This window comes from Crinia signifera, chromosome 9 (genome assembly GCF_055691185.1).
Source record: "Crinia signifera chromosome 9, ASM5569118v1, whole genome shotgun sequence".
NCBI lineage: Eukaryota > Metazoa > Chordata > Amphibia > Anura > Myobatrachidae > Crinia > Crinia signifera.
The window spans coordinates 157,426,119-157,570,297 of NC_139225.1; the positions used below are offsets into that span (position 1 = coordinate 157,426,119).

A 144,179-nucleotide genomic window follows, 5' to 3' on the forward strand; every position below is an offset into this window, starting at 1 on the left:
AATGTTTTTCGTCTAACGCCATCTGTGAGTGTGGCAGGGATGGTACTATACTATATAATAGCTGTTTGTATCCAATCAGCGGACGTTACATTATGTGGGAATTAATCTTGTGAAACGCCAGCGGTGATCAGGTTATAGCCACCAAAATTCTGTAGGTAAAACAAATTGAAGTGTTTGAATTTAGAACAGTTATCACCAGTAGCAACCAAAAAGCACATATTGCGGTGAAATGTGTCAGCTTATGATGCAAACTGTGGGGTTATTCAGAACTGATTGATGCTCTGCTCATTTGCAGAGCCCTGCGATCAGAAATACGCTGTCCTGTCAGAGTGAAATCTTGCCCCATGCAAGGCTGCAAATTGCTTAGACGCTCATCATTGATTGATTTCCACTGTGTGCAGTCTGTGCATAGCCCGGGACATACTAGGTGGCTGCAATAGAATCAGGCTGATTAGGGGCGGGGCTGACATCACATGACTTCCCCTCACACACCTGGCCACACCTGTATTATCCCTGACACTCCCAGATAACAGCCGCTCACCATGTAATGATTCCCCAGTGTGCGCAGTCTGTGCGTAGCCCAGGACTTACTCAGCAGCTGTGATAGAATCAGGCTGATCGGGGGCGGAGCTGATGTCACATGACTTCCCCTCATACACCTGGCCACGCCTGCGTATTCCCTGACACTCCCAGATAACAGCCGCTCACCATGCAATGATTACCCAGTGTGTGCAGTCTGTGTGTAGCCCAGGACTTACTCAGCGGCTGTGATAGAATCAGGCTGATCGGGGGCGGAGCTGATGTCACATGACTTCCCCTCATACACCTGGCCACACCTGCATATTACCTGACACTCCCAGATAACAGCGCTCACCATGTAATGATTCCGCAGTGTGTGCAGTGTGTGTGTAGCCCAGGACTTACTCAGCGGCTGTGATGGAATCAGGCTGATCGGGGGCGGAGCTGATGTCACAACACTTCTCCTCATACACCTGGCCACGCCTGCGTATTCCCTGACACTCCCAGATAACAGCCGCTCACCATGTAATGATTCCCCAGTGTATGCAGTGTGTGCAGTCTGTGTGTAGCCCAGGACTTACTCAGCGGCTGTGATAGCATCAGGCTGATCGGAGGCGGAGCTGATGTCACATGACTTCCCCTCATACACCTGGCCACACCTTTGTATTACCTGACACTCCCAGATAACAGCCGCTCACCATGTAATGATCCCCCAGTGTGTGCAGTGTGTGCGTAGCCCAGGACTTACTCAGCGGCTGTGATAGAATCAGGCTGATCGGGGGCGGAGCTGACGTCACATGACTTCCCCTCACACACCTGGCCACGCCTGCGTATTACCTGACACTCCCAGATAACAGCCGCTCCCCATGCAATGATTCCCCAGTGTGTGCAGTCTGTGCGTAGCCCAGGACTTACTCAGCGGCTGTGATGGAATCAGGCTGATCGGGGGCGGAGCTGATGTCACATGACTTCCCCTCACACACCTGGCCACGCCTGCATTATCCCAGACACTCCCAGATAACAGCCGCTCTCCATGTAATGAGTCCCCAGTGTGTGCAGTGTGTGCGTAACCCAGGAGTTACTCAGCGGCTGTGATAGAATCAGGCTGATCGGGGGCGGAGCTGATGTCACATGACTTCCCCTCACACACCTGGCCACGCCTGCATTATCCCAGACACTCCCAGATAACAGCCGCTCTCCATGTAATGATTCCCCAGTGTGTGCAGTGTGTGCGTAACCCAGGAGTTACTCAGCGGCTGTGATAGAATCAGGCTGATCGGGGGCGGAGCTGATGTAATGCACTGCAATTTTCTTCTTACCCTTGTTTACCTTTTTCTCTTTTAGGTTCCGTTTTCTCCGTTGCAAAGCTTTTCTTCAGTGCAGGTAAGTACAGACGGTTAGTTTGATATATAGAGGTTTATTTTAACTGAACATAGGATAGGGTAGTTCAATAAACAATTGGCATTTCAATTTTGACTGGTTAGAGCATAATACACCATCATATGCAATCCGTCATAACAATTCACCAAAACTATTTTATCATACTGCAGTAACATTTCTTACTGACATACTGTATGTATTTGAATATAACAGGTTGGTACAGGGTATTACCTTTCAACTTACGCAGGTTATGCAAAATTACGCTATAACATTTCAGCGTTTAAACTAGAAACTGTGCCTTTAAATGACACAACATAACTTTCACACTCATAACAATGCAATTATAATAAACTTTTGTAACCAATGTATCATACAACACAGGAGCCCTTGTGCCTGTCACACTGTAGTTGCAGTTTCTGTCTAAAAGGGGTCACCTGAGCGGTTAAGTGGCAACAACATATTCTCAACAGTTACTGTGTAACGGCTTCTGACTTCTCCCTATCCCCAGCAAGGGGATCCTAGTCTATTCTCTGAAGTGTTTTGAAGCCGTATGGAGGCTACAAGTGTGAGGTCCTCCCTGTCTTTACACAGATAACACTAGCTGTCTCTCCTCATTCTGGTCCCTTGTACTATCCTGTAGATCGTATGCCTTCGTTGGTCCAGCAGACTAAATAAACCTTCTTGTCAGTGAAGGGTGCTTAACGCTTCGTCGGTGGCTAGACAGCTTCCACTTTATTCGCTAGGAGTATCATCTTCCTAAAGCTGCTCTAGTATGCGGGGGAATCTGAGCTCTCCTTCCTGTTTTACTCGGCCGCTTCTGTACTGCGCTGTCCCTGTCTTTAATTGCTCTCCCTTCTTCTGTAACTGCACTAGGTGAGATCCTATGGGCGTCCCCTGGCTAAGGCTGGAGCCGGGTTTAGCCCTCTTCTACTCTCTGTAGTGTGTGTGGGGCGTTCCTGGGCGTGTCGCTGTGTCAGATTAATGGAGGGAGGTGGCGTAGGATAGGCAGAGGGAGCACTCCTCTTCCTGTTATACTATACTGCGTAGATGCCTGTGGGCGTCCCCTGGCTACAGTTGGAGCCGGGTTTAGCCCTCTCCTGCATTCGGTATTGTGGGTGTGGGCGTTCCGGGGGCGTGATACTGTGTCAGACTGATGGAGGGGGGTGGACCAGTGGGACGGACTTTTCACTCACCACTCCCCGGCTGAAGTCTCCACTGTGCGAGCACCGCCTCGCATCGGTATCCTCCTTCCCCGTCGCCGCCCCTTGGTGACGCACCTCCGGCTGGTGTCGGCTGTTGGACGCGTCTTCAATCTCCGCTCCCGCTGCCGCCTCCCGGAACGCTTCAGCTGGACTCCGCCAGACGACGTCTATGGGGCCTGTTCACACCGGCCTGGACTCCCCGGACCTCCGGTAAGTGTCCCGTCTCTCTCTTCCGCTTGCCGCTGCGCAGTCCTGCACTTTTCTACCTTCCGCCTCTGCCGCTTAACTGGCTCCAACCGCCACTGTCCCTCCTTATACTCCTCTCCGCGCGGGCATCTCCCGGGGTGCGCTGGGCACTTCCTCGTGAGGCTCGAGCCTTTTAGCTTTATCAGTCTCCCCTCTTTCCAAACAACAACCGGCCAGTCCCGGTGAGCGACAGGGCTCCATCCACTGGGGCCGTGGAGAGGCACCCAGCACCCTTCGCCATGCCCAGGCAGCCCCCGTCAAAGTCTGCAACAATAGTACCAATGTCCAGGGTATTACATGCCTCCCCGGTGGAATGATGCCAGTCCTCGGGCATCTATACAGTTCAAACTTCCCCACAGTCTCTTTACAACTTTATATACATATATACAATTTCAGTAAGGGGCATACCCCAACTGTCGGTTACAGTATTGACAGCAAGCATATACTCTAAACTCGATATCTCAACGGTGGTATCCCCCGAGTACTACGCTCCGACTTCCTAAGTACTATAGTACCACCATTGTCTTCAAGTTGACCCACTGTAGTGGGAGCGTCTGATTCGCTCTCCGCCGTCTGTTCCACTTGCGGCTGATCAATTATCCTCTTGGTGGTATTCAATAAACTTGGTCCGCACATGAACAATAGCAAATCCATTGGATCACGGAAAGGTACATCTCCAACAGATTTTGATGTGTCTATATCAGGCGGCTGTTTAGAGGGGAAAACAGGGATTTCCGCTGGGCATAATTTCAACTGGTCTCTCGGCACCGTAATGATGGGAGCGTCTTCCTCTCTTTGAATTTGATAGGCCCGCAAGTCGTTATCTGGTGTTTTTACGACGAGGTAAGGTTCCTCTTCCCACAGAACGTCAAGTTTACTGGCCCGGCGCATCTTTTTCCTCCAGACTCTATCACCAACCTTTAAAGGGATTGCTTTGGCGTTGGAATTGTAGTTCCGTTCCTGCCGAAGATGCACTGTTTCCATTCGCTTTTGTAGAATTTTCCGGGCAACCCCTATTCGTCGTTGGTGCTCATCCACCCACCCCGTACGAAAGTTTTGAGTTTCAGTCACTCCGGAATTCAATTCAACATCTTTGGGCAATTTTCCGTGCCGTCCAAACATCAAATAAAACGGGGTGAAGCCTGTAGAACAGTGTTCGGTATTGTTATATAAGTACACTAGCTCAGCCAAAGCGACAGGCCAATGGGAACGTTGGTCCGTGGAGAGGCTCCTCAACATGCTAATTATCGTTTGATTTGCTCGTTCGCACAGTCCATTGCACTGCGGATGGTAAGCCGTGGTTCGTAATTTCTTGCAGGCATACAGTCGGCAAAGCTCATGGAATACTTGTGCTTCGAATGCGGGTCCCTGATCTGTCAAAATCTGCTCTGGGTATCCATAAGGTCGAACCAAGTGTCTCAACAGGGCCTCCGCTGTGGTCTTTGCAGTCAAATCCCTAACTGGGACGGCAATCAAGAACTTGCTGTAATGATCTACTATTGTCAATGCATATTGGACCCCATTAGACGCCATTTCTAATTTAACATGGTCCAGGACGATCAATTCCATTGGTTGGTGACTCTTGATCGGACAGAGGGGGTCCTTCTGATCCGGCTTGGGGTGCCTTTTGAGATTGCAAGCCACACACTTTTGACACCATCGTTCGACATCCGCTCGCATGTTGACCCAAAAATATCTTTTCCGCAACACTGCCTCGGTTTTTTGTAGGCCAAAATGTCCGGATTGGTCGTGGTAGGCCTCCAGTAGGGGTCGGGCCTCTTGTTGTGGGATAACTTTCTGTACGATGGACCGATGAGTACCGGGGTCGATGCTGATCCGTACTAACAGGCCACGTCGCAATCGGAAGCGGTCTTGCTGTCTTAGCAACTTAATGAGTTCGGGGTCTGCGTTATCCCTTTGCGATTTTGTCAACCGGATCTTGTTCTTCATGATGCTGATTAACTCTTGGATCACGGGGCTTTGTTTTTGTATGGCCTCGCAGTCAAAGTCAATGGATGTGTCCTCCAGGTCATCAGAGTCCGGGCTCTCACTGGCAGTTAATGGTCCAGAGATGACGGGTAGCGAGTTATTTGTAGCGGGGTACGAGTAGGGGGTCTCCACCTCTTCCTCCAGGTCTTTTGTCAATTCAGTTACATCTTGAGTTGGGAGTCGGGATAGCGCGTCGGCATTACCATTCAATTTGCCACTCCTGTACTCGACGGTGTACCGGAAGTTGGCCAGTCTGGACAACCACCTTTGCTCTAACGCCGCCAGATGAGCCGTATGTAGGTGAGCGAGTGGGTTATTATCAGTCACTATGACGAAGGGGGTGGCTGAGAGGTAATTTTTAAATTTTTCAGAGATGGCCCACACGAGGGCTAGAAGCTCAAGTTTGAATGTGCTATAATTCTCGGTGTTCCTTTCAGTTTTTCGCAGACCTCTACTGGCGTAGGCTATAACTCGTTCTTTCCCATCCTGTACTTGGGCCAGTACAGCTCCGAGTCCTTGATGGCTCGCATCCGTATAGACACGGAAGGGTCTGGAATAATCTGGATAGGCCAACAGTGGTGCCTCTATCAGTGCTGTTTTTAATTTTTTGAACGAGTTTTGCTGGTCTTCGGCCCACTCGACGGGAGATGTACTTCTTCTCTCGCGGCCTGTTTTGCCTCGTAAAAGTTCGTGAAGCGGGGCAGCGATCTTAGCAAAGTGTTCGATAAATCGCCTGTAGTATCCTGCAAAGCCCAGGAAACTACGGACCTCTTTTACGGTTGCGGGGGTGGGCCAATTCTGCACCACTTCAATTTTGTCGGGATCCGGTTGCACTCCTTTTTCACTAACTATATGTCCCAGGTAGTGAACTTTTGGCTTTAGGAGGTGGCATTTCGAGGGCTTGAGTTTCAGTCCACTCTGAGCTAGACGGCCAAACACGTAGTCTAGATGCTCCAGGTGTTGTTCGAAACTTTTAGAGAATATTATAATGTCGTCAAGATACAGCAGGACGAGTTCAAAGTTGCAATGGCCAAGGCAATGTTCCATTACTCGTTGAAAGGTGGCAGGGGCATTGCACAAGCCGAAAGGCATGCGAGCGAATTCGAAGAGGCCCATTGGGGTGGTAAACGCTGTCTTTTCTTTATCTTCGGGGGCCATCGGTATTTGCCAATACCCACTAGTTAAGTCGAGGGTCGAAAAGTATTTGGCGGTTTTGAGGGCCGTTAACGATTCTTCTATCCGGGGCAAGGGATAAGCATCTTTATGGGTAATGGCGTTTAATTTCCTGTAATCGACGCAAAATCGAAGACTTCCATCTTTCTTCTTGACCAGGACAATTGGGGCCGCCCAAGGACTACAGCTTTCTTGAATTACACCGGTCTCTTTCATCTCGGTTAGCATCCTCCGCACAGGTTGGTACAATGTTGGGGGCAAAGGCCGGTGCCTTTCTTTGATGGGCGGGTGAGTGCCTGTGGGTATATGATGATATATGTTGTCGGCTTTCCCGAAGTCAGAAGGGTGCTGGCTAAATGTGGCCGCATTCTTCTGCACGATGCGGAGGACTTCTTCTTTCTTCTCCGTTGGGGTGTCGGGATCTCCGACCTGAATATCCGACCACCACTCGGGCCCACAGTCCGGCGGTACGGCCTGTCCAGCGACATGCTCCGAACAACCTTCTGAAACCCTCTCTTCTATCACGTCCTGAAAGCTAATCGGGATAATGCTGGCTATTGGACAGTTCTTGAAAAGCCTGATGGGGTAGTTGTGAGGGTTTAATACTCTGATAGGGACCCGTCCCCGGTCAACTTTGGCCAGAGTCCTTGCCACTGCAAAGGGGTTTCGTCCCTCAAGATCACAGGACTCTAGGATTGCGTCATAGTCCTGGCCCCCAGGTCCAATCTTCGCTTTACACCATACAATGTGCTCGGAGTTTGGTCGAAGGAGCACTGGGCGTCGATCAACGATTCTAGCCTTACCCGCTTCGCCCCGGCTGTTTATAAACTTCCGCTGCCCCTCCAGCACCCGAACAGTTCGTTGTAAGGCTTTCTTTTCTTTGGGATTAGCGAGATGCATTTCTTTCTTCAGGAGGTCTACCAACTCTTCCGGACAATTCCTCAGGGTGTTCATGCCTAATATAACGGGCGGCATGTGTTGATTCTGCACGGTGGTGACAAAGAATCCTTGTTTCTCTAGTTTGGTGGTTCCAAGGCACAGATCCGCCTCCCAGTATCCTTTAATATGGATCTGTTGGCCGTTGCTGGCTATCAATTGCAGCCAACTCGCGGGTACCTCTTGAAGTTCTTCCTGCTTCCAATATTTGGCAAACTCTTCAATTTGAATGGTAGTCACTTGCGACCCAGTGTCGACTAAAGCTGGCAAGATGGTGTCATTGATTTTAATGTTCAGGTGAGGGCACTCGCCAACATAGTGCGACCTCCACCCTTCCGGTATGGGACCTACATGGGTGTGTCCTCCCGAGGGTCGGTCCGCCTCCCCGGGGTTTGGTCGTTTAAACCATCTTGCGGGCAATTCCTTTCAATGTGCCCACTCTGCCGGCACCGTCGACAGATCGGCCGACCCTGGTCATCGAACTGGTCCGTGGCTCTTCGGCCATACTCACGGGGTACATCCCAGCGGGGACGGGTTCTACCCCCCACGTTCTGCCGCCCCCCTCTGCGCCTGGCCTCGGCCTGTTCCTGACGGATCTCTTTTAGTTCTCGCCCCAACTCCATCATGTTCTTACTTAATTCTAGGAGGAGAGGGTCTCTTTCTGCTTGGGCTTGCTGAGTGGCTGGCCCTTTCCAGTTTCGGCTGGCCTCCGCCATTCCCGTCTCCTCTGTCACCTCAAAGGTCTCCTCACTCTCGGTGTCGATGCTCGCGTCTAAGCCCAGAATTTGCAGTATCGTCTCTTTGAATTCGGGAAAGGAATACGTTGGATTTTGTCGCCTCCACATTCTTAGTTGGGCGCGCGTCGCTTCTCCAGAAGCTCCTTCGATAAATAGGTTAATAAGGGTCTCATCTCCATGTGGTTCCCCTTGTGGCTCCAGCGTTTGAATGGTTTTCAACGCCTCTTGTAACCCTAATGCAAAGTCCCTGAGGGATTCGTTGGGGCGTTGCTTCCTCGCATATAGCCGACTTTTGATCTCGGCCACCGTTCTCCGATCGAATATGCTGGCAAGTTTTTTAAAGATGTTTTCTGCCGTCTGCCTTTCCTTTTCCGCCCATGACTTGACCTCTCGACGAGCAGACCCCTTCAACTGTCCCATCAGTATCTCTACTTGCTGCGTATCTCCGAGTTTGTATACTTTAAACATAGACAGCATTTGGTCTTTGAAGTCCTTAAACGTAGTGGTTCCTGGTGTCCGAGTATCTCCCGAATACGTTGGTATCCACGGGGCACCAAAATAATAGGGCATTGTAATGGGTGACGCTTCCATTGTGGGGCTGACTCTTCTATTGGGTGAGGGATCTATTGCCGGTAAGAACCTTTTTCCTGATGTTGATACAGGGGTTTGTGGGTTCGACATTTTCCTTTCGTGATCCTGTTCGTGGACGCCAAATTTTTACCTCTGTAATGCACTGCAATTTTCTTCTTACCCTTGTTTACCTTTTTCTCTTTTAGGTTCCGTTTTCTCCGTTGCAAAGCTTTTCTTCAGTGCAGGTAAGTACAGACGGTTAGTTTGATATATAGAGGTTTATTTTAACTGAACATAGGATAGGGTAGTTCAATAAACAATTGGCATTTCAATTTTGACTGGTTAGAGCATAATACACCATCATATGCAATCCGTCATAACAATTCACCAAAACTATTTTATCATACTGCAGTAACATTTCTTACTGACATACTGTATGTATTTGAATATAACAGGTTGGTACAGGGTATTACCTTTCAACTTACGCAGGTTATGCAAAATTACGCTATAACATTTCAGCGTTTAAACTAGAAACTGTGCCTTTAAATGACACAACATAACTTTCACACTCATAACAATGCAATTATAATAAACTTTTGTAACCAATGTATCATACAACACAGGAGCCCTTGTGCCTGTCACACTGTAGTTGCAGTTTCTGTCTAAAAGGGGTCACCTGAGCGGTTAAGTGGCAACAACATATTCTCAACAGTTACTGTGTAACGGCTTCTGACTTCTCCCTATCCCCAGCAAGGGGATCCTAGTCTATTCTCTGAAGTGTTTTGAAGCCGTATGGAGGCTACAAGTGTGAGGTCCTCCCTGTCTTTACACAGATAACACTAGCTGTCTCTCCTTATTCTGGTCCCTTGTACTATCCTGTAGATCGTATGCCTTCGTTGGTCCAGCAGACTAAATAAACCTTCTTGTCAGTGAAGGGTGCTTAACGCTTCGTCGGTGGCTAGACAGCTTCCACTTTATTCGCTAGGAGTATCATCTTCCTAAAGCTGCTCTAGTATGCGGGGGAATCTGAGCTCTCCTTCCTGCTTTACTCGGCCGCTTCTGTACTGCGCTGTCCCTGTCTTTAATTGCTCTCCCTTCTTCTGTAACTGCACTAGGTGAGATCCTATGGGCGTCCCCTGGCTAAGGCTGGAGCCGGGTTTAGCCCTCTTCTACTCTCTGTAGTGTGTGTGGGGCGTTCCTGGGCGTGTCGCTGTGTCAGATTAATGGAGGGAGGTGGCGTAGGATAGGCAGAGGGAGCACTCCTCTTCCTGTTATACTATACTGCGTAGATGCCTGTGGGCGTCCCCTGGCTACAGTTGGAGCCGGGTTTAGCCCTCTCCTGCATTCGGTATTGTGGGTGTGGGCGTTCCGGGGGCGTGATACTGTGTCAGACTGATGGAGGGGGGTGGACCAGTGGGACGGACTTTTCACTCACCACTCCCCGGCTGAAGTCTCCACTGTGCGAGCACCGCCTCGCATCGGTATCCTCCTTCCCCGTCGCCGCCCCTTGGTGACGCACCTCCGGCTGGTGTCGGCTGTTGGACGCGTCTTCAATCTCCGCTCCCGCTGCCGCCTCCCGGAGCGCTTCAGCTGGACTCCGCCAGACGACGTCTATGGGGCCTGTTCACACCGGCCTGGACTCCCCGGACCTCCGGTAAGTGTCCCGTCTCTCTCTTCCGCTTGCCGCTGCGCAGTCCTGCACTTTTCTACCTTCCGCCTCTGCCGCTTAACTGGCTCCAACCGCCACTGTCCCTCCTTATACTCCTCTCCGCGCGGGCATCTCCCGGGGTGCGCTGGGCACTTCCTCGTGGGGCTCGAGCCTTTTAGCTTTATCAGTCTCCCCTCTTTCCAAACAACAACCGGCCAGTCCCGGTGAGCGACAGGGCTCCATCCACTGGGGCCGTGGAGAGGCACCCAGCACCCTTCGCCATGCCCAGGCAGCCCCCGTCAAAGTCTGCAACAATAGTACCAATGTCCAGGGTATTACACTGACATCACATGACATCCCCTCTAATGCCTGGGCACGCCTGCGTATTCCTTGATACTCCTGGAAAATGGACGGTTACCACCCTCAAACGCTGGCATCCTGTCAATCACCTTGCGCACGGCCAGCAATAAGAAAACTAGCAGGATTGTATCACAGGACAGCTTTGCACATGCATGGCTATAATCCGAATGCATGCGCAGTCTACCGATAATTGCCAGGCCTGCAAATTTGCAGCTGTGCGGTCATGTCTGAATCAGTCCCCTTAGTTACAGAGGAAGGATTGCAGTTTGTACGGCTTTGGAAAAATAAACCTCCAAGAAATAGAATTAGATTTAATCCACGTCCAGGCAATCGGTTTGCTGGGAGGATTTATACTCCCCAAACGCAGAGCCTTCAGTTTTATTGGGATTCTAGAAGCAATAAGTCCATCTGGACATCACAATTATTTCCAATGGCTTCTCGGCTGATGATGTTCTCTGTTTCAGCAAAGCCTTGCAAATATTATTATTGTAACAAAAAGGGTGGTACTTATTATTCATTTACTCACATCGATAACATGATGGTAGAAGCTGTTACTATACAATGTAGACATTTAAGTTCACACACAGAAAAGCGCCTATTAGCAGAGTGTCCACTAGAGGGCGCAATGGGTTAATATTTCCATGGCTGTGACCTGGCGGAATTGAGGCATCTTCACATCTCTCAGTTATTGCAACTGCTCAGACATTGGAGAATATGTACATCATTGTTAGCTGCTTATATTTATGTCTGTGGATACTGAAGAGACGTGAATGTACAATCAGGTAAGAGGATGCTAATTACAGCAAATGTACAGTCCGTATATTCCAATGCATATACAAGCATATTGCTCCACGAAAGGTTTACATCTCGCCTTTGTTTCTAAATCAGGGTTGCCTACTTTTAAAGTCTCCTCTCCGGTAGACTGTCAGCAGCACTTCGGGGGGTGGGACCTGTTGTAGAAGTCAGCAAGCCCCGCCCCCAGTACTGCAAACCCCGCAATGTGTGGGCCTTCATGGAGGGGACAGGGCTAAATGACACAATTTGCATCTTTGGCCCCACCCCTACCCCTCGAAAATCCGCAGATCGCGGTAATTTACCACTGCGGCCAGGGAGATTCGGGAGGTGCCACCGGTATCCTGGAGGGTTGCCCACCTTTCTGGGGGGTAGGGAGAGTGACACGATTTTTGGGAGGCTACCCTCCATTCCGGGAGGGTAGGTGACCCTGTTCTAAATACAATATATACATCTCTCTCTCTCTCACTCTCTCTCTTCCTCCCACTCTCTCTCTATTATATTAATATATATTGGGTCCCTGCACTCTAAGGGCCCAAGCAACCAACACCAGAACACTGATCCCCCGACGCCCACAGCAGGGTGGCAGTTAGGAGCAGGTTCCCAGGGATGGAGGTTAGCGGCAACTCTCCCCCCCCCCATCCCCCACCACTGGAGCAACTCGGCATCCGCCACAGCCGCTTCACCCCCGTGGAGTTACTCCGCGACCCCCTCCTGTCCCCTCCCGTTGAATGGCGCATTGCCGAATCCCCCCTCATGGAGCGTCCAGAGCAGGTGAGCGCCGGAGTACCTGGCACCCCCCCAGTGTAGCGGCGGAGCGACACACCCCCCCCCCCCCCCCGCAAGAGTGCTCGCCGCCTGATTGACAGCCAGGGGCGTTCCGGGGGGGGGGGACCTGGTATTACACGGGTGTGCCCCGCACTCATGGAAATGCTAAGTGGGCCCCACGGAACACCGGCTTTCCCCTACCTGCTAGGGGCGGGCAGATGACGTCACATGACATGAGTGCCTGTGCCCTATTCGGGAGAAGTCTGTGCTGCAGAAAAGTCCATCTGGAACCCCCCCCCCGCCGCCGCCCCCCACCACCTTCCTTCTGCGGTGCACCATTCTAGGGATGGCAATGGCAACGATGGCCATCCCTACACCATTCCACTAATATACAGATAGGATACAGTCACTAGTTCCACCCTATCAAGGTCGACATACATTGTGTTGACCACTGAAAGACGACACATGAAACAGGGCAACGTGGCTACGGTCAACAGGATTGGAAGGTCGACACAAGCATTAGGTCGACAATAGGACTGTCAACATTCAAAAGGTCGACATGAATTTTTCAAGGTTTCTGTGAGCCAGCTTGTGCCGGCAGGCGGTATTTCCTGCCCTACTATGTGCTGCGGTGTGTAATAATGTGCCCAAAGCTCAGCGAGTCATGCGAGGGGACGCAGAACACTCATACAGTGTCCATGACGACTATGTCGACATTCGGGACAAAAAATTGTGAAATACTCATGTCAACCTTTTGACTGTCCATCTTCCCATTGTCCACTTAGTACTTGTGTCGACCTTAGAACCCTGTTGACCTTAGCCATGTCAACCTATTTCAGGTGTCAACATAAGCCCTGTCGAACTTCAGTGGTCGACACAATGTATGTCAACCTTCATTGAGGCGATCCTATGACCTATACCCGATAGGACGGAAGTCCCGTCATCGCAAAGGGCGGCTCTCACCACAAGAGCCGCCCTTTGCGCTAATCTTAATGCACACGTTGTTACTAGATGCCGATATCTGTGTGTGTGTATGTATATATATATATATCCGGGGGGACGCGGTTATATGAGCTCGCTCCGGGTTCCGTGGCCCGACGCTGCGCCTCTGCTTTATGATTCCGATATGATTTCCTCCATAAAGACGACTGCTCAGACCCCCGACAGCAGCGCGGACTGTGCAGGTCACTATTTGATATTGTTGACATTTAAAAAGAAAACACGCGTACGCTTTATTCCCCCGCTCAGACAGCTTCCGTTTCCATAAACCAAAAATAAACCATTTATTGCACCCCCTTAAAAAAAAAAACCTGGCAGATGCGGGAACAGATTCATGGGAAGTGTCAGGCGAGCGTATGATTGATAATGACTCGTAAAAAACAATATTATAATACGGAGCAGCCAAGCCACCGCCGGCTGGGAGGCAAAACTGTTTGTTCTTACTGGGTTGTGTTGTTCATTTTGGATTTTATTGTCACATTTTAATCGCGAGTGGGCGTGTGGCGAATGGCTGCTAATGAGGCGCCCGGATTATTAATATAGAGGGGCCAGAGGTGGCTGCGCAGAGCCGTACGACGCACATTTCCTCGCGTTCCTCTGACAAATGAGCATTACGAGCAGGGAAGAGCTGTGGGGACTATTTAGTGGCACTTAGTGGATGACATCATTCTCCGTTCAGAGTTTCCACCGCGCGATTTATAGTTTAGATTTTTTTTTCTCTCCTCATTTAAAGTCGGGCAGAAGTTTAACGGATTCATTTGGATTCTAGTGCAGATATCTGCTTGAAGCTCAGTAGGGAGCAGGCAGTGCCGCAGTGGCGTAACGAAGGCTCCGCAGCCCCAGCAGTGGCGGGGGGAGCAGGCGCCACTGGGGCACAGGTTCACGGTGCTCTAACGGCGCCAGCGGCAAAGATACTCTTCTCCGCCTCTGACCAGTACACTTCTCCGCCTCTGACCAGTACACTTCTCCGCCTCTGACCAGTACACTTCTCCGCCTCTGACCAGTACACTTCTGCGCCTCTGACCAGGACACTTCTCCGCCTCTGACCAGGACATTTCTCCACCTCTGACCAGGACACTTCTCCACCTCTGACCAGTACACTTCTCCGCCTCTGACCAGTACACTTCTCAACCTCTGACCAGGACACTTCTCCGCTTCTGACCAGGACACTTCTCCGCTTCTGACCAGGACACTTCTCCGCCTCTGACCAGGACACTTCTCCGCCTCTGACCAGGACACTTCTCCGTCTCTGACCAGTACACTTCTGCGCCTCTGACCAGGACACTTCTCCGCCTCTGACCAGGACACTTCTCCACCTCTGACCAGGACACTTCTCCGCTTCTGACCAGTACACTTCTCAACCTCTGACCAGGACACTTCTCAACCTCTGACCAGGACACTTCTCCGCATCTGACCAGGACACTTCTCCGCTTCTGACCAGGACACTTCTCCGCTTCTGACCAGGACACTTCTCCGCCTCTGACCAGGACACTTCTCCGCCTCTGACCAGTACACTTCTCCGCCTCTGACCAGTACACTTCTCCTCCTCTTACCAGTACACTTCTCTGCCTCTGACCAGTACACTTCTCAACCTCTGACCAGGACACTTCTCCGCTTCTGACCAGGACACTTCTCCGCTTCTGACCAGGACACTTCTCCGCTTCTGACCAGGACACTTCTCCGCCTCTGACCAGGACACTTCTCCGCCTCTGACCAGTACACTTCTCCGCCTCTGACCAGTACACTTCTCAACCTCTGACCAGGACACTTCTCAACCTCTGACCAGGACACTTCTCCGCATCTGACCAGGACACTTCTCCGCTTCTGACCAGGACACTTCTCCGCCTCTGACCAGTACACTTCTCCGCCTCTGACCAGTACACTTCTCCGCCTCTGACCAGTACACTTCTCCGCTTCTGACCAGGACACTTCTCCGCTTCTGACCAGGACACTTCTCCGCCTCTGACCAGGACACTTCTCCGCCTCTGACCAGTACACTTCTCCGCCTCTGACCAGTACACTTCTCCTCCTCTTACCAGTACACTTCTCTGCCTCTGACCAGTACACTTCTCAACCTCTGACCAGGACACTTCTCCGCTTCTGACCAGGACACTTCTCCGCTTCTGACCAGGACACTTCTCCGCTTCTGACCAGGACACTTCTCCGCCTCTGACCAGGACACTTCTCCGTCTCTGACCAGTACACTTCTGCGCCTCTGACCAGGACACTTCTCCGCCTCTGACCAGGACACTTCTCCACCTCTGACCAGGACACTTCTCCGCTTCTGACCAGTACACTTCTCAACCTCTGACCAGGACACTTCTCAACCTCTGACCAGGACACTTCTCCGCATCTGACCAGGACACTTCTCCGCTTCTGACCAGGACACTTCTCCGCTTCTGACCAGGACACTTCTCCGCCTCTGACCAGGACACTTCTCCGCCTCTGACCAGTACACTTCTCCGCCTCTGACCAGTACACTTCTCCGCCTCTGACCAGTACACTTCTCCTCCTCTTACCAGTACACTTCTCTGCCTCTGACCAGTACACTTCTCAACCTCTGACCAGGACACTTCTCCGCTTCTGACCAGGACACTTCTCCGCTTCTGACCAGGACACTTCTCCGCTTCTGACCAGGACACTTCTCCGCCTCTGACCAGGACACTTCTCCGCCTCTGACCACGACACTTCTCCGCCTCTGACCAGTACACTTCTCCGCCTCTGACCAGTACACTTCTGCGCCTCTGACCAGGACACTTCTCCGCCTCTGACCAGGACACTTCTCCGCCTCTGACCAGGACATTTCTCCACGTCTGACCAGGACACTTCTCCACCTCTGACCAGTACACTTCTCCGCTTCTGACCAGTACGCTTCTCAACCTCTGACCAGGACACCTCCGCTTCTGACCAGGACACTTCTCTGCTTCTGACCAGGACACTTCTCCGCTTCTGACCAGGACACTTCTCCGCCTCTGACCAGGACACTTCTCCGCCTCTGACCAGGACACTTCTCCGCCTCTGACCAGTACACTTCTCCGCCTCTGACCAGTACACTTCTCCGCCTCTGACCAGTACACTTCTCTGCCTCTGACCAGTACACTTCTCCGCCTCTGACCAGTACTCTTCTCCGCCTCTGACCAGGACACTTCTCCGCCTCTGACCAGGACACTTCTCCACCTCTGACCAGTACTCTTCTCTGCCTCTGACCAGTACACTTCTCCGCCTCTGACCAGTACTCTTCTCCGCCTCTGACCAGTACACTTCTCCGCCTCTGACCAGTACACTGCACCTTACATCTGGCTACAGGGAGCCTGGAATAGATGGACAGCAGCATGACGGGCAAGCTGGAAGGGCAGCGGACAGGGTGGAAGGGGGAGTGCTCTCTGGCTGTCTGGGCGCTCCCCCTCCCACCCTGCCCGCTGCCCTTTCAGCTTGCCCACCGTGCTGCTGTCTATCTATACCAGATTTTTTTTTTTTTAGGGGGGGAGCAAAATTTCTAGTTACACCACTGGGTGCAGGCAGGAATCTGTCCCTTCCTATATACATATTTGTCGTATGGCAAACACCGCAGATGGAAGATAGGAGGGATCCAGTTGGACTTTTCTTCTCTGAATTGGGGACAGGCACTCATGTCATGTGATGTCATCTGCCCACCCCCAGCACAGTATTCAAGTAAAAAAAGGTCAACATAAAAAGGTTGACATGAGATTTCATGATTTTTTTTTTTGTGGGGCTCGGTACACTACTACAGTGTCCATGTCGACCTATGTCGACATAGATGTACAAAAACATAAAAAATCCTGCTGACCTTTTGCTCTTGTCAAACTTTTGACCACGTTGACATAATGCGTGTTGACCTTTTTCATGTGTTGACCTTCTGCCTTTCAACCAATAGTGGTCGACCTATTGACTGCTGACCATATGCAAAGATTTACGGAGCCACACTGGTATTTTTATTGCATTTCCTTTGCATATGTCTAAAGTATACAGTCGACACATATATGGTTGACATGCATTGGGTCAACCACTAAAGGTCGACATGGCTTTGGTAAACACAGGAAATAGGTTGACATGACTAAAGTCAACATGTTTGGTAGGTCGACACAAGCACTAGGTCAACAACGGCTAGCTCGACAGTTGAAAGGTCGAGATGGGTTTTTCCACTTTTTTTGAGACGACATGTGTCGACAGGTGGTATTTCATGCTCTACCATCCACTGGGGCCATGCGAGGGGACAGGATACACTGTGACGGTGTCCATGTAGACTATGTGGACATCCGGGACAGAGAAAAGTGAAAAACCCATGTCAACCTCTTAACTGTCGACATAGCCATTGTCAACCTATTTCGTGCGTCAACCTAAGCCACATCGACCTTCAGTTGTCGACTGAAATGCATGTTGACCCAATGACCCAGACCCATGTCTAATGCAAATATTGGGCCTAATTCAGATGCGACCGCTAATGTGAGCGATCGCAGTGGACTGCGAGGAGAAAGACGCCGCCCAGACAGAGAAGACACTGAATTGTGAGAGATCGCTACTCGCAGCTCCAGACGCAATTCCTGAGCCATGGAACAGTTCCTGCCGTCTGTGCACATGTCTGAGGCTTCCGCTAATCTGCGGCTTGCAACGGTCATCACTGATGTCACAGCCCCTCCTCAAAAATGTCTGGGCGCACCTGCGTTTTTTCCTACATTCCCAGAAAATGGCAGCTCACCAATCCCCAAACGTCAGCTTCCTGTCAGTCAAAGTCCGGCAGCACTGCTGTAACGATCCATAATCACCCTCACGCTTCTGCAGTGGCGCAGTCATTCGATAATCTCTCGATTTAAAAATTCTCTCATTTGCGTTCAGGTCTGAATCTGACACAGTAACCCTTTGGTCGCCAACCTTGCTGTGAGCAATCCTCGAAATATCCGCTAAGCAAAGTCAATTCATTTAAGTTTAGGTAAATATTGCACCCAAGAAATAGAACAGTCGCTGCGCGTGGTGCTGGCAATTTTAGTGGATATTTTAAGGATCTCTCAGCAACGTAACGTTGGCACTGAAAGGGTTACAGGTATAAAAATTTTCATAGAACTTGAACTTGACTTTTCTATTGAATTTCTATTTTTTTTTTTTTACCAACTTTATAACAGCTTACCCCGTGTATAATTCATGTGGTTTAATGGACAACAGCCACAGGGGGACAGTACTTTGGCAGAAATGCAGCAAGAGGATGGGTCGTACCTCCGTATGTAGCGTCTAGACTTTGTTCTGGCCCGGAACCCAAATAAACCATCGCTGTGTGATCTATAACTGAGGTTTGGATGGCGATTATAGCGTCTTTTCATTACAACTGTCGGCTATGAATTAGGGATACAGTATATAATACAGCGAGGAACCATTGCTGATTACTCCGCTCTGTTCTCTTGGTGCCCTCTTCCCTCTCGGTTTCCCCGATCCCTAGGTCGCCCGACTGCTGGTTCCAACTATCGGTACAATCGATGCACGGACATAACGACTCTAGAGATACATTTTCGTATTTCCTCCTCTTCTCACCCCAGTGGCAAAGCTAGAAATTGTGCACCTTCCTGCCCAAAAAAGTTTGTGGTCTCTGTCCTCCCCATATATGCTAGTTGCCAGGGGTTACATGCCTGCAGGCGAGCAAGCGTTCCCAGAATCCAGCACATCCGGGTAATGCTGTATATCAGTGATGAATAACCTTGACACCACAGCTGTTGTTGAACTACACATCCCAGCATGTCCTGCATCAGTTTTTGCATGGCCAAATTGTAAAACTCTAGCAGGGCATGCCGGGATGTGTAGTTCAACAACAGCTGGAGTGTCAAGGTTAGCCATCACTGCTGTATACTGTATGCTGTGCGTCCCTGACAGATGCTAGAGGTCCAGACCGCAAGGAATCTTCAGAGTCCCTGTACACCCCCCCAAACACACAGACACCACTTGGACTCACCCCTAACCAGCACTGGCATAGCATGATGGTGCCACAGCTCTTAAAAGATCCTAAAGAAGATGAAGAAAAGATTGTGGGTGAAGGTGCCCCTCTTTTCCTGCTTGGACCCCATAGTGCATCTCTGAGAAAATGATTTGAGTGATAAAAAAGAGAGAACGTAACCACCAACCAGCCCCTAACTGTCATTTTTTCAAACACAGCCTGTAACATGGCAGTTAAGAGTAGATTGTCTGGAACCTTACACCTAATTATAGACTGAAATCGATGCATCCCCACATTGCTAACGAGCAGTAATTAGGATTTTGGAAGTGGTCCAAGTCCAGTATGTTCAGCCGACAGCCCTCCTTAGTCGGTGTCTGCACATAACTGTCACAGTATCCAGACCACCCAGCAAGTCACATGTTCCAGGTCACTCGGCAGGTGCACAGGGAGAGTTGACCAACTGTTACTTTTTTTCCAGAGCACAATGGTGTTGCATTGAAAATAACAGGTGGATGTTTTGCCATATAACTCCTAAATGACGCAATCATCTACAATGCCAATATTTATTTTTTTTACAAAATTACGGACCAATGTCTTTAATATGGTATATGATGTGCCCCACTCAGACAACAGAATCATAACAATAAGTCACTTAATTAATATGTACTGTAGATTCAGCTTACTGTAGTGAACGCATCACCTCTAGATGGCGCTGCCCAATAGTTTGTGGGTCAAACACTCCTCCTTGGAAAGCAGTAGGATCCTGTCCCATCTCTCATGTAAATTTATCTTCTCTGTACTTGTTTGCTAGTCCGGCCACACCGATTTGTATCAGGGTGATCGTGTCGGAAAAATCGCGCCGGTCGCATTGCATGCGACCAAATCACATGCGATGCGACCGACGCGATCGACCCAATTTTTACATTGAATCAAATGTGAATAGGGCCCCTGGGACCCTATTTTACATTGGATTCAATGTAAAGTATTCCCCAGACCCCCAATTTTACCCCCTCAACGGCACCCCACGATTGACGCCAACCCGAAGCATGGTGACGCGTATAACTACACAGGTATACGCGTCTACTCGCCACGCTTCAGGCTCAGTGGCTCGCTGCGCTCGCCACACTTTATATTCTCAACTCCACGCCGACGTGGATAGTAGGGGTATGAAAAGGTCGGAGGACGCGCACCGCCGCCCCTTGCGGGCTTGCTGCGCTCGCCACGCTTCGGGTTGGCGTCAACCGTGGGGTGACGCTCACAATGGGGTTGCGTAACTTTTTAACCATGACGGGGCCATATACAATGTGAAATGGGTCATATTGGCCCATTTCACATTGTTTCCTATGTAAAATGGACTTAATCAAGTCCATCTCATCTTGTGCCATTATAATGGCACAAGACCGACGCGATGCCCCCGATTTTGCCTTTGCCGGCAAAATGGACCTGATTTCAAAAGAAAATCGGGTCCATCGCGTCCATCGTGTACCTTAACTTTAAGGTACACGATGGACGCGATTGTGGCCGTGCTAGGAAACAAGTACCATCATCTCCTTGTACTTGTAGATGCTGTTGCAGTTGGCTGCGCATGGCTGTGAGTGGGTGTGCAAGATGTGCCACCGCCCGGGGCTCCCGGCTGAAGGGGCACGTCACTATCCCATTGTCACCTGCTCCTGCCTGGAACTGTACCCTGAGCTCTGGAGAGCTGGGCATCATCTCCTTAGGAAGGGCCTGGTGCTCAGCTTCCATGCCACCTGTATGGGGCAGGAGGTGACATCCCAGGGCTCATTAGTAATTGGCGGTGTCACTGTGACTGCTGCGTTCTCACGTATACTGGTAAACCAGGAATGGAATAATAAAGAAAAAGTGATTTTCTTGTATTAATGGTCCTGCTGCATTCAGCTCCCTGTGACAGAATACACTGCAGGCAAATTGGATTACAAAGAAAACATTTTCGTTTCTGTGTTTTCTCTGATGAGTCTCTTTATTTTCTCTCCAAAAAATACATAATAACTGTATATGAACTAATGTTTTGTGTTTATTTCCCCAACAATGGATCAGAGGCGCCAGATGTTCCCTTCAGCACTATCTGAAAACATTTTAACACATTTTAAGGATATTTTTGCCAAAACAGTTCTGCAGCTAAATGTCTGGCTGCTGTATATTGTGTCACCCAGATTTCTGTTTCACGTTAGAACCAGGTGCAAAGTTTTGCAAACTTAATCAATTCAAGCAAACGTATTGCCAAATGTATCAAACATGTGTCAGAAATGTAAAACATAAACAGCTTTGTAAAATCTAACCAGGAACACAAGGGGGACAGATTCTACACATTGCAAACAGCCAGTATACAGTATCACATGTAGCCAATGACCAGTATAATAACCCCAAAGACCAGCATTATGTAACCAGTAATCATTATAATAACTCCAAAGACCAGCATAATGTAACCAATGACCAGTATAGTAACCCTAAAGACCAGCATAAATTAACCAGTATAATAACCCCAATGACCAGCATAAAAGAAACAGTATAATAACAACAAAGAATGGCATATTTTAACCAGTAACCAGTATAATAACTCCAAAGACCAGCATTATGTAACCAATGACCAGGATAGTAACCTCAAAGACCAGCATAATGTAACCAGTATAATAACCCCAAAGACCAGCGTAATATAACCAGTATAATAACTCCAAAGACCAGCAGAATGTAACCAATGACCAGGATAGTAACCTCAAAGACCAGCATAATGTAACCAAAGACCAGGATAGTAACCTCAAAGACCAGCATAATGTAACCAATGACCAGGATAGTAACCTCAAAGACTAGCATAATTTAACAAGTATAATAACCCCAAAGACCAGCGTAATACAACCAGTATAATAACTCCAAAGACCTGCATAATATAACCAGTAACCAATATAATAATGCCAAAGACCAGCATAATGTAACCAATGACGAGCATAACATACCCAAAGACCAGCATAATTTAACCAGCATAATAACCCCAAAGCATAAAATAACCAGTAACCAATATAATAACGCCAAAGACCAGCATAATTTAACCAATGACCAGTTTAAAAAACCCAAAGACCAGCATAATTTAACCATTAACCAGTATAATAACCCCAAAGATCAGCATAAAACAACCAGTAATCAGTATAAAACCCCTAAGAAAAGCTTAATGTTTATTTATTTATTTATTTATTTATTAGCAGTTTCTTATATAGCGCGGCAGATTCCAAAGGAGACAGTGATAAAACAAACAGGGTATTTACAGACAGTCAAAAGGTAGGAGGGCCCTGCTCACAAGCTTACAATCTATAGGGAAATAGGCATTGATACATAAGGATAGATACTGTATTCTTTATTGCATCGATTCCACCAGAATGTAAGGTTCTGTGACTGGTTCTGGAATTTGATAAGCTGCCTGAAGAGATGAGTTTTCAGGGAACGCTTGTAGGTTTGGAGACTGGAGGAGTCTTATTGTGCTTGGGAGGGCATTCCACAGAGTGGGTGCAATGTTAATGTAATGTTACCAATGGTCAGTATAATAACTCCGAAGAAAAGCATAATGTGTAACCAATGTCCAGAATAACAACACCAAAGACCAGTATAATATATGAAGTGACCAGCATAATAACCCTAATGATATGGATAGCTTAACTAATAACCAGTATATTACCAAAAAATACCAGCATAATATAATCAGTATCCAGTATAAAAACTCCAAAGACCAGCAGAATATAACCAGTATAATAACGCCAAAGACCAGCAGAATATAACCAGTATAATAACGCCAAAGACCAGCAGAATATAACCAATAAACAGTATAATAACGCCAAAGACCAGCAAATATAACCAATGACCAGTTGGATAGGCTCAGAGACCTGCATAATATAACCAATGACCAGTATAAAACACCCAGTGGAGCCACATGACTTACCATCTGCGGAGACCAATTGCCCCAACAATAATGTCTGTGTAGTAATAAGTCTCTGGCTCCTGTACCAATAACCTGGGATGGGATCAGATCAGGATCTTTTTATCTATTTAGCACTTTCTAGAAGATAATAGAATGAATCTGATTGATTGCCCACAGCAACATCCCCTCTTCATTAGAACTCTCACCTTAGTAAGTAAACCCTACAGGTGGGGCAGAAGGGTGAAATCTCCCAGTGTACAGGAGGGAGCGCAGCAGGGTGGCTCCTGTGCTTCCGTTCTCTCCCACCAGCCAGTCACAAAGCCAACAAGGAAGCAGAGTGTCAGATCACAAGCCAAGCACCCACTATATACTGTATCTGCAGGCACCCAGCCTTTGCCCCCACACACCTATAGCTGTAGCTAGGGTAGGTGAGTGCAGGGTGCGCTGCTGTTATAGGGCCTGGACCGCCCCTAATGACCAGCTGTCCCCCTGCACCCAGCTACTCTGCTCTTGGTTAGGAGACATGGCCTCATCTTCTTCCATCATCGTTGAGTGATAATGAATAGATGGTGCTGACCATACCTAGAGGGCGGTGGGGTGCATATACTGTGGTCTCCCTAATCCTAATAAGTGGTACATTCAAGGACTCACAAATAAATCAGCCTATAAAAACGGATGCAGTCAAACTAGGGATGGTCATTGGTCCCATCAACGATGGTTGTCATCAAACGCGATAATGCAGTCATCGATGGTAGCATGCTATGTTTTGCCAGTGATAGGGGAAAACCAGATGGTTTCCGTCTCTCAAAGTCAAGCATAAACCAATAGTTTTTTTTTTTCTCCCAAGGCGCCAGGACACGGCGCATAGACCCGCCCCTATGTATTGATTGGCCTACAGTCCAAATAGTCAAAGGCGGAGCGATGACAGCAGCATTGCTGTAGTTACAGAGCCGAATTTCCCATTAGGCACATGTTTGGGGGTGGCACTTGGATGCCTGTGATAGTACTGTCAGTCCAAAATGTACCAATAACTGCAAAATATCCACTGTACTGTACTATATTCCATCTTAAATAGAGTGTAAATGGATAGGACATGCAGATACTGCCCCTATAAACTGTCCTACTTAGTAAACATTATTGTTGGGCCTAGGGGCGCCCTCATCCCTAAATCCGCCCCTGGGTAGTTAACAAGGACCTCCCTCGTCCGAACATGGTAGAGCAGTGGGTCGTTAACAACATCAAGAGTGCACATTAGAAGATAAAGTAAAAGATATCTCTCACTTTATCTTCTAGTGTGTATGGGGCTTTCAACTACAAACCAATAGACTTCTAATTGTCATTTTTCAAACAGCTGGCTGATCTGCACTTTATCTCTCTCCATTTTATCACTCTCCAAGGCTTAGTACATCGCCCCCAAGTAGAAAAAGAAACAAACTTTGGGGGTGATTCAGTCCCGTTCATTGCCTGGCCGATTGTTGGGGTTTTTTACGTGCGCGAATGTGCAGACCCCCGGAGCGAACGTTTCAGACTAGCCTGGGCGTTCGATGCCTAGCGAACCATGTATGAATCAGGCCCTTAGTTTCACAGCCAACTGTTGAGAGCTTAGTGACATACAGTAGGATACATTTAGTTATCACTGTTCTGTAACCGGCAGGAAAACAGCTCATAAATCTCATTCCACATATTGAAACAATCGCTGCTGCTTTGTGAATGAGGTCGGAGCGTAGAGTCTGCTGCCAGCCTTTCCCAGCCCCAGCCCCGAGCCAGCGACATTCTCCTGCACAGCACTGGGGGCCCCGGGATAATACGCATTTTCTTCATTAGCAGGGACAATGCCTCGGAGAGACCCAGCTGGTCTGTATTAAAAGATACCTGAACATATCAGCTATTTATTCTGTATCAGAACAGCACAAAAAAATAAAACAGCGAGACTACGATGTCTGGAATTGATATTACAAAAGCCACGACGGTAGCAATGGGAGCTGAGTGGTCCCGCAGGTTCACAAGATGTGCGGGGGATTATACCTGGCAGATGCTGCCAGAATTAGAAGTATTCCAATCATCTTTATACTGTATTCTTATCGGCCGCCGCTGCAGCGCAAGCTACTAGTTATGTTGTAATTCCGTGGTGCAATCAGACGTCTGTGGCTCATGGACGTGCAGTGGAACGTCTGCAAAGATTTCATGGTTTGGCCGTATCTTCTCCATCCATAAATTATACCTGAAAAAAATCTGCACTAGGACGCACTAGCGGCGTAACTGGAAATTTTGCGCCCTCCTGCCAAAGTTTCTGGTGCCCAGCTGCCATCATGGCCGGATTAAAGCAGGGGCAAAAGGGGTCAGTACCCCTGGTCCCCCCTCTAGCTAGGGGCCCCCTGTGGTTGTGTATTTTTAAATAAATAATTATTATTTTTTTTAAGCTAAAGGTTTTGTGCATGGGGTTGGGGTAGTGCTGCAACTTCACCTATCTGCCAATGTGACAATGATTAACAGTGCGGAGCATCGGGAGCCAAGGCACACTGACTGCACAAGTGTGTAGTGCATTACTGAGAGTTGACTAAGTCCCATGACACTTTGCAGAAGAGGTGAGAGGCTGAGAGGTTTGTGCTGAGCTCTGCTTGGTGTAGCTCATAACATGCTTCTCAGGTCCATGGAGGACAGCAGCAGCAGCCTAGTCATGGGAGGGTTTTTAATCAGAGGCAGCACTGGGAGGTATCCTACTGAGTAAGGTGCAGAGGGACAAACACAGGCTTTTCATATGAGATAGATAGATAGATAGATAGATAGATAGATAGATAGATAGATAGATAGATAGATAGATAGATAGATAGATAGATAGATAGATAGATAGATAATCTCCCCCTGCAGTTACCCATTGACCAAGTTTATACTGCCTTTACTCTGTGTTTTGACAGTGTAATATTATCCCATGCAGTTTGCAACCAGTAATGACAAGTGCAAGGGTGCCCCCCTGTCTAATGTGCCCCAGGCCCCCCGAAGGCTTAATCTGGCACTGGCCGCCATACTTTTTTTTTTTTATCCTACAGGTGTTTCTTGCTCATTACCAGGGGTTTTCTTGCAGGCCTGCAAGCATTTTGGGATTCTGGGACTTCTGGGTAAAACTACTCCCAAGACAGACACTAGGGGGTATTCAATTCCTGACCAGACGAAAAATCAGCAATAATTTGCAGATTAGTTTACGACAGACTTTTTTGCTTGTTTTTTTAGTCCATTTTCGCCAATACTGTTTCACTTTTTTTTTTTTTTTTGGTGAATCAGGATGGGCAAAAATGGCCACAAATTTGTGAAAATACGTGAATTCACAGCAATTTCACTGATCCCCGTGTTTTTTTCTGATGAGGGATATTTTCAGAAGATTCCAGTGCGGACAGCCAGACCACATGGAATCTGCAGATACTCTTTGCCCTCACTGTGCCGGCTCCCCCAAGCCACCGCTTGGACTGGGGTAGCATTATTACACAGTCCTAGGATGTTCCTACTTTAATAAGGAGTTGCTGTCATTTTGGTAGAAAAGACAACTCCTCGGCATATCACTTGCTGACAACACCAGAGTGCGGACAATAGGTCTTTTTGTACTGCATATAAGTCACATTCAGTTGATTAGTGATGGCGGAGTATATAGTGGATCAGAGAATCTGTCAGTGGGCATCTGTGTATTATGAAGCAACTCTCTGACCTCACAGCCTAACCCTAACCCCCCACTCTTCCAAGTGTCTAACCCTCCCATCCTGCAGCCAAACACTAAAGGCCCCCATACACTACACGATTTGGGCCCACGATTGGTTTCCACGTTATTACCTAAACTAACCCCCCCCACACACACACACACACATACACACCCCTCCCTGCAGCCTATCTCTAACCACCCAGCATACTTGCGATTGGCTGCCAGCAGTTCTGAGTTTATTGACCCAGGAGGGGATCTGAATCCACAGCCCAAAGAAGAGGTTCTAAGTGTACCACCCGAGGAAGGGGTTCCGATTCCATTGCATAGCCGCTGTCTTTAGCCCCCAAACATATCCAAAGCCTGCAATAAAGCCCCCAAGGTTATCACCAATACCATCAATCTAGGGTAAAACTAATTGTGTAAACATATTGTTGATTGGAATCCGGCTTTAGTGTCATTTCCAGGATCTCTGTTACTGTGCTGCATACCTGCGGTGTACACTTATACCTGTGGTACAGCAGGGGCGTACCCGTGCCACACCTGGTCTACAGGACACTGGAAGCTGCAGGCAACGTTTTACGGCATCATTTTTATTAGTACAATTTTGACCAAATATTTGGAATTCTGTAAGGATCCTCCTACCCCAGAAAGCGTGTTTGGGTGGCGTCCAGTTTCTGGTCTGCATCACGTGACTTAACTATGCCTGCAACACGCAAAAACTGTCCTGGCATGTCCTGGAACGTACATCAGGTATATAAGTACTAGGTGCAAGGGGTCGATGTACTAAACCTTGTAGGGAGATAAATCTGTCCTGATTCAGAACCTGATCACTTTTCCCGCCCTGCGATCAGTTAGCCGTCTCCCTGCCTGAGTGGGATCCCACCCCTGTGTGCGACCGCGACGGCATTGAAGCCATGCTAAGAGGAGGAATTCCTTTAGCAATCGCCATCGATAGGAATTCACCCCCCGATGTGTGAAGCGTCATGTAAGCCAAGAAAACACTGGGGTGCCGCCCAGAAATGCTGGCTGTCAATCAGCCAGCGTGGCTGTACGGAGGGCTCGCGCATGTACACTGCTGACCATGCGCTTGTGCGATCCGCTGTGTATTCGCAGTCCTGCGATCGGCCCCAAAGTGCCAATCAAACAGCTCCGGCCCTTTGTTAAACAAAGCCTATAACATGATAGTTAGAAGCTGATTGGTCACCCGTACCTCCCAACTGTACCCTTTTCCTGCGTCCTGCCCGGGGCCAGCAGTGTCCCGTGGCCAGGGGGGGGGGGGGGGAGTTGCAGTTGGGAGTCCCCGCTGCCACCTGCTGGGCAGCGATGAATATACGCTGTGTGCAGGCAGAAGGGCAGCAGTGGCAAAACAAGATGTGGCCTCGCGGTGTGGGGGCGTGGTCTTCAAATCACGGGCGGGATTCTCTCATCTAAATATGCGATAAAAACCCCGTTATCGAGGTTTTTACTGCATTTGATATGCAGCAAAACACGCAAAGGCTGCTGATACCCCATAGAAGCATATGGGCTTCTTAACGGACCCCCGCCACCTCGTGCCGACCCCCTCCAGTGCAGAGAGGAGGAGGTCACAGGTCCAGAGCTGTGCTGCCCGGACCTGTGACCTCCTCCTCCCTGCACTGAAAATACTCTTCCGGGTGCAGGGAGGAGGAGGAGGAGAACCCGCCCATCCGCAGCAGCAGCAAATTAGCCTGGTAAGGGAGGGAGGGGGAAGCCGCCGGGACCCGCTGCGCATCGCTGGCTCACCACAAAGGACAGCACTTAGCGCAAGAGCTGTCCTTTACCATAATTATCGCACATGTTAGAGCATATGCGATAATTATGTCTGCGGTAGCCGGCGTTGTGCGGTGGACAAGGGCGCAGATGTTTGAGCATATGTGATAATTATGTCTGCGGTAGCCGGCGTTGTGCGGTTGACGGGGGGAAGGGGGGTGCGGATGTTAGGGCATCCTGCCCCACGTCCGTTACCGCGAGGCAGCACCCCAAATTTCAGGCGCGTGGCTGTGCTGTGCGCAAATGTCCAGCTGCAGCAGCATAGTATGTTGGGAGCTGTGCGTTACCTTTCCTCAATGCTTAGTACATAGACCCCCAATGTTATAAAGCACAGTGTTGTTGTTGTCATTTTATGATTCTTTTGTCCCTTACCGGTTATCAATTTAAATACATCAGTCTTAGAAATGATATCGGAGCACATCCCTATGGTAGATGTGTTAATGCGATTACTTTCTCTGTTTCATTATGTGACAGTCTGACGACCACTGGCACATTCCCAAGCCGACAACAATAACGGTGCGTGTACTAGCACTTTACAAAAGCAGAGACGGTGCCAGCTACGATCTTTACCCATTGTCACGTACCCACATATCTGCTCCTGCTTCCGCTGTGGATATTTAACCCCTTGAGTGGTGGGTTTTCCTGAGACAGGACAAGCTTACAATGGCAGGTTTGCTTCAGCTGTTTGCGGGTGCTTGGAGAAGTTTGGGGCTGCTTGGGGGTGCTCAGAAGTGCTCGGGTGTTCAGGCGCTCAGCCGTTCCTCTGTTCGGCCATTCCTGTATTTGGACACCCGAACACACAAACGGCCGAACTCGGCCGAACTTACCCGAGTGGCCTCGATCCCCGGGCGGCAGCGGTGGTGGGGGGAGGAGCAGGGCTGGTGGTGGTGCGCCAGTTGTTCACCGCTGGAGGCACCACTGGTGTAGCTACCCTTTCTTCACAGTGGCATACCTGGAAATTTCTTGGGAGAGCCAGCTCAGCCTTCGGGCATACCACCGAATGGGTTAATATTAGACTTATCCAGCAGTCACAAGGAACTGGGATGTTTACAGGGTTTGCGTGCCAGAAACATATTTGTCATCAGCACAATTCTTGGCAGCATTAATTGGACGCACCTGTCCTGGAGAACAGCCGCTTCTGTATACACGCGTGGCCAGGAGAAGCCGTGTACAGGTGTCTGAGAGCGTGCGAGGGGGCGAGATACACTTATATGGTGTCCATGTCGATGTAGGGCCTCATTCAGAGTTGTACTCAGTTGCAGTCGTCATCTGTCGACCATTTGTGGTCGACCTAGACATTGTCTATCGTCTATACCGTAACCAAATCACCGCAGTCAGTAACCGCAAGTCAGATTGGTGCCTAAATTCAACCCAGTAAAAATATGAATCAGAAGTGTGCGCAGGAGCCAAAATGGGGGTGCCGTTCTTGCCCCCCCCCCCCTTCAACTCGATTGCATCATGGACTACTCTCTCCTCACCCCCCAGGACATAGACTAGGTAGCACAGATGAGCCGTCTATGTCTCAGAGCAAGGGGTGAAGGCGGTAGACTGTGACCAAGCAGAAGGGGGGGGGGGGTCCCAGAGCAACACCCGTGTCGGCTTCTGAGCACGCCTATGGTCTGAATGCGAGTGCAGAATGGGGTGTGCCAGGGGCAGATACTAAACAAACCTTGGAAATTTCTAGAAGTAGCTCTCATTGAGGCGGGGTCTCTTGAGCATGTGGGGTGTGTTAAAGATGCGGGATCCCTCCTCATAGGAGCCTCATTCTGAGTTGTACTCAGTTGCAGCCGTCATCAGGCCGGGTGTAATGAGAGCCGAAAAAGTTGCTCCACCCCAGACGCTAGAATGTCTGGAACTCTGCAAATGTCATTTTGTGCCATTTTTACACTCAATGGACCTAATTTCGGTCCGTTCGTTGTGGGCGTTCGTTCACACGGGGGCCGATGTTTTGTTACTCCTCATTCACATTTCTGCACATGTGCATACACAGGTTGTGTGCACCCACTGTGAATACTTGGATCACTGGGTATATGCACCCAGGACAGTGGGTGGGGGCAGAGAGGGGCGCGGGGCTGACATCAGCGGCGGCCTCCATCTGTCCACAGCCATTGCAGCGCCGAGTCTAGACTTACTCAGCGGCTGTGCACAGGGGAATATCTATTCAACGGTTAGTGATTGCGAATGGATTCCCCCTGTGAACATGACTGTAAATGCATTCACATCCATTCACAGACATGCACATGGGCGGGGATATATTCTGGCGGGGTGGTATTTACCTTAATGCCGGGCTCCGTGGATTCGCAGCCCAGTGATCACACCACACAACACAACCACACCAGCAGTCTATTTCCCCGTACCCCTTCTCAGCCACAGACAGCTCCACAGGTTGGTCGGCCTACCGGGGTCTTCTAGATCTTCTAAATGTCATTTTACTATGTGACCAAGTGTCTTACCGGCCGGACGGTTACATCAGATCTCCCGTCTGTAAGCACGGAACCAAGGCATGCGGTGGGCATCTACCCGTGTATGCACCAGCCAACATGCCCATATTACTGGTTATTAATGTTATTCTGAATAGAAAATGGTTATATTTCTATATATATAATTTATTCCAACGTGCTCAGACAGCAGCAGCGAAACTATGATGAGAACATCAGGACAAAACGCTGAATATATAATAAGTGTGTATGTTTTTCTAAATGAATACATTACAGTGCTGTGGCATGCTTAATGCAAAGCAGGACGGGCGCAGATGCCGCGGCGAGTTCTCCTGGAAGGGTGGAGAGCGAAGGGTTGTATCAGATCCTTTCATCCTGGATCTGCAGCGCTGATTTACTGCAGCGACATGAATGGAAATGAAGGGCATTACGGCCACAGATTACAATCTACACAGTTATAGGATCCAGGTATTATAGTAGCAGCATCTAATCATATAAACCATGTGAATGAAATACAGACGTGTGCTGTAATCCAAGCTTCCGATAGTAAGGTTGTATTATACAAATAGACTTCAGAGTCTCCAGCGAAATCTATGTATCACTAAGCGCAGAGATAGAGCCAGATGCTCCCAAATCGGGTTGGGCTCATTTGGTCTACAGCAAGATGGTCGACAGTTATTAGTTTGACACCATTAGGTCAACATGGTTCTAGGTCGACATGGGAAAAGGTCGACATGGTTCTAGGTCGAAAGGTCATTAGCTCGACAGGTCGTTAGTTCGACAGGTCATAAGTTCGACAATATCTAGGTCAACAGTCAAAAGGTTGACATGGGGTTTTTCACAGTTTTTTTACCTGAATGTCAACAGTCAACATAGACACAGTTTAAAGTGCACCGCATCCCCTCACATCACTCCCTGCGCTCGCTATGCGTCAGGCACGGTGCCTCACTACGCTCGGCACACAATTTTATTCTCCCCCCATGCCCTAGTGGATGGTGGGGCATGAAATACCACCTGTCGGCACATGTAGGCTCAAAAAACTGTGAAAAACCCCATGTCTACCTTTTGACTATCGACCTAGACACCATCGAACTAATGACCTGTCGAATTAACGACCTGTCGAACTAATGACCTTTCGATCTAGAACCATGTCGACCTTTTCCTATATCGACCTAGACCCAATTGTTTCTACAGCCGGAACGTTGCTACCTTCTTCACCATCAGTGGGCACTTGCTACACTTGGTAGCATAGCCAGAGGGAGGATGCAGAGCATACTGTACCCCGAGCCCCCCCCCCCCTATTTCAGGGGGGCCCCCACAGCGACATCACTAGCGCTCCTGCTTCTTGATTAAACAATTTCAGCTGTTTTTATCAATTTTCAAGAAATCTAAAACCAAATTTGAATCCGAACCAAAACACTTGAGGGTGGTTTTGCCAAAACCAAAAAAACAAAGGGGTCCACACACATTTGACGTTTAAATGCCACATGGGTGATGTTGGGATGACCTCCATAGTCAACAGGTGTCAGTATGGTATAGCAACATTGGGATCATGCAGCCACTGCTAGAAGCTATTATATCAAAATAGATCAAATTTGCACTGCTCTGTAGGTTTGATAGCAGCTCAATAAACTTACAAGGGGAAAAAAAATATATATGTGTGTATGTACAAGAAAAAAAATATATGCAAGAAAAAAAAAAGCTAGCGCTCATTATATCACATAGGTCAACAATAAGCACCTTATGGCAGAACTGAATTTTCGTTTGGAGAGGGAGGCATGTAGAGGGCATCCAAGATGGCCGAATATCACTGTGAAGATGAAGCATGCGCTGATGTTAGCATAAGTTCTGGCACAGTATGGTTTGTTGTCCCTGTGTGCGGTCACCCTGTGTGCTGTCACCCTGCGTGCTGTCACCCTGCGTGCTGTCACATATATGTACATCGAATGATTTCTCCAGGGCTCACAAATATAAGTCATTGGTGACTGACTCATATTTGCGGGTTTCTGGTTGAAGACACGGCGGGCGGCTGGGGTCATGTGACATCAGCTGTCTCCCCCTAGCACCCGTGTCATGCCTCCATTTGCATGGGAATGCCCATGAACGCTGGGCGTTCCCATGGGTGACACACTGCCCCAGCCACCAAATGTCGTCCCCCCCCCCCATTCCTTCCCGCACTGCTCCGTGCGACGACAGTGTAAATTCCACCAACCATCAGAACGGGGCTGCATTCGGCTTGGTACAAACTAGAATGACCCCCAGAATGTGTTCAGTGTTATACTTTAGATGAATGTCATGTGCTGTTATAGGTTACTCCTCTAGTTTAAAAAAAAAAAAAAAAAAAAGACTTTACAATGGTAAATTACTAAGTGACTGAGCACATTTCCCCTCCTGTGATTCTGGAGCTCCCACCAGATGACAGTGAATGGTACAATTGCAGCTACTGATTTTACCTTATTTCAGCTTTGCTAACTGCCCCTATAGGTACTACAGTATGAAGAAAGAGGGCATTCTAGAGGAGACCGGACTTCAAGAGGTAAGTCAATGAAGATGATACATACATACATATAAATGAAAAAACTGTTTATAACTTATGTATTGTTTTTATTTTCTTCATAAAGGCAGAATTATCAAAACCCAAAAAGTGGAATTTCAAAAAATGTGCAATTCTAGCGATGACGGTCTGTCTGGTTATGACTGTATCACTTCTTACCCTGTTATTCTTTGCCAAGGATTTCTGGAAACAAATACCAGAAAAGGTAAGAAACAAGTAGTATTATATTTACAGGTGGTATTATTATTATTATTATTATTATTATTATACAATGAGGAATAGCATGGGGTGTATTATTTGTGCGATTGGTAAATATTTGTATTGACATAAAATAAGGCAAGATTTGCTTGTGTATTTTTATTATTATTATTATTATTATTATTATTATTATTATTATTAAAAATGCAAAATAAAAAAACTATAGAGGTACTATATTATGTATATTATATTATGTAAATCAAAATATTTACCAATCACACAAAAATACACCCCATACTATTCCACAATGTATATTATTTTATTGTTGTTGTTGTTATGATGTTTCCAGTTGGTGTTAGTATTGTTATTAATATTATTATTGTTAGTATACATTGTGGAATAGCATGGGGTGTATTATTTGTGTGATTAGTAAATATTTGGATATTTTTTCTACTTTTTTAAATATTAGTATTGTCCTTTATTATTATCATCATCATATAAGGTGCGTGTTATATTACATAATATTATTTGTTCTCATCCTAATGTTAAAATTTTAAAACCATATGAAGGAGAGTTTTTTTTTTTTGTTTTCTGTTTACATTTGGAAATATTTTCCATATTTCATAAACTAATAACTTCCAAAAAAATTTAACTGTCGGAACAATTTAACTGATGCTCATTTTTTCACAACAAAAAGGATGAATACTAAATTCAGATTGTTTTTTATTTTAATATTATGAACAAAGTAATTGAGAAATATGTATTTCCCCATCCCCAAAGTGTCTTGTAAATTATATAGAGGTTTCAAAGCATGAGTAACACTCCAGTAAAAGTAACTATAAAGTTTTATTGCGGAGCAGGGATGGACTTATAAATATCTGCCCTGACGTTGCGCAGACAGTTCAGATTACCCACTGACGGAGCCTGACGAAGTGATTTTCCAGACCTCAGCATTGTCCTGCCAGGGGACTGTGGAAAATGACATTTTTCTGTGCCACGTAGGAATGAGGCCAAACATTCCTGCGCTCATTGCTTGAATTTCACTCGATTTCTTTCCAAAATATTAAAGGTCTAAAATGTGATATTTTGGTTATGCCTAATTTGAAAGATGTGTTATTTACATAGTAATTTTAGCCTTTAAAGGGCCAGTCCATTTGGTGGTCCATTGGTGTGAGGTGGACCAAGTGGTTTCCAAATGCGCTCCTCAAGGCACGCCAATGGTCCAGATTTTAAGTATAGCCATGGCTCGGCACAAATAAGGTACTTATTACAATAAGTCACCTCTGGCCAAGCATGGATACATTTAAAACCTGGACTATTGGGGTGCCTTGAGGACTGTGTTTTGGAACCTCTGACCCAAATCTGAAAATATAATCCCCGTCCTATGTACTATAAATTTCTTACAGTGCGCACATTCCTGCATCCAATGGCTGTGATTTCGGTAGGACAGTCCCAATTGCAAGGATTTGTCCTCCCGCACTGTCTACAAACATCACATGACTTGGAATGGTGGAAATCAATGAATGGTTGCATGGACAGTGGGGAGGTAACGGGAAGCCTACCATTTAGGCACACCCCCATTTTCTGGGACCCCACCTCCATTGTGACACAGCCATGCCTCCATCTCCACAAGATATGTTTCAAATCTAGTCCTCAATTATCCCAAACAGGTCATGTTTACAGGATTTCTTTCTTCAAGTTTACAAGGATGCCAGGGTAATTAATCACCAAACAAAACCTTTGAACTCAATTTTTCATGATTGCATCAATCCTAAAAACCGAGCCTGTTGGAGGCAGAGGTTCTTCAGCAGAGCCGGCCCTAGCCTAAATGACGCCCTAGGCAAGATTTTGGCTGGTGCCCCCTAGCACCGCCACTAGTTCCGCCTCTGACCCTGCTCCCCTTTTCCAGCACCATCAACCCTCATCATAGCAGTCATCATTTTGGTGCTCCGACCCGCAATATTTTAAATATAAACAGTGCACACATTCGGTGCGCAGCCCAAACAGGGGTGTGTTCTTGCTGGGAAGGGGCATGGCCACACAATAGTACCCCCAATTCAAATTAGGCCACACAGTAGCGCAACTTTATTCACATTATATCATGCAATGGTGTCCCTTATTCACGTTACATCACACAGTAATACTACTTTACCTTATATACATTACTCCTCACATTATTCACATTGTACCCTTAGAAATAAATCCTGAGAAAATATTGTATTTTAAGCACCTCCATGGCCACACTGCAACCCAGCACAAAGCAGTGTGTGCTGGGCAGAGGAGAAGAGCTGCAGCTGATGCTGTCACTTAAGGGGAGGGGGCCCAGGGCCACCCACTGTGCCCTTCCATCAGACTTTGGCCTGGGTAATTTGTACCCCCTACCCCTTTCTCTCTGTACCCCAGATAATACCACACAGTAATGCCCCTTACACATGACACACATTATTAATGTCCTTATAACCATAATGCCCCTTACACATTATGCCAACCTTTATTAATGCACTTCATACACATAATGACACACATAATGCCCCTTACACATATGTTGCACATTATTAATGCCCTTATACACATGACACATATAATGCCCCTTACACATATGTTGCACATTATTAATGCATTTATACATGACACACATAATGCCCCTTACACATATGCCGAACACTATTGCACAAGCAACCCACCCGCAGATAGCACTCGCACAGCCGCTAACACTGTGACCTCTGCCTCTGCTTGGATACAGATGTTTCCTCATACATCTTGACTCAATAGGCCATGCAGCTCCTGGCCAGTTCTGCTAACATTGGGTGCCTTTTTTGCTGAAAATTCATCTTATTTGCATTGTTATGACCAGCACACAAGGAGCTTCCAATGATTAAAATGATATGTGGCATGCCTATATTCTGTGTGGGACTGTGGCTGTACCTGCATACGGAATGCTATGTTACAGTGATTTCCATGATTACACTATTTCATATGCAGATACAGCCTCACTCACACACAGAATATAGGCATGCTGCATATCATTTTAATCAGCAGAAGCTGCTGATGCCCCTAGGTATTCCAAATGCCCTAGGCAATTGCCTAGTTTGCCTATGCCTAAGGCCGGCTCTGTTCTTCAGGACCGGAGCCAAGGCTCCCAACACTTACTGCTATCTGTTGAGGATTCCTTTAAGTGAAATGAATGTATTTAAGAATCCTGATCCAAATAATATGGCTACAAATAAAGCATTGGACTCGCCGCCCCATCCGTTTATAAGTGTATTACTATCATGGGGTAGTGCTATGGATAACATTGCATTGGGGTTGGGATCATTTGGTCTACAGCATGATGGTCGTCATTTATTAGGTCGACACCACTAGGTCGACATGGTCTAGGTTGACTTTGGAAAAGGTCGACATGGTCTAGGTTGACTTGGGAAAAGGTCGACATGGGAAAAGGTTGAACGGTCATTAGTTCGACAGGTCATTAGTTCGACAATGTCTATGTCAACAGTCAAAAGTTCGACATGGGGTTTTCACTGTTTTTTTTTACCTGAATGTCAACACAGTCAACATGGACACAGTTTCAAGGGCACCGCTGCACTCGCAATGCATCGGGCACACTATTTTATTCTCCCTCCACGCCCTAGTGGATGGTAGGGCATGAACTACCAGCTGTCGGCACATGTCGGCTCAAAAAACAGTGAAAAACCCCATGTCGACCTTTTGACTGTCGACCTAGACATTGTCGAACTAATGACCTGTCGAACCAATGACCTTTCGACCTAGAACCATGTCAACCTTTTCCTATGTCGACCTAGACCCATGTCGACCGAATGGTGTCGACCTATTGACTGTCGACCATCATGCTTTAGACCAAATGACCGCATCCCATGTATTGTGGTGTTCCTCTTTGGGGTACTTTTCTGTGCAGATACCCACATAACGGGCATGTGTCTGTAGTATTCTGTCATTCTGGCTGAGTAGAATGTAATAGTCGACCCGTCACCATTGGCATGTACATGTATTCAATCTCTCTACGCGCTCTGATAAATCCCCTTCTAAGGACACTCCAGTGACTCCTTTGGTCCAGAAGGACCCCCACGTACAGAGCTGAGCTGTACACACCAGAGATGTGAGACAGGGAAGCCCCCATCCATCACCCTGTGATACAGTGTCCATACAGTAGCATGCAGCCAGATACGGTACATCGGAACGTATGGCTGCTGACCTGCGGGATACATACTGTAGCCTACAGGTCAGGAATGGCTGAAGATCTCCTGTAGTAATCCTGGTCCTTTGGGTTCTGCTGGGTTACTGAAGTCTCTTTCAAAGAATATTTAGTTTTTGTTTTGTTTTTCTATGAGCCATTTATTTCTTTGAACAGATTAATATTTGCCACTATTGGGGGTAAATTTACTAAGATGGGAATTCTATTCCGGATGTTGATCAAAGCAACCAATCAGATTCTACCGTACTTCTTATTTATTTAGCACTTCCTAGAAGATCATACAGATGGGGCTGTTTCATTCATCCGCACAGCGCGCCTTGTCGTCCCGTCTCGGCGCACCATTTGCCAAGATGGGGACGCATGATCACCTCACACATCAGAATGGAAATGGCTCCATCTGTAGATACGACCTAAGTGGTAGCTTTGGACAACATCCCATCTACAATAGAACCGCCATCTTAGTAAATGTACCCCTTAGGTCAGTGGTTCCAAACCTTGTTCCTCGAGTACCCCCAACAGTCAGCGTTCCCTGGGTTACCAGGCAGGTGCACTAATTATTCACTAACACATTTTAAGGGATCCACCGGTGGAGGTAATTATTTCACTTGCGATCCTGTGTGGAGAACTGGAAAACGTGAACTGTTGGGGGTTCTGAGAACCGAGGTTGGGACTTATGATACTGATCGATAGTTAGCGCAAATCGCTCAGCACGCATCGCTGGTTAGACATCTCACACACACATAGCGGTGTGCTGAGTGATCTGTGCTACAGCTACACCGCTGGCTAGACCACTCACACACACATAGCGGTGTGCTGAGTGATCTGTGCTACACCTACATCGCTGGCTAGACCGCTCATACACACATAGCGGTGTGCTGAGTGATCTGTGCTACAGCTACACCGCTGGCTAGACCGCTCATACACACATAGCGGTGTGCTGAGTGATCTGTGCTACACCTACATCGCTGGCTAGACCGCTCATACACACATAGCTGTGTGCTGAGTGATCTGTGCTACAGCTACACCGCTGGCTAGAACGCTCATACACACATAGCGGCGTGCTGAGTGATCTGTGCTACACCTACATCGCTGGCTAGACCGCTCACACACACATAGCGGCGTGCTGAGTGATCTGTGCTACACCTACATCGCTGGCTAGACCGCTCATACACACATAGCGGTGTGCTGAGTGATCTGTGCTACAGCTACACCGCGCTGGCTAGAACGCTCATACACACATAGCGGTGTGCTGAGTGATCTGTGCTACACCTACATCGCTGGCTAGACCGCTCACACACACATAGCGGTGTGCTGAGTGATCTGTGCTACACCTACATCGCTGGCTAGACTGCTCACACACACATAGCGGTGTGCTGAGTGATCTGTGCTACATCTACATCGCTGGCTAGACCACTCACACACACATAGCGGTGTGCTGGGTGATCTGTGCTACATCTACATCGCTGGCTAGACCGCCCATACACACATAGCGGTGTGCTGAGTGATCTGTGCTACATCTACATCGCTGGCTAGACCGCTCACACACACATAGCGGTGTGCTGGGTGATCTGTGCTACATCTACATCGCTGGCTAGACCACTCACACACACATAGCGGTGTGCTGGGTGATCTGTGCTACATCTACATCGCTGGCTAGACCGCCCATACACACATAGCGGTGTGCTGAGTGATCTGTGCTACACCTACATCGCTGGCTAGACCGCTCATACACACATAGCGGTGTGCTGAGTGATCTGTGCTACACCTACATCGCTGGCTAAACTGCTCACACACACATAGCGGTGTGCTGAGTGATCTGTTCTACACCTACATCGCTGGCTAGACCACTCACACACACATAGCGGTGTGCTGAGTGATCTGTGCTACATCTGCATCGCTGGTTAGACCGCTCACACACACATAGCGGTGTGCTGAGTGATCTGTGCTACACCTACATCGCTGGTTAGACATCTCACACACACATAGCGGTGTGCTGAGTGATCTGTGCTACATCTACATCGCTGGCTAGACCGCTCATACACACATAGCGGTGTGCTGAGTGATCTGTGCTACATCTACATCACTGGTTAGACATCTCACACACACATAGCGGTGTGCTGTGTGATCTGTGCTACATCTACATCGCTGGCTAGACCGCTCACACACACATAGCGGTGTGCTGAGTGATCTGTGCTACATCTACATCGCTGGTTAGACATCTCACACACACATAGCGGTGTGCTGAGTGATCTGTGCTACACCTACATCGCTGGCTAGACCGCTCATACACACATAGCGGTGTGCTGAGTGATCTGTGCTACAGCTACAACGCTGGCTAGACCGCTCATACACACATAGCGGTGTGCTGAGTGATCTGTGCTACACCTACATCGCTGGCTAGACCGCTCATACACACATAGCGGTGTGCTGAGTGATCTGTGCTACAGCTACACCGCTGGCTAGAACGCTCATACACAGATAGCGGTGTGCTGAGTGATCTGTGCTACACCTACATCGCTGGCTAGACCGCTCACACACACATAGCGGCGTGCTGAGTGATCTGTGCTACACCTACATCGCTGGCTAAACCGCTCATACACACATAGCGGTGTGCTAAATGATCTGTGCTACAGCTACACCGCTGGCTAGACCGCTCATACACACATAGCGGTGTGCTGAGTGATCTGTGCTACACCTACATCGTTGGCTAGACCGCTCATACACACATAGCGGTGTGCTGAGTGATCTGTGCTACACCTACATCGCTGGTTAGACTGCTCACACAAACATAGCGGTGTGCTGAGTGATCTGTGCTACATCTACATCGCTGGCTAGACCACTCACACACACATAGCGGTGTGCTGGGTGATCTGTGCTACATCTACATCGCTGGCTAGACCGCCCATACACACATAGCGGTGTGCTGAGTGATCTGTGCTACATCTACATCGCTGGCTAGACCGCTCACACACACATAGCGGTGTGCTGGGTGATCTGTGCTACATCTACATCGCTGGCTAGACCACTCACACACACATAGCGGTGTGCTGGGTGATCTGTGCTACATCTACATCGCTGGCTAGACCGCCCATACACACATAGCGTTGTGCTGAGTGATCTCTGCTACACCTACATCGCTGGCTAGACCGCTCATACACACATAGCGGTGTGCTGAGTGATCTGTGCTACACCTACATTGCTGGCTAAACTGCTCACACACACATAGCGGTGTGCTGAGTGATCTGTTCTACACCTACATCGCTGGCTAGACCACTCACACACACATAGCGGTGTGCTGAGTGATCTGTGCTACATCTACATCGCTGGCTAGACCGCTCATACACACATAGCGGTGTGCTGAGTGATCTGTGCTACATCTACATCACTGGTTAGACATCTCACACACATAGCGGTGTGCTGTGTGATCTGTGCTACATTTACATCGCTGGCTAGACTGCTCACACATACATAGCGGTGTGCTGAGTGATCTGTGCTACATCTACATCGCTGGCTAGACCGCTCATACACTCATAGCGGTGTGCTGAGTGATCTGTGCTACATCTACATCGCTGGTTAGATATCTCATAAACACATAGCGGTGTGCTGAGTGATCTGTGCTACACCTACATCGCTGGCTAGACCGCCCATACACACATAGCGGTGTGCTGAGTGATCTGTGCTACACCTACATCGCTGGCTAGACCGCTCATACACACATAGCAGTGTGCTGAGTGATCTGTGCTACACCTACATTGCTGGCTAAACTGCTCACACACACATAGCGGTGTGCTGAGTGATCTGTTCTACACCTACATCGCTGGCTAGACCACTCACACACACATAGCGGTGTGCTGAGTGATCTGTGCTACATCTACATCGCTGGCTAGACCGCTCATACACACATAGCGGTGTGCTGAGTGATCTGTGCTACATCTACATCACTGGTTAGACATCTCACACACATAGCGGTGTGCTGTGTGATCTGTGCTACATTTACATCGCTGGCTAGACCGCTCACACATACATAGCGGTGTGCTGAGTGATCTGTGCTACATCTACATCGCTGGCTAGACCGCTCATACACTCATAGCGGTGTGCTGAGTGATCTGTGCTACATCTACATCGCTGGTTAGATATCTCATAAACACATAGCGGTGTGCTGAGTGATCTGTGCTACACCTACATCGCTGGCTAGACCACTCATACACACATAGCGGTGTGCTGAGTGATCTGTGCTACATTTACATCGCTGGCTAGACCGCTCACACATACATAGCGGTGTGCTGAGTGATCTGTGCTACACCTACATCGCTGGCTAGACCGCCCATACACACATAACGGTGTGCTGAGTGATCTGTGCTACATCTACATCGCTGGTTAGACCGCTCACACACACATAGCGGTGTGCTGAGTGATCTGTGCTACATCTACATCGCTGGTTAGACATCTCATACACACATAGCGGTGTGCTGAGTGATCTGTGCTACATCTACATCGCTGGCTAGACCGCTCACACACACATAGTGGTGTGCTGAGTGATCTGTGCTACATCTACATCGCTGGTTAGACATCTCACACACACATAGCGGTGTGCTGAGTGATCTGTGCTACACCTACATTGCTGGCTAAACTGCTCACACACACATAGCGGTGTGCTGAGTGATCTGTTCTACACCTACATCGCTGGCTAGACCACTCACACACACATAGCGGTGTGCTGAGTGATCTGTGCTACATCTGCATCGCTGGTTAGACCGCTCACACACACATAGCGGTGTGCTGAGTGATCTGTGCTACACCTAAATCGCTGGTTAGACATCTCACACACACATAGCGGTGTGCTGAGTGATCTGTGCTACATCTACATCGCTGGCTAGACCGCTCATACACAAATAGCGGTGTGCTGAGTGATCTGTGCTACATCTACATCACTGGTTAGACATCTCACACACACATAGCGGTGTGCTGTGTGATCTGTGCTACATCTACATCGCTGGCTAGACCGCTCACACACACATAGCGGTGTGCTGAGTGATCTGTGCTACATCTACATCGCTGGTTAGACATCTAACACACACATAGCGGTGTGCTGAGTGATCTGTGCTACATCTACATCGCTGGTTAGATATCTCATAAACACATAGCGGTGTGCTGAGTGATCTGTGCTACACCTACATCGCTGGCTAGACCACTCATACACACATAGCGGTGTGCTGAGTGATCTGTGCTACACCTACATTGCTGGCTAAACTGCTCACACACACATAGCGGTGTGCTGAGTGATCTGTTCTACACCTACATCGCTGGCTAGACCACTCACACACACATAGCGGTGTGCTGAGTGATCTGTGCTACATCTGCATCGCTGGTTAGACCGCTCACACACACATAGCGGTGTGCTGAGTGATCTGTGCTACACCTAAATCGCTGGTTAGACATCTCACACACACATAGCGGTGTGCTGAGTGATCTGTGCTACATCTACATCGCTGGCTAGACCGCTCATACACAAATAGCGGTGTGCTGAGTGATCTGTGCTACATCTACATCACTGGTTAGACATCTCACACACACATAGCGGTGTGCTGTGTGATCTGTGCTACATCTACATCGCTGGTTAGACATCTCACACACACATAGCGGTGTGCTGAGTGATCTGTGCTACATCTACATCGCTGGTTAGATATCTCATAAACACATAGCGGTGTGCTGAGTGATCTGTGATACACCTACATCGCTGGCTAGACCGCCCATACACACATAACGGTGTGCTGAGTGATCTGTGCTACATCTACATCGCTGGTTAGACCGCTCACACACACATAGCGGTGTGCTGAGTGATCTGTGCTACATCTACATCGCTGGTTAGACATCTCATACACACATAGCGGTGTGCTGAGTGATCTGTGCTACACCTACATCGCTGGCTAGACCGCTCATACACACATAGCGGTGTGCTGAGTGATCTGTGCTACAGCTACACCGCTGGCTAGACCGCTCATACACACATAGCGGTGTGCTGAGTGATCTGTGCTACACCTACATCGCTGGCTAGACCGCTCATACACACATAGCGGTGTGCTGAGTGATCTGTGCTACAGCTACACCGCTGGCTAGAACGCTCATACACACATAGCGGTGTGCTGAGTGATCTGTGCTACACCTACATCGCTGGCTAGACCGCTCACACACACATAGCGGCGTGCTGAGTGATCTGTGCTACACCTACATCGCTGGCTAGACCGCTCATACACACATAGCGGTGTGCTGAGTCATCTGTGCTACAGCTACACCGCTGGCTAGACCGCTCATACACACATAGCGGTGTGCTGAGTGATCTGTGCTACACCTACATCGCTGGCTAGACCGCTTATACACACATAGCGGTGTGCTGAGTGATCTGTGCTACACCTACATCGCTGGCTAGACTGCTCACACACACATAGCGGTGTGCTGGGTGATCTGTGCTACATCTACATCGCTGGCTAGACCACTCACACACACATAGCGGTGTGCTGGGTGATCTGTGCTACATTTTCATCGCTGGCTAGACCGCCCATACACACATAGCGGTGTGCTGAGTGATCTGTGCTACATCTACATCGCTGGCTAGACCACTCACACACACATAGCGGTGTGCTGGGTGATCTGTGCTACATCTACATCGCTGGCTAGACCACTCACACACACATAGCGGTGTGCTGGGTGATCTGTGCTACATCTACATCGCTGGCTAGACCGCCCATACACACATAGCGGTGTGCTGAGTGATCTGTGCTACACCTACATCGCTGGCTAGACCGCTCATACACACATAGCGGTGTGCTGAGTGATCTGTGCTACACCTACATTGCTGGCTAAACTGCTCACACACACATAGCGGTGTGCTGAGTGATCTGTTCTACACCTACATCGCTGGCTAGACCACTCACACACACATAGCGGTGTGCTGAGTGATCTGTGCTACATCTACATCGCTGGTTAGACCGCTCACACACACATAGCGGTGTGCTGAGTGATCTGTGCTACACCTACATCGCTGGTTAGACATCTCACACACACATAGCGGTGTGCTGAGTGATCTGTGCTACATCTACATCGCTGGCTAGACCGCTCATACACACATAGCGGTGTGCTGAGTGATCTGTGCTACATCTACATCACTGGTTAGACATCTCACACACACATAGCGGTGTGCTGTGTGATCTGTGCTACATCTACATCGCTGGCTAGACCGCTCACACATACATAGTGGTGTGCTGAGTGATCTGTGCTACATCTACATCGCTGGTTAGACATCTCACACACACATAGCGGTGTGCTGAGTGATCTGTGCTACATCTACATCGCTGGCTAGACCGCTCACACACACATAGCGGTGTGCTGAGTGATCTGTTCTACACCTACATCGCTGGCTAGACCACTCACACACACATAGCGGTGTGCTGAGTGATCTGTGCTACATCTACATCGCTGGTTAGACCGCTCACACACACATAGCGGTGTGCTGAGTGATCTGTGCTACACCTACATCGCTGGTTAGACATCTCACACACACATAGCGGTGTGCTGAGTGATCTGTGCTACATCTACATCGCTGGCTAGACCGCTCATACACACATAGCGGTGTGCTGAGTGATCTGTGCTACATCTACATCGCTGGCTAGACCGCTCACACATACATAGTGGTGTGCTGAGTGATCTGTGCTACATCTACATCGCTGGTTAGACATCTCACACACACATAGCGGTGTGCTGAGTGATCTGTGCTACATCTACATCGCTGGCTAGACCACTCACACACACATAGTAAACATGGTGAGGATAGAACCCATGACCTCAGTGCTGTGAGGCAGTAACGCTAACCATTACACCATCCGTACTGCCCCGTATATATAACACATGGTGGGGCTAGAACCCATGACCTCAGTGCTGTGAGGCAGTAATGCTAACCATTACACTGTCCGTACTGCCCCGTATATATAACACATGGTTGGGATAGAACCCATGACCTCAGTGCTGTGAGGCAGTAATGCTAACCATTATACCGTCCGTACTGCCCCGTATATATAACACATGGTGGGGATAGAACCCATGACCTCAGTGCTGTGAGGCAGTAATGTAACCATTACACCATCCGTACTGCCCCGTATATATAACACATGGTGGGGATAGAACCCATGACCTCAGTGCTGTGAGGCAGTAATGCTAACCATTACACCATCCGTATTGCCCTGTATATATTACACATGGTGGGGATAGAACCCATGACCTCAGCGCTGTGAGGCAGTAATGCTAACCATTACACCGTCCGTACTGCCCCGTATATATAACACATGGTGGGGATAGAACCCATGACCTCAGTGCTGTGAGGCAGTAATGCTAACCATTACACCGTCCGTACTGCCCTGTATATATAACACATGGTGGGGATAGAACCCATGACCTCAGCGTTGTGAGGCAGTAATACTAACCATTACACCATCCGTACTGCCCCGTATATATAACACATGGTGGGGATAGAACCCATGACCTCAGTGCTGTGAGGCAGTAATGCTAACCATTACACCATCCGTATTGCCCTGTATATATTACACATGGTGGGGATAGAACCCATGACCTCAGCGCTGTGAGGCAGTAATGCTAACCATTACACCGTCCGTACTGCCCCGTATATATAACACATGGTGGGGATAGAACCCATGACCTCAGTGCTGTGAGGCAGTAATGTAACCATTACACCATCCGTACTGCCCCGTATATATAACACATGGTGGGGATAGAACCCATGACCTCAGCGTTGTGAGGCAGTAATACTAACCATTACACCATCCGTACTGCCCCGTATATATAACACATGGTGGGGATAGAACCCATGACCTCAGTGCTGTGAGGCAGTAATGCTAACCATTACACCATCCGTATTGCCCTGTATATATTACACATGGTGGGGATAGAACCCATGACCTCAGCGCTGTGAGGCAGTAATGCTAACCATTACACCGTCCGTACTGCCCCGTATATATAACACATGGTGGGGATAGAACCCATGACCTCAGTGCTGTGAGGCAGTAATGTAACCATTACACCATCCGTACTGCCCCGTATATATAACACATGGTGGGGATAGAACCCATGACCTCAGCGCTGTGAGGCAGTAATGCTAACCATTACACCATCCGTACTGCCCCGTATATATAACACATGGTGGGGATAGAACCCATGACCTCAGCGTTGTGAGGCAGTAATACTAACCATTACACCATCCGTACTGCCCCGTATATATAACACATGGTGGGGATAGAACCCATGACCTCAGTGCTGTGAGGCAGTAATGCTAACCATTACACCATCCGTATTGCCCTGTATATATTACACATGGTGGGGATAGAACCCATGACCTCAGCGCTGTGAGGCAGTAATGCTAACCATTACACCGTCCGTACTGCCCCGTATATATAACACATGGTGGGGATCAGGGACGTGCAGTCAGGGGAGGCAGGGGAGGCAGTGCATCACCTGTCATAATTGAGGAACAAAAATACAAAGATATTTATAACACATATATTGTGTAATAAATATCTTATTTGTATTTTTTTTCTATAAAATATTAGGTGGGACACTTGTGACGCTGGGAGGCTGCGGGAGCTGTGCCTCCCGCTGACATTTGCAAACGATCAGCAGCGGGGGGCGGGGCTAATCACGGGCAGAGAAAGAGGCTGCAAAGCCCATTGAAAAACAATGGGGAAGCGGCACCTAGACATCTGCATCAGTGACAGGGATGTGCCTTCAGCCCATATACAAGGCACACCCCTGTCACTGTGACAGATGTGATAGGACAGCGGATTAGGCTGTCACACACTGACAGCCTGTATCCGCTGTCATGGTTGCGGGCAGGGGCGGGTTAAGGAGATCACCTCTGAAACATACTACAGCTCCTAAGTACCATGTGCTGCCTCGGTGTGCCGAAGTCGGAGTCCAGTAATCTCAATCAATCCCTCCCACAACGGTGAAGTCACCGCTGGGTCAGACAGACAGGAGTGAGACAGCAGCACAGTGCACTGCAGTTCAGAGGTAGGAGAACTCTCCTGAGTCCCGGCTAATAAAATCCACTCTGCCCCCTTCTGCTCCTCCTCTCTCTGTGCACTGGCTTTCCCCCTCTTCTGTGAGCCAGCCTTGGCGTATAGCAAGTATTTCAGCTGTGTCCTGCTCCGTGAAGACTGATCAGTAGCACAGTCTGTCTCTGTCCGTGGTGATTCTGACTGCACTAAACAGGACAAGGTCAGCCCCTACCCCGTCCCTTATCTCTACAACCTCAGCAGCATGTCTAGGATCGATCACACATAGGTATATAATGGTTGATGGGGCTATGCTGTGATCTGAGGTCTGTGTTGGGGCAGAAGGAATGGGTTCCAGAGGGAGCTGCACTATCTGGAAAGTTTTTAGTGAATCCCTTATGCAGCCATCTTTCACAGATTAGGGGGGGGGGTGATTTTCTTTCATTCTATCACACCATCTGAATATAAAATACAATATATATATATAGAAGCAGTCCATTTCATCACTGCTTCTATATAATATATACCCTGTATTTTACATACTTAGGGGGTAGTCGTCAAAGCTCTCACAATTGGGCATTGTGGGGATACTGTCGCTGGAGTTGCTGTATCGTGCTTTGGTGGTGGGACTCAATCCCATTTAAAAAATGGGGCCACAGTGCCTCACCAATCTCTCACCTCACCGCACGTCACTGGTGGGGATAGAACCCATGACCTCAGTGCTGTGAGGCAGTAATGTAACCATTACACCATCCGTACTGCCCCGTATATATAACACATGGTGGGGATAGAACCCATGACCTCAGCGCTGTGAGGCAGTAATGCTAACCATTACACCGTCCATGCTGCCTAATGTATACGCTATTCTTGTATTGAACAAGGAGCATCTGGGTCCTACTGGATTCTTGGCCTCTGGCGACTGAATCCGGCATCCTAAGCATTCAGCTTTCTGGCTGATGGGGTATTGTTACTCTGCAGGCGCTGAGATTCTCCTTTGCTCCTGTAACAGTCTGCAGAGCATCGCGTCCATTTCTGCCTTATTATTATAGGAACAGACATCTGTTGCTGACCAAACAAATATAAGTTATTTTATGTGCAAACACAGACAACTTTTAATGACAATTTACTGCGTTTAATGCGAACTGCAGTCAATAAAATCGATTTTACAATTGAGACATATTGCACTCGGTGACAGGCGAGATCACTCTAATAATGTACTTTGTTTAAACTACAGTAGATGCAAAACTAAATGACACCAATTATATAATGTGCTTAAATTAACAGTACCCGGAAAGTTTGCTGAAAGTGCTCATTAGTTTTTCACATACCTTATGTTATTGTTCTTATCATACAACTAGAGATAACGTTCTTTTATCCACCGTGGGGAGATTGGAGGCTTCTCTGTGAGCAGAATCAGGATACAGGGCAGGATGTACTAAGGGGAAAATGCGGTAAAACCCCCGTTTTACCGGATTTTCCTATGTATGAAAACGCCGCTGTCACGATACCGCATTGTAGGGTATTGCCACCTTTGGGTGGCGATACTCTTTAGAAGCCTATGGGCTTCTTTTTGCCGCCTGACGACTCCGCCGCAAACCCGCCGACCCCCCTCTCCCCCTCCCTCCTGGACCCGGAAGGTAAGCCCTTCCCTCCCCCTAGTAATGCAGCCGGACGTCCTTCTGGCTGCAGGGGGAAGAGGAGGCGCCGGGGACAGCCTGCTTGGCCCCGGCAGGGAGATGACGGAGTCCCCCCACACACCACATTACAGGTATCGCGGGGGGCCTCCGTCACCGCACTGCGATGTCAGCTGCATATGTTAGTACATTTGCGCTGGCATCGCGGCGGGCGGCGAAGGGCGGCGATGTATTTTAATACATCCCGCCCACAGTCATTAGGTCCAACCTATTAAGGTCAACACCTGAAATAGGTCGACATTGGTAAGGTCGACAAGGTCGGAGTGTCGACACAGGCATTAGGTCGACAATGGAAAGGCCAACAGTCAAAAGGTCGACATGATTCTTTCACGTTTTGTTGCCGACATGTGTTGACAGGCGGTATTCCATGCCTTACTATCCACTACAGCATGGTAGGAGAATATAATAGTGAGCTAAGTGCAACGTGTACGCGGGACACTTAGATGGTGTCCACGTCAACTGCATCGACATTCGGGACAAAAAATGTGAAAAAATTATGTTGATCTTATGACTTTTGTTTTGACTTGTGTTGACCTTCCAACCCGACCTTACCCACGTCCATCTATTTCAGGTGTCGAACTTCTCTGGTTGACACAATCCATGTCGATCGAAATTTGGCTGACCCAGTGACACATACTCACAGATTCTGTCTGGTGCTGTCCTGCATTAGTGGATGATGAAGGAATTGGACTAATTCAGATTCCAACGAATCTGCACCCAGATGCGCAAAGTATCGATGTTCAGCTATTTGCGCAAGGACAGGACCCATTCTGCGACGCAGGACGGCATCAGACTGTATGTGATTTCTGGATCTCTGATATCCTTGCCCAGTGGCGTAACTATACATTTTGCTCCCCCCTGCCAAAAAGTCTGTGGCGCCCCAGAGAGAGAGAGAGAGAAGGACAGCAGAAAGAGAGAGGACAGGGGAGAGAGGGACAGCAGAGAGAGGACAGGAGAGAGAGGGACAGCAGAGAAAGCAGAGAGAGGACAGGGGAGAGAGGGACAGCAGAGAGAGCAGAGAGAGGACAGGGGAGAGAGGGACAGCAGAGAGAGCAGAGAGAGGACAGGGGAGAGAGGGACAGCAGAGAGAGAGGACAGGGGAGAGAGGGACAGCAGAGAGAGCAGAGAGAGGACAGGGGAGAGAGGGACAGCAGAGAGAGCAGAGAGAGGACAGGGGAGAGAGGGACAGCAGAGAGAGCAGAGAGAGGACAGGGGAGAGAGGGACAGCAGAGAGAGCAGAGGGAGGACAAGGGAGAGAGGGACAGCAGAGAGAGCGGAGAGAGAGAGAGGACAAGGGAGAGAGGGACAGCAGAGAGAGCAGAGAGAGGACAGGGGAGAGAGGGACAGCAGAGAGAGCAGAGAGAGGACAGGGGAGAGAGGGACAGCAGAGAGAGCAGAGAGAGGACAGGGGAGAGAGGGACAGCAGAGAGAGCAGAGAGAGGACAGGGGAGAGAGGGACAGCAGAGAGAGGACAGGGGAGAGAGGGACAGCAGAGAGAGAGGACAGGGGAGAGAGGGACAGCAGAGAGAGCAGAGAGAGGACAGGGGAGAGAGGGACAGCAGAGAGAGCAGAGAGAGGACAGGGGAGAGAGGGACAGCAGAGAGAGCAGAGGGAGGACAAGGGAGAGAGGGACAGCAGAGAGAGCGGAGAGAGAGAGAGGACAAGGGAGAGAGGGACAGCAGAGAGAGCAGAGAGAGGACAGGGGAGAGAGGGACAGCAGAGAGAGCAGAGAGAGGACAGGGGAGAGAGGGACAGCAGAGAGAGGACAGGGGAGAGAGGGACAGCAGAGAGAGCAGAGAGAGGACAGGGGAGAGAGGGACAGCAGAGAGAGGACAGGGGAGAGAGGGACAGCAGAGAGAGGACAGGGGAGAGAGGGACAGCAGAGAGAGCAGAGAGAGGACAGGGGAGAGAGGGACAGCAGAGAGAGCAGAGAGAGGACAGGGGAGAGAGGGACAGCAGAGAGAGCAGAGAGAGGACAGGGGAGAGAGGGACAGCAGAGAGAGCAGAGAGAGGACAGGGGAGAGAGGGACAGCAGAGAGAGCAGAGAGAGGACAGGGGAGAGAGCGGAGAGAGAGGACAGCAGAAAGAGGCAGCGCCTCCCCCCCCCCCCAGCAGCAGCACACACCTACAGCATGTGCCGTATTGGCAGTAGGCTCAGCATGACCTCACACTGTCTGTGAGACACTGAAGCTGAGCCTGCTGTCAGCACAGCACATGCTGTAGGTGTGTGCTGCTGTTGCTGCCCAGGTGGGACAGAGGGGGAAGGGCACGGGTCATTTGTACACGCCCCCCCCCCCCCCCCCCTTCTTGGCGGCCCTGAGGTCAAAATGGGAGAAAAGTCGTCATGAGCAAGAGGTCGACCTGAAAAAAGGTAGATACAATTGTGGCACCCCAGGGGGTACCCCTTTTATTCCTGTACCCCCAGGTTGTTAACATTGCAGCCAATGCTGCCAGAACAGGTCCTTTCCCCTGTCAGCAGGGCTGTGAGGGGTTAACAGAGTCAGCTAGTGTCCCAGCTCCCCTGCAGACAGAAAACTGGAAGGTCAGAGGTGATCCCAGCAGCAGTGTGAGAGGGAGTGTGGAGAGAGGAGAAAGCCCTGTGAACTCCCTGTGAAAAAGAGCAGTGTGCTGGATATGTGAAGAGCAGCCCAGAGAGTAATGGGAGAGGAGGACAGCTTGTAGCTTGAACCTGGCAGCAGGCAGAATAGTGACCCTGCAGAGGGAGAGAGGAGAACAGTGGAGAGGCACACATCGAGACCCATACCCCTGCACGTGATACAGAGAGCTGGGAGCCACATGGTGGTGCATGGTGCACCTGGAGACACAAGAGCTGCACAGCTGGTGGTTACCTGGCAGGAGCCAGCAACATATAAGGTACTGGAGTGCTCTATACCCCACCCAGCCTGTACCCATATTGCCCCGTCACAGATCCCCCCAAGACACCCCCAGCTACAGGGACATTGTGTTGTCCCATTGCTGTCCTGAAAGCCCTGCACCAGGCATCCAGTGAGACTCATTGCTGATAGAGCTTTATAAAAGAGAGTGCCTGAAGCCTATCTTTTTGCCTTTAAATACAAGCGGTTACCCTAGGTAACGGGAATCGGCTTGTCCCTCTGAATGAGGATCATTTTATTGATATCTCTAAAAGTAGTGTGCACACTAAGTTAGGGCCTAATTCGCTATTGAGGACTTGTTCTGCGTGGGACCTTTATTCACCCTCAGGGACTGTGTTGCACCCGGGACTACAGTTGAGCATGCATATGTGTCAGGTGTAGCGCCATCTGGCGGACATATTGTGACATTGTGTTATATATGTGCTGTAGTGTTCTAGTGAGGTAATATTATTCTTGCACTTTGCGATTGCTATGATGTCATTTATTGCATAATTGTTCTATTTTTAATCTGGCCATTATTGTCTGTTTTGCATGTTGCAACCTTTTCATTGCTATTCATATATGTGTAAATGCACTGCAGCAACCGGTACAGGTATCTTCTTTCTAAATAAATATTTGTTGCTGCTAAGCGTATTAGTATTGTCTTCTGTGGGTCTCCTTGGGTTGTCCTATCCCCTGCTACAGGTCTTCCAGGAAGAAGCGGCGAACATCGGAAGCAGGAGGGTCCAGCTCAAGGTACGCCATCTTGCACCACACCGTGTCAGTGAGCCTGTCACACATTGGCGTCATACCGAACAGGATCGGACATGGAAGTGCATAAAGGCAACCCCACCGCATATGACCAGTCCATCAGTGAAATGTCTGTCGCACTGGATGGAATCATCAAGATGATGACGGAGATGAGGAAAACCCTAGCTGACCAGAGAATAGAACAGGAGGAATATGAGCATAGAAGATGGCGACGTGAATGTGTCAGAAGGCGCAGACAGCAGTGGAATCCCCCATTGAGGTCAGAACGACTACCCTCTGACCGAGTCATCGCATGCCCACAGACCGCGAGAAGACACGTGAAAGGAGGTTCACCGGTAGTGCTTCAGAACACAGCAAGAACATCCGGTGTGAGACAGTCGAGGGATAGACCACGAACCAGACCAAGAAGAATTGCTGGTCGTGTCCTATGGTTTGATGTACCACGCGGGTATGGCTTTATTAAACGTGCAGATACCAGGCGTAGCTTGTATGTCCATTATACCGCCATCCAGCATGTTGACCCCCAAAACTGCTTCCGGAGCCTGAGCGACGGTGAGGCTGTCGAATTTGAACTGGTGAATGGGAGGAGAGGCATCAAGGCCGCCAAAGTGACTGGGCCGAATGGAACACCGGTGCTGCACTACAGACACGCCCCAGAGCAACATTGGCGCCACCCGCCTCATAGTGAGCCTCCACAGCACCGTCAGCAAGGCTACCAGCAAAACAGGAATGGAGAGCAAGCGAGGGAAGCCAACGGCGAGAGTAGCAGTTTTAACGCCAACCCTCCTCGACCTGGACAGATGCCCCACCCACCGGAACCTGACATCATGAGGCAATGCGAACCGCCGAGAGAAAGTGAACAACCAGTCGTGCGGAGTGAGGCAGTCCATCAGAACTGGCAAGAAGCAACCAGGCCTCAACGTTCTCCAGAGCCAACGCGGGAGTATGTACCAAGAATGGATGATGCTGATTATCGGGCAGCGAACCTAGGGCCAAGAAATGCCAGAATTGTAGAACAGCAGTGAAGCACCTGGACCGCAGAGGGATGGGAGTCCTGTGGCGGAGGGATGGTTAACCCAGGGAGCCCACATTGGATAATCAGGTGACAGAGAGGTAGCGATGTATATTTGTTGAATGTGTGTGTATGTTCAGCGTTTTCTGTTGTCATTCAAATATTTTGTCATGGACATTGAAAGACTGTACTCAGGATTTAATGCCCCTGGTTGGTTGCCTGGGGACAGGCAAGTTTCTAGCATGGTGGTATGTGGCACCCCAGGGGGTACCCCTTTTATTCCTGTACCCCCAGGTTGTTAACATTGCAGCCAATGCTGCCAGAACAGGTCCTTTCCCCTGTCAGCAGGGCTGTGAGGGGGTTAACAGAGTCAGCTAGTGTCCCAGCTCCCCTGCAGACAGAAAACTGGAAGGTCAGAGTTGATCCCAGCAGCAGTGTGAGAGGGAGTGTGGAGAGAGGAGAAAGCCCTGTGAACTCCCTGTGAAAAAGAGCAGTGTGCTGGATATGTGAAGAGCAGCCCAGAGAGTAATGGGAGAGGAGGACAGCTTGTAGCTTGAACCTGGCAGCAGGCAGAATAGTGACCCTGCAGAGGGAGAGAGGAGAACAGTGGAGAGGCACACATCGAGACCCATACCCCTGCACGTGATACAGAGAGCTGGGAGCCGCATGGTGGTGCATGGTGCACCTGGAGACACAAGAGCTGCACAGCTGGTGGTTACCTGGCAGGAGCCAGCAACATATAAGGTACTGGAATGCTCTATACCCCACCCAGCCTGTACCCATATTGCCCCGTCACAGATCCCCCCAAGACACCCCCAGCTACAGGGACATTGTGTTGTCCCATTGCTGTCCTGAAAGCCCTGCACCAGGCATCCAGTGAGACTCATTGCTGATAGAGCTTTATAAAAGAGAGTGCCTGAAGCCTATCTTTTTGCCTTTAAATACAAGCGGTTACCCTAGGTAACGGGAATCGGCTTGTCCCTCTGAATGAGGATCATTTTATTGATATCTCTAAAAGTAGTGTGCACACTAAGTTAGGGCCTAATTCGCTATTGAGGACTTGTTCTGCGTGGGACCTTTATTCACCCTCAGGGACTGTGTTGCACCCGGGACTACAGTTGAGCATGCATATGTGTCAGGTGTAGCGCCATCTGGCGGACATATTGTGACATTGTGTTATATATGTGCTGTAGTGTTCTAGTGAGGTAATATTATTCTTGCACTTTGCGATTGCTATGATGTCATTTATTGCATAATTGTTCTATTTTTAATCTGACCATTATTGTCTGTTTTGCATGTTGCAACCTTTTCATTGCTATTCATATATGTGTAAATGCACTGCAGCAACCGGTACAGGTATCTTCTTTCTAAATAAATATTTGTTGCTGCTAAGCGTATTAGTATTGTCTTCTGTGGGTCTCCTTGGGTTGTCCTATCCCCTGCTACAGGTCTTCCAGGAAGAAGCGGCGAACATCGGAAGCAGGAGGGTCCAGCTCAAGGTACGCCATCTTGCACCACACCGTGTCAGTGAGCCTGTCACACAATTATAAGGTCGACATGAAAAAGTCCACGTTTGTACAGCACAATATAGTCCCAAAAAGAAAATATCTGAAAAACTCATGTCAACCTTTTGCCTATGTTGATCTTTTGTCAATGCTGTAAAAATGAATGTTGACTGTTTGCCAGTATCGACCTAGTGCATGTCAACACTGTTGATAACCTATTGACTGTCGACCAATCAACTGAAATCGATTTATAGTTCTGTATCCAGGGGATTCAGCCCAGTCACTAATGGTGTTGGTTTCTTGAAGCATAACAGAAACAGCTGTACTCACTGTTGCATGCACATTGCTTCTCATGGATCAGAGCCTCAGTGTAGAGGAGTTATATGCAGCTCGCCAGCCTGTATGCATGTAGTGGAGCAGGAGTGTTGGAACAGCTTTACTGTATATTTCAGGTCTAAATGAGAGATTTGTGTCTCCGTCATGTTTCTTTTCACTCCAAACTAGGGACTTTATTTATAATTTATAATATATTGCTATGGGAGCATGGTGGATCTATTCGGATGGCTTGCAGTCTTCTAGGTAACATCGCCGTTCCATAAGGACTGCATTTGGCGAAATGAGAGGGTATGTGAAATTAGGTGTCTCTACACTAGCTAAGATACCATTGGAAGAAGTAAAAAGTGTATGAGGAACAATTGTAGAATATTCAGGCAACATTGAATATCAGTATAAAGGTTCCATAGCAGTGGTTCCCAACCCTGGTCCTCAAGTACCCCCAACAGTTCATGTTTTCCAGGTCACCCAGCAGGTGCACATGTGAACTCATTATTCAGACACATTTTACAATATCCACAGGTGGAGCCAGTTATTTCACTTGTGATTCTGGGTGGAGACCAGTAAAACGTGCACTGTTGGGGGTACTTGAGGACAGAGGGCGGGAACCACTGGCCTATTGGATGAAAGCTCTTCCTCTCAGTGCCGACGCCTGCACTATCTTCTGTCTCAGCACGTATGATGTCATAACCTCACATAAGTGCTGGCAGCGGTGTCTCAGGAGTCCGAAGCTGATGACACATTCCATCACTTTATTCTTACTGATGGCCAGGACAGAGCCCCCGTCCCAGGTTACAGTATATACAGATGCAGCGCTCTCCATCCAGCGGGGGTCTGGCGGTCAGATGCGCGTGTGTCCCCTTACAACGGAGCTCCCCGCCGCCTCGCTGCCTGTCCCGACACATGCCCCCACCTCCCTGCTCCCCCTGAACCCTGTCCGTCTCCTGAAGCGGAGACGGGCAGGGTTCGTGTCCCCCGCCGCCCGGAAACTGGCATGGCAGAGGTGTCTCAGAAGCCCGAAGCTGGAAGTGAAATGATTACATAGTCCGTCGCTTTATTCTTACTGAGCATCTGTCCCGGGTGATAGTCTATATCAGACAAACAATGCCTAGGTGGACAGTGACTAGGTCGACATACCTTAGGTCGACACAAGCTTATGAATGACGTAGGTAATGCCGACAGTCAAAAGGTAGACATGAGTTTTTCATTATTTTTGATGCCTGTGTAATGGTACTTCGACATGGACACCATTTACATAAATCATTTATTACTCACACTGCTTTGGTGTTTATTCATTGTGGTATATTTGTGGTTTATCTGTGTTTTTATACAGTGTGTACCACGTTTTTGTCCTAACTGTCGACAAAGTCGACATGGACACTAAGTGTACCGCATCCCCTCAGGCATGGTGCCGCGCTGCGCTCGGCACACTATTTTGTTCTCCCACAACGCCATATTGGATGGTAGGGCATGAAATATTGCCTGTCGGCACATGTCGGCAAAAATAACATGAAAAATTCTCATTGGTCTTTTGACTGTGGACCTTCCCATTGTCAACCTAATGCTTGTGTCATCATTCTCACCCTGTCAACCTCACCCATGTCGACCTATTTCAGGTGTCAACCTAAGGCCCGTCGACTTTCAATGGTGGACCCAATGGGGATCCTTAATAGGATCGACCTAATGACCGTATACACTTGTGTCGACCTTTTGGCAGTTTCATCCCAGGGGCGGATTGGTGTTTAAATCCGGCCCGGGAATTTTTTTCAAGCAGCCCGGGGGGGGGGTGGGGGGTGGAGGGTCTACCGCTGCTGGCTACTGGCTACCCGGGGGGGGGGGGGGGTTAATGCTACTGACTGGGGGGTGGCGGCAGTGGTAATGCTACTAACTGACCCGTGGGGGGGGTGGCAGCGGTGGTAATACTACTGACCTGGGGATGGACGGTACTGACCAGGCCGCTTCTGTCCCCACCTCTTCCATCCAGGCCGCTTCCTGCACCGCCATGGGTCCATGAGCGACCTGGGACCTGGTTACACGGAGGTACTAGTGACGTCACCCGAGAGCGACCAGCCACAGCCTGATTATAAAGATGGGCAGCGGCATTGCCCAAAACAAATATGGCCGTAAGTATCTTCCCCATAGGATGATGTCATCTCTCCAGCACCGGCCAGCCCTGGTAGCACAGTCAGTGGCCCAGCCAGGGAGGGAAGCGGCCAAATCTGGACCGGCCCACCGGGAAATGGCCGGTTTCCTGGTGGGCCAATCCGCCCCTATTTCAACCTAAGGTATGTCGACCCTTTTAAGTTGTCGACCTATTTACTGTCGACCATTAGTGGTCGCCCGAGTGTCTGACGACCTAGACATTGTCTATCCAGTGACTGCATACCGTCCTAAGAAATGATACATTTGGGTGAATAAAGGATCCTCGTTTCCATGAATTGGCGCAATAAGGAATATTTATGGTTGGGAGCAGACTGCAAATATGAACAAATCCGCCCGTTAGAGTTCGTCTGGGTCCAGTTACCAACTCACACTAACACATCCGGAAATAATTACTGCCACAATAGGCAGCGCACTCGCCCTCCCCTCCCGGGTGTTCCCCCAAAGCGCTCAGCATGCTATTTGCTGCCACAGTAACTTTGTACATTGTAACAAATAACGTCTGCTGCAGAAATGAGGAAGCAGATACTTTATGTCCACAATAACACTGTTTATAGAATGTGCGCTGTTATCTGCCGGTATACGGAAGGCCGGACCCAAGCTGGGAGTAATGAATCTGGCAGCAGTAATACCGCTTTGTCCATCTGCTTCTCGCTGTACGTTATGTTATATTTGTTCCCCATTATTATTAATTGTGTGTAGGTGTCACAGTGAGAACTTCTCTTTATTCACTTGTTTTGTGTTTTGGTTAGTTATACATTTTCTGGATTTATAAACCTATTTGTTTCTTTTGTGATACATGTATCAATTATAATTTCTTTCATGGTTTTTCTTTGCGTGACTTTCCTGACTTTTATACCTGATATTAATACTGTTCTATTGTCCTTGATTTCCCGCGGGGTTCTCTCCCGTCCCTCTGCCGTATGTTTGTTGGGGATTGAAGTTTGTAAATATGATCACAGAGTTTTGCGGTTTACAAATGTTGAAGTCATTTCTGATGTTATTTTATTTTGTGGTCTTTTGTTTAACATAGTGGAATCCTTACTTATAGCAGATCCCTTTGTACATACACATAGGGGTAAACGTATAGATACATATAGGGAAATTTACTACGATCGAATGGGTACAAATGCACACATTCAAACCTATTTGATTTTAATCACAGCTGAGAGCCCCTGGTAGACATATTTACTAAGTGGCAAATTTGACATCTCAATTTAACAGTCAGGCGTTCTCAACGTTTGTCAGCAGCATTGTTCAGCCAGCAATGAGTCTAGGGCAGGCTGGGTAATATAGGGAGCATTACCCAATCAGGACAGCCAGGAAAGGACAGGCCTCTTGATGCACAGCTGGGCAGCCAGACCCAAGGTAATGAGCTAATTATGTAGCAGCTGAGAGTGCACACACAACACATCCAGGAGTCAGGTTACTAGAGTGCAGTTACACAGACCAGCCACAGGCATCTTGTAATGGTATTCGGTCCATGTGTCAACAACATACCCTCCAACATGACCCATTGCATTTGGTACACAATGCTCTGCTCCTGGACTTCCCTCTTAACCCCTTACCGACGCAGCATGTTTTTGCCTTCCTGACAGAGGCCTTTTTTTTCAAATCTGACAGGTATCACTTAAGTGGGGATAACTTTTTTTTGCTTTTACTTATCCCAGTGATTTTGAGATTGTTTTCCCGTGACACATTGTACTTTAAGTTAGTGATAAATTTTGGTCGATACAGTTTTTTTTTTGTGAAAAATACCAAAATGTCGTAAAAAAAATGAACATTTTGCAATTTGCAAAATGTTACATTTTCTGCTTGTGAGACAAATAATCATACCACTCAAAATAGTTAATAACTAACAAAGACCATATCTAAACTTTATTATTACATCATTATTTCAACTTTCTTTTATTTTTTTTTGGACGCTAGGGGGCAGCAGAGTCTAAATTTTACACATAACACAGTAAACGCTGCTTTTGGCTGTTCACGTTTGAACAGCCAATCGCAGCGATCGCCCATGACGGGGGGCATCGCTGCCCCCCCTGGGCAATGAGGGAAGATGTCTGCTGTCAGGGACAGCAGACATCGTCCCTCTGTCACTGCGTCTCTAGACGCGGTGACAGTTACAAGTCATGACGTACATTTATGCCATGTGTCGGGAAGTACATCCCGACCATGACGTAAATGTACGTCAAATGTCGGGAAGGGGTTAAATGAGTTGAAACACCCTTCTCGTCAATAAACTAGTTCCACAAAGGTGATGGCAATAATACATAAAGAGGGAAGTCCAGGAGCAGAACAACAGTTGTTTAACACTCGGTTAAAAAAACCACAGAGCGCTTTGCTCACGAGTCGCTACCTTAAAAGCAGCTGCTAATTAGGGGATGGTCAGTCTCAATGACAGATACAGAAAAGCGCTCTAATGATAGAAATAGGTGAATCAATTGTAATTAATAAAATTTAATTTTAATAAGACATATAGTAATTATCAACATAAAATAAACCAATAAAATTGCATAAATAAAAAATCGCAGCAGAAGATCCCGTAAATAGGTAAAATGACCCAAAGTTGGGTTGGTTTACACTGTCCACAATAGCAGTAGTCCTTGTTTTTAGTGGAGTCCACACGGCATGATTTTCACTGGAAGCTGTCCGAGGGAGTGGCTAAAGGGGACTAAAGCCCACCGGCAACCTCGCAGCGAGTTGTATCAGTTATTACCAGGGGAATTGAGCCAAAGACATCCAGTTTTGGGGACCAGGTGGTCAGATGAATCAGCAGGTAAATTCAGCAATAATGGTCAAGGATCTGGAGGAGCACCACGCGTTTTATTGGACCACACGCCAGCTTTGTCAACGTGTCGACAATGACAGATGGCCGACACACGCTGAATGTCGATGTGGACATGGTCAACACTAAAAAAGTTTGCCACAAGTCTTTCATGGTTTTTTTAGACCGACTTATTTCATACTTTACCATCCAAGTGGGCATAGAGTGAGAATATGATAGTGTGCTGAGCGCAGCGCGACGCTCATACGGAGTCCATGTTTACATACAGTATGTCGACAGAGACACACAAAAAAGTGAAAAAAAAATAGTGTTGATCTTTTGAGTTTTTATTGTTAGAGGTCCAGTATGAATTGGGATATTGTCATTGGGTCTACAGCAAGTTGGTCGACAAACATTGGGTCGTCACCGTTAGGTTGACATGGTTCTAGGTTGACATGGGTCTAGGTCGACAGGTCATTAGGTCGACACAAGCATTAGGTTGACAGGGTCTGCGTCGACAGTCAAAAGGTCAACATGGGGGTTTTCACTGTTTTTTGAGCCGACATGTGCCAACAGGCGGTATTTCATGCCCTACCATCCACTAGGGCGCAGTGGGAGAATAAAATAGCGTGTCGAGCGCAGCGATGCACCGTGCCCGAAGCATAGCGAGTGAATCGAGCACTGCGAGGAGATCCGGTGCATTGGAAACTATGTCCATGTAGACTGTGTTGACATTCGGGTAAAAAAACAGTGATAAACCCCATGTCGAGCTTTTGACTGTCAACCTAGACCCTGTCGACATATTGCTTGTGTCGACCTATTGACCTGTCGACCTAAACCCATTTTAGAAGACTTTTAATTAGTACATCAAGTTCAACCTAAAGTTGAATAACTGCGACTGGACTCAGATAGCAAAGATTAAATGACTACGCTTAAAATCTCCCCGTCTTCAATGCGGACACCTCATCACGCGGCCATCTCCCGAAATGAAACCATTTACTCTCTTTACCTTTCTCCCACGTTAAGAAAATGTCATTTAATTTTGCATTATCCTCAAATTTACCTTCTCGCACAAAAGAGGAGAAGAATAGGCAAGTGAGCGAGATCCCTGCAATTATCCTTTCTGCTGGAGGTGTACCATTCTACCATTAACATCTGTGACGAGCTTTGTCCTGTAATTACAGATCACCTCCGCCAGTCTGATTGTAAAGCTAATGGCATCGCTGCCAAGTATCATGGCTAACTACACGGACCACAAGGTCAGCTGCCAGCCCGACTCTATTACAGCATCTACTATAAAGGGAATGTTCTTTAAAACAGATCTAATATGAATGGAAGCAGCTCAGAAATGCAAAGTGATTATGGTATAATTTCCCTAAGAGCACGAGAAGAGGAATTAAATCAGAGCAGAGCGTTGAGGAATCCCCTTCAAGGCTCTGTGGGTTATACTTTCAGGACAGCCTCCAATCAGTAGCCATCACTGATAGGTGGCTTCGGAATAAGATAAAGCTCAGGGGGAAATTCATCAAAATCTTGGAGGAAGAAAAAATGGTGAAAGATAAAGAATCAGCCAATCAGCTTCTAGTTTACATTTTACTGGCTGTGTTTTAAAATGACAGCATGGAGTTGATTGGGTCAATCTCAATTTGTATCTCTTTGCAAGGCTTACTTACCTACATTTTGAAAACTAGAATCAGGGAGATTACAGTAGGATGCACCGCAAAGGGGGTGTCTCTCACTCTGCCCAAAGGGCGTGTCTAGCTCCACATATGGGCGTGTCTATACTTAGATGCTTCTTGTTGCGAGATATTTCTATATAACATTAGTAACTATATATTTTGGGAAATTGGTACTAACATTGCTGTCTGCAAAATGGGATTTCCTGTTTGCAAATATATAATTCACTGTGATATTATTTTTCTACTCACACAGCACAGTATTCATGATTAATGTGGTGCCTATGCAATAAATTCCAAATGCAATTTGACCTTTTATCCCTAAGCATAATGTGTATTAAATGGTATTTTATTGTGAACACTGGACAGTCTGCATTTTGAAAGCACTACCTGTATTTATTGGATGTGCCATTGTCAATACCATTATATGAATAGTTAAATCATTATGAAAACCAGATACTCTAATTAAGATGTGTTCAAAGAAAAATCACTATAAAAAAATTGTTAGCCTAAAGCAGTTTACCAGCAGCAGCATGCTATGGATGAGTGCACACAAGCACAGATATATTGTGATGTCATCTGCTGTGTCTCTCTCTACTGTACGGAGTTCTAAATAAAAAGAGGATATAATGTCAATTTACTCATGAGCAGTTACAGCAAATCACAGTGGAACTTCTTAGTGGCACCCCTGGCAGAATCGGGGAGATTAGGAGTACAATGCAGGGCAGCAGGAGATTTGTGTCTGTTAATTGGAGCCTCCTGCAGGATACGGCCCCTAGCTGCAGCGCACAGCAGAATTATATAGAGGTTACCCAGCGGGTATCACGATGGCTCACAGACAATGGAAGCCAATTCACAACTGTTCACACAGGTCCGAAATTCAGCTCCATCCCCTATGGTGCGGGACTGCGCATGTGCAGTAACCCACTGTGAATGCCTCCCTTAATATTTTCAATCGGCTTGGGCACTCGCTGCATGATTGACAGGCAGGGGGCATTCTGGGGTGGACGCCCGGTGTTACATGGGTTGCCAAGTATGATGACCTTTCCTAGAAAGAGGGCAATGGTAGGAGCCAAAGACGTAAAAAAAAAACTTATGGGGGAACTTATGGGGGAATAGGGAAAAATCATACTAGCTTGTTTGCCAACCTGTATCCAAGGAGATACAGTGGACAGTGGAATTGGTTACTCACTGCAAGCTGTCACTTAACTGAATTATAATTTATCATGACTCATCACCATCAATAACATCACATGTCTCCAGACTTAAAGGTTAGGCTCATTAGACTGCAAGTCCATGTTGTTTACTTAGCTCTATAAAAATGTCTGTACATGTCCAAACCTGTCACTGTGTTAATGGAGCATCAAGTGCTGCACAGCTGTACAGGATTTAACCCAGGGGAGATTTATAGATTATCATAATTACCCTATTCTCTTAAATAAAACCTACTCTGGGATCAACTTGTTCACTAGACCTTTGTTCATATCTATTACACACCTACCAAACTGTAGGCATCTGCCAAGGGGCTTAGCTTGATGGCCATTTGCACCATCAATTGGGTGAGTCAATGTGCGTGAAGATGCCAATGGCATCACACAGCTCTTGCCACTTCAATGCCAGCATGTGCTAGCATCTTGATGCGCCATGCCAGGCATGAACCTGTACAAAAAAATGGTTGCATTCAGTATCTCTGTGGTCATGATGCAGGCGGTCAGTTTTTAATGAAGCCGGTATTCCAACTCGACCGGTGACACATCCTCGAAAGGATCAAGATGCCAACACTGGAATACCAACAGCTGGCATCCCGACTGATGAGTATATGGTGAGCGGGTGGCGGTGGAAGGGGGAGTTAGATTTAGGCACTAAAGGGGGTGGGATTAGGCACTAGTAGGGAGGTGTAGAGTGAGGCTGCGGTGTAAGTTAGGGTTAGGCTGCTAGAAATGAGTGTTAAGGGTTGTGTTTACTTACCTGACCCTTATCGGGGTACCATCCTTTGGGGATTCCGGTGTTGGTATAGTGACCGCCAGCAGCCTGACTGCCGGTCATCCATAAGTATCTCCTAAAGGGGTTGGGATCATTTGGTCTACAGCATGATGGTCGACAGTCATTAGGTCGACACCATTAGGTCGACATGGTAAAAGGTCGACATGTGTCTAGGTCAACATGGGAAAAGGTCGACATCGGTCTAGGTTGACAGGTCATTAGTTCGACAGGTCATTAGTTTGACAATGTCTAGGTGGACAGTCAACAGGTCGACATGGGGTTTTTCATTGTTTTTTTACCTGAATGTCAAAACAGTGGACATGGACACAGTTTCAAGTGCGCCGCATCCCCTCGCATCGCTCGCTGCGCTCGCAATGCGTTGGGCACGGTGCCTCGCTGCGAACGGCAAACTATTTTATTCTCCCACCATGCCCTAGTGGATGGTAGGGCATGAAATACCACCTGTCGGCACATGTCGGCTCAAAAAACAGTAAAAAAAACCATGTCGAACTTTTGACTGTCGACCTAAACATTGTCGAACTAATGACCTGTCGAACTAACGACCTGTCGAACTAATGATATTTCGACCTAGAATCATGTCGACCTTTCCCTTTGTCGACCTAGACCCATGTCGACCTTTTCCCCTGTCGACCTAATGGTGTCGACCTAATGACTGTCAACCATCTTGCTGTAGACCATATGACCGTATCCCCTCCTTAAGTTCTGGCACCAGTAATCCGCTTGCACATTCATTGCCATAGCTGCATTTATAGTTTCTAGCCAGTGATGGGAAGTCTTTGCGGAATGAATATTTCAGGCACCGCTCAGTTGCGCGTAGCCTGCACACGTGCGCTGAAACCACAGAGATAACGGCCATCTCCTGCCACTCCTGAGTCATTGCCTTATGTACATTACAAAGAAACACACCGTGCGCAGGGCGTCTCTCAGCGCAGCGCCTGATAAGAAGATTGTTAAACAAGAACATGCATCTGATTTATATCCATCAACTATCACCCAAGGCTCATAACAAGCTGTTTTTATTTGTACAATTAATTCATAATCTAGTTCTAATTAAGGCATACTGCAAAATCAAAACCTGTTTAGAGCCTGTAATTACATTAGGATACGCAGGCCAGGCCGGGGGAGAAGTGTAAACTCCCAGCTCGTCCTGTGTACACTATCTCCCTGCACCGCAGAGACGGAGAAGGGGGCGTGATGGTGCATAAAGCAATCACAGCGGCCAGATGCGCCAGCGTCTTGTCAGGCAGATGACTGTCAATCATTCGCTTAGAAAGGCAGCACCTGCCGCACAGATTTACGCTGATGGAAGCAGTAAGCTCAGCTCATGACTGTGTCTATAGAACTCATAATTGGCAGCATTAAATAATATTCATGACTACACTCTAAACGCTCTCTCCTAGATCTCACAGTACTACAACCCCCAACATGTCCAAGTTGATTAACTTTATCACAGTTTTTTCTTTGAATTTGCGATTTCCCTTTCAATACATTATAACATACTAGTTAAAAACCCGTCAAAATAATGGCTTAGTCCCTATCTGCTCTTCACAGGTCCCTCTTTCCATTGTGTACGGTTGTTAGGTCGGCACTATTAAGGTCGACGTACATTGGGAAGAACAATAAAGGTCTTACATTCGGGACAAAAAAAAGTTAAAAGCCCACGTCGACATTTTTGACTTAACAATGTCGACCTAATGCTTGTCCTGCCCCTAAGGCGCCTATTGAATTATCATGATTGACATTTACCTTAACTTAACTCTAATTACCCCTAGAAATGGATCACACGGACACCTTATCCTAAAAAGAATCACACGGACAACAACTGCATAAGTTAAAAGGTCAACGGTATTTATTGTTGGTATGACCCTATGGAAAGGGATGGCCAGGAAAGCGCTTGGAGACCAGCTAAGTCACAAAATGTTAGTAATGGCGGCGACTACAACGCCCCAACTTATGATAACCAGGGCAATGAACTGCCCCCATTGAATTTAAGGCACAGCCCGCACTGTGACGGCCTTACCGCCCCTCCTATGGCATGGCGAGGACACTTCCAGGAAGTGGCCAACGTCCCCCCTCGGGGGCAGGACTCACCAGCCGTCCTGGCAGAGGGAGGCAATACTGTACAGTGACCATCTGTACCTCAATATTCACTGCTGGTCGAGAGCGGCCACCCGCCAATTATTCATTAATTTTTGAGAAGCCAAATTGGGTGACGGCCGAAAGGCCAGGTAGCAATTGAAAAAAGGCAAGGGAGGGAGGGTGGGAATCCAGACTGAAAGAGGAAGCAGCATCACCTGACTCCCCTTTAAATACCCCTGCATAAGCTACCACCCATGTGAGTTGGGATCTGGAAGACTCACAGCAGGGTTGCCGACTTTTACAGTCTCCTCTCCGGGAGAACCCCGGAGAGGAGATTGTCAGCATCACTTCTGGGGGCGGGGCCTGATGGAGACATAATCAGTCCCTGCCCACAATAATACAAATCCCGCAATATGCGGGTCTCCGGTGCGGGGGCAGGGCTAAATATGCGCGATTAGCATATTTAGCCCCGCCCCTTCCGCCGAAAAGCCGCAAATCGCGGCAATTTAAAGCTTCTGCAACCAGGTACGTTAGGGGCGGAAGGGGATCTGCCGGATTCCGGGAGGGTGGCCCACCTTTCCAGGGGGCCGGGAGGGGGACACGATTTTCAGGATCCTCTCGGCCATTCCGGGAGGGTTGGCAACCCTGACTCACAGACATTGGGGGAATTTACTAAGATGTGTATTCTACTTCACATGTGATGTTGCTGTGGGCAACCAATCAGAATCTACTTCTTATTTATTTAGCACCCTCTCGATGGGTCTTCAACCTGTGGCCCTCCAGATGTTGTGAAACTACATGTTCCAGCATGCATTGCCCCTTTTTTCCCTATAAGAGCATGCCAAAACTGTCATGGCATGCTGGGACATGTAGTTCTACAACATCTGAAGGGCCACAGGTTGAAATCCTGTGCTCTAGAAGATAGTAGACGGGATCTGATTGGTTGCCCATACATGTGAAGTAGAACACACATCTTAGTAAATTTCCATCAATGTCTGTGAGTCATCCAGGTCCCAACTCGCTCTCACCACCGCATCTGGCAAGATCTTTACAACCCATCTCCTTAAATAATCTGTGCTACAGAGAAAATTTCGATTTTGATTGTTTATGTTTAGGACACAGGTCATTTTGGTTTCTGAAAAATTCCTTCTTAGATGGACAAAACCATGTGCACTGCAGGTGGGGCAGATGTTACTTGTGCAGAGAGAGTTAGATTTGGGTGGGGTTTTATTTCAAAGTGAGATCTACAGTATATTGCAGTGTAATAATAAAGCAGTCCATATTTTCCCTGCAAAGAAACAAAATAACTCACCCAAATCGAATTATCTCTGCACGTTTTACATCTGCCCCCCTGCAGTGCACAGGGTTTTGTCCATCTAAGAAGGAATTTTTCAGAAAGAGTGAACCAAAATAACCCCCTCTGTCCATGCCCTCTTCAAAACTTTATGCTGCCGTAAAAAGCGTAGAAGGGGGAATGAAAAGCACCGATTCAGCAGTCATTACGGAGCACAGCTATCCCTCATTGTCACCAAGAAGCATTAAGCAGCACAATTTCTATATCCCTATTCATGTTTCCTCTGAACTCTGAGATTTAAAAAGCAAAATGTAACCAGCTGCCAAAAGCCCATTATTTTGATACATCTACCCACTCGCTCTGCTCTGAATGGGGCTGTTTTGAACTCAGCTAGGTATATTGTGAGTCTTTTTAGATGAATACACTGCTGCAGTTACAGTATGTTCCTGGCAGAGGCTCACACACTGAACATCTGCTTGCAACGCCATTATCATCAAACTCTTACACGACACCTCCCGACTCTTCTGCTCTCTAAATATTGTAATTAAGACGCTTCTCACTCGTCCCTGATGTGCAAGAAAAAAATACACGCGGGCCACAAAAAAAAAAAAAAAAAACGAAGAAAAAGGACCCAACTGAAATACAGATAGAGCAGACTTCAGTGCGCCTTCTGTAACTCATAGATCACAGAAAATGTTAACACGTCACAGGCTGAAAACGTCATTCTTCAATGGGAACGTGCGAGTCGGCGAAATGTGGTGAGCAACTACATACAGTACTTGCTAAAATACAGGCTGCTCCACTTGTATGCAAGCGGGTCAGGGCCAGATAAGGCTTTTGGAGGGGCCCGGGTCACTTTAGACAGGGGCATAGTCCCACTTGTCATTACTGTCCGCAAACTGCATGGGAGAATATCACATTGTCAAAACACAGAGTAAAGGCAGTATATATATATATATATATATATATATATATATATATATATATATATATATATATATATATATAGCTTGAAAACAGTCATTAAAGGACCGAAACCTCGCCCCCAGACCCTGCTGTCTGTGTCTTCTTTTTGGTACAAGGCCTAGGAGTGCCTCTGTTTTTGCTCTGTATATACTGTATGTATGTGTGTATATATATATATATATATATATATATATATATATCCAGACCTGGACCGGCACTCCCCACGAAGAAGTAATGTTGCTGCGTGCCTTTGTAGAGAGAAATATAAACAGCAGGGTCCCACCTTCCCACAGGTAGCTGGAACATACACATCACTGCAGCTTGAAGAATGTCAAAAAGTGCTTTATTGACCTCGACGGGCCGTTTCGGGGTAACACCCCGTTCAACAGGAAACGGGGTGTTACCCCGAAACGGCCCGTCGAGGTCAATAAAGCACTTTTTGACATTCTTCAAGCTGCAGTGACGTGTATGTTCCAGCTACCTGTGGGAAGGTGGGACCCTGCTGTTTATATATATATATATATAAACATATATATATATATGTCCCTCTGTACCTTACTTTATAGGAGCCCTGACCGGCTCAGCGCTGCCTCTGATAACAAACCCTCCCATGATGAGGCCGTTGTTGCTGCTGTCCTCCATGGGCCTGAGAAGGATATGATGAGCTCTACCAAGCAGAGCTCAGCACAAGCCTCTCAGCCTCTGACCTCTTGCGTAAAGTCTCATGGGGCTTAGTCAACTCCCAGTAATGCACTGCAGGTACACAGGGGGCCCCTAGATAGAGGGGTCCTGAGCCCCCCCCCCCTTAATCTGGCCCTGATGCTGGTATTTTGGTTAGCGTGGGTGGTGTACTGGTTAGCAATGCTGCTTCACTGCACTGAAACTCTGGGTTTGATCCTACCAAGATTCCATCTGTGTGGAGTTTGTGTGTTCTCCCAGGGTTTGTGCTGGTTTCCTCACAGAAACCAAAACATACTGGTAGGCTAAGTGGCATTTGGCAAACATTAGCCATGTGTACATGTAACTGTTTATATAGATTGTAAGCTCCACTGGGGCAGGGGATAATGTGAGGGACTAAATATTCTCTTTAAAATGCTATGTAATATGTGTGTGCAGTATACAATAACTGATTATAATTCCACTGAGAACCACAGATTGCCTCACTAGTTATAGAGCTACTGTACTGTTTGGACAACCAGTTCGGCTTTATAGTGTCTGTCATAGGTGCCGATACTGTGGGTGCTCAAGGGCCCGAGCACCCACAGAAATTGATGAGCACCCACAGGCCCGAGTCCTGCTGCTGGGCCGCCATATTAATTTGCTAATTTGCGGCTGCAAAAACCCACATTGCCGGACCCACCACCTGGGAAACAGTATGCCGGGAAGAGTGTATTCTGTCCGCGGAGTACCTGCACTGTGGGGGCATTTATGTACCTGCACTGTGGGGGCATTTATGTACCTGCACTGTGGGGGCATTTATGTACCTGCACTGTGGGGGCATTTATGTACCTGAACTGTGGGGGCATTTATGTACCTGCACTGTGGGGGCATTTATGTACCTGAACTGTGGGGGCATTTATGTATGTGGAACTCTGTTGCCGTAACTTGAATATTGGAGACAACTGTGCTCCGTAATAATAATTGGTATTATGGTACTGCTTCCCTAGCACGGCGCCCACGATAAGCATCGCATTAATCGCAAGCATCGCATGCATCTTATGTGTTTCTGCACCATAAGATGCATGCGATGCTTGCGATTAATGCGACTACAGTGATTTTTTCATCGTATACATTTTTATGACATGCATCGCATCGGTCGTACTGTTTTAATGTCATAAGATGCATGCGATGCTTGCGATTGATGCGATGAAAGTATTTTTTTATCTTGGGCATTGTAAATCGCATGCATTGTATACTCTTAAACATACATACAATGTATGCGATGGACGCGATTTACTTGATTTCATACATTTGGTGCTCGCAGGCCCGTGCTTATGTTATGCTTAACAATGTTAAATGCACCCCCACGCCACCCCCCCACTATACACGTGAACCCGAAGCGTGGTGAGCGCAGCGAGCCCGCGCGGGGCGTCGGTACGCATCCTACGACCTTTTTATACCCCCACTATCCACGTCGGCGTGGAGTTGAGAATAGAAAGTGTGGCGAGCGCAGCGAGCCACCGAGCCTGAAGCGTGGCGAGTGCAGCGACGCCACACTTCGGGTTCACGTTTATAGTGGGGGTTTGGCGTGGGGCTGCATTTAACATCGTAAGCACCCACTTGTGTGCTTAAAAGCACCCTTTAGGGTTATTATACAATTTTTAATCGCATAGGGGGCATACATACACCATAGTATATGCACTTTAGTATTTTGCATCGCACCCATCGCATTCATTGTACATATAAAACTACATACAATCCACTCGACATATAATCATCGCACGTATCGAGTACATCGTACATCGCACATGAATAAAGTAAACGATGAGTGCGATGCATGCGATTTAAACGCATACATCGCAGTCATCACATCGCACGCATTGTAGCTTACTATACTACTGTTTTTCATACGATACCTGTGATTTAAAAACCGAAATCGCACGTATCACACAGATTGGATGCCATATAAAAATGTACACGATTAATGCGATGGGCGCTGTGCTAGGAAAGCAGTACCGGTATTATTTTGTGGCCACACCCCCTTCCCCATGAAGCCACTCCTCTATATTTTTGGATTGAGCACCCACCAGCAAAATCATCAATCGGCACCTATGGTGTCTGTCAATCAAGGTGGCCACTGAGTGCCAGACAATGACATGGAAAGAAAAAAAGAGTTTGGGATAAACCCGCTATAGGCGCCCCTAGTGTGAAGAGGAAATTTAAGAAATGTGCATCCCTTATAGGGAGGTACCGTTCCTCTTCTTCGTATCAGTCAATCAGGGGTTAACCAGACAGACAGGCTTTGGATCAACAAGTATCTTTAGAAATCCTTGTCCCTTTTTCTCTCCTTAAGGTATCTCATCCAGTTTACATGTGTAAAAAAAGGAAAATGCATATATATATATATATATATGACATGGAAAAGCTGACAGTTATTGCCCCCTCATTGTCAGGGATGGGCTGAAAATTTGGGCTATAATGTCACAACCCAGCCCAGCAATCCTGGTATACTAGGAGCAGAGGGTGGAATATAACGGAGAAGGGAGGTACCCTATGTCTACCCTGCTAGCAAAGTTGGTCCTACCAGCATGGCCAGATTAAAGTGGGGGTGTGGCATAGGGAAAACTGTACCCCAGGCGGCCCTCTATCAGGGCCCTCCATCAGAACACAGGGGGTTATTCTAATTCACTCGCAAAGGCACAATCACTCTCTAATGGACAAAACCATATGCACTGCAGGTGGGGCTGATGTAACATGTGCAGAGAGAGTTAGATTTTGGTGTTTTATTGTTTCTGTGCAGGATAAATGCTGGCTGCTTTATTTTTACACTGCAATATAGATATCAGTTTCAAGTACACCCCCCCCCCCCCATCCAAATCTAACTCTCTCTGCACATGTTACATCAGCCCCACCTGCAGTGCATATGGTTTTGTCCATTAGAGAGTGATTGTGGCTTTCCGAGTGAATCAGAATAATCCCCACAGTGACATCACTAGCTCTCACAATTCCTGTCCCAGTGTGTAAGTAATACAGAGGCTGCTGATATTTGGCATCCCCCTGCAAACTAGAATGATCTTCTGTGAGAATTACTGTGCAGGGCCTATATGGAGGATAAAATGTTCCACCTCACCATTAAAGGTGGTGTCAGTTCCCCCTCACTTTAACCCCTGCTCGCAAGGCTTCAAATTGGCAGCCTTGCCAAACAACCAGAACAACCCCCTTTATTTGTCTATGTACCTACAACAACCACTATAGAGGCCTCCGCGCTGCTGTTCTGCATGTACGCGAGTGTTGCCGCGTAACGTCAGATTTATTTTGCTGGACAGTGATGGAAAATTGATTTAAAATAAAGAATCATGGGGTACAAGTAATCTGAACCTTGGAGATTGTTATATACAGTACATTGACATTCATCAAAATAATGCCCAGAAAGGTGAAGTATTGCTTTTATAATTTAAAGTTCGGATCCTATATAAAAGAATACACAACTACATTCTGCGCATATTTCATCGCCGGCCATCGGACGGCTCCCCGTTAATATTCTATGTTGCTAATGACTTTTCTGAAAGGCAGCAAACAAAGATTTCTAATAGAAAAGTCCTCAGACACTTTTATTACTTCAGCTGAAATTGCATTTCAAAACGGCCCCATAAAACAATCCCGTCCTACATTACTCCTCTGTCTTTCCTCTGTGTCTCCCCGCAGGTCTACGATGTTGAATACAAATTCTTCAACAACGGCGAGAAGACGACGGTATTGATGGAAATTGATCCACGTAACAGAATTGAAACTTTTCGGACGGAGAACGGCACAGACAACGCCGTGGAAATCCATGACTTTAAACATGTTAGTGCTTTGAGAATTCATTTTGTTCATTTTCTGGTAGAAGGTATCATGGATTTTTCTACTTGTAAAATAGACTTAAAATTACTTCTAAAATTACAGGAGTTGTTTATAAAAATATAACATCGATGCAAAAAAAAATGTTCTGAATTTGTCGGCTGGACTAGACAACGCTGTCAACAGATGCGTCATCAACAAAAATAAGTTGCATTTTTTTTATGGGTTGCTCAGGGCCCAGGGTCTTTTGGAGGGGCCCAGTAGTGGCCTAGGACAGCTACTTCCCTCTTCACAGAAGGCACCACCGCTTCCTTTATTCATAGTGGGCTCCTGGCCATGCTTACCAGACCGGCCATGCCCCCTTCTACCTAAGCCACCTGTCTCTATTGATGACCCTAGGTGGAAATGGGGACTCAAAAATTATTCCTTCTACCACATGTAGCATACCCTCCAACTGTACCGTTTTAGCCGGTACAGTACCGTTTTTTAACAGTCTGTACCGGCTAAAACGAACTGTACCTATTGTACCGATTTTCTGGCTGACTCTGGGAACTCTGGGAGATGTAGTTCATAACATCGCCGACTGCTCCCCAGGGAGTGTGGGAGAGCAGCCGGCCAGAACTACATCTCCCAGGGTGAACGGCGGTGGGACGTGGCAGCCAGGCCCGCCTCCCCCTGCTCAGAGACTCCTGTTAGGGGATGCCACGGCTATGGGGAGCCAGTGACTGAATTTGTAGTCCTCTCCCCTCCCCACGCCGCCCTCCTCCGCCAAAAGCACAAGCCGCCGCTGCCGGGATCAGAGAGTGGGCGGCGTGATGTCCCCAATGTGCGGCCTGATCTGCCACAGCATGGAGAACCTGGCAGTGGGGACTAATGGAACCTTTTCTTCCGGCCGGACACAGCCAACGGGACTATTCCAGGTAGGGACAGTCAGCGCGGGATGTATTTTTAAATGTGATGTGTAATGTAAAATGAAAGGGTCACGACCACACCCTTTACAAGTGGCCATGCCTCTATCTAAGGCCACACCCCCTGGTCTGTACAGATTTTTTTGTTGGAAATGTTGGAGGGTATGGCATACCTCCCAACTTCTGATTTAAAGAAATAGGGAAAAGGGGGTGGGGTGTATGCAAATGAGGGCGCGGCTTATGCTAATTAGCCGCGACCTCATTTTCATACGAGAATAGACGCTGTGCGCATGCGCACAGCATCTATTCTACTAGATTAGGGGGTCTCCCAACTGCCACCCCCCGCAGTGGGACAATGCCTGCCGCGGGTGGGACAGCGGGACAGGACCCATAAATCGGGACTGTCCCTCTAAAATCGTGACAGTTGGGAGGTATGGTATGGTGTAGCAGTAATAGCAACTTTTCAGGATATTTAATAAGAAGCCTTAGCCCGTAGACCAGTTCCAACAAGATCCGGTACTGGAGAAGAAGTTTGCAGTTATTGGCTGAGACCGCAGACCTCATTAAGACTGCACTCTGCAGTGCTAGTAATGTGTAATGCTGGAGATGTCGCAGATACCTAAAAAACAATATAAAAGACCTACAGTTCCTAATTAAGTTTCAGCAAGGGTCACATCAGGGTGGCTGACCATCAGTGGTTTGTATGGTGGTTAACCGTTATGGTATAAAACCAATGTTAAGATCGAAGCTTACGGAGCCAACCAGAATAAGGCCTATTGCTCATTGACAAATGCTGAATTCCGAGGACAATGGTTTGTTCTCCAATCATGTTCCTGAGAGGACGATAACAGAGCTGCGGCAGCAGTCAGAACAGAGGGCACTATACCATTCATCTCATCTATATTCATCTCCGCTGAGCTTATTGCACATACTGTAGATGGAGGCTTTGTTTATACCCTGCTCCATTGCCTACAGTGCGCTCTCAGTGCCAAGATCTGGCCGTAATTAGGTGACACAAGTCGTCTTATGATGAGGAACGTCTGATAGATAGCGCAAGAGTGGTTCTATTGTGCATTGTTTTTAGGCTGTTGTATTAGCCATGTCCTTGTTATTAACGAGGAGATTGCGCTGATGACAACAGCATAATGGGCTGGAATCAGCGCTCATCAGCTCCTATTGGCAATTCATTACATGTAATGTTCTGCTGATTCAGAGGCTTCTCCGCGCACTGACTTCTAACGAGATCTGCCAATGTGCAGAGGCGCACGGGGGGGGGTTATTCACTATCAGACCGCCGGTGCATGAGACCCGGGCCATTCAAGGTGTTTGACAGGAAGCCGGCGTTTGAGGGTGGTAACCGGACGTTTTCTGTGAATGTCAAGAAAAACGCAGTCGTGCTGCCCAGGCGTGTGATGTCAGCTCTGCCCCCGATCAGCCTGTTTCTATCGCAGCCACCGAGTAAGTCCTGGGCTACGCACACACTGTGCAAAAATCCCCAAAAACGAATTTTGACCTTTGTGTGCCAACCTTTTTATTTATGTCAATCGTTATGATGGCCTTAGACAATGTCAACATTGACTGTTGACGTAGACTTGGTCAGCCATCGGGATACCGCGCCCAAGTAACCTGTGCAATGTAAATGGTGTTGCATTAGCATTGAGAAAGGTGCATATTTTTCATAAAATTCTGCGTCAGGACACATTGGGGTATATGACTAAGAACACCGGGATACAGACGATTCCTAATCCTAATACGAATGGATATGACCCGTATTGGCCGCGGCTCCAGCCAGGGCCTCTGGCATGCTGCCCCCCCCCCCCCCCCCCCACAAGCACCACAGCAGGACAGCCACTGGATCCATCCAAACTGACTCCTGTGGATGCAGAAGGGGAGATGCCTGTTAGGCCCCTCCACTGCTGGCCTGTGAGCATCAACGTCAAGATGGTGCCATGATGGCTGCCTAAGATCTGTGCCGCTATCCAAAATATGTACCCCGTGTCATACCCTGTCATGTTCTATATCTGTACTGTTTACTTGCTACCTATCTGGCTGCTGCAATCACCAAGTGGTGCAGCTGAACAGCTCAGTAAATATATATTCCCCATGTCCCTCATTAGAATACGTCTAGTGTATATCTGTATGTGTGACATATATCTGTACTGTCACTGTTTTACTTGTTCCCACCTTGGCTGTCACACAGCAATCCAAATCTAATTCCTAGTATACGCAAGTATACCAAGTATATAGACTCGTAAATAGGGCAAATTTACTAATCTGCCGGATTTTCGGGATTCAGATCTTCTGATGTCGGAGCCGGCCGGAACAGCGCCACAGAAGGTGTTAGCTGCGCAGGAGAAAGCCGGCTCACCCCGCTGTCAGTGCGGGGTGAGCTGGCTCTGCAGCACAGTAGCCAGCGCTGGACCCTGGATTGGTAAATAGATTGGTGTAAAAGTGAGGTGTGCGTTTGTGTGTGAAATAAAGTTATACTTTTCTGTGTGTGTGTCTTTTCTTTTAACATTCTTTTTACAGGTGGACTACAAGTCCCAGTGAGCTTATTAATGCCCCGCATGCTGGGACTTCTGGTTCTCCAAGTCCCAGCATGTGGGGGAGGTCTGCTGGCACTTGCAGTTCTCCTGCATAAAGCAATGTTAGGAATGTGTGAATTAACCCTATCAGGCCGGCGTCCACTGGCCACGGACGCCGGTGACAGCCCTGGGTTTCAGCCCTGGACGGGTGAAACCTTGGGGGGACCCCTTTATTGGGGTGGTCCCCACTCTACCAGGTACCCTGTCCAAGGCTGACCAGCCATGGTGCTCATGTTTATATTTTTATATAAAAAGTGTCCCCCTAGTGTGGCATGACACCGCAGGCTGTTTCCCGGAATACGCACCTCATTAAATATGCAAATTCAGAAGCCAAATCTCTTTGATTTGCCTGAACTCCTGTGTTGCTCTTGTCTTGGTAACCATTCAGTGCATTTACCCTGTGCTCAGGATGCAAGTATATTCCAGCTGCATGGTGCTTCATTCTAACTCACTCATCTTCATCTGCTGAGGTCCTGCCTAAATTCTATGTTTCTCAGTTTGTCTATACTTTGTATATCATTGATAGATGTGCAAGTCATGGTGGCATCCTAAGTACTGGTGTGCATCAAACACTAAGGTAACAATGGGTGGCTGTTGTAGGCAGAATACCCACTCACTGGCTCTAAGAGTCTTATACAAATGTGCTGGGGTTCCATAACAAGCACGAAAGCCTAAGAGCTTCAGGAGGATTTCCTGAGTCCCCACAGTTTTCAGCTGTAAGATTTCCAGGCTTGTCTTTTAAGAAAACTTAACATAACATGTTGTAATGCCAGAGTGTACATATTCTGTCTGCCTTACATATGATACAGTGCCAGTTTAAACATTGTTCTTGCCGTATGTATGATGCAATGCCAGATTACAGTGTATATTTGATTTTGTTGCATGCATCGTATTACACAATCTCTTTGTTTATTTCAGGGTATTACTGGAATTTACTTTGCTGAGCTTCAAAAATGCTTCATCAAGACCCAGAGTAAGGAAATACCAGACACTGAGGAGAGCACCTTGGTCGAACTCGAGGTACAGTAGGTGGAAGGTTCCCCCTGCACATAAACAGATGGAGGTGACCAGGGACTCACACACACAGTATATTGTAGGGGGAGGGCACCTGTGGTGATTGCTGAACTGAGATCCCTGAGCAATGTGGCCTGTCCATTCTCTAGGATACACTTGCCGCATGGCTATACGGACTCAAATATTAGTTACTGTATGCCTCAATGTTTCCAATGTTAGCAATCTTCTACATACTACAACAAATGTCTGACAAGGCATGTACAGCATTCAAATGAGATGTAGGTGGGGTAAGAGGGGTGTGATGAAAGAAAGGTGGAGTAGTAGAGATGGGGTGTGAAGCAGTAATAGGGGGTGTGAAGAAGTAAGGTGCAGTAAAAGGGGGGGGGGGGTGGAGCAGTAGGTAGGGTAAGAGGGTGAAGCAGTAGGATGGAGTAAGAGGGGATTTGAAGCAGTACGGTGGGGTATGAGAAGGGTGTGGAGCAGTAGGATGGGGCAAGAGGGGATGTGAAGCAGTACGGTGGGATATGAGAAGGGTGTGGAGCAGTAGGATGGGGTAAGAGGGGGTGTGAAGCAGTACGGTGGGGTATGAGAAGGGTGTGGAGCAGTAGGATGGGGTAAGAGGGGATATGAAGCAGTACAGTGGGGTATGAGAAGGGTGTGGAGCAGTAGAATGGGGTAAGAGGAGGTGTGAAGGATTAAGGTGGGGTAAGATGGGGTGTGAAGGAGTAAGGTGGGGTATGAGAGGGGTGTGAAGCAGTAAGGTGGGGTAATAGGGGTTTAAAGCAGTAAGTTGGGGTATAAGAGGGGTGTAAAGCAGTAAGGTGAACATTAGAGGGTGTAAAGCAGTAAGGTGGGGTATAAGAGGGGTGTAAAGCAGTAAGGGGGGCATTAAAGGGATGTAAAGCAGTAAGGTGGGGTATTAGATGGGTGTGAAGCAATGAGGTGGGTTATTAGAGGGGTGTAAAGCAGTAAGGTGGGGTATTAGAGGGGTGTAAAGCAGTAAGGTTTGGTATAAGAGGGGTGTGAAGCAGTAAGGTGGAGTATTAGAGAGGTGTGAAGCAGTAAGGTGGGGTATTAGAGGGGTGTGAAGCAGTAAGGTGCAGTATTAGAGGGGTGTAAAGCAGTAAAGTGGGGTATAAGAGGGGTGTAAAGCAGTGATGTGTGATATTACAGGGGTGTGAAGCAGTAAGGTGGAGTATTAGAGGGGTGTACAGCAGTAAGGTGCAGTATTAGAGAGGTGTGAAGCAGTAACGTGCAGTAAAAGAGGGGTGTGGATCAGTATGGTGATGTACAGTATATGAGAGCATAGTTGCCTACACTCCTGCATTCTGCAGGAGACTCCCTGACATAGCAGCAATCTCCCTCTCTCCCTCATTAGTCCAGCAATCTCCCTCATTTCACCTAACCCACGTTACACTGTTACATTTTTGTGGATAAAAGGAATGAGAGATAGATACATTTACATTGAACCATCAGCGCCATTTCCCAGCACTTTACCAAGTATAGTATCTCTTACGGATCTCACAAGTTCACAATCTCTTTTCACAATCTCTCCGTATATGAAACTAGACACGCCCTGTGGGTGGAGCATGACACGCCCCCTCAGTGGGGTGCTATAGATCTGTACAGACACTGGAGGAAACCTGCGTACATATCGCACTAAATACTTTTGCAGTGCTTGTCACATCTGGCGACCATTATATACGTCCTGAACACACATTAGGAAGTTCTAGTAAAACTTTCTTTGGCGTGATTGTCATTTTATTGTCAAACAGAAAATCATTATTATATAAAGCATAACATACGAGAGATGACGCTGGTCTGGGGACAAACAAACTATCGTATTTCATGGAAACTTTTTCGAGCAATCCTTGGGGCAAACAGACTGATCACGGAAATCCAGTTTTATTATGCCAGGCAGAAGCAAATAAAGAAATGATTAAAAAGACAATGAGCAGTGAAATCCAATTTACCGCTGGTCTGTTCTGTATTTTGTTTCAGCTTATAGAGGCATATACAACTACACAATGAAAGGCACAACGGTATTGAAGGAGTCGTGTTGTGTTGAATACTGCTATCCCACTGTAAAGGTCCCGCAAGACCTAATTTATGATAACGCCAAGCACAGAAAAGCCCAGAGTTTCTGGAATAAGGGGATTATTCTGGTTGGTTCGCTCGGATGCGAATTTGCATTGTTGCGAGTCAACCAGATCCCGCCTTGCGAATGGTGGTACGCCGGCCCACAATTCATAGGGTGTGTCCGTTTGGACCAGTGGCGACGGAACGGGGGGGGGGGGGGGCGAGGGGGCAGCTTGCCCCCCCCCCAAAATTACTGAGGCGCCAGTATGTCCGGCCCGCCCGCCTATATTACAGCCGCCCGCCCGCCTATATTAAAGAAGTATCATCCGCCCGGCCGCCTATATTTCATACCAGGCGCCGGGGATGGCTGCTGCTGCTGCCGCCGGGGAGATGTGCATAAGACGCGCCAGCCAATCACTGCCAGCGCATCCCCTCCACATACACTGTGATTGGCAGGCGCGTCTTCTACACATCTCCCCGGCGGCAGCAGCAGCAGCCATCCCCGGAGCCTGGTATGTAATATAGGAGGGAGGGAAGGCGGGCGGGCGGATGATAATACATAAGTAATATAGGGGCGGGCGGGCGGGCGGCTGATAATAAATCAGTTATATAGCCTGGCGGGCGGGTGGGCAGCTGATTAATCAGTAATATAGCCGGGCGGGTGGCAGGGAAGATGTGCGCCCGCCAATGCTGCTTCTCTCACCCTCCCTTCCCCAGTGACTGACACATCCAGGGGTTGTCATTTACCCCTGGATTCACACCCAAACAGGTTTATGTAATTATGTCTGATTATCATAATCAGACATAATCACATAAATCTGTTTGGGGGTGACACTGCCACTTTTTCCACTTTTTACGAGTAAATGACAACCCCTGGATTAATGTCAGTCCTGGTGTCTCTGGCCACATGTATATGCCACTGCCCGGTGTATAATGCCCACGTGTATATGCCGCTGCCCTGTGTATAATGCCCATACGTAAATGCCGCTGCCTTGTGTATAATGCCCACGCATATATGCCGCTGCCCTGTGTATAATGCCCATGCATATATGCCGCTGCCCTGTGTATAATGCCCATGCATATATGCCGCTGCCAGTGTGTATAGTGCCCGGGGGTAACATATAGCAATTTAGGGGGCGCCAAAATGAGATTATATCTTGCCCCCCCCCCAACCTAAAAACGTTCCAGCGCCTCTGGTTTGGACGGCATGTGAATGGTCAGCCACCTTGCCCAAGCAGGCACCGCCACACCTGCGTGTCCAGGGGAACGCCCATCATGCACATGAACATACCCATTAGCCGGGGGACCGAATTCAGCCCGCAACGAGACGGACTGAATCACCCTCTGAGTGCAAGCGTTAGGTGTTGGACTTCTAAGTGTTGTAGTTTCATGTTGGCCACACACTGGACAGGTAATTCCTCACTTCCCAACACCAATCCAATTCCAATATAACGTTAGTTGGTGAACAATTGATGACCGGTGATCGTTTTTCGAGGTTGGAATCTGCCAATGGAGGATTTCCAACATGTTAGCTTTCCCCGATCGCACAGGAAATTTGCCCCAATTCTCCCCTGATGCACTGTATGGGTTTCTTAATATGTAATATATGTAAATGTGTAATTTTTGTTTATGATAAACTATTTAAGATACATGGTTTATATTGAAGCACAATTATCTGTCTGACCCCTGTCTGATCCCTATTTTCTTTCTCTTGCCACCACTATTATAGGACAACGTGATTACTACCACAATCTATGAGGAGTCCCTGTTGTGGGTCCCTTCTGAAAAGCCGATAGAGGACAAAGAGTTCATGAAGAATTCCAGAGTATTCGAGATCTGCAAGAACGTGACCATGCACTGGATCTATCCCACAACTCCAACCGGTATGGACATGTCCTTATAGATGCCAACAGTCCAAACAAATGCAGGGTTGCCAGTAGGATTCTGGATATCAAGTCAACCTCCCGACCCCCGGAAAGGTAGACGAGCCTCCCAGAATCCGGCAGCCTTTCGCAAATCCCGTCCTCATTGGAGCAAATTACAGGAATCGTATCATTGGAGGCCCCCCCCCCCCCCTGTGCAATGACTGAAATACCGGCATTGCTCAGGGGGGGCGTGTGCAATGATGATTTGCCGGCCGGCTCCATGCCACCCCTTTCCCATCCTGCCAATGGCCCTGCCCCACCTGCCTCACTGAACTGGCTGCCCGGAAGTAGGCAACTATGAACAAATGTCTGTGATACATCCAGCCTGGGCTTAAAGTGTTCATGGAAAGGTGGTGGAACTCATTTCTCATGCCATGTCCTCCCTCCTCCTTCCATTAGATGAGCCTGGGTCAGTGTCAGGGGCGATGGCAACCCCCTGCCCAACCTCCCATCTCCCAAACTTTATAAAGGGACAGTAGTCACACAATAGTACACCCAATTAAATTACTCCACAAAGCAGCACAATCTCATTCACATTGCACTGCATGTAGTGCCCCTGATTCATATTATACCAAACAATGGTGCCCCTTATTCACAATACATCACTCAGTAGTGCCCCTTATTCATGTACCATGCGAAGGGACACGGTAAACTATTTAGACATTCAGGACAAAAAAAGTGAAAAAAATTATGTCAATCTTTTGACTGTTGACCTTCTCATTGTCGACCTAATGCTTGTGTCGATCTTCCGACCCTATCGACCTTCGACATGTCAACTTATTCAGGTGTCGACCTAAGCCCTGTCTACCTTCAGTGGTCGACTTAATGTACTGTATGTCCACCTTCACCCCTATGGTCCATAACCCAACTGGAGCAGAGATTATTCTCTGTACAGCGCTACGGAATATGTGTGCGCTACATTATATAAATAACTGGTAATAGATAATAATAAGATGATGGCGGTATACTGTAATTGAATGAAGATGGTCATAAGAATGGGGGATTAGGTTCCCAATGCAAAATGACCACCTGTAAGTGGCTTCAAAATTCTGAGATAACCAAACAGAACATATAGGGGGGGGGGGGGGGTCATTGTGGTTCATTCGGTCCCTCGCATGGGGGACTGATGTATTTTTTGTCTGTGCATGCGCATAATGAGGTATGCAAGTCTGAAACTTGCATGATATGAAATAATATAACCCTAATAACCCTATTGCTGTATTCAACAAAAAAATATTGTATAGTAAATTCAGATCTAGATAAGTCATTTAACATTTCATGATTTTATGACCACTGGGGGGCGATGATTAGTTACAGTAACTGAATAGATCGCGCAAACAATATAGCGGAATATTTTGGCGGGATGAAGTGCACTCATAAGAGTTGCTGAGTATCGGGAGATATTTTTATTTTTTTACAATTCTTTTTTTTTAGCTCCTGAATTTTTGGATTTTGACGAGCGAGAAGACGGCAGCGATGAGAAGCAGAAGAAGCGTCCAAGCAGATCGCTGACGGAACAGGATCTACCCGTTAATGATTATGTAAGTGCGCTAGTCACACAAACACTACAAGCAACACAAATGCCACCGCTCCGCTCACACCACTAATAACATGAGATGAGAGAACCAAAATGTCTTTCAGCATTGTAGGTAATAGGTATGACCACACCAACTGGATTCACTCACACCCCATTTAGGACCCATGTCCGCGTCTTTCTCAACAGCCCTGATTGGGCAGTTTTCCGAGCACCTGAGACGCCGCTCCACCAAATGACTGCACACACACACACCCTCCCACCCATGCCAATTCCCCTCGGTTCCATGAGATGGGATGTTTAACGTAAACACATCCCCTCGCTTGCCTCCGTTGCCGACCATTGAATGATTTCTCCTGCCGTTGCAAATAGAACTCAGTGAAAACGAACTTTTATTTTTGTCCACCTTGACGAAGACTGGTACTTCGGCTGACGCCCTTTGACATCAGCTGCCCACCCCCGGCAGGCATTGGCCCATCCGTGTACCCAGTGGCGTAGCTATAGCACCGCAGCCCCCGCGGTCGCGGGGGGGCGCTGTGCATATGGGGGCGCCGGGGGGGCTGCGGTGCTATAGTAATCCCCCCGCCCCCCATCCCCCGCAGGCTTACCTGTCCAGTGTCCGTGCGTCCCGGCTCCCCTCCTGGCTTCAATTAATGGTATGGAGACGGACCACGATAAAATGGCCGCCCCATAAAGCAGACTGTTCTCTGAAACTGTCTGCGGTATGGGGGCGGACATTTTATCGTGGTCCGTCTGCATAGAATTAATTGAAGCCAGGAGGGGAGCCGGGGCGCGCGGCGGACAGGTAAGCCTGTGGCAATGGGGGGAGGGGGCATGGGGGGCACGGGCAGCCAAGGGGGGGGGCAGCCGGGAGGGGGGGAGCCCCCCCATTAACGGCGGGGGGGCGCCCCAAACAAAGCTACGCCACTGCGTGTACCTATGGGAACGCCCAGCGTTTTCATGGAGATGCCCAGAAAATGTTGTGTGTTCCCCTGAGCGGTCCCTGGCTCCGTACGTCCCCCCACGCTGATAACGGCCCAGCAATTGTGTCGGGGTTTGCAGAAATGCGTATGCGCAAAAGCCGACAATCAGGGCAGGGGCCGAATTTGGATCACTGGGAGCGGTCGGTGAAAACTTTGAACTGGGAGTATGGAAATATCAGACAACACCAATGGTCTAGGGAAGGTTACATGAGTTGAGGTGACCCAAGCCGTCTACCACTGTGCTGCTTTGGGAAGAGAGTTGCAGCGCCTGCAGTTCCCGTCATACTTCCCCGACCTTCATCCCAAAGATGAAAGAGCACCTTAGGGGGGGGGGGTCAACATTTCAAGTCTGACGAGGAAGGGAAAGCTGCCATTCTGTCCTGTTGTCGACAACAACCACCAGCTTTCTTCTCCGACGGGTTTGCCCGACTCGTCAAGCGTTGGCGGCGGGCTCACATGCATAGAAAGGGATGGCGACTGCGCTGAAAAGTGAATAGTGCATTACATAGAGGATAAACAGAGTTATCATGTACAAAAGTTATAGTCATGGAGGTATAATATTTCAATCAAGCCTTGTATATTTACAGATGGTTCCTCATACATCAAACCTCAACACGACACACAGTGCAAGATGCAACTATCGCGAGTTATCACAAAAGGGTATGGGGTCATCAGGTCAGCAGTGTCTACAATCAATAGGGCAACCACTTTTAGTTGACGGTCAATAGTTCGACACAGCATAAAAGGTTGACACGCTTCAGTTGACATTGTAAAAGGGTCGACACAGGAACAGGTCAACAAGAGTTTTTCATGTTTTTGTCTACATGGATAACGTATAAGAGTAAAAAAATAAAAAAGTCCAGACACTCCTCCCTTGTCTAGACCCCACCCTTGCACTAAGCACATATATACATACATGCTAGCATGTGTATATGGGGAATGGATCCTTGGCGATCGGCAGCTCTGTGCGCATACGGTGCCATAAGGTGCTCGAGAATCAGCATAAGCCTGGACTCCTGTAAAACTAGCCAATGGGAGTCCAGGGGTGGGTTTATAAAGAGTATATCATGGCTTATGCTAATTCCTGGACGTGGCATCTGATGCGTACGGCGCTGCTGACCATGGATATCCATCCCCCATACATATTACATACTTGATAACATTGATGTATATATGTGCTTAGCCATCCGCCCCTACACCACAATTTAAAAACCTTCCGCTGCTGCATTGTTGCACTGTGTACACAGATTCAGACCCCCCCTTCTTATGTAATACTGAATGACCCACACGCTGCTGCATTGTTGCAATTTGTACACAGATTCAGACCCCCCCCTTCTTATGTAATACTGAATGACCCACATGCTGCTGCATTGTTGCAATTTGTACACAGATTCAGACCCCCCCTTCTTATGTAATACTGAATGACCCACACGCTGCTGCATTGTTGCACTGTGTACACAGATTCAGACCCCCCCCCTTCTTATGTAATAATGAATGACCCACACGCTGCTGCATTGTTGCACTGTGTACACAGATTCAGACCCCCCCTTCTTATGTAATACTGAATGACCCACACGCTGCTGCATTGTTGCACTGTGTACACAGATTCAGACCCCCCCTTCTTATGTAATACTGAATGACCCACACGCTGCTGCATTGTTGCACTGTGTACACAGATTCAGACCCCCCCCTTCTTATGTAATAATGAATGACCCACACGCTGCTGCAATGTTGTACTGTGTACACAGATTCAGACCCCCCCCCCCCCCCTTCTTATGTAATCCTGAATGACCCACAAATAAAACTTCCATTCCTAAATGATTGCAGGTAAATGCTAAATCTTGCATATGTTGCAATAAATGTAAGGCACCAGTCTGGTGCTGTTGGGATGATAGATCCCCATGTGTTTCGTCCAGCTGGGAGCAGCAGACGCCTCTGCGCACATCAATGTACACAATGACTGCAATCTCCCCTAATAGCCCTGTACAGGAGATCTGACACGCCTTTGGAGTTGGAACATCTAGGAGAATGCTAACACGACTGATTTGCAACCTGGATAATTAGAGGAACAGTGGCGGATCGTAAATGGATTAAAAGGGGGAACGTGAATAATGAATTGATGTAGCCAGAATGTACATTTTAAAAGATAGATGACAAAAAGAGGAGCCTTTCATGTTGGGATAAGTAACTGTCAGACGCTGACTTTGATAAGCCTTTATCTCTTTACATGATAAAATACAAGGTGTTAGAAAGGGAAAGTGAGATCATGATGTATATTGGGGGGAAAAGTTATAATAAACTCCTGCGAACATCTTCGTTTCACTGTCGGTACATTACATCAAGCGACGGCGGCGAAACAGATGGGTCATCAATATTCATTACTTATCTATATGACACATTGAGCTGCAGCTTATAGCATCATATCTGGGTCTGACTGCCAGCTCCCGCGTTCTGCAGGCAGATGTTACGGGAAATAATATATACAGCGATGTCTCTCCTGCTGCGGATGGGTCGTCCCAAACTGAACTCTCTTACTTTATTCTTAAAATAAATTCCCCAAGTTAAAGCAGAAATGTTATGCGTCCCCCTTTGCCCTCTGCTTCCATAGGCTTGGCGTGTCCCAATTTTGGGGCCTGGGACTGATTTCCAATCCAGGGCCACCCGCCGCCCGCGGACCCCCATCTCTCCCCCTCCCTTTCACTTACTGCCCGACTCAGAAGGTCCCGAAGCACAGCCTGGCTTCTTCACTGCAGGACGCCGGCGGCCAATTAATATGCAGCACCGGCAGGTGAGCATATCAGAGTTTGTGTGCCGGCAGCCTCTCTGATTGGCTAATGGTAAACGAGCTCTGTCGGTCCTCAGCATTTTAATTGGCCGCCGGCTTCCTGCATTGAAGAAGCCAGCTTGTGCTTCGGGACCTGCTGAGGACCGAGCGCAGCACAGGCAGCACAGAGTGGAGGGTTGCTGTGGGCAAAATGAGCTGCCCGGGTCCTTCCAGAGGTCCACAGCACCCCCCTGTCGGTGGCCCTGGTTGTGTCCACACCTGAAACTGGACCCCCGATTAGTGTATGACTTCCCCTCGCATGGCTTTCTTTACACGCTATCAGGGGTTGAAGTGAGCCATAACTGTGTTCCATCAGTTCCATATTGGAAGCGGAACGGTTCCTCCTCTGTCCGGTCACCTTGCCCCACTGTGTCTGTCCCTGCCTGCAGCTTGCTATAAAAGAGGCAGCCGGGCAGAGTGATGTAAACCCGGTTGTCTCTCTTGTCTATCCCCACCCGGGACTCTGCAGCACGGCGCGGCTATTTAAAATTATGTATCAGGCCCGGCTCTGGGCCCGGCTCTCGGCCCGGCAGCCAATCAGGCAGCTCGTGACTTGCAAGTCAATCGGAGCTGCTTGATTGGCTGCCGGGCCATGAGCCGGGCCTAGCTCGTCATTTTAAATAGCCGCGCCATGCTGCAGAGTCGCGGGTGGGGATAGACAAGAAAGACAGCTGGGTTTACATCGCTCTTCCCCGCTGTCTTGGATGGTAATCTACGAAAAGGTCCAAAAAGTGAGAAGAAAAGATCGAGAAAAACTCCTGTCGACCTTCGACCATTGCCAAGTCGACCTATGGCATGTGTTGACCTTGTGGACATATCGGGGAAAATTTACTAAGATGATTTAGTAGAAAAAAAAATCGTATTTTCCTACGAAAATACGAATTTTTTGGGTGTATTCGTATTTTTGGCATTTACTATGCCAAAAATACAAATATTCGTATTCATATTGATGGGACATTCGTATTTGTACTTACAAATACGAATGTCTACACCATCGATAGAATACGCCACGAATTCCTGATTTACTAAGCAGGCGTATTTAAAATACGGCTGCTAATTAGTGTAAAAACTGCCACGAATATACGGCAGGAAAATACACCTTATTTTCCTGTCGTATTTGGCAGAAGGCGAAGCCTGCATGGATCAGTCAGATCCGTGCAGACTTTAGTGTTAAAAATATTGTAAAATAAATAAATTTAAAAAAAAATCAAGGTGGGGTCCCCCCCACAGCTGTAACCAGCACCAGGCTGAAAGAGCCGGGGCCGGTAATTAAAAATCAGGACACCCGACAAATAGAGGTTCCCCGATTTTTAACCCCTTCCCGACAATTGACGTACATTTACGTCATGGTCGGGAAGTACTTCCCGACACATGGCGTAAATGTACGTCATGGCATTTAACTGTCACCGCGTCTATAGACGCGGTGACAGTTTCAACATGTCTGCTGTCCCTGACAGCAGACATGTCCGTGCATGCCCAGGGGGGGCTGCGATGCCGCCCCCCCGTCGGCGATCGCTGTGATTGGCTGTTCAGTGTGAACAGCCAATTACAGCGTTTTCTGTGTCACCGGCGAATAACGTTCGCCGGTGACACGCGATCGGAGGTGATTGGTGCTGTAAAGTACAGCACCAATCACCGCGGGGTGTAAGGGTGACACTGGTGTCACCCCACCTCACCCCGCCCGCCCCCAAAGGCCGTTATTGGTCCGTCGGACCGACGGACCAATCACAGCCATGGAGGGGGGTTTAAACTAACGGTGACTGCACTGCAGACGCCATTCCGGTCTGGAATTGCGTGCAGTGCGGTCACCGTGCCTAGCTGCCGCGATATACTGACCAGAACCTTGCAAAATACTTACCTGATCCTTGCAAATATCTTGCCTGCTTCATCACTGCTTGTAGTGTGCTGGATGCTTCCTGGATCCTGTTACTTGTGACTTCCTGTGTTGTGAACTTGTGCTGCTGCAGTGTAATAGCGTTAGTTAGATAGAGAGAGATAGAGAGAGATAGTGTCAGAGAGTGCTATATTTTGTGCTGCTGCAGTGTGATATAGTTATAGAGAGAGAGATAGAGAGAGATAGAGAGAGATAGAGAGAGATAGAGAGAGATAGAGAGATAGAGAGAGATAGAGAGAGAGAGATAGAGGCCTAGTGACAGAGAGTGCTATATTTTGTGCTGCTGCAGTGTGATAGTTATAGATAGAGAGATAGAGAGAGAGAGATAGAGATAGTGACAGATTGTGCTATATATTTTTTATATAACTGACTGCTGCCCCCCCTTTTGTGCTGATCAGTATAAATTAACTGATCAGCAACTTTTTGGGGGCGCAGGTTTTTTTTTATATATATATATACCTCTCACTGCTGCTGCTGCAGTGTCATAGAGTGTTAGATAGTGAGAGATAGAGAGATAGAGAGAGATAGTGATAGAGAGTGCTAAATTTTGTGTCTGCTGCCCCCGCCTTTTGTGCTGATCACTATATCTGAGGTGATCAGCAACTTTTTGGGGGTGCAGAGGTTTTTTTTTTTTTATATATACCTGCCAGTTGCACTGTCAGTTGCACCAAAGGTTGTGCACCTGCTGCCCCTCACTGGTAATCAGTGTCGCATCACTGATCACCTTTTTTTTTTTTTTTGTGTGTGCTGTGGGGTCTTTTTTTAATTTTTTTTTTACACACACTGTGATTTTGTGGGTGTCCTGTGGCCGCTGTGCGCTGATCAGTGACGTACATCACTGATCATCTTTTTCGGCACAGGGTTGATCTATTTTTTTTTTTTTGATCAAATTCCTGTTGCCTTTGAGCGCTGTTCAGTGACGGACGTTACTGACCAACATCTGTGCTCAATTTTTGGCGCAGGACCTTTTTTTTTTTTTTTTTAACCCCTTCAATTTTTTTTTTTTAACCCCTTCAATTTTTTTTTTAACCCCTTCAATTTTTTTTTTTTGTAACCCCTTCAATTTTTTTTTTTTGTATAAAGTATTTTTTTTTTTCTGCACTACATACACACTACACACTACATACCCCCCGGGTTGAAATAAAGTTTGTACCCCCCCCTACACTATACACGTGTTGAAACATTTCACTACCAGTAACACAAAAATAAAAATGGCATCCCAAATGTCATCCCAAATGTCATTCCAGTCATCCAGAAGAATTTATTCAGCGGAGGAGGCATATGCCATGCTTGCTTCTGACTCTGACACAGCCAGTGATGCAAGCGGGGAATTTGAAGGATTCGCCTTAAGCTCCTCTTCCTCCTCTGGTGATGAGGGACCCCCTCAAAGACGCCCCCGTAGAGCAGCTGAGACCCCCCCCCAATAATTGATCTCGTATGGACCCCACCACCAGACAATTTTGAGCCCCAGGTTCCTGAGTTTTTGGCCATGCCAGGAATCCAATTTGATTCCACAGGTCTCAGAGAAATTGACTTTTTCAAATTATTTTTCTCTGATGATTTTATAAATTTAATGGTGGACCAAACTAATTTATATGCCCAGCAGTTTATTGCTCAAAACCCCACGTCATCATTTGCTAGGTGGACCCCTGTAGATGCAGTAGAGATGATCACGTTTTGGGGTCTGGTGTTTCATATGGGCATAGTAAAAAAGCCAGAAATTAGGCAATATTGGAGTACAGATGTTCTGTACAGCACCCCATTTTACCGTATGGCCATGCCCCGGGCTCGATTTGAGACGATCCTTAAATTTTTGCATTACAACGATAATGCACAGTGCCCACCCAGAGATGATCCCACCTTTGACCGGCTATTCAAAGTCAGGCCGGTCATTGATCATTTCAGTGCCAAATTTGAAGACATGTACATCCCAGATAAATTCATTTGCATAGACGAGTCCCTTATACATTTTAAAGGAAGGGTTAAATTCCGCCAGTACCTTCCCAGTAAGAGGGCAAGGTATGGCATAAAAATGTATAAGCTGTGTGAAAGCACCTCAGGGTACACTCACAGGTTTAGGGTATATGAAGGGAAGGATTCAAGAATTGAACCGCCAGAATGCCCCCCCTCCCTCGTAGGTGTTAGTGGAAAAATTGTCTGGGATTTAGTGCACCCCTTCCTGGATAAAGGTTATCACCTATATGTGGATAACTTTTACACCAGCATCCCCCTGTTTAAGGCCCTTGGTTCAAGAGGTACAGCAGCTTGCGGTACTGTGCGCAAGAACCAAAGAGGCCTCCCAAAAACGCACATTGCCCAAGTAATGAGAAGGGGTGAAAGTAGGGGAATATGCACCGAAAATATGTTGTTGGTCAAATATAAGGACAAGAGGGATGTCCTTATACTGACAACAATTCACGGAGACAGTACCACCTCCGTCCCTGTACGAGGTACCAGTACCCACACCTCAAAACCTAATTGTATCCTGGATTACAATAGGTACATGGGCGGAGTGGATCTTTCAGATCAGGTACTGAAGCCGTACAGTGCCCTGCGGAAAACAAAAATCTGGTACAAGAAGCTGGCCGTGTATATCATCCAGATGGCACTGTATAACGCTTACGTGCTATTCCGTTCTACCGGCCAGAGGGGGACATTTATGCACTTTCAAGAGGAAGTCATAAAGGGCCTAATATTTGGGAACCAGCAGGCAGAGGGCCCCAGTACTTCTAGTACTGGCCCCCGTATTGTACCAGGGCAGCATTTTCCTGATGAAATCCCCTCCACTGGAAAAAAGGGCAGGACACAAAAAAGGTGCAAAGTTTGCTATAAAAAGGGAATAAGAAAGCAAACTATTTTCCAGTGTGACACTTGCCCCGACAAACCCGGCCTATGTATAAAGGAGTGTTTTAAAATATACCACACATCTATGGATTATTAGGTTCATAATTTCACCGTGCTTCGGGGGTCTTGCTAATGCCACATAGCACCCACCATTCATTCCACCAGAATCTGAGCCGCAAAATCCAAAAATCACTCCTTCCCTTCTGAGTCCTGCCATGCACCCAACTGGTATTTTTTGGTCACATGTGAGGCATTGCCGTACTCGGGAGAAATTGGGGCACAGATTTTGGGGTGCTTTTTCTCCTTCATACCTTCTGAAAATGAAAAATTTTGAGCCAGAACTGCATTTTTGTGTAAAAAAATGTAATTTTTCATTTTCACTGCCCACTTGTATCAAAATTGGTGAAACCCCTGGGGGTTTGAAATGTACACTATACCCCTAGATGAATTCCCTGAGGGGTGTAGTTTGCAAAATGGGGTCACTTGTGGGGGGGTTCCACTGTATTGGTGCTTTGGGGGTCTTGCTAATGCGACATAGCACCCACCATCATTCCACCAGAATTTGTGCTGCAAAATCCAAATATCACTCCTTCCCTTCTGAGTCCTGCCACTTTTTGGTCACACATGAGGCATTGCCGTACTCGGGAGAAATTGGGGCACAGATTTTGGGGTGCTTTGTCTCCTTCATTCCTTCTGAAAATGAAAAATTTTGAGCCAGAACTGCATTTTTGTGTAAAAAAATGTAATTTTTCATTTTCACTGCCCACTTGTATCAAAATTGGTGAAACCCCTGGGGGTTTGAAATGTACACTATACCCCTAGATGAATTCCCTGAGGGGTGTACTTTGCAAAATGGGGTGACTTGTGGGGGGGTTCCACTGTATTGGTGCAACATAGCACCCACCATTCATTCCACCAAAATCTGTGCTGCAAAATCCAAAAATCACTCCTTCCCTTCTGAGTCCTGCCATGCACCCAACTGGTATTTTTGGTCACATGTGAGGCATTGCCGTACTCGGGAGAAATTGGGGCACAGATTTTGGGGTGCTTTTTCTCCTTCATACCTTCTGAAAATGAAAAATTTTGAGCCAGAACTGCATTTTTGTGTAAAAAATGTAATTTTTCATTTTCACTGCCCACTTGTATCAAAATTGGTGAAACCCCCGGGGGTTTGAAATGTACACTATACCCCTAGATGAATTCCCTGAGGGGTGTAGTTTGCAAAATGGGGTCACTTGTGGGGGGGTTCCACTGTATTGGTGCTTGGGGGGTCTTGCTAATGCGACATAGCACCCACCAAAATTCCACCAGAATCTGAGCTGCAAAATCCAAATATCACTCCTTCCCTTCTGAGTCCTGCCATGCACCCAAATGGTATTTTTTGGTCACATGTGAGGCATTGCCGTACTCGGGAGAAATTGGGGCACAGATTTTGGGGTGCTTTTTCTCCTTCATACCTTCTGAAAATGAAAAATTTTGAGCCAGAACTGCATTTTTGTGTAAAAAAAATGTAATTTTTCATTTTCACTGCCCACTTGTATCAAAATTGGTGAAACCCCTGGGGGTTTGAAATGTACACTATACCCCTAGATGAATTCCCTGAGGGGTGTACTTTGCAAAATGGGGTGACTTGTGGGGGGGTTCCACTGTATTGGTGCAACATAGCACCCACCATTCATTCCACCAAAATCTGTGCTGCAAAATCCAAAAATCACTCCTTCCCTTCTGAGTCCTGCCATGCACCCAACTGGTATTTTTTGGTCACATGTGAGGCATTGCCGTACTCGGGAGAAATTGGGGCACAGATTTTGGGGTGCTTTTTCTCCTTCATACCTTCTGAAAATGAAAAATTTTGAGCCAGAACTGCATTTTTGTGTAAAAAAATGTAATTTTTCATTTTCACTGCCCAGTTGTATCAAAATTGGTGAAACCCCTGGGGGTTTGAAATGTACACTATACCCCTAGATGAATTCCCTGAGGGGTGTAGTTTGCAAAATGGGGTCACTTGTGGGGGGGTTCCACTGTATTGGTGCTTGGGAGGTCTTGCTAATGCGACATAGCACCCACCAAAATTCCACCAGAATCTGAGCTGCAAAATCCAAAAATCACTCCTTCCCTTCTGAGTCCTGCCATGCACCCAAATGGTATTTTTTGGTCACATGTGAGGCATTGCCGTACTCGGGAGAAATTGGGGCACAGATTTTGGGGTGCTTTTTCTCCTTCATACCTTCTGAAAATGAAAAATTTTGAGCCAGAACTGCATTTTTGTGTAAAAAATGTAATTTTTCATTTTCACTGCCCAGTTGTATCAAAATTGGTGAAACCCCTGGGGGTTTGAAATGTACACTATACCCCTAGATGAATTCCCTGAGGGGTGTAGTTTGCAAAATGGGGTCACTTGTGGGGGGGTTCCACTGTATTGGTGCTTGGGGGGTCTTGCTAATGCGACATAGCACCCACCAAAATTCCACCAGAATCTGAGCTGCAAAATCCAAAAATCACTCCTTCCCTTCTGAGTCCTGCCATGCACCCAACTGGTATTTTTTGGTCACATGTGAGGCATTGCCGTACTCGGGAGAAATTGGGGCACATATTTTGGGGTGCTTTTTCTCCTTCATACCTTCTGAAAATGAAAAATTTTGAGCCAGAACTGCATTTTTGTGTAAAAAATGTAATTTTTCATTTTCACTGCCCACTTGTATCAAAATTGGTGAAACCCCTGGGGGTTTGAAATGTACACTATACCCCTAGATGAATTCCCTGAGGGGTGTAGTTTGCAAAATGGGGTCACTTGTGGGGGGGTTCCACTGTATTGGTGCTTTGGGGGTCTTGCTAATGCGACATAGCACCCACCATCATTCCACCAGAATTTGTGCTGCAAAATCCAAATATCACTCCTTCCCTTCTGAGTCCTGCCACTTTTTGGTCACACATGAGGCATTGCCGTACTCGGGAGAAATTGGGGCACAGATTTTGGGGTGCTTTGTCTCCTTCATTCCTTCTGAAAATGAAAAATTTTGAGCCAGAACTGCATTTTTGTGTAAAAAAATGTAATTTTTCATTTTCACTGCCCACTTGTATCAAAATTGGTGAAACCCCTGGGGGTTTGAAATGTACACTATACCGCTAGATGAATTCCCTGAGGGGTGTACTTTGCAAAATGGGGTGACTTGTGGGGGGGTTCCACTGTATTGGTGCAACATAGCACCCACCATTCATTCCACCAAAATCTGTGCTGCAAAATCCAAAAATCACTCCTTCCCTTCTGAGTCCTGCCATGCACCCAACTGGTATTTTTTGGTCACATGTGAGGCATTGCCGTACTCGGGAGAAATTGGGGCACAGATTTTGGGGTGCTTTTTCTCCTTCATACCTTCTGAAAATGAAAAATTTTGAGCCAGAACTGCATTTTTGTGTAAAAAATGTAATTTTTCATTTTCACTGCCCAGTTGTATCAAAATTGGTGAAACCCCTGGGGGTTTGAAATGTACACTATACCCCTAGATGAATTCCCTGAGGGGTGTAGTTTGCAAAATGGGGTCACTTGTGGGGGGGTTCCACTGTATTGGTGCTTGGGGGGTCTTGCTAATGCGACATAGCACCCACCAAAATTCCACCAGAATCTGAGCTGCAAAATCCAAAAATCACTCCTTCCCTTCTGAGTCCTGCCATGCACCCAAATGGTATTTTTTGGTCACATGTGAGGCATTGCCGTACTCGGGAGAAATTGGGGCACAGATTTTGGGGTGCTTTTTCTCCTTCATACCTTCTGAAAATGAAAAATTTTGAGCCAGAACTGCATTTTTGTGTAAAAAATGTAATTTTTCATTTTCACTGCCCAGTTGTATCAAAATTGGTGAAACCCCTGGGGGTTTGAAATGTACACTATACCCCTAGATGAATTCCCTGAGGGGTGTAGTTTGCAAAATGGGGTCACTTGTGGGGGGGTTCCACTGTATTGGTGCTTGGGGGGTCTTGCTAATGCGACATAGCACCCACCAAAATTCCACCAGAATCTGAGCTGCAAAATCCAAAAATCACTCCTTCCCTTCTGAGTCCTGCCATGCACCCAACTGGTATTTTTTGGTCACATGTGAGGCATTGCCGTACTCGGGAGAAATTGGGGCACATATTTTGGGGTGCATTTTCTCCTTCATACCTTCTGAAAATGAAAAATTTTGAGCCAGAACTGCATTTTTGTGTAAAAAAATGTAATTTTTCATTTTCACTGCCCACTTGTATCAAAATTGGTGAAACCCCTGGGGGTTTGAAATGTACACTATACCCCTAGATGAATTCCCTGAGGGGTGTAGTTTGCAAAATGGGGTCACTTGTGGGGGGGTTCCACTGTATTGGTGCAACATAGCACCCACCATTCATTCCACCAAAATCTGTGCTGCAAAATACAAAAATCACTCCTTCCCTTCTGAGTCCTGCCATGCACCCAACTGGTATTTTTTGGTCACATGTGAGGCATTGCCGTACTCGGGAGAAATTGGGGCACAGATTTTGGGGTGCTTTTTCTCCTTCATACCTTCTGAAAATGAAAAATTTTGAGCCAGAACTGCATTTTTGTGTAAAAAAATGTAATTTTTCATTTTCACTGCCCACTTGTATCAAAATTGGTGAAACCCCTGGGGGTTTGAAATGTACACTATACCCCTAGATGAATTCCCTGAGGGGTGTAGTTTGCAAAATGGGGTCACTTGTGGGGGGGTTCCACTGTATTGGTGCAACATAGCACCCACCATTCATTCCACCAAAATCTGTGCTGCAAAATACAAAAATCACTCCTTCCCTTCTGAGTCCTGCCATGCACCCAACTGGTATTTTTTGGTCACATGTGAGGCATTGCCGTACTCGGGAGAAATTGGGGCACAGATTTTGGGGTGCTTTTTCTCCTTCATACCTTCTGAAAATGAAAAATTTTGAGCCAGAACTGCATTTTTGTGTAAAAAAATGTAATTTTTCATTTTCACTGCCCAGTTGTATCAAAATTGGTGAAACCCCTGGGGGTTTGAAATGTACACTATACCCCTAGATGAATTCCCTGAGGGGTGTAGTTTGCAAAATGGGGTCACTTGTGGGGGGGTTCCACTGTATTGGTGCTTGGGGGGTCTTGCTAATGCGACATAGCACCCACCAAAATTCCACCAGAATCTGAGCTGCAAAATCCAAAAATCACTCCTTCCCTTCTGAGTCCTGCCATGCACCCAAATGGTATTTTTTGGTCACATGTGAGGCATTGCCGTACTCGGGAGAAATTGGGGCACAGATTTTGGGGTGCTTTTTCTCCTTCATACCTTCTGAAAATGAAAAATTTTGAGCCAGAACTGCATTTTTGTGTAAAAAATGTAATTTTTCATTTTCACTGCCCAGTTGTATCAAAATTGGTGAAACCCCTGGGGGTTTGAAATGTACACTATACCCCTAGATGAATTCCCTGAGGGGTGTAGTTTGCAAAATGGGGTCACTTGTGGGGGGGTTCCACTGTATTGGTGCTTGGGGGGTCTTGCTAATGCGACATAGCACCCACCAAAATTCCACCAGAATCTGAGCTGCAAAATCCAAAAATCACTCCTTCCCTTCTGAGTCCTGCCATGCACCCAACTGGTATTTTTTGGTCACATGTGAGGCATTGCCGTACTCGGGAGAAATTGGGGCACATATTTTGGGGTGCTTTTTCTCCTTCATACCTTCTGAAAATGAAAAATTTTGAGCCAGAACTGCATTTTTGTGTAAAAAAATGTAATTTTTCATTTTCACTGCCCACTTGTATCAAAATTGGTGAAACCCCTGGGGGTTTGAAATGTACACTATACCCCTAGATGAATTCCCTGAGGGGTGTAGTTTGCAAAATGGGGTCACTTGTGGGGGGGTTCCACTGTATTGGTGCAACATAGCACCCACCATTCATTCCACCAAAATCTGTGCTGCAAAATACAAAAATCACTCCTTCCCTTCTGAGTCCTGCCATGCACCCAACTGGTATTTTTTGGTCACATGTGAGGCATTGCCGTACTCGGGAGAAATTGGGGCACAGATTTTGAGGTGCTTTTTCTCCTTCATACCTTCTGAAAATGAAAAATTTTGAGCCAGAACTGCATTTTTGTGTAAAAAAATGTAATTTTTCATTTTCACTGCCCACTTGTATCAAAATTGGTGAAACCCCTGGGGGTTTGAAATGTACACTATACCCCTAGATGAATTCCCTGAGGGGTGTAGTTTGCAAAATGGGGTCACTTGTGGGGGGGTTCCTAACTTTTAGCATCTTATGGTGCCTAGAAACCTACATGGTGCCTAAAAAATAATCTCATAAAAAGGAGGCTCCAAAATCAAGTAGGTGCTCCTTCTATTATGAAGCCTGTGGTTTGGTCAACGTGCACACTAGGGCCACATATAGGATATTTATGAAAACAAAAGAATTGGGGGAATCAATTTTTAGTCACATTTCTCTAGTAAAATGTACTGTGTTCCTTAGAAAAATGTATTAAAATTGCAAATCTGCAAAAAAAAGGAAATTTTGAAATTTCACCTACACTTTGTTTTAATTCCTGTGAAACACCTAAAGGGTTAACAAACTTCCAAAATGCTGTTTTGAATACTGTGAGGGGTGCAGTTTTTGAAATGGTATCATTTATGGGGGTGTCTCACATACAAGTCCCTCAAAGTCACATCAGAACTGAACTGGTCCCTAAAAAAATCAGTGTTTGAAATTTTCTTGAAAATTCGAGAATTTGCTATTCATATTGTAAGCCTCCTAGTGTCCAAAAAAATTAAAAGGAAGTTGAAATAATGATGGAAACATAAAGTAGACATATGGTCTATGTTAGTTATTAACTATTTTGAGTGGTATGATTATTTGTCTCAAAAGCAGAAAATTTAACATTTTGCAAATTGCAAAATTTTCCATTTTTTCACGACATTTTGGTATTTTTCACAAAAAAACACAGACTGTATCGACCCAAATTTACCACTAATTTGAAGTACAATGTGTCACGAAAAAACAATCTCAAAATCACTGGGATAAGTAAAAGCAAAAAAAAGTTATCCCCACTTAAGTGAGACATGTCAGATTTGAAAAAAAGGGCTCTGTCAGGAACGCAAAAACTGGCTCTGTCAGGAAGGGGTTAACAACCAGCCCCAGGCTCCAGGTCCGGGGCTGGTTCCCAAAATACGGGGGACAAAATGAGTAGGGGTCCCCTGTATTTTAAGAACCAGCCCCAGGCCAAACCAGCCAGCAGGGTTATGCCACAGCTGGGGGGAGACTTTTTATACAAGTCCCCCCGGCCAAAGCATTAACCCTCTGACCGGTCAGCCTGGCCAGGGGCCCTGGGGGAGTGGGGACCCCCCCAATAAAGGGGTCCCCCCCTCCAGGACTTACCTGACCAGGCTGAAGCCTGGTGCTGTCCCCGGTGGCCCTGTGCGGTGGCCACCGGGCTGATTTAGTGTAAAAAAAAAATAGATTTAAAAACTATTGTTTTAAACTGTGGAACTATGAGTCCCAGCAAGCCTCCCCCGCAAGCTGGGACTTGGAGAACCACAAGTCTCAGCCTGCGGGGCATTAAAGGGCCTGCTGGGTCTTGTAGTTCCACAGTTAAAAAAATACACACTGACACATCAGAAAAATAAAACTTTTAATACATACATAACACACACATACTGATACTTACCTATCTTGATCCCGTCGGTAGGTCCCGGGTCCCTGGCTCCGGTGTCCGGGGTCGGTGTCCAGTCCGAAGAAATCCATGGTGGACCTGTGGAAGGAAATCCTATTTACCCAGGTCCTCCATGGAAGTTCTTCAGTCTTGATCCGCTGTAGTCCTGGGCTTCTTCCATCTTCTTCAAGCTGCCGGCGATTCCTGGAGCTCCCCGCGTCGGACTGAGAGGCGCAGAGATCCTTCATCCTCCGCGCCTCCCATCAGAATGATTCTATTGGCCGCTAGGCGGCCAATCAGGAGCCGACTTCCTCAGCTCCTGGTTGGCCGCCTAGCGGCCATTAGAATCATTCTGATGAGAGCTGGTAACATAGCTTTTTTTTGGCTTCAGCATGGGCAGGTAAATTCTGGAGGGGGGGATCAGGGGGTGTTGGCTGGGGGGACGTATAAAAAGTCTCCCCCCAGCTGTGGCATTACCCTGCTGACTGGTTGGGCCCGGAGCTGGTTCTTAAAATACAGGGGACCCCTATTCACTTTGTCCCCCATATTTTGGGAACCAGGACCGGCCCTTGACCCTGGTGCTGGTTTTATAAAATCCAGGGGGACCCTTAGTCAGTTTGCCTCGTGATTTTATGAAACCAGGATTGGCTCTTTGTGCCTGGGGCCGGTTATGCTCAGGAGCGGGACCCCACGCCAGTTTGTTTGCATTCTTTTTTATTTTACACAATTTATAGGACAGAACCATGCACAGGTCACACTGATCTGTGCATGGTTCTGTCAAAATCACCCATCACAACCTGGTCTGTTTGTGTGGCGATTTTTAGTAAAGTTTTCCCGAATTCGCATCCCATTAAATTTGCGATTTGTATACTTTGTAATGTGAAAACATGCAATGCGAATTGAAAAATAGTCACTTCAGAATGTGCGAATTTGCGGCAAAAAGTATGATTTTTACCGCAATTCACATCCCATTAAGTTGGCGATTTCGGGAAAACGTGCGAATTCGCCCGTTTTTTTGCCTAAAAATCTCAAAAAAGCACAAAATTGCAAACTTTATACTTTGTAAACTCACAACATTATTATTGAGACACAGTGTAGCCACATGTTTGCACCTACGAGTGCAAATTTGGCATTACTATACATGTGGCGACATGAAGACGCCATTCCTAAAATAAATCCTAAACCGGATTCTGCAGTCGCGGTTACGTCACACAGTTACTGCTCATTTCTCCTCTCATTAAACTCAAGGAAACTTCCGCAGCGATAAGACAGAAGTAGAGAACTTTGGTCTCACATCTAGACTAACAGATTACTCTCCGTACGCACGGAGGGAAAGAGAAAAGGCGCTGTACCCTTTGTGTGCGGGAAGGTAGATCTTTGATGTGGCCTCTATTTCACATCTATTGCATCCAGAAAGGCAGCAAACGCAACAAAGTAGATGAAACGCGACTGATACTAGTTTGTTGGGTATACAGTGTTAATCTAATTAAAATGCCATTAACAAACAACAAAGCTAGCCAGATCCTGTGATGGGTTTTTTCTAGGACTCTCAGAAGTTTGCAGAGTTCTGAGAGGGAACATTATACAATGTAACTGTGGGGTGAGTTACTGTAGCTGGTGGGGACACAGGAGAAATAATAAAACGATTAGATAATATATATTTATTTATTTATTTAGTTTCTTATGTAGCGCAGCAGATTTCGTTACAGTGTCTTATATATCGCAGCAGATTCCGTTACAGTGTCTTATATAGCGCAGCAGATTCCGTTACAGTGTCTAATATAGCGCAGCAGATTCCGTTACAGCGTCTTATATAGCGCAGCAGATTCCGTTACAGTGTCTTATATAGCGCAGCAGATTCCGTTACAGTGTCTTATATAGCGCAGCAGATTCCGTTACAGTGTCTTATATAGCGCAGCAGATTCCGTTACAGTGTCTTATATAGCGCAGCAGATTCTGTTACAGTGTCTTATATAGCGCAGAAGATTCCGTTACCGTGTCTTATATAGCGCAGCAGATTCCGTTACAGTGTCTTATATAGCGCAGCAGATTCCGTTACAGTGTCTTAAATAGCGCAGCAGATTCCGTTACAGTGTCTTATATAGCGCAGCAGATTCCGTTATAGTGTCTTATATAACGCAGCAGATTCCGGAACAGCGTCTTATATAGCGCAGCAGATTCCGTTACAGTGTCTTATATAGCGCAGCAGATTCCGTTACAGTGTCTTATATAGTGCAGCAGATTCCGTTACATTGGCCCTTATTCTGGTTGGTGCGGTAATATCCGCGTGCGTTCGTGCCACCGATGTTTTGTGTCTGCGCATGTGCAGAGGCGTCTCTGCGCATGTGCGAGCGGGACGCACGGCCAAATCCCGCATGAAATGTGAACACTCCGAACAGGGGGTGGAGAGGGGCGTGAAGGGCTATTTGGGCTCATTACCATATGCATACGCCCCGCGTTTCATGGGCGTTCCCATGCAAACGCTGGGCGTACGTATGGTAATGCGGTCGTGACGCACGTGTAGGGGGCGGACATATGACATCGCCGGATGTCAGCTGCCCGCCCAGATCCCTGCTTTTGCACGGAAAAATGTCCGTGTGGTCTGAGGTTGCGGGAGCTGGTGGAGCACTCGGTCCTGCATTCGATGGTCTGCGACCATCGAATGATGGGGGAGGTTCCCTGAGATGAAGGAGGCGTATTCCGTGAAAAATACACGTGAGGTCCGTTCGGCCAGCTTATTACCGCGTACGGACGGAGTTTGCGATCCGTATGGAAGGCGGGGTTTCGCACGCACAGTCCTGGCCGCATAATCGGATCCGGCCGCACCGATCAGAATAAGGGCCATTGTATTATATAGCGCAGCAGATTCCGTTACAGTGTCTTATATAGCGCAGCAGATTCCGTTACATTGTCTTATATAGCGCAGCAGATTCCGTTAAAGTGTCTTATATAGGGCAGCAGATTCCGTTACAGTGTCTTATATAGCGCAGCAGATTCCGTTACAGCGTCTTATATAGCGCAGCAGATTCCGTTACAGTGTCTTATATAGCGCAGCAGATTCCGTTAAAGTGTCTTATATAGGGCAGCAGATTCCGTTTCAGTGTCTTATATAGCGCAGCAGATTCCGTTACAGTGTCTTATATAGCGCAGCAGATTCCGTTACAGTGTCTTATATAGCTCAGCAGATTCCGTTACAGTGTCTTATATAGCGCAGCAGATTCCGTTACAGTGTCTTATATAACACAGCAGATTCAGTTACAGCGTCTTATATAGCGCAGCAGATTCCGTTACAGTGTCTTATATAGCACAGCAGATTCCGTTACAGTGTCTTATATAGCGCAGCAGATTCCGTTACAGTGTCTTATATAGCACAGCAGATTCCGTTACAGTGTCTTATATAGCTCAGCAGATTCCGTTACAGTGTCTTATATAGCGCAGCAGATTCCGTTACAGTGTCTGTTACCGCAGCAGATTCTGTTTCAGTGTCTTATATAGAGCAGCAGATTCCGTTACAGTGTCTTATATAGTGCAGCAGATTCAGTTACAGTGTCTTATATAGTGCAGCAGATTCAGTTACAGTGTCTTATATAGAGCCACAGATTCCGTTACAGTGTCTTATATAGCGCAGCAGATTCCGTTACAGTGTCTTATATAGCGCAGCAGATTCCGTTACAGTGTCTTATATAGAGCCACAGATTCCGTTACAGTGTCTTATATAGCGCAGCAGATTCCGTTACAGTGTCTTATATAACGCAGCAGATTACGTTACAGTGTCTTATATAGCGCAGCAGATTCCGTTACAGTTTCTTATATAGCGCAGCAGATTCCGTTACAGTGTCTTATATAGCGCAGCAGATTCTGTTACAGTGCCTTATATAGCGCAGCAGATTCCGTTACAGTGTCTTATATAACGCAGCAGATTCTGTTACAGTTTCTTATATAGTGCAGCAGATTCCGTTACAGTTTCTTGTAAACTCACAACATGGGTTTAGGTCGACAGAACATTAGGTCGACACAAGTATTAGGTCGACAGTGTCTAGGTCGACAGTCAAAAGGTCGACATGGGTTTTTTCACTGTTTTTTTTTACCAGAATGACGACACTGTCGACATGGACACAGTTTGAAGTGCACCGCATCCCCTCGCATCACTTGCGTTGCTCGCAATGCTTTGGGAATGGTGCCTCGCTGCACTCTGCACACTATTTTGTTCTCCCACCACGCCCTAGTGGATGGTAGGGCATGAAATACCGCCTGTCGGCACATGTCGGCTCAAAAAACAGTAAAAAAAACCCATGTCGACATTTTGCCTGTTGACCTAGACACTGTCGACCTAATGCTTGTGTCGACCTAATGACCTGAACACATGTCGACCTTGACCCATGTTGACCTAGAACCATGTCGACCTATCCCCATGTCGAATTAATCGTGTCGACCCAATGCTTGTCGACTAACATACTGTAGACCAAATGACTGTATCCTGGTGGTTCTACTAGTGTGGGTATTATGGGTAAGGGGCACTCCTTCTATGGGAATTTTGTGCATAAGGGGCACTAGTACGGTGGGCATTATGTGTACTGTATAAGGGTCAGTAGTACTGTGGGTATTATGTCCATAAGGAACACTACTACTGTAATCATTATGTGTATAAGGGGCAACACTGTGAGCATTAAGTGTTTAAATGGCACCACTACTGTAGGCATTACCTGTATAAGTGGATATACTACTGTGTGCATTATGTGTATAAGGTACACTACTACTGTGGGCATTATGTGTATAAGGTGCACTACTACTGTGTGCATTATCTGTATAAGTGGAGCTACTACCGTGAGCATTGTGTGTATAAGGTACACTACTACTATGGGTATGTTGTGCATAAGGGGCAGTAAAACTTTGGGCACTCTGTGTAAAAAGGGCACCCCTACTCTGAGCATTATTAGTATAAGAGTTGCTACTACTGTAGACATTATGTACATAAGGGGCACCTGTGAGGATTATGTGAATAGGGGGCACTTTTATGTGGCATTACATGTATGAGGAGCACTACTGAGTTAAATGAATAAAGGGTACTACTGTGTGACATAATGCAAATGAGGGGCACTACTATGTGTTTTAATATGAATCAGGGGCATTACGTGCAATGTAATGTAAATAGGATTGTTCTTCTCCGGGACATAATTTGAATTGGGGCTACCATTATTTGTACATGCCCCAAAGGGAGGATGCAAAATTATAGTTTGCAGGGGGGCACAAAAAACCAGGGTAGACGGGTTTCCGCATAATCGGACCGGTAATTGTGTTGACACAAAAGGGTAAGCAGGTCACTGTAGACTCCGGCCCAAAATATTAGACATGCAGCAGCAGTAGCACTGCGGAATAAAAAGAAAACTTCTTAGAACAAACTGTTTTTTTTGCTCCAAGATTCGGCTGGCTCCGTCCTGGTCTGAGAGACTCCTGGCGCTCATCGCTTCTAGACGGGGGCGAGCTTCAGTCAATTTTTATTACCTACTGTCCTTGAGCCTTAATGGACGGGGACTGACTTGAGTGCTGGACTCGAGCACGTTTTCTGCTGAAATGTTTATTTCTTCCTATTTAGAATGCTAATAGCACATCCAAACACCAACACTACCCAGATACAGAGTGTGTATGGGGAAAGGAGGGGGGTGGGGGGTGGGGTGGGGGGGCCGTAACTGTAATTAGTCTCTGCAGGTCATGGTGCCCCAGACAACAGCTCACATCGCACTTACAGAACAAAGCCCAAGGTTGCATCCATTGCGAGGAGTAAATCAAAGAATACAAGTATTTTATACCTATTCATTGGAATTCATATATTGACAAAACAACAGGACTCGTTTTACATACACTAGTAGGTGACAAAGACAGACAGATCGACTGTCAATATATCAGCGCCAAAAGGTCAAGAGACACAAGGACATTGACAAAAGCTGGACTGTAAAAAAAAAAGAGTCACATGAGAGAGTTCCACAAGAGTTTTGTGTGTAAGTGTTGACACCTGTCGACATGGACCCAATTAATTTTTTACGTACTCTTCACTTTGCTCGCCATGCTACTGTTCCCAATTGTAACCCGTGTGGATTGTAAATAAAAAAAAAACTTTAAAACTTTTTATGGTTCGACAACTGCCATGTTGATCTTTTGCTTGTGTTGACATCTTGTCAGTGTTGACCTAGTTCCTGTCAACCATTTGGTGTCGACCAGGTCTTAAAGTGGTCCTTGAGAGGTGATGGAATTAATTTCCCCCCTGCAACCAACCCACCCCCTCCACCATTTGGTGGAACCTTGGACACTGCCAGAGTATTCGGCGCCCCCTGCAATCTACAAAATTTGGTCCCTACCTCCCATATTTTATAAAGGGACAGTGGTCTCATAATAATACCCCCAATTCAAATTATGCTATGTAGTCGGACAGCTATATTTAAATGACACCGCATGTTGTGATCCTGATTCACATTACAGCACAAAGTAGTGCCCCTCATTCATGTTATGACACAGATTAGTGTCCCTTATTCAAGTTGCACTACATAGTAGTGCCCTTTATATATGTATTCCCCACAGCAGTATTGCTTATACACATAATGCCCGCAGCAGTAGTACCCCTTACACAAAATGTCCAAAGTAAGTGCCCTTTATACACCTATCTGTCTCTCCGGCAGCTTCCACTCCTCTCTTCTTCACTTCAGCGGCAGTGACGCATCACATAGGACGTGCCAGAAAGGGAATCTGCTGGGACATGCTTTTCTGTCAGAATTGCGGTGCGGAATTTGGTGGAGGTGGAACTGAGTTTCCCCTACCATTACAGCAGGATTGCCGACCCTCCCGGAATTAACAGGAGTCTTCCGAAAATCGGGTCCTCCTCCCGGCCCCCCGGAAGGGTGGGCAACCCTCCAGGAATCAGGGGGACCCCCACTGAGCCCCCCGATCGCGGCATTTAAATGCCGAATCCGCGGGTCTCAGAGGAGGGGGCGGAGTTAAAACGACACACTCATGTCATTTTAGCCCCGCCCCCTCCATGAAGATCGGTGATTTCGACTATTTCCTGCAATGGGGCAGGGGCTTAATGACGTCCCAGTCAAGCCCTGCCCCCCGAACGGGTAATGAAAGTCTCCTCTCCGCGCTTCTCCCGGAGAGGAGCATTTGAAAGTCGGCAACCCTGCGTTACAGGTGGCAGAACTTAGTTTCACACAGTTCACTCCCCTACTGTACTTTAACCCCTGATTTTGTCCTATTGACTGTTGACCTTGACTTTGTTGACCTATCATTCTACTGGCTACTGGCACATATCGGAAAGGAGAGACAATACTACAGAAGGGGGCTGAGAATCTGGTAAAGACAGTGTGTCTGAGGGAGAGTGCTGGGGAAGATACAGACTGGAAAACTAGGCTGGGGCAGAAGGGCTGGCACCACAAACAAGGGAAGGGTAGAGAGGCTGGCATGGAAAGGGGAAGGTCACAGAGGCTGGCACAGATGGAGAGGGAAGAAGAGGCTGGGGAAGAGAGAGGAAGGGTAAAGAGGCTGATGCGTGCCATAAACAGGGGAGATGCACAGAGGCTGGCACAGAGTGAAGGGCACAGAGGCTGGCACGGAGAGGTTAAGGGCACAGAGGCTGGCACAGATAAAGAAGGATGAAGATGCTAGGGAAGACAAGGGACGGGTAAAGAGGCTGATGCATGCCATAGACAGGGGAGGTGCACAGAGGCTGGCACAGACAGTGAAGGACACAAAGGCTGGCACAGACAGTTAAGGGCACAAAGGCTGGCACAGACAATGAAGGGCATAGAGGCTGTCACACACAGTGAAGGGCAGAGAGGCTGACACAGACAGTGAAGGTCACAGAGGCTGGCACAAACAGTGAAGAGCAAAGAGGCTGGCACAGACAGTGAAGAATACAGAGGTTGGCACAGACAGTGAAAAACAAAGAGGCTGGAACAGACAGTGAAGGTCACAGAGGCTGGCACAAACAGTGAAGAGCAAAGAGGCTGGCACAGACAGTGAAGGACACAGAGGCTGGCACCCACAGTGAATGGCAGAGAGGCAGGCACACACAGTGAAGGGCAGAGGCTGGCACAGACAGTGAAGGTCAGAGAGGCTGGCACACACAGTGAAGGTCAGAGAGGCTGGCACACATAGTGACGGTCAGAGAGTCTGGCACACACAGTGAAGGGCAGAGAGGCTGGCACACACAGTGAAGGGCAGAGAGTCTGGCACACACAGTGAAGGGCAGAGAGGCTGGCACACACAGTGAAGGTCAGAGAGGCTGGCACACATAGTGACGGTCAGAGAGTCTGGCACACACAGTGAAGGGCAGAGAGGCTGGCACACACAGTGAAGGGCATGGGGCTTGTCTAGTCAGGAGGAGAGATGCTAGCAAAAATAGAGATGGAAAGCAAGACGGTTGTAAAAAGAGACATACATAAAGACTCCAATGCCATCCCAAACTGCATAACAGGGCTCCACCACATGCCCGCACCTAGAGCACCACACCCCTCTTTGCCATACACAAACCGTGTGCTAGCTGTCACATGGGAATCAGTATCATTTACCTACAAGTATTTACTTGACCGACACTGTTATACGGGCACGGTGTCAGTACCTGTGGTCAATATGCCGACACATACATAATACTGACTGTTCAAATGCCTACGATCAATATATCGACATGATCATAATGCTGAACATGTTAAAATACTGACACAGTGGTGATGTCGACATGGACACCATAGTCATGTACCGCATCCCCTCGCATGGCTCGCTGTGCTCGGCACACTATGAAATTCTTCCTCTATGGAACGGTAAAAAGTTGTTGTTTTTTAAAACAAAATTCATGAAAAACTGTTTCCGGTATTATTTGTGTCGTTATTTTGTCTGTCGGCATTGTGGTTGTGTCAGCGTTTTCTTCCTGCCAGGATTTACTTGTCGGTAGTATTCAGTACATCTATTTTATGAGAAGTCTCAGGAAGTAAGGCACACAAAGAAAAATTGCCTCATCCAGGATTCCAGTAATGCCTGGAGTATATTGTTTTCTGCAATCATCTCATAGAAGCTATTTATGAATCTACAATTGTCCGCAACAATACCCCTCATCTGAATCCAATGTTCTGAGTTTTCTAAATTTAAAAGTATCTAGAATTGAATATTGCATTTTGATCTTCCCGGTCAAGACGTCCTGCACCTCGGTTGTCAGGGACATGATGTTGGATTATAAAAACTAAATAGTGTTTATTTTTGTCCTTACAAGGTAGAAGATCCTGAAACTAACTTCAATACTGAGATCATGTGTTACTGTCAATTCTAGTAGCTGACTTAATGCAGAATGTGTTATTTGGCTATGTGGGGGGGGGGGGGTACAATCCTCACAAACACACTAACAGCAATACATGCTCACCGCTGTGGATCCCAGCACCGGACACAGAATGCATCACTAATTGAAATACTAAGCTAATTGCATACCTCCAAACTGTTCCAGTTACAGTGGGAGAGTCCCGCTAATTGGAGACTGTACCCAGCATGCGCATGAAATCTCCAGTGCAAGGTGAGCCCCTCTCTGATCAAGGCCAATGCCCAAGCCATTAGTGTAACAGGCCCCACTTTAAAAGATGCCAAAGTTGGGAGGTATGTCATTGGAAACCTCCAGTTGTTCCATTAATCCTTCTTGGGCTACCAGAGCAAGTGCCAGACTTGTTCTAGGGTTCCGAGAAAAAAGACGCTGTTTTTCCAATAGAAATCACCGCGTCTCGTTTTCACTCCTCTGATTGGAATGAAAGACCCAAAACTCTGCAAGATTTTTTCAAGTTACCCACCACCTATTGAATTTCCCCATAGAGTTGCATGAACCACTTGGCCCATCTAGTCTGCCCAATGCACACACTTGGGTTCATTTCTTTGTCAGGCGCTAGTTACCCTTCCAGTATATTTTTAAAATGTGGGAGGAAACCCACGCAAACACAAGGAGAATATACAAACTCCACACAGTTAGGGCCATGGTGGGAGTCAAACCCACAAACTCAGCACTGTGAGGCAGTAATGCTATTACATCATCCATGCTGCCCTATGGAATGCAGTCAAAATCCCCATGGTCAAAATCCCGACGGTCAAAATACCGACAGCCATTGACCAACGGTCAAAATCCTGACAAGGTCAAAATCCCGACATTTAAAATCCCGACAAGGTCAAAATACCGACATATAGAATGCAGACAGGTGAAAAAAGTCTACATGACTTTCGGTCGACAGGTCGCAAGGTCGACATGGGTTATTTCACTGTTTTTGGACCGGACATGTGCCAACAGGTGGTATTTCATGCCCTACCATCCACTAGGGCGTGGTGGGAGAATAAAATAGTGTGCCGAGTGCAGCGAAGCATAGCGAGCGATGCCAGGGGCTGCGGTTGACTTCCAACCTTGCCCATGTCGATTGTGTCGACATTCGGGTGAAAAAACAGTGAAAAAACACATGACGACCTCGCAACCTGTTGACCGAAAGTCATGTATACTTTTTCACCTGTCTACATTCTATATGTCGGTATTTTGACATTGTCGGGATTTTAAATGTCGGTATTTTGACCTTGTCTGGATTTTAAATGTCGGTATTTTGACCTTGTCGGCATTTTAAATGTCAGTATTTTGACCATGTCTGTATTTTGACCATGTCGGGATTACGACCTTGTCGGAATTTTGACCATCGGTCAATAGCTGTTGGTATTTTGACCGTCGGTATTTCATACCAAATCCTGCCCTATAGACAAATCTTCTTAGACGCCGGTGACATATTCGTTAGTATCACTGTGACACAAAAGGGAATACGTTCGCCGCTGGCAGTAAGTGGAACCCTCAGTGACAGAATCTAGACGGAATGAGATACAGTTCTGTACATCTCATTAACCATTGAAAGAGAAACATGGACATACTGCAGAACACGTAATGTTGGTTTTCTGCAGTGTCTGTCTAACGCGGAGCCTGGTGTTCTCCCACATGATCCAGACGCAGCGAGCCGGTCCCTGCTGTTCCGTCTTCTGTTTCCGGTGCCCCCCCCCTCCCCCTGTACCTAATGAGCCATTAATGGGTTGCCAATTATGGATGCAAATGAGTGGTTTTACTGAGACAGCGAGAAGTGTACCTGAAGGCATAACATGCCACATTAACATGTTACAGTATAAATCATTTTTTATTTAAATAATCGTCTCTCACTTGTTAAGCGTTCGGAATTCCTGGAGAATTCGTACAGAAAAAAACAAATTCATATCAAATTGAGCTCGGATGAAAGTGTTTATTCCCAAATAATTCATTAAAGGGCTCGGATGCGTTACATATATTATAGTTCTTATGATGAATTGTAAGCAGGTCCTGTGAGCACAGATGGTATTTACTATGATAGAGGAAGGTTAATGACCTCAGGGCTTGGTTGCATTAGCAGAATTCCCTAAATGACACTGACCCGCATTATGCTCTTATACACACTGTAAATATGCAGATAGTCATTACCAGAGATTCATTTTGTTGGGAATTCATAGTAATGGTGCTAGTTCCGATTTGTATGCAATCCCAGAGCCGGCCCAAGCCTAAATGTCGCCCTAGGCAAGATTTTGGCTGGTTCCCCCTAGCACCGCCACTAGTTCCGCCTCTGACCCTGCTCCCTTTCCCAGCACCATCAACCCTCATCATAGCAGCCATCATTTTGGTGCTCCTACCCGCAATATTTTAAAAAGAGACAGTGCACACCAGTGGCGTAACAGAAAATTTTGCTCCCCCCCGCCGGGACAATATCGTCGCCCCCCCCCCCCCCCCCCCCCCTGTTAAAAGACAAGGACCCCCCCACCCCCCCGGGGAGCTGGCAGGGGGGTCCGTGCGGCGCGGGGGTACCTGTGGTCAGGGACTCGGGAGAGCCTGGAGGTCCCTGCGGCGCTGATTATGAGTTGCCGGGGTCCAAGCAGCAAAGTGGAAACACTGCGCTACCGCCGTGCGGCGGCGCGGGAAGCACTTCTGACTCTGAAAACACTGGGCGCATGCTGATTTGCTGAATCTCAGCTAATCAGTGTGCGGCCGCGGCCAGTGTTTTCAAAGTTCAGAAGCGCTTCCCTTGCTGCCGCACGGCGGTAGCGCAGTATTTCCACTTCGCTGCAGGGACCTCCCCGGCAACTCATAATCAGCGCCGCAGGGACCTCCAGGCTCTCCTGAGTCCATGACCACAGGTACCCCCGCGCCGCACTGACCCCCCTGCCAGCTCCCCGCTGCACCCACAAGCAGTGGGGAGCTGGTGAAGAAACAACAGCGCACGCAGACCCCCGGCGCCTCCCCGCCACCGCGGGGACTGCGGCCCTTTAGTTACGCCACTAGTGCACACATTCGGTGCGCAGCCCAAACAGGGGTGTGTTCTTGCTGGGAAGGGGCATGGACACACAATAGTACCCCCAATTCACATTATGCCACACAGTAGTGCAACTTTATTCACATGATATCATGCGATGGTGTCCCTTATTCACGTTACATCACACAGTAGTACCACATGTCTATATTCTGTGTGGCTGTACCTGCATACAGAATGCTATGTTACAGTGATTTCCATGAATACACTATTTCATATGCAGACTCAATCACACACAGAATGTAGGTATGCTGCATATCATTTTAATCAGCAGAAGCTGCTGGTGTCCCTAGGCACAGGGCCGGTGCAAGGCACTGGAGCGCCCCAGGCGAGGTGGGGTGGGGCGCCCTGGTGCCTACGGGGGGGGGGTACCTGCGGCGCTGTGTGATCTGGCGGCGGGGTCCCTGCAGTGATGCGCGCTATCCGGCAGCCAGGCGGCGGCGCGGGAAGCGCTGATGGGTTTGAAAACTCGCCGCACGCTGATTGGCTGAATCTCAGCCAATCAGCATGCGTAATGTTTTCAAACCCAGCAGCGCTTCCTGCGCCGCCGCCTGGCTGCCGGATAGCGCGCATCACTGCAGGGACCCCGCCGCCAGATCACACAGTGCCGCAGGTACCCGGCACGGACACCCCTGCAGCCTCCATGCGAGAGGCGAAGTGCCGCCCTCCAGTGGCTGGCGCCCTTGGCAAATGCCTAGATTTGCCTAGTGCCTAGGCATTACAAAAGCCCTAGGCATTTGCCTAGTTTGCCTATGCCTGTGCAAGCGTCTTACTATACACATGTTGCCTGCTTTTTTGCTTTACTTACTAACATGAATGAAGCCCACTGTCACCTTGTACATCATATTATATACTGTACTTATCCTAATTCCTGGTTTGGGGGTGGCTACAGTTATTGTAAGTGCAGATTGGACATTAGGCAACATAACTACTAGATTCTGGCTTAGTGTTTATCATTATAAAAACCTTAGAAATATATACTACAGTGTATAACAACCCCAAAGGAACGCCATCAAAGCCTGTATATAACACTTTATTAAAACCCTACTATAAAGAACTACCAGTGCATGTGTAGGACTCTATATTACTGTGTCTACAGAGCCTCACCATAGAGTGTAAAAGATCTATAGAACTCTCTATATTGTCTAAAGAGCATCATCATAGAGTGTTTATAATAAGATCTATCAAAGCCTTTTATAGAGCTCTATCAAAGCCTTTCTATAGAGTTGTAGCAAGGCCTGATGATAAAGATCTATCAAAGCCTTCTATAGAACTGTATCAAGCCTTTTATAGAGCTCTACCAAAGCCTTGGTTTAGGGATGTATCAAAGCCTTTTATAGAGCTCTACCAAAGCCTTGGTTTAGGGATGTATCAAAGCCTTTTATAGAGCTTTTTCAAAGCTTTCTATAGAGCTCTGTAAAAGCCTTGGTATAGAGATCTATCAACACCTTCTATAGAGCTCTATCAAAATCTTGGTATAGAGATGTATCAAAGCCTTCCTATAGAGCTCTGTCAAAGCCTTGCTATGGAGATCCATCAAAGCCTTTCTATAGAGATCTATCAAAGCCTTGCTATAGAGTTGTAGTGAAGCCTGATGATAAAGCTCTGTCAAAGACTTCTGTAGAGCTCTGTCACAGCCTTGGGTTCTAGAGCTCTGTCAAAGCCTTGATATAATGCTCTGTCAAGGTTTTGGCTAGACATCTATGAAAGCCTTGCAACTCTACCAGAGCCTTGCTATAAAGCTCTGTCAAAGCAATACTATAGAGCTTTGTCAAAGCATTGATAAAGAGCTCTATCAGTATTTCTATAGAGCTGCATTGTGTACAGAGCTCTATTGAAGTATTTGTATGGCTCTTTTACAGCTAGTCTATACAACTCCATCATACTGTACTGTAGCCTGGGCATAGAGCTCTGTTAAAGTACGTTACATAGATTGTGCTACGCAGCACCCCACAAACACCTGCTAACCCATTCTTACTGTAGATTACATTAGCAGGGCTCAGAAACAGGAGATCCCCCCTTTTTGTGATATGAAAATGTTAAATTGTTTGCATTACATGAATCTAATATACTTACAGTCCTGAATGATTAATTTATAATGATGTGTTTTCTCTGCTCCTTTAGAGAGAAGCTGGGCTTGAATTGCCTTCTATGTATGACCACAGAGGCTACTGCTGTCATCACTGCCGACGCGGACAGAGATATTGCCAGCGGGTCTGTGAGCCCATGCTCGGGTATTACCCCTACCCTTACTGCTATGGGTCAGGGCGCGTCCACTGTAGGATTATTATGCCCTGTAACTGGTGGATTGCTCGGATGTTGGGGAGGGTGTAAAATGCAGCAGGTAAATATCATTATACATCAGCCTTAAAACAAAAATTAAAGCTTCCACTGCCGCTGACCTCTAGCGCTCAGCGGCTACTGTAGTCATTTGATGGTGGCAGGATCTCTTGGGCAGAGTTGAGAACGTCTGAACCAAAGTATTCACCACTAGAGGATACCCCTGCTCAAAACTGAAAAGTTGCTATTGGTTGGAGTTCAATAAGTCATGTTATAAAGCAGACATCTACCTGGGGTCCAACGTCACTCCAAATCCAAGGGTCCTCTGAAGGCTTCCTAAGTCCGGAGACCTCACCATCATTCTGTTAGGATTCTTTCAAAGTTCAAACACCAGTGGGAGATGTAACAAGCCTTGTAGAGGGATCAAGTGGAGAGCAAGAAACCACTTACCAACCAGCTTCCGTTATTTTTCGAACGCAACCTGTAACATGGCAGTTAGGGGGACTATGTAAAAACCGGACCGGACAACACAATCTGCAATCCGGAGCTTGTAATGTCCATTCTGGGGAGTGTCCCATCCGGGGAGTATCTTTTCTGGTGGGATGCCTCTGATAGCTTTCACCAGGGACATGGGGAATGGAGATTACAGCCTCTCCATGTGGTCCGGACTGTTCCAGTTTTTGCTACATGCCCGGACCATACAGGGATGCTTTATTCTCTACCTCCTCCTCTCCCTGGTGACAGCTGTCACGTGAAGCCCCCATGGACAGGACACCCCCGGACAGGATACCCCCCGGACCAGACTCTACAAGCTCCGAATTGCAGAGTTTGATGTCCGGTTCGGCGGTCTGGGGTCTTGTGCGGGTCCGGTTTTTACCCATACATGCAGTTAGGGGCTGGTTGACCTCTACTTTATCTCTATCTACATCATCACTCTCCAAGTCTTAGAACATGGTTCTAAAGTGAGGTTGTTGGTTCCTTTTCCATGGGAAGTCTATGGAGTTGGGGCATCAAGAACAGTAGGAAAGGAAAGTCTTACTTGACATTTGGAGTCCTCAGGCCCCTCAGTCTGGGAGGAACCCAGGTACTGGACAGCATCCATCATTCTGAAATATAACATGATTTATGGAACTTAGCTAAAAAAAATCACTTTCCCGTATTATTCTTGCATGTATATTGCCAGTAATCACTATATAAAAGTCTATATATGTACTGTATACTCCATGGGTCATTTTTTTTATCTGAAAGGCATCATACTGTAGTATAGTCAAATAATCAATATTGTGCCACGACTTTTTATTTTTCTAGCAATGTTCAAATCTTCGGACACGCGTTATATATATAATATAATCTAGCACCGCCGCGCAGTTGTTGCTTTTGTGCAGCGCAGTTGTTTTAGTGGTATCAGGCATAAAGTGTTGCGTAAATGCTGCATTGGCGACTCGCACGCGGACATGTGACGTACATTCAGAGATGCTCTCTTACTCCGGAGATATAAATATATGGTAAACACTATACCAGGGCTGGGCAACACCGGCCCTCCAGATGTTGATGAACTACACATCCCAGCATGCCTTGTATCAGTTTCAGCATGGCCACATAGCAAAACTAATGCAAAGCATCCTGGGATGTGTAGTTCATCAACATCAGGAGGGCCGGTGTTGCCCAGCCCTGCACTATACTTTCTGATGAGCATGACATGTGCTTGACTTCCTGTCAATGTCAAATGTGTGAATTACTAGCCTGTACCTAACTCCCTCCCCCCGCCACAGCCTAATCCTCCCCGCTAGTGCCTAATCCTCCCACCCTGCAGCCTAACTCCAACCCCCCCCTTTAACGCTCACGCACAGCCTAACCATAACCTCTATTTGTAAGTGCCAAAACCAATCCCTAACCTGTTCCCAGCCGCTGGTCATGTAGATTTTGAACTTTTTAGTACAAAACGCATCGCATGCAGTTCACATCGCACCGTGTTACTTTTGGCTTGCGATGCGCGCATTGCATTTCGCAAGTCCATGCAGGACTTTTTGTACTAGATCGCATCTAGTTCACATCGCACGCTGTTTTAGCGTATCTCATTCAATTTGACGTTTATGCGATCTGGTAGAAAACGAGTGCAGACACATCTCACCGTGTGGGGGCAACTTTAAAAAATAATCTTAGCATGTCCCTGCTGTGGACACAATGGTTTATCAGCACTCTGATTGGTGGAGAGATCCAGCCATCTACAAATCAGCATTCTGATAGCCATTCACTGATAGGCTGCAGACTGGGAGTCACCTAGAGAATGCTGGACTCTGATTGGTGGATAGCACCAGGCAACATTCTCTACTGGATGCAGAAGCCCCAGAATTGGGGGGCCCTTGGGCCTATGGAGTCCATACAATAAGATGACCCTACTTTCTGTGTGTCCCCATGATAAACATCCAGATCTGCAGCTGCTGCACTCTAAAGACTCCCGAATTCTAAATAAAAATGTCTCTCTATTGTAACTTTTCCTGCTGTTGAGCCATGCCGACTTTGGCATACTCCTTTCCAGGAGAAGCCCGGAGAGGAGTGAAAGGGGGCGGGTAGAGGCTTCGTTTTGGGGGCGGGCACGGGTGATGTCATGAAGCCAGGCTGAAGCCTCAATTTGCGGGTCCGTGGGTGGGGGGAGGGGCTAAAAATTATGCGAAATGCCACGAATTGCGTCATTTAGCCCCGCCCCCTCCCCGCGGACCCGCAAAAGTCATAGTTTTTAGACAGCGGGGAGAGGGGGAGCCGGGGCTGTAGGGAAATGCGGGAGACTTGCCCCCCTTCCCGGGGGACTGGGAGGGGGGACCCGATTTGCGGGACCCTCCCGACCATTCCGGGAGGGTAGGCAAGTACGTGTTGAGCTCCCTATGTACTGTAATGTGACAGCTGCCATACAGCAAACCGTGCATGCACAGAGAGATCCACAGTGACCAAGGCAGGTTACACGGTCCAACAGCTCCGGCTATTACCTAATACCCTCTATCAGCCCGGACGAGAGCAGATGCAGCCCAAATTACAAACATCCGTAAGTGGCTCGCTAGGTCCACACCCAGAAGCAAAGTGATTATCAGAGACTGTGCTAGTAAAAGACATTTTCTATTTCAAGATGACTCCTTTTCACGGGACTTCAACCGAGGTCCTGACCAGGGTAGAACCAGTGGTGTAGCTAAGTTTTGGGCTCCCCCCACCCCCGCCCCGCCAGGCATCCGCCCCGCCGCCCATGCAACCCCCCCCAATCCCCCGCAGCCTTACCTATCACGCTGGTCCCGGCGGCTCCGTTCTTCTGCTGAGGACCACCACAAAATGGCCACCCCCATACAGCAGACTGTTTCAGATAACAGTGTGCTATATGGGGGCGGCCATTTTGTGGTGGTCCTCAGCAGAAGAACGGAGCCGCCGGGACCAGCGAGATAAGTAAGCCTGCGGGGGATTAAGGGGGGGGTGTAACTATAGCACCGCAGCCCCTGGCGTCCCCACCTGCACAGCGCCCCCCCCCCACGCGGTGGCAGGGGCTGCGGTGCTATAGTTACGCCGCTGGGTAGAACATACGCAGGACGTGGCTAGTGGGCAGTGTAAATGGGTATGCCGGGTCATCCGACCCAGCTCCCGTTTCCAGCAATGGGGGAAGCAGCATCCGCAGATTGGACGGGGTGGGGGGTGCACAACAGCCTCCGCTGCTGTCTGCTATACTGTGCAGACAGCAGCGGAGGCAGGGAGGAAGGTAAACTGATGCCTGTGTGCGGCATCGGTTCACCTTGCGGATGGGGACTGGGAGGGTGCACGGGGGCTAGGAGCAGCCCAGCAGCTTACCTTCGTGCTGGGTTTGCCCCCAGTGTCGCAGTCCGGAGCCCGGCTATCCCAGCGCTTGGAGATGATGTCATCTCCAAGCGTCGCCCCCATTTCCACTGCGGGTCGGCACCGCAGTGTAAACCGACCAAAGTCCCGGATCTGACTTCGTGTGTAGGGGTCATAGCGAAAGCGTTGTGCGGCCTCCGCATCACTACGGCCCGGTGATTAATATTCAGCATGTTGGATAAAACTACCGGAGAACACTGGCACTGACAGATCTTGCTGAGCGTTCTGAGTGATCTAGCATGACCCCGTGTGTAGCTGCTTTATTCGCTGAGCGTTCTGAGTGATCTAGCATGACCCCGCATGTGTAGCTGCTTTATTCGCTGAGCGTTCTGAGTGATCTAGCATGACCCCGTGTGTAGCTGCTTTATTCGCTGAGCGTTCTGAGTGATCTAGCATGACCCCGTGTGTAGCTGCTTTATTCGCTGAGCGTTCTGAGTGATCTAGCATGACCCCGTGTGTAGCTGCTTTATTCGCTGAGCGTTCTGAGTGATCTAGCATGACCCCGTGTGTAGCTGCTTTATTCGCTGAGCGTTCTGAGTGATCTAGCATGACCCCGTGTGTAGCTGCTTTATTCGCTGAGCGTTCTGAGTGATCTAGCATGACCCCGTGTGTAGCTGCTTTATTCGCTGAGCGTTCTGAGTGATCTAGCATGACCCCGTGTGTAGCTGCTTTATTCGCTGAGCGTTCTGAGTGATCTAGCATGACCCCGTGTGTAGCTGCTTTATTCGCTGAGCGTTCTGAGTGATCTAGCATGACCCCGTGTGTAGCTGCTTTATTCGCTGAGCGTTCTGAGTGATCTAGCATGACCCCGCGTGTAGCTGCTTTATTCGCTGAGCGTTCTGAGTGATCTAGCATGGCCCCGCGTGTAGCTGCTTTATTCGCTGAGCATTCTGAGTGATCTAGCATGACCCCGCGTGTAGCTGCTTTATTCGCTGAGCGTTCTGAGTGATCTAGCATGACCCCGCGTGTAGCTGCTTTATTCGCTGAGCGTTCTGAGTGATCTAGCATGACCCCGCGTGTAGCTGCTTTATTCGCTGAGCGTTCTGAGTGATCTAGCATGACCCCGTGTGTAGCTGCTTTATTCGCTGAGCGTTCTGAGTGATCTAGCATGACCCCGTGTGTAGCTGCTTTATTCGCTGAGCGTTCTGAGTGATCTAGCATGACCCCGTGTGTAGCTGCTTTATTCGCTGAGCGCGCTTAGATGCCTTTCCGTATTGTCTGCGGAATATTTAACCGCTTGTCTCCAAACTGTTGCCTGGATGTGAACCCAGCGATAATAATATGCGCAGGCTGGAAATATTATGCATTCAGCGCAGAACCATATTCTCAGCGGCTGGGAAATGAACCTTAGTGCAGACGTTAAATACAGACATCATTGATTCAAGCTTCATCCATCACAGGGTCAGGAGCGCAGCTTACGTGAGGGCCGGGTAAAAACACCCTTGAGTCTCTTTACGAGTTTGTTTCTATGCATCGTTTAATAGAAAGTTATCCAGAAGATTTCTTGTCAAATCAAAATGTATTTGCCTGTCTGCAAAGCACTTAATGCCGGATTCTCATCAGACGTTTAGGCTGAGGGGGCTCCCGACACGATGAGAAGTTGTGTGTGCGAGGACACCATCGGAATTGATGCAGGAAAGGGCGGGTAGCTCTGAGGAGCATCAGCAGGTTGTAAAGAAAAGGCTTCTGGGAAATAAAAGATGGCAGCAGGGTAAACTCAGGGTTGCTGACTTTTGTAGGACTTCGGGGGGCAGGGCTTGAGTGTACCATCATTAAGCCCCACCCCCATGATGGTAAATGGCCCGATTTGACGATCTCCATGGAGGGAGCAGGGCTAAAATGACTCATTATGACACTTTAGCCCCGCCCCCTCATCGGAGAGCAGCAGATAGTTATTTTAATGCCGCGGTCAGGCAGAGGAAGCTACGATCAGGGGGCAGAGTGGGGGGTCCCCCAGATTCCTGGAGGGTTGCCCACCTTTACGGGGGGCCGGGAGGGGGACCCAATTTTCGGGACCCTCCCAGCATTCCGGGAGGGTAGGCAACCCTGGGTAAACTGCGCAGTGTAAATGGCGTTAATTTGTACACTTACCAAAGAATCCTTATTCTGTCCTGTTCGCTAGGCTGCGTGTAATTACAGACTAGCCAACAGGTAAACACTACCCGCCTCCATCCCCCAGCACTCACTAGCTTGCAAGGGGGTGTGTTTGGGCGGTGCCATCTTTCCCATTGGGCTTAATGGGTACTTGCCCAGGGGCCCAAGTATTCTAGGTGCCCAACCCAATGGGGAAGATGGCACTGCACCGGTGAGCTGCTGCGATGGCGGGTGGCGGGCAGCGGCAATCCGGGCAATCCGATGTTAAGATGCCATGTGTATGGCCACACATCCCCTCGCATGCGGCCAAACGGAGGAAAAATCATTCGATGGTCACTGACCATCGAGTGATTGCTGCAGCCTTCGCGCTGTCCATAATTACTGTTCAGATGGCCTCTGATCTCCGAATTCGGGGTGGGCGCTAATGTCATGTGATGTCAGCCGCCCGCCCCGAGCGAACATTGCCACGCCTGTGTTCTCAGGGGAACGCCCAGCGTTATTTTGGGGATTCTTGTAAGCACATTGTTTACTTACACGTGTCAGTAAGATGTCCTGCTTAACCGTCGTTTTTATTTATGGTAAATTGTCCGTATATAAATAATATTCTGAAGACAGCAGAAAGCAAGCGCAGAAAACGAGACGTGATATCAATATAATAGTTACCTATGACTTTCTTGCCGTATTTCTACACCTGCTCCATTATTATCGTCTGCAATAAGCAGCGCCAGGAGCGATACACGGCATGGCGTCACGTCCGATTATTCAGCAGTACTCTACCATTGTTTCTATACTTGGAGCTTTATTGTAATGTAAAATAATTACATACAAGCAATGTAAGATATTGCCGCTATAATCACAGGGCTGATGAGCGTACTCGTTGTATGATGTCATATTTAATAATAAAGTTATTTTTGTTTTCATGAAATGTTTCCTGTGTGACTTATTCAGCCTGGGAAATGAGGAAATCTTCCCATTGCAGCAACGACGTAGGATCGTAGTGTGCGTACATAAGGTCTCTCTGAGTGTTGCAGAAAAACACGGGCAGATCCCAGACCCAAACTCCCCAGGATCATGGCAGTGTCTTTCAGTATAAGTGTTTGGCTACACAGCCGCTGCACACAGGGGAAGTGGGGGTAGGGTGGGGGGGGGGGGTCCGTCCAGTGGTGAGTGATTGTGAATGGCTTTCCCCATATTTGCACTGCTGCCAATGCAGTGGGCGGGATTATTCTCTGGTGGAGCAGTGGCTTACTTATCGCTGCGGCTAAGGAAAGTAGAAGCCCAGCGATCAGGTCTGAATCAGGCTCCCAGAGTACGCAATGATATGCACACATAGATTAATACTACTTTTATACTGCCTTAAAAAAAAACATTTTTTTGCACATGAACACGCTTCAACCCGGGTTCTTGCACAGTGGAAAATGGTAAAAAAAAACAGGACCAGTTACCCGGTGGTGACCAGGGTTGGACCAGGGCTGGGAAGCAGTGTAAATGGGTTACCCAGGTCGTCCAACCCAGGACCCACTTACAGCATGCTAAGAGCCCATACCTCCCAAACCAGAGGGTCCCACAAGCAGTCAGTAGGTTGGAGAGCATGGAACATGCTGTCAGTGGCAGAGTAAAGGTGTGTGCCAGAGGCTGGGGGCTGCTCAGAGTGCTGGGATTGCCCCCAGTATCACGTGAGCATATTCCATTAGGGGCGTGGCCTAACGAGGCTGAGATCACACCCCCGGGGTCCTAATATGCCAGTGTTCCTGGTGCTTGCAGACTACATCATTTCCAAGTGCCAGCCGAAAGACAACGACCTGGGACATTCAGTAAAAAAGGGATAAAGTTTGGGGTCTGAATCGACTTTGAACCATGTTCCAAATTCAGCTCAGACCCGAGACTTTGGTGGAAATGGGGTATAAGTGTGATCTTTTGTGATGTCATTTGGACTTTTGCCGAATAATTAATCTCCCACAATTCAGTTTGTTGAAGCTGTCTGCAACCTTGAGGCTTTCACCAAAAATAGCATTTGAAGAGATGATTAGAAGGTACAAGAGATCATTTACAAAGGGCCAATGTGTCATAGGACGAGATGTACTAAGCCTTGAAAAGTGATAAAATGGAGAGTGATAAACCACCAGCCAATCAGCTCCTACCTGTCATTTTTCAAAAACAGCCTGTGGCATGGCAGTTAGGAGCTGATTAGCTGTTGGTTTATTACTCTCCATTTTATAACTTTTTCGAGCTTAGTACATCTGGCTCATAGTATTAAAAAAAATGGTATTAAAAATGACATTGGGGAGCTTTAGAGAGGATTTCCACTTTAAAAATACCTGCGCTCCTGCTCAGATCCCGCACTTCCGGCTTCTTGCTCCCTATTACTTTTTTTTTTCATGATTTTTCATGATTTTTAGGGTTAGGTGTTAGTATTCTGTTAGGGCTAAAAGCATATACTATGGACCTCATTCAGGTCCGTTCACAGCAGCCATTCATTCACAAAATATGAAATATAGAAATAAATATGTACACTTGGGTACCTGCTGCTGGTGTGGAGAGTTTGCTAGACTCTAAGAAAGTTTGCTGGGGGCAGGAGTATTGGGGGTACACACCGCGCTATAACCAAGGTAATACATTTGGAAAATAGAATAATGATCTCACGCTGAGCACAATGGAATAGGACACGCTGTTGAAATATATAACAATATTTTTATATGGAAAGACAAAAAATATATATATATATATATATAAACAGAACAGGGGGGTACAAAAACTGAAATTGGAATATAATGGACGAACAAACATGCCAAATATTAAAACAGACAATATATCTGAAAAGTATAAAAGCTAGACTTGGTTCCTGACTGGTTCCGTGCTGGCGTCCCAGCTAGATTATATATAGGATATGGGGGAAATGGAAGATGCAGTCCACATTGATTAAGTCGTTTAGTAGAATAAACAGTTAGTAGCTTGGAATAAGCAAGTTGTGTTAGTACAGTCAAGCGAAAGCCTTAATTAGTGGTTAGGCTTACATGCGAGTGTTCTTAGCCCCGCCTACCGTACGGATCGCTCACACACCGGCCGAATGCGGTAAGACGCAGAGCAAACGGACCGCGAGTGGATGTTTCATGTGAACACCTCCCCCATCTGTGGGAACCTCCCCCAATCTCCGATGGTCACCGACCATCGAATGATGGACCGAGCGGTCAGGCAGCTCCAAGTGCTCCAGACCACCCGGGCATTTCTCTGTGTGAACGCAGGGATATGGGCGGGCAGCTGGCATCCGGCTATGTCAGCTGTCTGCCCCCCACATGAGCGCCACGGCCGGATTACCCAGCGTAAGGTAATGAGCCCATGGTATGGTACGCATATGGTTCCGACCGATTGTTTTCTGCACGGAACTCACGCTGTGGTCGGATGTTCACACATGCGCAGAAACACCAAACATCGGCTGTCCGACCGAACACGCAGCCATCCGACTCAATCAGCATAAGAGATAACCGCAGCCATAATAGCTGATAATACATTCCCCGGATATACGGTAAGTTGCGGCCGCACCATTTAATTAGCATTGCGCTTTAGAGATCCCGTTTTCCTTGAGAATCACCGACAGGCGCTGCCACCTCTGTCCGCACAACCGTCGGCTTCTTTCGCAGGTAGATGATGATTTAATTATAAAACCGTCTGTGCGATAAAACTCTGCTTTCATCTCATTAGCTCCTTTCCAGTGATGTCTCAGCCTCCGGTCTGTATTTTCCAGGATACGCTCTGTCTACGCTCCTACCTCCAGGCCGCCTCTCATCGGCTCGGTGTGTTAATGAAGCCGGAGTCTCAGACTGAAATGTACCTTTTTATTGTAGTTTACAAATTACTCATATGCAGTGTGTCATCACGTTCCTAATTTAATGTTGTTTACCACATAAAAATTAATGGTTTCTGTAACCATTTGCATGTTGAGTAGTGGTCCATGATATTGGCTATGGAAATGAAATCTTTTCTTGGCAGTGTTGCCTAATAAACGGTTCGGAGCGGTTTATTTCAATTAGCTGGCTGGGAACAGAAATACCTTCATATGTTCCATAGACATCTCATCCTCAGACACAGCGGCTTGTGCGGAACGGTCCAACGTGGCAACAAAGGAAACAAGTGTATTATTGTGTATCAGACACAGAGCAAGCGCCGCAGTGACAAGATAAATCACAATGGAGGTTTACAATGGAGTAAAGTCAAATAAAGAAAATCCGTTATTTGTTATATTATACAAAGAGAAAACCTGATGATTGTTACATTGATCTGCAAGCTGCTATTAATGATTTAGGGTAGCCTCAATTGACTGCCTGCAACCACCCCCTAAATGCATACCCCCCCTGCCTGCAACCACCCTCTAAATGCATACCCCCCTGCCTGCAACCACCCCCTAAATGCATACCCCCCTGCCTGCATACCACCCCCTAAATGCATACCACCTCCTACCTGCACACCTCCCCCTGCCTGCATACCACCTCCTGTCTGCATACCACTTCCTCCTGCATACTACGCCCTGCATTCCTAGCACCCCCTAAATGCATACCCCCCTGCCTGCAGCCACCCCCTAAATGCATACCCCCCTGCCCAGGGGCGGATCCAGGATAAAATGACAGGGGGGCACCATGATAAAAGAGGGTTTGGGTGGGGGAGGGGCGATGTTAGTGGTGCCAGTGTACATGCTAAGAGAGCGGCAGAGAGAGGATGGGAATGGGATTAAAAATAGGCCCTGGCATTTAAAGTACGCAGGCTCACCATGGCGACAAAAGTGCAGGATGTAGTTGTATGCGCGCCGAAGGCGCGCTCCGGAAAAGGGGTTGTGGCCACTTAACAGGGGGCGTGTCCTTGAGTGTAGTGTACAACACCATATACAACTTCTACACATTATGCAACAAAATACTAGACCCATTATACTTGCCCCTTACACATGATGCCAAATGGAATGAGCCAAAAAGCACATAATTCCACATGGATTGAGGCAAAATTCACATAATAACACACGGACAGTGGCGGATTCAGGGGGGGGCACCCGGGCACATGCCCCCCTTGTCATTTCACTTTGTAGCTGAGGACCAGGGCTTTGCAACGAGCCCAGCCCCGTGTCTCTAGCCCCCCGGGAACCGGAGATATCGCCTGGCAAAGCTGTAAGGTTTTTTCCCCATAGGATAATATGGGACCCGTCAATTCTGACCCCCACCCGGTTCCGAGGGCTGCCAGCAGAGCCGGCGCTACCCACTCAGTAAAGGATGCACAGCAGGGAGGCGCCGGGCAAGAGAGGCGCTCTATCTGCTGTGCATCCCTGCTGATAGCTGCTCTTGCTGTCGGCTGCTGCGCCTGTCACACTATCTGACAGGCAGCAGCAGCGGCAGGATGAAAGTCCCCTCACCTTCGTAAAAGATCCAGCCGAACAAGACCTGAAAGGGGGCGTGGCTACACGAAACTCCGGGGGCGGAGCTACACTGAAGGAGCAAGGCTGAGTAAGCAGAGGACGAGCTGCCACTATTACAGTGGGCAGAGCCACTTGGGGTGACATGGAGGTGCTCCCCTCCTTCAGCTATCCCCTGATACATGCAGTTTACTTACAAAAAAGAAAAAAATTAGCTGGGATAAATGAGTGGGGAGGACGATGCCTCAGTGTCTCTGTCCACATACAGAGACCCTGCAACCCTCCAAAAATGTACGCAGCCTTACAGGAGACAGACACTAATAGTCCCCCTGTATGTCTAGCGTCTGTCAGGTGCTGGCACCAGGAGCGTTAGCGCTGTGCCTCTAAAGCTCCTGTCAATGTGCATGTTATCCCCCCTGGGGGATGCGGTTAATTTCCCGGCGGTCGGGATCCCGGCGGTCGGAATCCCGACACTGGAATCCCGACCGCCGAAATCCCGAAACTTTCTCCCTCCGTGGGTGTCCACGACACCCATAGAGGGAGAATAAAATAGCGTGCCGAGCGTAGCGAGGCACCGGGCCCGCTGCGTGGCGAGCGCAGCGAGCCCGCAAGGGGGGGCGATCCATGTCCCCCCCTTGTCGGGATTTCGGCGGTCGGGATTCCAGTGTCGGGATTCCGACCGCCGGGATCCCGACCGCCGGGAAATCATATCGGATCCCCCCCTGGGCCACAAGCATGTAATCCACTGAGGCAACGAGCATGTAATCACCCTTGGCATGAGTTTGTAATCCCCCCTGGCCAACAAACATGTAAATGCACTGTGGCAATCAGCATGTACAGTACGAAATTTACTAAGATGGGAGTTCAGTTTCACATGTGATGTTGCTATGGGCAACCAATGAAAATCTATGTCTTATTTATTTTACAACACCTAGAAGATAATACATCGTATTTGATTGGTTGCCCATAGTAACATCCCATTTGAAATAGAACTCCCATCTTAGTCAATTTCCCACAGTGTGTCCAAGGGGCACTACCTGGCGCAGAGTGTCTAAGGGGCACTACCTGGCGCAGTGTGTCTAAGGGGCACTACCTGGCGCAGTGTGTCTAAGGGGCACTACCTGGCGCAGAGTTTCTAAGGGGCACTACCTGGTGCAGTGTGTCTAAGGGGCACTACCTGGTGCAGAGTGTCTAAGGGGCACTACCTGGCGCAGTGTGTCTAAGGGGCACTACCTGGCGCAGTGTGTCTAAGGGGCACTACCTGGCGCAGTGTGTCTAAGGGACACTACCTGGCGCAGAGTGTCTAAGGGGCACTACCTGGTGCAGTGTGTCTAAGGGACACTACCTGGCGCAGAGTGTCTAAGGGGCACTACCTGGTGCAGTGTGTCTAAGGGACACTACCTGGAGCAGTGTGTCTAAGGGGCACTACCTGGCGCAGTGTGTCTAAGGGACACTACCTGGCGCAGAGTGTCTAAGGGGCACTACCTGGTGCAGTGTGTCTAAGGGACACTACCTGGCGCAGAGTGTCTAAGGGGCACTACCTGGTGCAGTGTGTCTAAGGGACACTACCTGGAGCAGTGTGTCTAAGGGGCACTACCTGGCGCAGTGTGTCTAAGGGACACTACCTGGCGCAGAGTGTCTAAGGGGCACTACCTGGTGCAGTGTGTCTAAGGGACACTACCTGGCGCAGAGTGTCTAAGGGGCACTACCTGGAGCAGTGTGTCTAAGGGGCACTACCTGGCGCAGTGTGTCTAAGGGGCACTACCTGGCGCAGTGTGTCTAAGGGGCACTACCTGGCGCAGTGTGTCTAAGGGGCACTACCTGGCGCAGTGTGTCTAAGGGGCACTACCTGGCGCAGAGTGTCTAAGGGGCACTACCTGGCGCAGTGTGTCTAAGGGGCACTACCTGGCGCAGTGTGTCTAAGGGGCACTACCTGGCGCAGTGTGTCTAAGGGGCACTACCTGGCGCAGTGTGTCTAAGGGGCACTACCTGGCGCAGTGTGTCTAAGGGGCACTACCTGGCGCAGTGTGTCTAAGGGACACTACCTGGCGCAGTGTGTCTAAGGGGCACTACCTGGTGCAGTGTGTCTAAGGGGCACTACCTGGCGCAGTGTGTCTAAGGGGCACTACCTGGTGCAGTGTGTCTAAAGGACACTACCTGGTGCAGTGTGCCTAGCTGGTGCAATGTGTATAAGTGGTGTAATGTGCAGTACATGTGGTACTATTATGTGGACACTGCCCTTTCCCAGGAAGTGACACCCTTAATTGTGAGCACCTTCGGTGCGCACGGTCCCTGTATTTATTTGTGTTTGGGGCACTAATTCTTTTTTTGGCACAGTTCACGAAAATGTCTAGTTACCGCAATGCTTCTACTGGGCACATTATGTGTATAAGAGGTGCTGCTACTATGGGCATTATACACCCTTTTTTTATTGTGTGCCTTCAGCATGCACCTCTATCTATGTAAAATATGGGAGGGCGCAAATTTATAGTTTGCAGGGAGGCGCCAAACACCCTAGCACCGGCCCTGGCTGCCAGTTCCCCTTCTGGCATCACAGAAGCTTGTAGTTGATCTCATTCAATTCCAAATCGCTGTGCCTTCAATATGATACCAGGCTGGTAAATATCCATCAATCAGTTCCAGAGATATTGCATATAAACCGATTTTTTTATTTTTGAAATGTAATTTCATGGCTGTTCATGTTCTTTGAGGGCAGATTACTCTGGAACCAAACGTTCCAGTTTCACTGGACCAAAATCATTCAAAGCCCACTCAAAAGTTCTTCAATATGATACTTGACTCATGTAAATGGGTCAGTTGGTTCCGAAGATATAGCCGGTTAAATGAGATAACTGGTTAAAGGGTGGGGGGGGGTGGTTTTCTCTCCCCCTCACACCAGAAAATGCAGGTCCTAGGCTGGTGTAAAAGGGGCCAACCTGGGAATGCATTTTCTGGTGTGAAAGGGGTATTATTTCAAATAGCCGGGACCTGCAGTGCTCTGAATACAGCCAGGCTCTGCCACTGTCAGTGGCTGTCACTTCTGCCTGGCGGCTGCTGTCCCCCATTTACCTCGAGCATGTATTCCCCCTTGACAAAGAGCATGTAATCCCATATGGCAACGAGCATGGAACCTCTGGCAATAAGCATGGAACCCTTGGCAATGAGCATGTAGATAAGCAGAACTTATGTAGCATAATGTTTAATAGGCATTATGATGTTTGGCATAATATATAATGGACATAATGGCGTGTAACTTAACGTGTATTGGACATTATCGTGTAAATGTTTAATGCGCGCCTTTGGTGGACAATGTCCCTGTTTATGAAGCGTATTGTGAATTTTGGCTCAATCCATGTGGCATTATGTGAATTTTGACTCATTCCATTTGGCATCATGTGTAAGGGGCAAATATAATGGGGTCCAGTATATTGTTGCATAATGTGTAGAAGTTGTATATGGTGTTGTACACTACACTCAAGGACACGCCATCTGTTGAGTGGCCACACCCCCTTTCCCGGAGCGCGCCTTCGGTGCGCGCACAACTGCATCCTTCACTTTTGTCGCCATGGTGGGCCTGTGTATTTTAAATGCCAGGGCCTATTTTCAATCCCATTCCAACCCTCTCTCTGCTGCTCTCTTAGCATGTACACTGGCACCACTAACACTGCCCCTCCCCCACCTAAACCCTCTTTTATCATGGTTCCCCCCCCCCCTTGTCATTTTATCCTGGATCCGCCCCTGCACACGGATTGAGCCAAAATTCACATAATGCCAAATGGATTGAGCCAAAATTCACATAATGCCACACGGATTGAGCCAAAATTCACATAATGCCACACGGATTGTGTCAAAATTCACATAATGTCACACGGATTGTGTCAAAATTCACATAATGCCACATGGATTGAGTCAAAATTTACATAATGCCACACGGATTGAGACAAAATTCACATAATGCCACACGGATTGAGCCAAAATTCAAATAATGCCACATGGATTGAGCCAGAATTCACATAATGCCACACAGATTAAGCCAAAATTAAACAATACACTTCATAAACAGGGACATTGTCCACCAAAGGCTCACATTAAACATTTACACCATAATGTCTATTACACGTTAAGTTACATGCCATTATGTCCATTATGTATTATGCCAAACACGATAATGCCTATTAAAAATTATGCTACATAAGTGCTGCTTATCTACATGCTCATTGCCAAGGGTTCCATGCTCATTGCCAGAGGTTCCATGCTCGTTGCCATCTGGGATTACATGCTCATTGCCAAGGGGGAATACATGCTCACGGTAAATGGGGGACAGCCGCCGCCAGGCAGAAGTGATAACCACTGACAGTGGCAGAGCCTGGCTGTATTCAGAGCACTGCAGGTCCCGGCTATTTGAAATAATACCCCTTTCACACCAGAAAATGCATTCCCAGGTTGGCCCCTTTTACACCAGCCTAGTCCCTGCATTTTCTGGTGTGAGGGTGAGAGAAAACCACCCCTCCCCCCTTTAACCAGTTATCTCATTTAACCGGCTATATCTTCCGAACCAACTGACCCATTTACATGAGGCAAGTATCATATTGAAGAACTTTTGAGTGGGCTTTGAAAGATTTTGGTCCAGTGAAACTGGAACGTTTGGTTCCAGAGTAATCTGCCCTCAAAGAACATGAACAGCCATGAAATTACATTTCAAAAATAAAAAAATAGGTTTACACGTAATATCTCTGGAACCGATTGACCGATATGGACCAGCCTGGTATCATATTGAAGGCCCAGCGATTTGGAGATCAACCACAAGCTTCTGTGATGCCAGGGGGGGAACTGGCAGCCGTCGGAACCGGGTGGGGGTCGGAATTGACGGGTCCCATATTATCCTATGGGGAAAAAACGTTACAGCTTTGCCAGGTGATATCTCCGGTTCCCGGGGGGCTAGAGACACAGCGCTGGGCTCGTTGGAAAGCCCTGCTCCTCAGCTACAAAATGACGGGCACGTGCCCCCCCTGAATCCGCCACTGCCCCTGCCTGCATACCACCCCCTAAATGCATACCACCTCCTACCTGCACACCTCCCCCTGCCTGCATACCACCTCCTGTCTGCATACCACTTCCTCCTGCATACTACGCCCTGCATTCCAATCACCCCCTAAAAGCATACCACCCCCTGCCTGCATACGTCCCCCTTCCTTCATACCATCTGCTGCCTGCATACTACCCACTGACAGCATACCACCTCCTGTCTGCATACCACTCCCTCCTGCATACTACGCCCTGCATTTCTACCACCCCCTAAATGCATACCACCCCCTGCCTACATACCACCTCCTGCCTGCATATCACCCCCTGCCTGCATACCACCTGATGCCTGCACACCTCCTGCATGCATACCACCTCCTGCCTGCATACCACCCCCTGCCTGCATACCACTCCCTGCCTGCATACCACCTCCTGCCTGCATACCACCCCCTGCCTGCATACCACCTCCTGCCTGCACACCTCCTGCCTGCATACCACCCCTGCCTGCATACCACCCCCTGGCTGCATACCACCCCCTGCCTGCATACCACCTCCTGCCTGCATACCACCTCCTGCCTGCATGTCACCCCCTGCCTGCATACCACCCCCTGCCTGCATACCACCTCCTGCCTGCACACCTCCTGCCTGCATACCTCCCCCTTCCTGCATACCACCCGTTCCTGCATACCTCCCCCTGCCTGCATACCACCCCCTGCCTGCATACCACCTCCTGCCTGCATACCACCCGCTGCCTGCATAACGCCCCCTGCCTGCATACCACCCCCTGCCTATACACCACTCCCCTGCCTGCATACCAACCCCTGCATGCACACCACCCCCTGCCTGCATACCACCCGCTGCCTGCATACCACCCGCTGCCTGCACACCACACCCTGCCTGCATACCACACCCTGCCTGAATACCACACCCTGCCTGAATACCACACCCTGCCTGAATACCACACCCTGCCTTCATACCGCTCCCCTACCTGCATACCACCCCCTGCCTTCATACTGCTCCCCTGCCTTCATACTGCTCCCCTGCCTGCATACCAGCCCCTGCCTGCATAACTCCCCCTGCCTGCATACCACCTGCTGCCTGCATACCACCTGCTGCCTGCATTACGCCCCCTGCCTGTATACCACCCCCTGCCTGCACACCACTCCCCTGCCTGCATACCAACCCCTGCATGCACACCACCCCCTGCCTGCATACCACCCGCTGCCTGCATAAGGCCCCATGCCTGCATACCACCCCCTGCCTGCACATTACTCCCCTGCCTGCATACCACCCCCTGCCTGCATACCACACCCTGCCTGCATACCACACCCTGCCTGAATACCACCCCTACCTGCATACCACACCCTGCCTGAATACCACACCCTGCCTTCATACCGCTCCCCTGCCTGCATACCACACCCTGCCTGCATACCACACCCTGCCTGCATACCCCCTCCTGCCTGAATACCACACCCTGCCTGAATACCACCCCCTGCCTGCACACCACTCCCCTGCCTGCATACCAACCCCTGCATGCACACCACCCCCTGCCTGCATACCACACCCTGCCTGCATACCACACCCTGCCTGAATACCACACCCTGCCTGAATACCACACCCTGCCTGAATACCGCTCCCCTACCTGCATACCACCCCCTGCCTGTATACCACCCCCTGCCTGCATACCACCCCTGCCTGCATACTACCCCCTGCCTGCATACCACCCCTACCTGCATACCAGCATTAGCAATTGCTAAAACTGCATTGTGATCGCCGTTTTGGATGAACATCTGCGCCTCTAAGCCTAAGTCTGACCTTAAGCACACTTGCAGTCGCAGAGGGCAATAGGCCAGATGTATCAAGCTTCAAAAGTTATATAATGGAGAGTAATTACAGCCAGCCAATCAGCTCCTAACTGGCATGTTACAGGCTGTTTTTGAAAAAATGACAAGTAGGAGCTGATTGGATGCTTGTTTATCACTCTCCATTTTATCACTTTTTTGTAGCTTGATCATACTTGCCTACTTTTATTGTCACCTGTCCGGGAGAAGCCCAGAGAGGCAACACGTCATGGGGGGAGGGAGACAAGGCTGACATCCCTAGGCTCCGCCCCATGACACAAACTGCTGTGATTCACCCGCCCCCTCTCTGCGGACTGATGATTTGCTCTAATTGATCAGCGGGGAAGAGGGTGCGGGGCCTCTGGGAAGACTGGCCCACCTTCCCAGAGGAAGGGGGGGGGGGGGGGGGGACGTGATTCCTAGGAGTCTCCCAGCCATTCCTGAGCTTTATACATCTGCCCCATTGTGAGCCCAAAGAAACTACAAGTGCAATGCAGTCCTTGGTCTTGCCATGCCCAGGAGACTGGAGAAACCCACCACCACCCCTCCCTGAGAATGCTTTTTGTATGTCAATCAGGCAGAGGTGTTCGCAATCTCCCTGTAATAGGTAAACTGCAGGTTGGATTGCCTAGGTAACCCAACCTGAATAACCCCTAAGATCTCTATTGGACTAACATAACTGAGACTGTGTCAGATGTCTCTGCTGTACCTTTCAAAATATTGCAGTGCCAAAAGTTATTTATAGTTTACAATGAGTCCACATCCCATTGCAGCATCTACATTCCAGCAACCGCCGCCATGGAAGTCAATGAGATACGCAAGTAGCAACATCAAGTCATGTGAAGTAGCTCATATATTTAAGGAGAACGATTGGCTGATTCCTGCTCTGATTAATTGCAGGTGTCAGAGTGCAGAAGTGACAGTTTATAGACATAGGGGGATTCTGATAAGGGGGGGGGGGGGGGGATATTCCTGATAACAGTGGTTTATTGTCAAATCTGTAATTACAGCGCCCAACTTTTACCAGCAATATTTTTGTACATTAAAACATTAATGGAGCCGGAAAAGAAATAACACTTTTATTAAAATACTAAATTAGTTGCCGTGGGAGTTTTTGTTTAACAACAGATGGGAACGGCGGACGGGATTCTTTGAAATCCTCACCTCTGATTCTAGCTGCAGAAAGATATTAAATACATTTCTGTAGCTATTTAATTTGATGCTAGATCACAATAGATTATTTCAGGTCAGATCCAACGACAAGTTCTTGTTCTTAGCTTGTGTATAAAATGCAGTCACAACTGTCTGGAGAGATACCGTGTCGTTTATTTAACCTCAGCCAAGCGCCGGCCAAATTCAAGTTCACCCTGATACAGTATATCGCACTGATGACATATTTGGTTTCCTCTTCAGAAGTCACCAATTCTGTCATTATTTATATCCCGGCAATTCCGAGTCTCCGGGTAGATCAAGCGAAGAACATTCTGCAGCAACTTTGCAGTAACAAATGTTTAATTAATGACAATAAATAGAAGCTTGCGGATCATCGGTACCGGCTGATAGGTCAACAGTGCTTAGGTCGAAAGCCAATATACTGTAGGTTGACCTGGTCAAAACGTCTACGTGCACTAGATTGACATCAGTGGCAGAACTTGTGGGGGGTGAGCCTAGGTGCAAAAAATATAATTTGGTCCCCCCTCCTCCACCCAACCCAAGTTCACAATATGTCACACGGCAGTTGGTGAAGGGGAGAGGCAGATGGTGACAGTGTAAGGTAGGGAGAGGCAGAGTGCAACAGGGAGAGGCAGAGTATGGTAGTATAAGGAACGGGGGAGGCATAGCATTACAAAGATAGGCAGAGGGTGACAGGGAGAGGAAGAGGGTGGCAGGGGGAAGCACAGTGTGACAGGGAGAGGCAGAGGGTGACAGGGAGAAGCAGAGGGTAGCAGTGTAAGGCAGGGAGAAGCAGAGTGTAACAGGGAAAGGCAGTAGGTAACAGGGAGAGTTATGGGGTGACAGGGATAGACAGAGGGTGATGGGGAGGCAGAGTGAGAGAGGGAGAGGCAGAGTATGATTGTATAAAGCAGGGGGAGGCAGAGGGTGACAGGGAGAGGCAGGGGGAGGCAGAGGGTGACAGATAGAGGCAGAGGGTGACAGGTAGAGGCAGATAGTGACAGGGAGAGGCAAAGTATGTCAGTATAAGGCAGAGGGTGACAGTGAGAGGTAGAGGGTGACAGGGAGAGGCAGAGTATGACAGTATAAGGCAGGGGAGGCAGAGGGTGACAGGGAGAGGTAGAGGGTGACAGGGAGAGGCAGAGTATGATAGTATGCAGCATGTGACAAGGAGAGACAAAAGGTGACAGGGAGAGGCAGGGGGTGACAGGAAGAGGCAGGGGTGACAGGGAGAGGAAGAGGGTGACAGAGAGAGGCAGAGTTGAAATGTGACCTTGTGCTTGTCAACCTTTTGGTGTCAAGCTAGACAGTGTAGACATGTATTATGGATGAGTGTAGACCATTCCTAGGTTTGGGTGTGTTTAACCTAATATGAGACAACATATTTAAATTACCCTCTACATTTTCCTGTTACCCCAATAGGAATATGTTCCCAAACTTTGTTCTCACAATTCCTACAGCAGGGTACACACTGGCACACAAAATCTGCAATGATATCTTTCATCGCAGCAAGCTGCGTGGTCTCCAAACACACTGCTCAAGCTATTCTGTCTGACATCACAAATGGGCTGAGCTGTCAATCACCAACGGATCCTGTGCGGGTGTACGGGTGGCTGGTGGATCGCCTTGACCACAGGAAGATGCACCGATATACAGTATCTTTAGATATGTTGCACAGCCGATGCAATATATCTGTAAATGTCGCCATTTACAGATATATACTTAAATATATCAGACTGTTCACAGCAGCACAGAATATGTCAGGACAAAAGTGTGCTCATCTGATTTGAGATAATCATCACATCAATTAGGTGAAGACAGGGCTGCATGTGACGGGCAGTGACATGATGTGAGGAGTGGAATGGAGGCAGCAGGAAGCCACAGACTGAGAGTTATATAGTGGGAGGATCAGGGTCCCCAGCAGCACAGAGTATATCAGGAGATGAGTGATGTGTCAGTGAGGACAGGGCTGCATGTGACAGGGGCAGTGACATGATGTTAGGAGAGGAATGGAGGCAGCAGGAAGCCACAGACTGAGAGTTATATAATGGGAGCAGCAGGGTCCCCAGCAGCACAGATTATATCAGGAGATGAGTGATGTGTCAGTGAGGACAGGGCTGCATGTGACAGGGGCAGTGACATTATGTGAGGAGTGGAATGGAGGCAGCAGGAAGCCACAGACTGAGAGTTATATAGTGGGAGGATCAGGGTCCCCAGCAGCACAGAGTATATCAGGAGATGAGTGATGTTTCAGTGAGGACAGGGCTGCATGTGACAGGGGCAGTGCCATGATGTTAGGAGAGGAATGGAGGCAGCAGGAAGCCACAGACTGACAGTTATATAGTGGGAGGATCAGGGTCCCCAGCAGCACAGAGTATATCAGGAGATGAGTCCTGTGCCAGTGAGGACAGGGCTACATGTGACAGGGGCAGTGACATGGTGTGAGGAGGGGGAATGGAGGCAGCAGGAAGCCACAGACAGAGTTATATAGTGGGAGGAGCAGGGTCCCCAGCAGCACAGAGTATATCAGGAGATGAGTGATGTGTCAGTGAGGACAGGGCTGCATATGACAGGGGAAGTGACAGGATGAGAGCAGGGGAATGGAGGCAGCAGGAAGCCACAGACTGAGAGTTATATAGTGGGAGGAGCAGGGTCCCCAGCAGCACAGAGTATATCAGGAGATGAGTGATGTGTCAGTGAGGACAGGGCTGCATGTGACAGGGGCAGTGACATGATGAGGAGGGGAATGAAGGCAGCAGGAAGCCACAGACTGAGATTTATATAGTGGGAGTAGCAGGGTCCCCAGCAGCACAGAGTATATCAGGAGATGAGTGATGTGTCAGTGAGGACAGGGCTGCATGTGACAGGGGCAGTGACATGATGAGAGCAGGGGAATGGAGGCAGCAGGAAGCCACAGACTGAGAGTTATATAATGGGAGGAGCAGGGTCCCCAGCAGCACAGAGTATATCAGGAGATGAGAGATGTGACAGTGAGGACAGGGCTGCATGTGACAGGGGCAGTGACATGATGAGAGCAGGGGAATGGAGGCAGCAGGAAGCCACAGACTGAGAGTTATATAGTGGGAGGAGCAGTGTCCCCAGCAGCACAGAGTATATCAGGAGATGAGAGATGTGACAGTGAGGACAGGGCTGCATGTGACAGGGGCAGTGACATGATGAGAGCAGGGGAATGGAGGCAGCAGGAAGCCACAGACTTAGAGTTATATAGAGGGAGGAAAAGGGGCTCCAGCAGCACAGAGTACATAATCCTTTATTTTTTGATAGGGAGACCCTCATACCCTCATATCCTCCCATCCTAGGCAGTTGCCTAAAAAGGGTAATGGTAGAGCCAGCCCTGACTGCATTAACTTGTCCTGCTTCCTTTTACAGACAATCACATAAAGAACCAAGCTACTTAGACCTATACTACAAAATGAGACGCCTATACATTAAGCCCAAAAAGCAGAGATAATAGCAGAGTACCCCTGTATGCAATATATATGGAACATACAGCTACAGCAGCACGGAACCCATCTCCCAGGGATAGGTAACAGAAGTAAATATCTGCACTACAATCTGAATAAATTTCCGGGTATCCCCCCATCGCCCCCCTAGTCTAGGTCCCTTTAAACGCCAGCCACTGAAGCAGCACTGCTTCAGTGGCTGCTATCAGACTGTTCACAGCAGCACAGAATATGTCAGAATATATCCCCATCACTTCTGTCCAAGGTCTCCGAATGCCTCACGGCCATCTCAGCCTGGATGACCCAACGCTTCCTGAAACTAAACATGGCTAAAACTGAACTTCTAATCTTCCATCCCCCGAACATCCCCTCTTCTCCCACTATCTCCATCAGCATTGGTGAAACCGAGATCACGTCCACCGACCAAACGCGCTGCCTCGGTGTCATCATTGACTCCTCCCTCTCTTTCACCCCCCACATTCGTGCTCTCTCACAGTCTTGCCGCTTTCACCTACGCAACATCTCACGCATCAGACCATTCCTCTCCACTGACGCGACCAAAATTCTCATTCACTCTCTTGTCATCTCCCGCCTTGACTACTGCAACATCCTTCTCTCTGGGCTACCTCTCACCCGCCTCGCACCTCTCCAATCCATTCTTAACGCTGCTGCTAGGCTCATCTTCCTCTCCCGCCGCTCTACCTCCGCCTCCCCCCTCTGTTTATCTCTTCACTGGCTCCCCATTCCTTTCCGAGTTCTCTTTAAACTCCTCACCACCACCTACAAGGCTCTCTCCTCCTCCACAGCTCCCTACCTCTCTTCACTGATCTCTATCCACACTCCCTCCCGTCCTCTTCGCTCCATCGCTGACCGCCGACTGACCTCTCACCTAATCACCTCCTCCCACTCCCGTGTCCAAGATTTCTCTCGCGCTGCCCCCCTGCACTGGAACAACCTCCCGCCACCCATCAGGCTATCTGATTCCCTTACCTCCTTCAAGCGCTCCCTCAAAACCCACTTTTTTCGACTAGCCTATCCCTCCTCCTAACCTCTTTTGATCCTCCTATCCTGCCTCCGTTCCCCTCCGTTCCTACTTATCCTATTGTATTTCGTTCGTCCACCCACCTATTTTTAGTATGTTAACTCTTATGAGCAGGGCCCTCCTTCCTCACGTACTCACCCTACCTCATTACCTCACCTGTGCTCCTGTCCTGTTCTTCCCTTCCTCTACTTCATCTTCGGTCTCCTTGACTATTTTGACACCTACTTCTGAACTGATGCTGATTTTAGTTCTACCAGCTATACCCCTATTTATACTGTCTCTTTCTACACACCCTGTACGTTACCTTGTAATTTGTGTTTTTTTTTTTTTTTTGTTTGCTATGTACGGCGCTGCGGACACTTTGTGGCGCCTTATAAATAAACGTACTACTACTACTACTACTACTGTGACCATTAAATATGAAGCTGGTAATGATTTTCTGGATGCCTAATTCTGATTCTAACCACTGTGGGATGCAATTAGAGAAGGTCCTACTGCTGTTCTGTGTGATTAGATCCAGAGGTGGATGTGGAACAGGACTAAGCAGGAAGTATACAGGGAAGAGGGGATCGGATCATACAGTACATAGAGGGAGGGACTGACATCCTCATGTATCCTGACATATACAGTAAGGCTCATGTGGATGGAGGCCTCCATGCAGGACCTGACATGTTCAGCTATATGTAGCAGAGAGTTGTCTGTGTCAGGCAGTCTGGCCAGTCGCAGAGAGGGTGACACTGTGCAATATAATTTTTTTTTTTTTAGTAGCTATTCAACAATGACAAAAGGGATAAAGTGTAGATTGATAAAAAACCAGTCAATCAGCTCCTAATTGCAATTTTTCAAACCCAGCCTGTAACATGACAGGTAGGAGCTGATTGGCTGTCTTCATCTGTTTCTTCAACTGGGGCCGACGGCTCTTTTGCATGGCCACCGCCTCCCAGGACTTCGGCGTATTCAGGAGCTCTTCTCAACTCCTCCCCCACCGTCGGACCGCCTGCCCCGTGTTTCATGCTGGCTAATATAGCCAGCTCAAGGGAGCGGGGCGATGATGCGGCAAGCTGTGATTGGCTGGCTACAGTCTTTCTGAAGTTGAGAAAAAGTTACTGCTCTCTCATTACACTAAAAGAAGATCCCGGAGCACCGCTACTTAAGAACCCAGACCATCACTGCTGCTGATGATGGGGGACTTGGATCACAACTGCCACCACCGATGATTGGGACCCACGCCGCTTCTGCTACTGTTGGGAAACCCAGAATGCTGCTGCTGGGGCCCTGGACCACCGCCGTAAGTTCCACCCTTTCCCCACTGCCAACCATATCTCAAGTAGATCTCAGATCTCATGTAGAATGCAGTGCGGTACAGCCGCACTGTGTGAACACATGCATTCAACTGTATGCGTTACCCTGAAATCCGGTCATCCCGCCATCTGTTAAACCACAGAATGCTGCAGTAGCACCTGACGGTTGTGACCCTGCCACATATGTGTGGACAGCCACATAGGAGACTGTGTTCATTCACCTTCCAGCCAAGAACGAACCGCTAAAATGCTATATGTGGCCCCAGCCTTACCGCCAGGTGTTTGGAAATTGAGCTGATTGGCTGGATTTATCGTACACAATGAGTTTTATCATTCACAACCACTTTTATCGCGTGTTGATAAATGGGCCCCTTATTTATGAATCTCAGGTGATACAGTGTTCATGCTAGGCTGTTTTAGCGCTGTGACCGATTTTTAAAGGGAAAAATGTGCCCTGCTAGAACAGCCTGCTGCTTGCTCCGCCGGAGTGCACTTGGGAAGCCCAGCACCCCTGTAGATGTCCCGCACTTCCCTGGCAGTTGATTCGGCAGGGCATGGCCCGCTACCAATGATGATGTTAGTGGGCCCAAACCGCCCCCTTTGGTGGCGTCACCAGGCCCGCCAACTTTGGTGATGTTGCGGTCCGGGACCACCCCCATGATGACATCGGCTGACTGGATCCTCCCACTTTGGCTATGACGTGGTCTGGGTCTGTCCCCTTTGGTAACATTGGCGGGCCCGGACTGCCCCTTTCATTCTGCCCCCACCCTGACCTGACCAGTTCCTAGAAGAAACCAGTGGCATAAGTTTGTCCCAGTTGCCCGGAGGCTAGATAAATATTGTTGCCCCTCCGCCCACACAGACAGCAATTAATATAAATATATGTATGCATGTGTGTGTATGTATGTATGTATGTATGTATGTATGTTATGTATATTATGTTTAAAATAAAGAGAATGTGATGTCTATGGTCCTGCTAGGAGGGGAAGTCAGCCACAGAAGTGATATTGATGGCTTTAAATGAACTGATTCAAACATGTAGGGGAGGAGAGGTGCCCCCTTGGGAGCAGGAGCCCGGCAGCAGATGGCTCCATTGCCTCCCAGAGTTACCCCTCTGGAAGGAACACTACGGGTGAAATGTAATAGGATAAGAGATTCAGAAAGTGAGAGATTTGGCAAGAAATCTCCAGTTTTTTTTTGTTTTTGTTTTTAAAGCGGCAATCATTTACACTGCAAAACCAGTTTGATTTTGCAGTGTAAATGATTGCCGCTTTAATAAAACTGGAGATTTCTTGCCAAATCTCCCACGTTTTGATTCCCTGAGTGATTCACATGGAAATGACCAGCACAAAGTCTTCCCCCAATAGCCATTCTAGGGTAAAACTGCACATTAATGGGGCTTATTCAGCAAATGTGTATAAATTGTAGTCTTGGACAAACCTTGTCAATCATAACAGAAAGTTTTGTGCCGATAAGTCTGAAAAATGTGCCATAAATGTATAATTCTAAGGGGCCCATTTATCCTGATCGCATTTACAATGCGATCTGGGCGGAATAATACCGCCCAGGATCACATTGTAAAATGCAATCATATCAATTTTAAGGGCACTAAACCCCGAAAACGTGTGTTTTCAGGGATTTAGCCGCAAATATGGTTTGATAAATGGGCCCCATATTCTTAACACAGTTTATCTCTCCATGGGGTGTTACCGTCTCGTAAGAGGTTTCCATGAAAATATTTCTGATACCCAGAATCCCCCTCCCTGGAGCTTTCCTGTGCGTGGCGCTCTACCTCTGCAGTACATGCCAGTGAGATGTGCACCAGCTCCAGCTGTACAAGTCCTCTGTGTTGTGCGCCAGCTCCAGCTGTACAAGTCCTCTGTGTTGTGCGCCGGCTCCAGCTGTACAAGTCCTCTGTGTTGTGCGCCAGCTCCAGCTGTACAAGTCCTCTGTGTGGGAGTGTTTACCCTGAACACATGGCAAACTAATCTGGCACCTAATAAAATCATTAGCTCCCATCCCCATAGCAATGTGAGGGAAGCAGCCAATTCTGTAACACCCTGATGCAGGTTTCTGCACATAGATTATAAATAACGTATGCTAATATTAATTAGAAAAGGAAAATAATTCACAATACAAACCTGATGTAACAGGAAACCGTGTCCTGTGCAATGCACGTACCAACTGCAACTTATCATTCTACAATTCGCACAGAGGTGGAGGTTGCAGGTCATTGTGTCGACCCATATAAAGTTGACATGCATTGGGTCATGAAATAGGTCAACAGGGTTGAAAGGTTGGCACAAGTATTACGTCGGCAATGGGAAGGCCAATAGTCAAAAGGTCGACATGAGTATTCACATTTTCCCCTGAATGTTGACATAGTCATAGTCGACACGGACACCGTTAAAGTGTACCGTGTCTCGCTGCGCTCGGCACAGTATTATGTTCTGCCTGCTCTCCCAATTGCGGCACATGATATTTGGGGTATCCCTCCATACCTGCGAAAAGAGTAAGCACCATTCCTACCTTGTCTGCACACCCTAGCGCAGGCTTTCCCAACCACGGTTCTCAAGGCACACCAACAGTGCAGGTTTTAGGGCGAGATGTATCAAATGGAAAATGCGGTAAAACCCCGGTTTTACCGCATTTTCCTATGCATCAAAAATGATACCGCAGTGAAGGGTTTCGCCACCTTTGAGTGGCGATACCCTATAGAAGCCTATTGGCTGCTTTTCGCCACCCACCGACACCGACGCAAACCCGCCGCCTCGCCGACCCCCCCTCTGGCTTACCTTCCTGAAGGGTCCTCCTGGACCCCGGAAGGTAAGCCCTGCCTCCCCCTAGTGAAGCAGCCGGACATCCTTCCGGCTGCCGGGGGGAGGAGGAAGCGCCGGGGACAGCATGCATAGCTGTCCCCGGCGTGAGGGGAGAGCGTGGTGGCAGGGAGGTGATGGAGACCCCCCACACACCAGTGTAGAGGTATCGCAGGGGGCCTCCGTCACCGCACCGCGATGCCAGCCGCATATGTTAGTACATATGCGGCAGCATCGCGGCGGGGGGGGGCGGCGAAGGGCGGCGATGTATTTTAATACATCCCGCCCTTAGTGATATCCAGGCTTCAGCACAGATGGTTTAATCAGAATCACTCAGGTACTAATTAAGTCACCTGTGCTCAAGCCTGGATATCTACAAAACCTGCACTGTTGGTGTGCCTTGAGGACCGTGGTTGGGAAAGCCTGCCCTAGCGAATTGGGCAATACATACGAGGGTGGATCAATAAGTACCTGTGTTAAGAATGAGGATGAACATTTTTCACACAGTTTTTTATTTATTTTTCAACATAATCTCCTTTCCCGGCAATACACTGTTCCCAATGTCCTGCCCATTTCTTTAAATTCTCTAAAAAATACAATTTGTCCAAATCACGTAGGTTTCTGTCTCGACGATGACCTCCTCGTTTGAGCTGAATTTTTTCCCCACGACCCACATTTCAGGTTAGGGAACAAAAAGAAGTCGGGCGAGTACGGTGGATGCGGCAACAACTCATAGCTCAATTTATGCAATTTGACCACAACAATTCCGGATGAGGGAGCCGGTGCATTGTCGTGCTGGAAAGAAAACCTAACCTATGAATCAATCAATTGTTTGAAAGATGGTAGCACACGACAGTAATACCAACTTTCCTCAGCAGCGCCACCTGTCTTCAAACACAGGTACTTATTGATCCATCATCCTAATTATAGTGAATGTGCAGTCCTCGCGGACTAATTACGAGTCTATGTTAATTGTGTTATTATAGCATCACCCCTATCCAAATAAGATCCAATCGCAACAGTTTTTCCAATAAGGGGGCTCACCCCAGTCACCCCCCACTAAAGTGGAGAAGTTGCCAATAGCAACCTTCTTGTTTTTTGAGAATGTCTAGATAAATGACAGCTATTGGTTGCTAAGGGCAACTTCACCACTTAACTTCTATTAAGAATTTGATAAATCTCATCCTTGAGACTTTGGAATGTTACAATGTTGGTTGGTCTCCTCATCACCCCTTTGCAGACCTTGTGGAGGTGTATGGATCATTGGATAGACATGAACTAGGACAACAAGAATTAGGTCGACACCACTAGGTCGACATGCATGAAGGTCAACATGAATCAAGGTCATTATGCAGGAAGGTTGACATGACTGAACGTCGACATGGGTTAGGTAAAAAGGGTCATTAGGTCGACACTCGCATTAGGTCCACATGGGGAAGGTCAACTGTCAAAAGGTCAACGTGGGGTTTTTCACTTTTTTTGTCTTGAATGTCGACCAAGTCGACATGG

General features: G+C 47.9%; 1 protein-coding gene across 1 annotated transcript; it reads left to right on the plus strand.

Annotated features, from left to right (window-relative positions):
- Positions 1 to 1,874: 1,874 nt before the first annotated feature.
- On the plus strand, positions 1,875 to 115,274 carry TNMD (tenomodulin). The gene is made up of 9 exons (XM_083160666.1): positions 1,875 to 1,902; positions 8,959 to 8,997; positions 33,581 to 33,632; positions 33,718 to 33,855; positions 73,619 to 73,759; positions 78,165 to 78,266; positions 82,069 to 82,222; positions 83,699 to 83,805; positions 114,500 to 115,274. Exons 3-9 carry the CDS (start codon positions 33,591 to 33,593, stop codon positions 114,707 to 114,709), a joined length of 894 nt encoding a protein of 297 aa, XP_083016792.1. The 5' UTR covers positions 1,875 to 1,902; positions 8,959 to 8,997; positions 33,581 to 33,590; the 3' UTR covers positions 114,710 to 115,274.
- The last annotated feature ends 28,905 nt before the right edge of the window (positions 115,275 to 144,179 follow it).

Coding starts and splice junctions, on each gene's coding strand:
- TNMD (XM_083160666.1), top strand. CDS start 33,591: ATGAAGAAAGAGGGCATTCTAGAGGAGACCGGACTTCAAGAG. Junction 78,267..82,068: donor GCACCTTGGTCGAACTCGAG/GTACAGTAGGTG, acceptor CCACTATTATAG/GACAACGTGATTACTACCAC. Junction 82,223..83,698: donor CTATCCCACAACTCCAACCG/GTATGGACATGT, acceptor CTTTTTTTTTAG/CTCCTGAATTTTTGGATTTT.